Source organism: Arvicola amphibius, chromosome 8 (assembly GCF_903992535.2).
Source record: "Arvicola amphibius chromosome 8, mArvAmp1.2, whole genome shotgun sequence".
NCBI lineage: Eukaryota > Metazoa > Chordata > Mammalia > Rodentia > Cricetidae > Arvicola > Arvicola amphibius.
Window position 1 is genome coordinate 8,354,475 of NC_052054.1, and position 144,179 is coordinate 8,498,653.

At 47.8% G+C, this 144,179-nt stretch overlaps 1 protein-coding gene across 1 annotated transcript; it reads right to left on the bottom strand.

Moving 5' to 3' along the window:
* Positions 1–12,305: 12,305 nt before the first annotated feature.
* Positions 12,306–103,211, bottom strand: Igf2r (insulin like growth factor 2 receptor). Its single transcript, XM_038338523.2, has 48 exons — positions 102,962–103,211; positions 80,036–80,175; positions 79,034–79,158; positions 78,128–78,226; positions 74,021–74,153; positions 71,760–71,889; positions 70,057–70,162; positions 65,493–65,655; positions 65,179–65,341; positions 64,288–64,391; positions 60,740–60,904; positions 58,412–58,552; positions 57,305–57,448; positions 55,971–56,108; positions 55,259–55,406; positions 54,388–54,565; positions 53,538–53,653; positions 52,923–53,091; positions 52,001–52,180; positions 50,144–50,245; positions 48,645–48,746; positions 46,758–46,950; positions 38,292–38,456; positions 37,574–37,717; positions 37,313–37,488; positions 36,961–37,048; positions 36,077–36,292; positions 33,564–33,694; positions 33,279–33,376; positions 32,654–32,790; positions 31,491–31,681; positions 30,368–30,494; positions 29,735–29,854; positions 29,270–29,526; positions 28,704–28,922; positions 26,265–26,414; positions 25,183–25,344; positions 24,167–24,374; positions 23,728–23,874; positions 22,810–23,044; positions 22,116–22,252; positions 21,048–21,162; positions 19,693–19,839; positions 18,991–19,178; positions 17,725–17,911; positions 16,137–16,280; positions 15,202–15,271; positions 12,306–13,955 (listed from the first exon to the last, which is right to left on the bottom strand). The coding sequence occupies exons 1-48, from the start codon at positions 103,117–103,119 to the stop codon at positions 13,539–13,541; spliced, it is 7,473 nt and encodes a 2,490-aa protein (XP_038194451.1). The 5' UTR covers positions 103,120–103,211; the 3' UTR covers positions 12,306–13,538.
* Between the last annotated feature and the right edge of the window lie 40,968 nt (positions 103,212–144,179).

Here is a 144,179-nt window from a genome sequence, read left to right on the forward strand (position 1 = left end):
AACCAAAGCCACAGATTCATCACACAAAAGGCCCAGTAGCATCTTTGCTTCCCTCTGAAACTTCACAAGGCCTCTAACACCTACGCTGTTCTCAGCTTTTGTCTTCCAGTGCTGTGGGACCACGGTCTTTTATCCTGGTGCTTGTTATTATTTTTAATAAAATGCTGAATGGCCAATAGCCAGGCAGGAGATATAGGCGGGGCGACCAGGCAGGAAGTAGATGCACAACAACAAGAACGCTGGGAAGAGGGAAGCACAGTCTGCAGTCGTGATCCAGCTTCAGAGGAAGCAAGATGTGACTGCCCTGCCCTGCTGAAAAAGGTACCAAGCCACATGGCTAACACAGACAAGAAATATGGGCTACTTTAAGTTATAAGAATAAGTTAATTAGAAGAGCCCGAGATACTGGGCCAATCAGTTTATAATTAATGTAGACCTCTGTATGATTTCTTTGGGACTTAACAACTGCGGGAACCGGACAGGACAAAAACCTCAGTCAGCAGAAGGAAGGTCCCACTGAACAGCTCACTGAGCTCTCAACCCTCAATGGCTTTTCTAGACCGAAGTTCCAAAGTCCTTACACAATCCTCCCCCAAACAACACGGCCGGGTCTGTCCCAGCATCGCCCCACTCCTGGTACCAACTTGTCTTAGTTAGGTTATTATTGCCGTGATGAAACACCACGGCCAAAAGAAAAGTTGGGGAGGAAAGGAAGCCTTCCCCTTCCACATCCATTGTCCGTCACCGAAGGAAGTCAGGACGGGGACACAAACAGGGCAGGAACCTGGCGGCAGGAGCTGATGCGAGGCCATGGAGGGTGCTGCTAACTGGCTTGCTCCAAATGGCTCGCTCAGCCTGAGTTCCTACAGAACCCAGGACCACCAGCCAGGGGCAACCCCACTCACAGTGGACTGAACCCTCTAACATCGCTCACGAATTAGAATTATGATTTGCCTGCAGCCTGGTTTTATGGGGCATTTTCTCAATGGAGGCTTCCCTCTTTTCAAATGACTCTAGCTTGTATCAAGTTGACATAAAACCAGCTAGCACACATTGCTCAAATTATGCAATTTACAAAATTGAAAGACTGACTAAACCTTGGGGCCGAGGATGTATCTCAGCTAGCAAAGGGATTGCTAAACGCGTATGGAGTCCTGGGTCAATCCCCAGCACCTCACAAATCGAGGGTGGGACTCAGTCCTGTAATCCCAGAACTGAGGAGGTGGAGGCAGGATGATCAGATGCTCAAAGACCTCCTACACTCACTGCACATTTGAGGACGGCCTGAGACCTTGTCTCAAAAAGAGAAAAAATATTAAACGAAGCTTAAAATGTAAGTGAAATTTAAAAATTAAGTGTGTGTGTGTGTGTTCATACATACATCTACACACACACACACACATTCCGGGCTCTAGGAGGGCATGTTGACAGTAGGAGCAGGTCCCTGGGCTGGTTTAAATGAGAAACATCACCAAAGGTTCATGCCTTTGAATACTTGCTCACAGGAGCATTGGCTGGAGGTTCGTGCCCCAAGGCACCTTCCTCCCCCCCCCCCCCCCCCCCCGTCTTCAACTTCCTGCTTGCTCTTTTCACCTCTGAACTGCAGTTTTCATTTCTTCCAGCCCTGCTTGTTGCTCTGATTATCTGTGGAGCTACATAAGAATTATCAGAAATAACCAAGCCGCAGACTCAGCCAACGCTAGGCTATCTGGAAATTTCCCGCTGCCAAAGAAGTTAGTCCATCACTCTCTAATTCAGTTTCATGTCCGTTCTCAGAACATGGGCAGAATGCAGCCAGATTCTTCACCAAAATATCACAGGAATGGTCTCTAGACAGAGTCCTTGTTCCCCTCTGAAACCTCACGAGCTGGGTCTCCGCTGTCTGCACTAAAGCCGTCCACGCTTGAACTAGAAAGCAGCTACATACAAACGCTGACTGCAACCAACCCCAAACTGGCAGCCACACCTGGCAGTGTTGTTCCCATGGCCACAGTTTTGGAGGAAAAAAAAAAAAAACAAGATTAAGAGAGCCACATGTTCTTCCTCCATGGTTGCAGGTAGCCATGGCAACTTGTGGCTATCTATGAGTCTCTCCAAGGAGGCACTGAGAAGCCATTGCCTGAAACTGTAAAGGTAAAGCCTGGGTTGTGGTGGAGACCCCCAAGACGTTAGAGATGCCACAGCCATGAGACACCCGCCAGTCAGAGCCAAGAAGTGGAACCAGCCCAAGAGAGATGAATGTTACAGGCAGCTTTGGGAAAGAGCCATTTGAGCCCTTTGAAACTGAGGCCCCAGAGAGTAGGCACAGACATACAGAATTGGGGGGTAACTTTTTTGGGGGGGTGTGTTGGCTTTGGTCCAATCTTTCCTCACTATGCCCCCATTTCTCCCTAGTGAGAATGCATACATCCAGGTAGTTGTCTGTTGGAAGTATATGATTTGTTATGGGTTTTTTTTCTTTTATAGGGGATCACTACTAAGAAAATACCTTAGCATCACCATCCCTGACTTCAAGCTCTACTATAGAGCTATAATAATAAAAACAGCTTGGTATTGGCATAAAAACAGACACGTAGATCAATGGAATCGAATTGAAGACCTTGATATTAATCCACACACCTATGAACACCTGATTTTTGACAAAGAAGCCAGAATCATGCAATGAAAAAAAAAAGAAAGCATCTTCAACAAACGGTGCTGGCATAACTGGATGTTGACGTGTAGAAGAATGCCAATCGATCCATATTTATCCCCAGGCACAAAACTCAAGTGCAGATGGATCAAAGGCCTCAACCTAAATCCAGTTACACTGAACTTGCTAGAAGAGAAAGTGGGAAGTAGCCTTCAATGCATGAGCACAGGAGACCATTTCCTAAATATAACACCAGTAGCACAGACGCTGAGAGCAACAATTAATAAATGGGATCTCCTGAAACTGAGATGCTTCTGTAAAGCAAAGGACATGGTCAACAAGACAAAATGGCAGCCTACAGGATGGGAAAAGAACTTCACCAACTCCACATCTGACAGAGACTGGTCTTCAAAATATATAAAGAACTCAAGATACTAGACATCAAAATACTGAATTTAAAGATGGGGTATAGGTCTAAACAGAGAATTCTCAGCAGAATCTCAAATGGACAAATGACATTTAAGGAACTGCTCAACATCCTCAGTCATCAGGAAAATGCAAATCAAAGTGACTCTGAGATAGCATCTCACACCTGTCAGAATGGCTCAGATGAAAACCACTGGAGACACCTTATGCTGGAGAGGATGCAGAGTAAGGGGAACACTCCTCCACTGCTGGTGGGAGTGCAAACTTGTACAGCCACTTTGAAAATCGGTATGGTGTTTTTTCAGAAAACTGGGAATCAATCTGCCTCAAGACCCAGCAATATCACTCCCAAAAATATACCCAAAGAATGCACAATCATACCACAAAGACATTTGCTCATCTATGTTCATAGCAGAATTATTTGTAATAACCAGAACCTGGAAACAACCTAGATGTCTTTCAACCAAAGAATGGATAAAGAAAATGTGGCACATTTACACAATGGATGGAGTACTGCTCAGTGGTAAAAACATCTTGAAATTTGCAGGCAAATGGATGGAACTAAAAAAAAAAAAAACATCCTGAGTGAGGTAACTTAGACCCAGAAAGACAAACATGATATGTTGTCACTCATAAGTGGATATTATATGTAAAGCAAAGGATACACAGAAGACAGTCCACACCCCAGGGAAGCTAACTAAAAATGAGGACCCTAAGAGGGACACACATGGAGGATGCCAGGAAAGGGAAATGGTTAAGCTCTCCAGGGCAAACTGGGAAGGGGAGTAGAAGGGTGGGAGAAGGGATGGGAACATGAAGGTTTGAGATTGCCTGAGCTGGGGGAGGGATAGAGAGGGAGAACAATGAAAGAAATATCTTGACAGAGGGAGCTATTATGGGGTTAGGGAGGAACCAGGTACTTCTGAAATTCCCAGGAAGCCACAAGGATGACCAAAGACTCCTAGCAATAGTGTAGAGGTTGCCTGAACTGGCCTTCCCTGATGGAGGAGGGTCTTCTATCAATCTGTTGATTTCATTGGTTAATTAATAAAGAAAACTGCTTGGCCTGATAGGTCAGAACATAGGTGGGTGGAGTAGACAGAACAGAATGCTGGGAAGAAGGGAAGTGAGTCAGATGCAATGAAGCTCCGACCCAAGATGGTTTAGGCTAGAATCTTCCCGGTAAGCCACCCCTCGTGGTGCTACACACATTACTAAATATGGGTTAATCAAAATGTGAGAGTTAGCCAGTAAGAGGCTGAAGCTTATGGGCCAAGCAGTGTTTAAATGAATACAGATTGTGTGTTGTTATTTTGAGGCATAAACTAGCCAAGCGGCCGGGAGCCAGGCGGGACGAAAAGCAGGCCTGCCCGCAGCTCATCACTACAGAATGGCGCCCACGTGGATAACTGAATCCACAGAAAGCTTGAGAAAGCTTGGGAAAGAATAGAGTAAAACATGGCTTCTTGGTAGCAGCAATTTCTTGGGTCTGCTCTGCTTGCTAGAGACAAGCAAACACTCTCCTTTAAGAGAGGCTTCCTGACTCCGCTTTAGCTGCAAAACCCTGCAGCTTTTTAAAGAGGTCCTGCCATGAAACACTTAAACGGTGTTGATGAAAAGCTGAACGCACGCTTTTCAGTTTTCAGCCATAGCATGAAAAAAGCTGTGCTGTTTTAAAATGCTGGCCTTCTGGGCTGTCCTGCCAGGGCAAACTCTGACTCTTTCAAGCAGGCAGTCCGATGGAGTGTGGTCTGTGAGCAGAATGCTGCAGCTTGCTTGCCGGCAGGGACCTTGAAACGCCATAGAGTTGTGGTAATAAAAATGGCTCTAGCAGGTACCTCCGCCATGAGGCTGGAAAGCTAAGGAATGGGCTGGATCCAGCCGTCAAAGCCATGGCTTTAATCCTCTCCTTAGACTCATATAGTTAGAAAAAGAAAGATATACAGTAAAGAGAGATTCAAAGAAAAAAATCCCTAAGTGGTTTACAGTGTGTTAAAAATATATGTAGGCTAAAGGTTAAAGTTCTTAAAAGAAAAAGGAAAAAAAGAAAAGAAAAAAGAAAGAGAGAAGTTGGGTGTGGTGGTACACACTTTTAATCCCAATGCCTCGGAGGCAGAGACAGACAGACCTCTGTGACTTCAAGTTGTGTGGTAGCACACATCTTTAATCCCAATGCCTGGGAGGCAGAGACAGACAGATCTCTGTGAGTTCAAGGACAGCCTAGTCTACAGAGTTATTCCAGGACAAAGATAAACAGAGAACCTGTCTCAAAAAATAAAAGTAAAAATAAACAAATAGAGGTTAAAATAAAGCCGCACAAAAATGGAAAATACACAGAGAATCTTGATACTGTATACTATTATGTTCTCTGAATTGTTTGAATGCTAAGGAAGGAGCAACAGCTGCTAAAAGATATTTGTTTATAAATGCTGCTGAACTAATCCAACATAGATATTTTGAAAATACCTTGACTTCAGAATTTAGATCTAAACATCTCTAAAGAGATTCTTCTGTTTTTACAGAAAATGAAACCCTGTGGATTTCTTCTATCCCAATATGGTATGATAGACCATGCCCTCCTGAAAGGTTGCTGTGAACACCTTCAGAAAATTACTTCACCCAACTGATGACTGAGATGAATCTAGCACACAGGTTACACCATGAAAGATCTGATTAACAGCGCCCCCATTCAGCAGGAAGCAGTTTGGAGAGAAATAACTGCACCCATGTTCCCAAATATTGTTTATAAATGTTCTTTTACATTTAAAGGGGGAAATGATATAGATATAATAATTTACATTGGCATAAATTTTACCCTATTGATATAAATTTAAGGTCAATTTTGTTATATGTATATGTATTTCTGATACTGAATAAGGTATTGATTGTGTAGTTCATTTAAAAATGTAATGTATATAGGTTGTTAATGGATAGTCATCAATAATAGTCAAACTTGTACTCATGTTAGATTTTCTAGATGTGCACAGATATATTTTAGATAGACATTCTTCATATCTTTCAAAAACTACAGAATATGGCATTTAAATGTTTTAATAACTTAGGGCTTTTCATGACAATGATTCACACCAGCACCAGCTACTTCAAGAGGAAGATGGGCGGGGCTGGAGAAATGGCTCAGCGGTTAAGAGCATTGCCTGTTCTTCCAAAGGTCAGAGTTCAATTCCCAGCAACCACATGATGGCTTACAACCATCTGAAATGAGATCTGATGCCCTCTTCTGGCCTGCAGGCAGACACACAGACAGAATATTGTATACATAATAAATAAATAAATATTTAAAGAAAAAGAGGAAGATGGGCATCGAAGAGGCTCCTTATGGAGTTTGATAGCCGTTTGGGCAAGAAACTGCTCTTGCCTGGACTGTTGCATAAACTGGAAACAGAGAACCCTCAGAGAGAGAACTGCTGAACTTACCTAAAAGTGAGATGGTCTTTCGGGGTTCCTGATTTATAAAAGAGTTTACAAGACATTCTGCAGGACACAGCAGAAAGTGACTGAACTGTCTTTGAAATTTCCTGCTTCATGGAAATGTCTGCTGGAAACTATGGGCCTGTAGGTCAAAGATGGATGCCCCAACGGTACAAAAGAACTTTGGGTGACTGTCCAGACAGCGAGATGTCTCTGTCATTTCTAGAGTTTGGAAGTTGCTTATTTCTTGTTTACTTAGATAATATTATATCCTTCTGGCGTCTTTGATGGAGTTGAAGAATAGTTATGGTTTTCCTTAGATATTATAAAAGATAAAATAGATATAAATATTGCAACTGTAATTCTTACTTGATAACTGTTTTGTTATATGTAATTTTACTATGTTAAAGGGAAGGCCTTTCTTTTTTGTTTAAACAGAAAAGGGGGAAATGATGGAGGAGGGTCTTCTATCAATCTGTTGATTTCATTGGTTAATTAATAAAGAAAACTGCTTGGCCTGATAGGTCAGAACATAGGTGGGTGGAGTAGACAGAACAGAATGCTGGGAAGAAGGGAAGTGAGTCAGATGCAATGAAGCTCCGACCCAAGATGGACGTAGGCTAGAATCTTCCCGGTAAGCCACCCCTCGTGGTGCTACACACATTACTAAATATGGGTTAATCAAAATGTGAGAGTTAGCCAGTAAGAGGCTGAAGCTTATGGGCCAAGCAGTGTTTAAATGAATACAGATTGTGTGTTGTTATTTTGGGGCATAAGCTAGCCAAGCGGCCGGGAGCCAGGCGGGACGAAAAGCAGGCCTGCCCGCAGCTCATCACTACACTTCCCCTATAATCAGATTAGTGACTGCCCTAATTGTCATCATAGAACCTACATCTGGTAACTGATGGAAGCAGATGCAGTGACCACAGCCAAGCACTGGGATGAGCGCCTGGAAAGCTGAAGAGAGGGAGAAGGGATCAATCATATGAGCAAGGGGGTCAAGATCATGATTGGGAAAACCATGGACAGCTGACCCGAGCTAGTGGGAGCTCATGGACTCTGGACTGACAGCTGGGGATCCTGCGTGGGACCAAACTAAGCCCTCTGAAGGTGGGTGACAGTTATGTGGTTTGATCTGTTGGGAGGGGGGTTGGCAGTGGGACCAGAACTTATCATAGGTGCATAAACTGGCTTTTTGGAGCCCATTCCTATGGTGGGATACCTTGTTCAGCCTTGATACAAGAGGGAGGGACTTGGTCTTGCCTCAATTTGGTATCCACTTTATTGACTCCCCAAGGGAGGCCTTACCTCCTCTGAGGGTGGATGGGGGTGGGATGAGGGGAGGGAAGAGCAGGAGAGGGGAGGGAGCCGGAACTGGGGCTAGTATGTAAAATTTAAAAATTAAAAAAAACATTGCCTTAAGTCTCAGAAGAGACTGGACTTTTGAAGTGTTGAGACTGTTAATGACTATGTGGGGACTTTTGAAGTTTGACTCTAAGTATTTTGCATTATGATATAACCATGAAGGGTGTCAGAGGCTAAGCGTGGTGGCTTAAATGAGAAATCTCTCTCATGGGGCAATGTATTTGAACACTGGCCTCCCTGTTGGTGGTGCTGTTTGAGGAAGCAATGAAACCTGTAGGAGGTAGAGCATTGCTGGAGGGAGGGTGTCACGTGGGGTGGTCTATAGTCTCACCCTGCTTCCTGTGTGCTTGCACATGCGTGCTCTCTCTCTATAAGCTCCTTGAGTTGCTTTTGGTCATGTTTCTATTGCAGCAGTGGAGAAGAGATGCCACCCTACACAGGCACACAGGAACACTGGGTAAACAGCCTCACAGACGACCCAGTGAGTCCCGCGTTTCCATGGCTCTTTGTTCCATGGAACTCAAGAGTCTGTCCTTTTTGCCCAGGTATCCACTGGCTGGCCTACTCAGAGCTTACTCCACACAGGAGAGAGCCAAAGCGCCTCCCACCCCACCATCTTTCTTCCTCTTCCTAAGAGCTCAGTCTATGGTCTGCTGGAAGGACTCAGTACATTCTGGGAGAAGGGGGGAAAGCAGGAGGGTGGGAAGGTAGGCATGAGGGATAGGGTGGGAGAGAGCGAGGGAAGGAGGGCACTTGCAAGTCCCACCCCAAAGAAAGGTCAAGCAATTAACTGAGTAGGATATTTGTCTTTTCTGAGCCCCTAACATTTTCACTTCCCTTGAGATGTGCCCTCATTTCTGCCGACCGGCCATCCAACTTGGAACATACACCAGAAGAGAACAGAAACCAGCATCCCCACACCCCTCCCACCACAGTAGATCCCATGCCCACTTTTGACTCATCCTGGTCTGAAGAGGAACTCTGCCTCCCATTCGTTGAGCTGGCTCAGACCTTCTTTCTTCTGTTTGGACCAGGCGCCAGGGGGCTCTTAGTCTGTGGTTCTGTGTCCTTACTCAGGTCTCTGTTTCCAGTCCACGTGCAAATGTCCTGCTGTCCCAGGCAACTTAAATTACAAGACTCCTTCCTGAGAGGGACCCATGCTCTGATGAATTCCCAGGCTAACCCCATGAGAGGGACCCGTGCACTGATGAATTCCCAGGCTAACCCCATGAGAGGGACCCATGCTCTGATGAATTCCCAGGCTAACCCCATGAGAGGGACCCATGCTCTGATGAATTCCCAGGCTAACCCCATGAGAGGGACCCATGCTCTGATGAATTCCCAGGCTAACCCCATGAGAGGGACTCATGCTCTGATAAATTCCCAGGTTAGCCCCGTGTTGTAGATAAGAACCCAAAGCCAGCGGGGCGGTGGTGGCGCACGCCTTTAATCCCAGCACTCGGGAGGCAGAGGCAGGCGGATCTCTGTGAGTTCGAGACCAGCCTGGTTTACAAGAGCTAGTTCCAGGACAAGCTCCAAAGCCACAGAGAAACCCTGTCTCGAAAAACAAAAAAAAAACAAAAAAAAAAGTATGGTTTGGATGTGTTCTTTTGCCAAAGCTCAGGTCAATTTTTAACTGTTAATGGTACGGTATTGAGGTGTGGAAGGGCTGTTAAGACATTAGTGCGAATTGATTAAGGCAGAAATTCTCAACCTTCCTAATGCTTCAACCCTTCACAGTTAGTTCCTCGTTGTGGTGACCACCAACCATAAAATTGTTGCTACTTCAGAACTGTAATTTTGCTGTTGTGAACCATAATGTAAACATGAGTTTTTTAATGATCTTAGGTGACCCCTGTGAAAGGGTCATTTGACACTCCCCCAAAGGGTCTCAATCCACATGTTAAGAACCACTAGAATGAGGTCAGTCCCAAGAGACAGGTTTAGTTACTCTGAGAACCGCCTATTACACAGCATCCCATACCCATTGTCCCCTTTCACATGTGCCCACTGACTCTTCTCTCTGGCATGAGTGAGCAGAGTGGGGGCACACCAGCTCGATATTCTTGAACTTTCCTGCCTCTAGTGTGAGTCCAATTGTTTCCTTTAGAAATTACTAGTCTCCAGTGTTGTGTCATATGCAAACAGACTAAGATCACAGGTCACCTGCCCTGAGTCATGTCTCAATAAATCAACTCACCAGACACCAGTGGCACATTTTCCAAAACAGTCTATGCATCAGCTCAACTCACCTAATGTTCAACTAGATACAAATTCCACGTGGGTGCTTTCTGCCTCAGTGGACTCCAGGTACAGGTACCTTCTGGAGCCAAGGAAGGGACAGGGGTTGAAACAAATATAGGAGCAAGAACTGAGGCTGGGTTCCCCAGGAAAGGCTGGAGGGTAAGCCTAGGTCCTATGAAGTACTGACTTCCTAGATTATTCTAGATGTGACCGAGGAAATCCAGCTGACCTTCCTAGTAAAATGGGAATGACCTAGTCCTGCCGAAAGGACTAGTGGTAGGCTTTGGGGGACACGCTGGGAAAAGTCAGCAATGACTCAGCAGGAAATGGCAAATGGGCTTCACTTCAAGCCCACCCAGTGAGCCTCAGGGTGAGGAGCAGCTGTTCTCCCTGTGTCCGTCATTTCTCTCCACATTTTTCTGAGACTGCCCCGGAAGCTGCTTGACCCTCCCAGGGCTGTGTGCAAAGGTAGCTCCATTCTACCGATAGAAATCAATATGAGCATTGGGTCTCTGATGAACACCTCGCCTGCTCCCTCGAGCCATGCGACTATGCGGTTGTGATTTGGCGACTACGGCTAGAGCCTACAGGAAGCCCAGGCTTGGGGTCAGAGCTCAGCAGAGGGTCCTGACCAGAGAAGCACACAGCAGGGCATGGGCAGTCTGAGCTCTAGGGCTCCTCGGAGGCTGAAATAGGGATTCTAGAAAGTCAGTGTCCTCTACACAATATTCCCCAGTCTAAGGGCCATGTGTGTGTGTGTGTTGGGGGCGGGGGGAGCGGGACAGAAGGGACCAATGGGCCCTTGATTCTTAACCATCATCCACAGGTACTCTAAAGGGGTGACTGCAGCCCTTCCTAAGGGCTTGGCTGTATAATCCTGTGTAGTGGCTGAAGCTGGGGCCTCAAGCGCTTTGCAAAGTCTCTGATAACCCATTCCCGCTTCTCCAGGAAGCTCAGCGAGGCTTTGCCTACATCGTCCTTAAATCCCCACCATTCCATCAGCAGTCAACACTCAAACAGAGGCACAGAAAACCTTGACAAAAGCAAAATAAAATACGAAGGCAGCATTCTATAAATTTTTTTTCTGAAGATTCAACTTCCTCCTACTTGCTCTTAGGCAGGTTTTGCCAAAAGATTCTGTACCAAGAGCAGGCAAGGATCACTGAGCTATATTCTCCAAGGCTGGAGGGAGGAGGAGGCAGGACAAAAGCATCCACACCTCTTGGCACATCCTCTTCCCTGCTGAGGGCCAGAGCTAGGCCCATAAGACAGGAGCCAGCAAAGCCAATACCCTTCTCTGCTACTGAGCTTACCAAGGGGCAATGGGCCTCTGCTAAGGCCCCTGTGTATGGCGAGGAAGGAGAATGGCTAGAACATGCCCCACCCCTGGACAGAGTGCCTGGGAAATGGGCTAGAGATACAGCCCAGGGGTAGGCAGATCTTGTGCCATATCACAAAGCCCTGGGTTGGTCCCTAATACCACAAGAAGTGGGCATGGTAACACACATCTATAATCCCAGCACTCAGTTGGAGGCAGGAGCCCAAAGAATCTAAAGTTCAAGATCATCTGTGGCTACAGAGCAAGTTCTAGGCTCCACGAGATAGGCTACGTCTCAGAAGGGGTGTCAGAGCAGTCGGCATATGCGTACCATGGCATTGAAGGGAGGGCTGGTGTGGTAAGTGATGTGGCTGCTGACCACGAGGTGGGCGAGTGGCACAGAGGACACTTCATACCCTGGACACTTGAGTGGACACACAAGATTTCTTCCCGTCACAAATGTTCTACTTAAAACACATGAATTATGTCTAGTATCTTCAACGGGTCAACAGACACTTCAGACAGCACATGGGTGACTACCAGGAGACGACCGGTGTCAACTTTCTGCTTACATCAACTCTCAGTTAAGATAAAGACTCATGAGTTCACTCGGGCCTAGACTGGGCCGCACACAAAGAGGCTTTACTGGTCACTGGAGACGAATGGCAGCTTTGCTTTGGTAGATGGAAATACAGAGACTTATGTGCGAGAATGGAGCCCTCAGACCCAGGTAAAGCTGACTTAACACACAAGTGGGCCAGCTTCAGGGAAAGACAACCCGAATGCAAATGCCTTTTAAAATTTAGACAGAAAGAAAAACCAGGCAATCAGAATGGCCACTAGCTCAGCAAGTGGTCATAATCGGGGGGGGGGGGGGTCATTTAGACCTAATTAATAATTTATTTTTTATTGAAATTGAATACTTTATATTACAGTAAAGTTGATTGAAAAAAATGAACAGAAAAATCAATTTTTAAAAATACACTCATGTTGAAATCAAATAAGCCAGCCAAATTGGCATAAACCAAGAAATCTGCAGGGCTTTTCGGTATGTAGATACCACCTATGTACAGTTCTACAATGTGAGAAGTCACTGAACACGTCAAGCAAAGTCCACAGTCAGTGGAAGAACACGGGGCCTGCCTTTCAATCCTGGGACACTGCCCGGGCACAGTTCCACACACAACACTGGCCCACCGTGTTTCACACGATGTCTGTAAGTCACCCTGTGCAAATTAAGGCTTCTTATAGGTCAAATGGGTGATAAACACTTTTTCCCCTTAAAAAAAGAAAACAGCACAGTAAAGGTGGTATCGTGAGAACCTGAAGAGACCTACAACCCAAACTGGAAGTGCAGCTGCTCTCCGTGTTGCCTCAACTCCAGTCACGTGTACAGAAGTCCACCTCTGGGTGAGCTGCTGGGGAAGGCTGCACCCAGGAGGATGCGTGCAAAGAGCTGCAGGTACAATGCGAGGCATGGAGCAGGCAGGCTTCCCAGCCTGGGTACTTGGGGACCTGTGGACGTGTGTGCCCTACAACATGGAAAGCGAAGAGGAATACTGCAGCTCACTAGCGTGTGCATCCAGGAGCCACATGACGGCCCCAGCACACTGCCAGCTTCACCTCATCACACCCTTGCTGGCAGAAGAAACTGGCTTTTTTCTTTTTGTTTTGTTTTTCGCAAACCTGAGTAGTAATTGTCGAAGTCAATAAATAGGGGGAGAGAATTACATTGCTAAAAATATAAATGGTCAAACACCCTATAGGGTCTAAAGCAGCAAGGGTTTTTTCAAACACAGCCCTCTGTGGTGAGATGCACGTGGCCTTGGCACCTGTTGGAAGGAAGCACACTGCAGCTATGCTTGGAAGTGAGGACTTGGGGCAAAACCCTGGCACGAAGTACCGCCCTTTGGCCAATTCAAGCAACACTTGTTCCACGACTGTAAACGACCAAGAAGGAGTGGTGCCACCTCCTTCGCCCTCTCCCCCATCACAAAAACTCTTCCCTTTGAAGCAGTTTTTGTTAAAGGCAAAATGATAGAAGCATCATCGAGTTGAAGTCTTATTTGGTTGGAGGTGCTTGGCTGTCCCATGGCTCCACGTTCTCCTGTAGGCACCGCGGAGTCATATATGCAAGAGGTCTTCATCGCTGTCGTCATGGAAGGACACCAGCGTGGCGGAGGTGGGTGACTTGTGCTGTCCAGGTCTGGACTTCCCTTTTCTGGCCTTCTCTCCTCGGACCAGCCCCACCCTATCGTCCTCCCTTTCCCTAAGGACCTTGCGCTGTGGGTTTCTCATGGGCTGTGAGCTTTCAACCTCAGCTCCTCTGCCCGAGTGAACTTTCACCTCTGGAATGGTCAGGACTTCGTCCTCACTGTCCTGGTCATCCCCGTGCAGAGAAGTGAGCGCATCTGCCTTCACGGCCTTGGTGGTGATGTGGCCGTTCTCCTGTCCCTCTCTGCCTGGTCTTGGGGTGGGCGGCTGGACCTCTTCCATCAGCCATTCTGTTTCGGTCCCCTCGGTCTCCTCTTCCTTGTTGACCTGCGGGGCAACAGCACAGACCACGTGAGACCCAGCAAAGATACCCACCCGCTGCTAGCAAGCTTTCCTTCTGTGCTGGCAGAAGATGAGAACCTGCAGAGTGGAGCCTCTGGCAAGAGTCTCACAAGCAAATGAGCAGGCCAGGAGGTCGGGACTTGACATGGTCCATGACTGCTAAGCCATGCTGTGAGAGAGGGGCTCTTCTGGGCAGCCGTGTACTAGGGAGAGGGCATCTGATGTGCAAGAGAAGACACAGGAAGGGCTTGGAGCAGAGCATCAAATTTCTAAATTTTATGCATTTATGTGTATGTTCGAATGTGCACAGGTGCACATGTATGCACAGGTGTGTGTACACATAGGAAAATCTTGGATATCACCCTCAGAAGCTATCCTTTGTTTTGCAACAAGGTCTCCCACTGGCTAGAGCTCACCAAGGAGATGGGGCTGGCTGGCCAGTCGGCCCAGAGCTGCACCCTTCCGAATACTCCTGGGCATTGTAGCATACATCACCATGCCCAGGGCTTTTTTTTTTAAATGGGTTCTAGAGGATCATGATGTACCAACTGAGCCATCTTCCCAGTCTCTATTTTTTAAAAGTGATCTGGCAATATGTCTGAGGACTAGTCCTTTACACTGTCTGACTACGTATTTAATAAAGAAGCTAAATGGCCAATAGCTAGGCAGGATTTTCAGGGCAGAGGCTAAGGAGTCGGGAGGATATGTAGAAAGAAGCAAGATGAACATGCCGTGCTGAAAGAAGGTACCACCACATGGCAGAGGGTAGATAAGAAATATAGGTTACTTAAGTTATAAGAGCTACTTAGTAACAAGCCTAGGCTAGGGGTCAAGCATTTATAGAGAATAGTAAGTCTCTATGTGGCTTTCTGGGAGCGGCGGTGGAACAGGAAAATTCCACCAACATATGTGTGAGGGCTATAAACACATCTGTGTCCTTTGGCCTCTTTTGAAAATCTGAGAGAAATTACCCAGACACTTGGTGCACAGGGCTCCATCACTGGGGCTTATTCTAAGAGCTCCCAAACATTTGGGAACAGGCTATCAGATGATATGAGGAGATCAGCCAGAACCATACTGAGAGAAACTTAAAGGCAGGAGTCCACAAAACTGGTGTTAGGGCAAGGTTTCCCTCCGAAGACATTCTACGCCAGAATGCAGGAAGGCTCGGGCAGCTCGGGCAGCACAGGCAGCGCTGCAGGGAGCAGCTGCCCCACGCAGCAGACAGTACCTTTGAGTACTTGTAGGACACACCCGAGCTTCTTCTGCAGCAGTTGGTTAGCTTGTTGACCACAGCTTCCCTGTCAAACAGAAAACACAGTAAGTGGACAGAAGAATGAGCAGAGACAAAGCACGAGTCCAGTCTGCACAGCTCCGCAGGGCGGGGCATTGGAGTGACTGACGGCCCTGTGGCAGCACAGCTGGGACCACTGGGCTCAGACCAGGCCGGGAAGGGCGTCTCACTCCACCTCAAGACTCACACGGTCAGCAGCAGGAACACACCCCTGTGTGCCCAGACTACTCTGATGGCGGCTTCCACAGGTGTATGTCCATTGCTCTGCCTGAGCCTCATCCCTCCCTCTGAGTTCACTTCTGAGCATGGCTGACTCCAGTCTATACACTCATCCACTTTCCCAGGGCTTCTCTAATGTGCGACATAAAAATCTAATAAAATAATAGAATCATTAACAAGCCCTTCACCTAGCAAAGCAAGGCCAACAGGAGAGAGCACCTGACATACAGTAGGTGTTTAATAAATGCTCACTTTGTGTGATGTGGGGGAAGGATAGTCAGTTAAAAAAAAATCCGCTCATAAGATCCTTAACTTCTTATCAGTCTTTGGACTTCATAAGGCTCACGTGTCTTAGACCCATCAGCACCAACTGAGAAGACTGTGATGTACACAACGAGTGTGAACTAGAACCTTGGTGTGCACACCCAGTGTGAACTTGAACCACTTCAGTACCTATGAACAATGCCAAAGTTCTGGGCAATCTCATGCCGTGTCATGGAAATTAAGACACTTAAAGGCAGTGGTATCCACTGCTTAGAATTTTGAACCTAGATGTTTGCTGTTGCCAGGTTCAAAACCCAAGCCCATAGCTGGCCCGGATAAACTGCTGGCCCGGCCCGGCCCGGCCCCTCCTACCTTGCTGCCCACTTTACCTTCTCTCCTTCTTATAAAGCAGCAAGGCCAGCAAACAGCCAGTCAGCGCCACCAGGAGAAGGCTGAGGATGGCCCCGACGGCCTGACTCCGCTCTGAGAGTCCCTTGTACTCTGGTCCTGCATTGTCACCATCCAAGGCCATACTAAAAAGACATCCCACAGAAAGGAAGCCATATCAGGAGCTGTGTAGAGCAATATTCCAAGGAAACTAGGTCCCAGAAGCTAGCCCTTACTCCATCCAGACCAGGACACGTGATCCACTAGGCTTAGAAAGTAGCATCTAGAGTGTTCTGAGAATGTTTATGGTGGGAACAGGCCTACTGACAGAAATAGCAGGAGCTGAAGACATGGACCAGCCATGGACATCATCTCCTGTGGGTCTGCCTGGCCCTGCAGAGCCCTGCAGGCCAAGCCAAGACTGGGATTCTCCTGTACCAGGCCATCTTAGAATCTAGCCCTGGGGCTTCTGACGAGAGGGATATCTAGGACTGGCGTAGGCACAAATGCTGTGGAGCCTGCTGGCTCTAAGCTGGCTGGCCCAAGAACACTACTATGGAATGGAATACTTTCACCACGCCCACTCAATGCCAGTCCCGAGGGAGGAAGCAGGACGTCCAGGATGCTCAGCACACAAGGGAAGCAGGACATGGACACAGGCTGACTGTCCCTTCTTAGCTCTCTGGTTTCCTGCCACTCAGGGCCACCAGATGACACGACACAGAGACACAACAGCACCTTCTGCCCCAGAGAAGTCGGGGCAGGGATGAAAGGAGTGACAGGAGGTCTCTGGACTCCTAAGAGTTTTGGGGCAAACAGGCTGTTCACATAATCAAGACAACCACAGTGAAAGTGTGGCCCCAGAATAATGCGGATAAACTGGGGGAACGCCACCAAGCAAGAGCTCTGACAGGCTGGTGTGCACCACAGCCACACCATCTCGCACTAACACCAGGAAGCTAGGAAACAAAGGAAGAGCTTGGTGTTCAGACCGGCCCTAGCCCGCACCTCTTAACCTGTGCTGGGGTGGGAATATCGCTGGCTAACGGCAGTGTGGGGAGCCTGCAGACCTCCAAGCCAGAGCCGGCACAAGCTCAAGCGCACGTCAGGATGCTCTGGAACACTTTCATCGCTGTTCACCTCTGAATTCTTTGAATTCTACTCTCGACTGCTCCCTTACAACAAGGATTGCTTACAAATAACAGGTCTTAGTTTCCACATGCAAAAAAAGATAATGGTCCCTGGACATGAAAATACCATCATTTCCTCCCTCCCTGGCCTGGAGTCCTTGGAGCATTCCCCTCCATGCCCCCAAAACTACAGGCTCTGGAGCATATTCTAAAGACCTACAGAGTGCTCTGTTTACCCCAATACAGAAAATGCTTCACTCCAACTGAACTGCAGTCTGCCATGTATAAAGCACACGGAGCACATGGAAGGCAGCCCTGCTCCCAGCAGCTGAGGAAAGGGAGATGGTGTGCACGACAAAGACAATGGCACAGACCAAGATTCTTCCCAACATAACCCAGGGAAAACACAGAGGCTTGGCCTTGAACTGTGATGGGAAAGGGACATGGCTACCGCACTCACCCCAGAGGGCAGACAGCCGCAGTGTACCAGGAGAACAGGTACTGGCAGTCGGCAGTCTCATGGCTGAACTCGGGGATCCCATCCTTCACCAGAGGGTCACAGTGGAAGAAGATGGTGGAGGACACAGACTTGGTCTTATCTTTCCCACACTTGGAGGACGAGGCAAACACCACATCCAGATCGCCATCTGTCACCCGGGAGGAGACCACAGCACCATTACATCACCAGTGGACACTTCAGATGTCCCACGTGCACTGTCTTTAACCTCATCTACCATGAGGTCTGGCCCTTGTCCTTGGCTAGTGATAGGATTTACGGTGGGCTGACCAGGTCGCCTTCAACCTGGAAAGTTGTGCCAAGACAAGAGAATCAGCATGCCTAGCCAGCAGTGCTCCAGGGGAGACATCACACATCACTGTAGGGATGGCAGCAACACAGCCTATTTCCACAGGGAGGCCAGAGGAGGGTCTGCACCTGGCTCCCAGTGTTCCCCAGGAGCATCCTGTCACGGGTGACTACAACCTAAAACCTCAACTATAATCAACTGCAAACAGGAGGACAACAGCTCCCAGAGAATTCTGGGAAATGGGAGTGACCTGTGGAAACCGCTGAAGGAGCCCTTGGTGTCAGAAATACAGGAAGACCGAGTGGATCCTGCTCTAACCTCACACATACCAGCTCCTGTTCCCTTGATCATCTGGAAACACTATGTTAAAAGTTAACTGTCACATGGTTCAAAAGCAAATCACAAAAGGTATATGGTGAAAGATGAGTTATTTCAATCAAAAAATACACATGGCCTTGCAGGAACACACTAGTGTGAGACAAGAATGACTCTGGTGCCAGTCAACCTCCCCACACCTGTTCTCGCTCAGCTCGATGGGTCCTCCACCATCATGGCAAATGTCTGGAGGTCAGACGGCAACTTATGGGAGCTGGTTCTCTCTATTATGTGAGTCCCACTAATCCCAGGTCCCTCAGGCTTGGCATCAATCACCCTTACCCACCGAGCCAGCTCCCTCATGAACCTCTCCCTCTCTAATGACTTAAGAGTTTCTAAATGAGGAAGCAGCATTCATGTCAGGTCACAATCATACTGTGCACCTGTCTCCCTCTGCATATGCCCACCAGGGCAATTCCGGCTCACAAAGGGCTTTGGTTCTGGAAGCAGTCTTGAGATTTCCATGCAGTGGGTTTGTGGGTGAGCACACAAAGCTCTCCCTTTGAAAAACTGCACAAGAACCACTAAGAGGCAGCAGCAGTTACCTTGGATGTAGTACTTGGTCCTGTCAGAGGTGCCCACTTTCCTGCTGAAGTGCTGGTCATTGGGCTTCACCTGGCAGATGTTGGCACCAGAACATGCAGGGTTGGTGGAGCTGGTGATGGAGGAGAGCTGGATTTCATACAGGTAGTTGTCCCCGTTGGTCCTCATGTCCCCAGAGGCGCTGAACAGCCTGAGGCAGAGGAGACACAGTGATTTAAAATCCTTCACGTGTTTCTTTTCTCCTGCATACTCCAGCCACATGAGACTTCAATCATCTCCATGCCCCACAGTGTCACCTCCTGGAGAGACTACACCTTCTTATACACCGTAGACAACACATGCAATGCTCTCTGCCCCCACATGGCCAAAGGACGCAAGATAGCCAAAGACACTGCTGAGAGATGGACCTTTGCAACATGCTGGTCAGTCCAGAAGATTCCTTGTTCCCCTACACTTCCCAAGGTCCTTGGCTCCAACCCCTAGGCTCTCCAGCAGAGAGAGGAGCTACTTTTTATAAAGACACACCATGATGTTAAGCCATGAGAAACAGTACACTTTTCTTCATTTTAATCAGTCCGTGGTTACTCCAGCAACAGAAGCAGAAGCACACAGACTACTTACCTTGTAGCACTTCTGCAAGGAAAAGTCTCGTTTTTGTTCACTTTCGACTATGTGTAAAGCCAAAAAGGCAATCTCCCACTTACTTAAAGTAGATGTCACCAAGGCTGAAGCTCTTGCCGGTCACAGGGTTGATGAGAGTCCCATTCACCATGCTCACTTCCTGAGGCCTCACAGCGCAGGCTGCCCTCGAGTCCCAGCCAAAGTAGTAGGTGCAGGTGTCACTATCAAACCTGGGAGGAGGGGACGAGGTCATTATTGGGCTCTGAAGGGTCCTTGGGAGCCAGAGCTGTTGGTCCCCACGGCAAAGTGTGAGTGACAGCACTGGGCCAGGACAATTATCTTGGTCCCCAGGCTTCAGCACAGTAATAAAGATAACATCAGTGGAATGGAAAAGTGGGCATGGGCCTGGTGCTTGCTGACCCTGGGAACAGCAGCCTGTGATTCTGGCCTCTCAGGAGGCTGAGGCAGAAGGTAGGAAGTGCCTGTGACAATTACAGAGCAAATATCCAAGGCCAGCCTGGACACCTTTATCTTAGTGACACCTTGTCCCAAAATTAACAAAAGGGAGCTGGAAATACCTTTCAAGAGCAGAGTCTTGCTTAGCTTGCATGAGACCCTGGGGTCAAGCCTCTGTATATGAAAAACAAGCTCAACAAAAATGTCTTAACAAATCTTGCATCTAGACTTTCAATCTTCACTTTTACAAGCATCTGAGTCTCAAGTTAAAAAGTCCTTTTATTTGTTATGGTTGCTTTTCAAAGCACAGCTTCCAAAGCAGCAGCTCACATGCTCTCCCTGTTGGCCACACTCCCCCTAGGCACCCGCCACTGCTTGGAACACACTATGTCATTATTCAAGAATATCCTAGAACCTGTTTGTAGGTTCTAGACAGGCTGCTGCTGGTGGCCCTTAGAATTCCACCATGAGCCAGGCGGTGATGGCACACGCCTTTAATCCCAGCACTCAGGAGGCAGAGGCAGGTGAATCTCTGTGAGTTCGAGGCCAGCCTGATCTACAAGAGCTAGTTCCAGGACAGGCTCTAAAATCTACAAGGAAACCCTGTCTCGAAAAACCAAAAAAAAAAAAAAAAAAAAAAAAAAAGAATCCCACCATGACATTCAAGGGCAGCAGCCAGCCCTACACTGCTAGGCAACCATAGGCAGCTCCAAAGCCAGTTTGGGAGCATGTTTCTTAAGGCAAACCAAGCTAAGGAGCAAAGGTAGCCTGGTTATGGCATATCTTAGCACTCTAGTAGGGGTGGGGTGCCTCCTGTGGGAAAAAATACTGCACAGGCAGGACAATCTGTAGCTCTAGCCTCTAGGTCCTCAGTCTCAGAGTCTCAGTTGCCACCTCTGCCTACAGTGACAGCTCAGACACCGTCATCTCCCGTGTAGAGATGGGGGCGGAGCCAGTGTGCTGGCACTGAGCACTGTCTCACCTCTTGAATGTCGGCCTGCCCACAGTCTTCGCACAGGTCAACTCGATTACAGACGATGCCGTCTTATTCCCCCCACAAGGATAGCCTTTTGAGTAAGTGACAACGACCTTGTCACCTGAAACAAAACAATGAAATGGTGTTATTTCTAAGGCATTACAAAAACATCGGGAGCTTAAAGTCTACTGTAAAGACAAGTGACAGCTCTCTAAAGGTGTCTGCCATGCTCAAAGACAGCCACTGGCCCACACCACCACTGCCATGGCAACAGCGGGATCATGAGCTTCCTGGCTCCTCAGAAAGGCTAAACTTCCACGGCTACACCTACAGGAGCACCATCCACACCTACAGGAGCACCATCCAACTCCATAGGACTCCCTGGTTGTGCAAAATAGGATTCCTAAAATGTACCACACTTTGATTCCTAAGTGTACCCACCAGGGTTCTCACGTTGGGAATTTAATTCCCAGAGGGAGGTACCTCTCAGGCCACTTCCTGTCTGGTGACTGCCAATGTGCAGAACCTAGAGTTGTGACTAAAGGCCACAGTGATTTCTCAGAATTCACTCTCCATCTCAATACCCATGTCAGCCTGTAGCTCAATCAGCACAACTCAGAACCCCACTCTAGCCTGACAGCAGGGCACCATATTCAAACACCCAACACAGTCTAGATATTCTTAGCTAAGAAAGTGTGATGGTCCTCTAATGAGCAGATCTACCTTGCCCCCAGTGACCAAGGGAAGGTGAGCTACTACTAAAGAGTCATGATTACTTTCCAAGTGCTTGAGGAAGACATGCCAGTCTGTACCATGTCCCCTGCAACTACAGGCTTCTGAGGTGTGCGGAGACATAGATTCAGAAGCCAGAACACAATCTCCAGAGGTGTTTTAAACAGACAGGTGGTCATACCTCAAAGCATACAGATGGCATGTATGTTCATGTTCCAGGAATTGGGTGGAAATGCTTGACTTAGTCACAGAGAATAGTCTCTCAAGTTTCCACCAAAGCTCAGGTACATTTCCCATCTTGGTACAGCAACTGAATCAAGGATGAGGACCCCAGAGCCTTACCTATGACATCCAGCTTTTGTGTATGAACAAGCCCCAGAACCTGGACTTGACCAGACAGACTCTTCTTGCAAACGCTGGCCCTTTCAGAGCAGTCCAGGGGCCCTCTATATACTCTTTGACACAGATTGATAAAGTACCTGTGGAATGACACAAAGGGGTGGGAGAAAGGGAAGTGACATCTCTACCCTAAGATACTCCATGCTGCCTTGGAAGGCGGCTCCTAGAGCAGCCTTGGCAGTGCAGGAGCTGAGAGTAGTCCCAGAAGGCAGCTGACCAGGCAGGCTCACATGCAGAGACATGTCCTCAGGTATCCCTGGCACAGTGCAGAGAGGAGAGAGGCGGCTGTGGAGGTAGAGCAGCCCTGATCTGCAGCAGGACCTGCAGGGCTCAGAGTGCCTGGCAGAGTAAGCACTCCTCACATGGAGCAGTCAGGGTAATTAGCTCAAAAGGCAAAGGCAGAGTAATACCTGGCAAAAGTCTTAGAAATCCCATACTGCCTCAAACCTGTGCACCAGAAAGCCCTTCACAACTGCCAGGGTTCCAATCACCATGGGAGTCCACCAGAGCTCCCCACACACTATGTCAGAGCCACTCGGTGACATTCTAGATCATGTCTCACTGAGAGCCCCGAAGACCACAGTTATGTGATATTCCTATCTGCAAACTTAAGGGACCATGATGGGTGCATACTCACGAGGTTCCTTCATGGACAAAGTCCCAGGACCCTGTGAGGGAAGAGAGCAACCGCAAGTCATAGGTTTTGTGCTTCTGAACGAACTTGCACTCCATCTTCTTCGGAGGGCAGACAACTTTTGTTTTCCACTCAAACGTCACCTCGCACCCACGGTCTTCACTCAAGACTTCTGGCCTCCCAATATCTTCATTCTCATCACATGTAAATATAATGGCAGACATCCGGTATCTGTTGGCTGGAGAGCAGTGGCATGCAATGGTCAGACCTGGGGTGGGGCGAACACCTCCTGGCCATTTCCCAAGTGCGGTCCTGGCCAAGATCTGTCTCACTCCTGCAGATCTATCCACAGAGTCTCAGTTCCCACAGACTCCACAACACCTTTAGGGTTCCTCCTGGGAAAGCATTCAACATTTGACCACATACTGATGGTGACAAGGGTTTAAAACGTCAATGCCACCCATGGGCCACAAGTATCTGTCAACACAAGCCTCGAAGCTAGTAATCTCCCATAAACCAAACACTCGTCCATGGTAACTTAGAGAGCTACACGGATTCTAAGGCGTTCGAGTCACTCTTTCCCCACCCCTCAGTCACAAAGGAACCAGGCGCTAAGTCTGTCTCTCCGTGAATACCACCCCCACACATGGTGTGTTCAGTGACCACAGCTGCATGCTGGGATGTGAGCACAGTGACCCCACTACTGAGCAGCCCCAGGTGAGCACTCTACAGCACACCCACACTCAGTACAGCTCCACTGTGGTTCACATATATACCTGTCTTGTCATCCCATGGAGCAACTAAAATGCTCTCTGTAGCAAACAAGAAGAAACTTACATCATAGAATCATGGCCTTAATTAGCGTGGCCATCCCTAGAAGAGCTGCCACCCTCCCATCCCAAGACTTGGTTCCCCACTTACTCTGTCTGCAGAAGCCCCATTCATGGTCACGATCGTAATTTGCAGTTTTGCTACACCACAGTTTTGACCGCCCCTCCAAAGCACAGACCTCATAGGTCTTCCTTTCATAGATGAAGGGGAAGACGCAGGGATCGCCATCTTCCGTTTCTGGAAGGAAGGAAGCAGGGTCATTTAGATGTATCAACGCCTTACTAGATGCCATTGCCCAAGGATAGCCAACAAGGCCTTAAGAAGCTGTCTACCTGCCTGACAGCCAGGATGCCTTCGCACAAACACGTAAAGACAGCACACATGTTCCAGGCACACTCACTCATACCAGGGAGGGCGCTGTGCCAGGGTGGAGTGCTCACAGACCTCAAGCTTCAGTCCTCAGAGATTTTCCTGCTAAGTCTAATCTATTTACCAGGAATCTGAAAATTACCCTACAGTGACGATTTACCTGGAGGGCAAAGGTCACCATTCACATAACTCAGAATGACTGCTTCGTCCTGGTGCCGGTAATCCAGCTGCATCGATGTTAGGCGACCAAAAGATGCCCCTTTGCTCCCAGAAAGCAGACAGACGCCGCTATCCTTGCAGCCTCCCTGGTCTAGGCCGTCTGCGGCAGCGCACACCCCTATGCTGTATGTGTGAGAGTCGCGAGTAACCTGCAGACAAAGAGCACAGCTGGCTGTGGACAGTGTGAGCAGAGCAGAGCTGAGCTTCAAGTAAGGACAGAGACACTGCTGCAGCTCACGCTCCTGTACCTGGACAGCGCCACGGCTCCCAAGGCCACCTCCAAGGGCAACCAGGGGTGCCCTGCTGGCACTCTAGGTGAAAATCCCCTCACTCCAGGCCAGTCTCCTTTCCCTTCTTGCTCTCTCCCCTGGGCAGGCTGCCAATGGGTGCTGTTCAACTGTCCTCTCTAGCTAGATCCTTCTGCCTGGAGTCCCAAGCTTCCAGGCTGACTTCTTCGGCTGAGTAAGGAATGAGCTAAGAAGCTAAGCAGACGATTCCACAGGTAAGTATGGGCCTTACTGTCTTTACTCACTGCACCTGTGGGAGGGGGTGGGGAGTGGCTGTGCACCCCAGGTGCCAACTCCTGAGAAAAGTTAAGAACTCGCTACTCACCAGCTGCCAGGCACAAGCAGTTGCTGAGGTGCTGTAGTCCATACACTGGGATAACTTGACAATAACCACACACCCTCACTGACAGTCCCCTATCCACAGACACATGGCTGGGGAGCTTTGCATAGCACCAAGTCACTCACAGTCTCTGTGGCTTTACCCTGAGTTCAGGCTGGCAACTTAGCAATTCTCTGTGGATTTCTGTAATCAAACTAATTTGGCCCTGCTACAGGGCTACGTGGTCCAAGGCATTCCCCCAAGCCACCCCCGCCTGTTATCCACCTATGCGACAGAATTTCACTGCCCGCCTCACTAGGCAGAGCCCCTGGCTACGGAAGGCAGCCTTGCCTTGAAAGTGCTCGTAGAGAGGCTGGTCAGGTTGAAGCTGTAGAGCAGCTGCTCATCCGTCACAGCACAGCCCTGGGTCTTCACTTCATCGGGACAGACGATCGGAGTTTCCCATTCAAACACAAAGTCACAGTCATTGGTCCTTATCAGCTTAGGAGTTCCCTGTGGCCAAGAAGAGCATGAATCTTAAAAACCATAGGATGTGAGTGAAGATCCACCATACTCTTGCCTGGGAGTGGTGAGGACGTACACCCCTTCCACATACTACAGAAGCAAGCATAGGCAAACCAAAGCAGGTCTGCATTTTGCCACATCTGGACACCAGGAATACTTAAGAGGGCAAAATATAATGCAGTCATATACTACACAGACTCATTCAACAGCAGCAGAGAGCAGCCAGTTGTTTGGCAATTCCTTTTACATTTGCTGATGAGACCTTTTCTGAGTGACTCATACAAGGAAAGAGCTTCTACCACGGATGGCAAACACTGGGAAGGAAAACCCTTTAAAACCTCTCCTGCTGGGCCGGGCGGTGGTGGCACACGCCTTTAATCCCAGCACTCGGGAGGCAGAGGCAGGCGGATCTCTGTGAGTTCGAGGCCAGCCTGGTCTACAAGAGCTAGGTCCAGGACAGGCTCTAAAAAAGCTGCAGAGAAACCCTGTCTCGAAAAACAAAAAACACAAAAAACAAAAAAAAAACAAAAAACAAAAAACAAAAAACAACAAAAAAAAAACCTCTCCTGCTGCAACACCAGCAACTACCCAGGGCACTGGGAATAGCACGAGTCCCCTCAGTGCATCCCAGATGTCACAAGTTCAGAGCTGAGAACAGTTCCATTTGCTTCGCTTCTCTGGTCCTGAGAGATAATAAAACTATATAATGAATGATGGTAGGTGCCCTAAAGTCTGACTTCCTACTCAGAAAACAATGTGGCTTCTCTCCCCAAAGTTTCCATGTTTTTGAGTGACAAAAAGCATCCATGTTAACTCAGACTTCCTCAAGCCTCAAGTACTTTTTAAATAGTTTCAAGAAAGGACTCAGGCACTCCCCCACAGCAGGTGACAGGTGGTGGCACACGCACCATGCTGACTCCTCTCTTGCAGTGAAACGCGATGAGCGAGGTGTAGTTCATATACTTGTCCACTAAGCAAGGAGTACTGCTTTCAAAGTTCAGGTAAACTTCGTTCGCCACAGGATTGAATATTGGAGGACCTGTGACTCGGCCAATGTCCTAGAACAGGAGGAAGCAAACATGGTTCATAACCATCCCAAGGTTGGCAGACGAGGGACTCACAGGGACTGCGGCGGGTCTACATCACCAGCCCTTCGAGAAGCACTTTCTGCTGCTCTGTGACTATCAGGCAAGCAGGTCGCTGGTATGTGTACATTCCAGAGAAGCTTGGATGGGCACCAAGGGTGTTTCTACTCATAGTCAGCTTTCAGATTCTAAGAACTAGGAACTTCTCTCATCATTCATAGCAAGAATGCCACTTTCCCCAGCCCCAGAAGGAGGAGGCAGGAGCCTTGGCAATGCCCCTGCTGGGGTCTTGAGAACCACACAGCTCTAAGACTGCTCCTTACTGTGGGAAAATGCTCTTGTACACGGTAAAGATTTGTCACTTGTACTGGTATAATAAAATGCCTGATTGGCCAGTAGCCAGGCAGAAAGTATAGGTGGGGCAACCAGAACGGGAGAATTCTGGGAAAAGGAAAGGCTCAGTCTATAGTTGTCACCCAGATGCAGAAGAAGCAAGATGAGAATGCCTCACTGATGAAGGTACCAAGCCACATGGCTAATGCTGAAAAGAATTTGGGTTAAGATGTAAGAGTTAGTTAATAAGAAGCCTGAGCTAATAGGCCCAACCAGTTTATAAATAATGTAGACCTGTGTGTGTTCTTTGGGACTGAATGGCTGTGGGACTGGGAGGGAAAGAAACCTCTATCAACGCAAACAGCCCCTTACCCAGCTCAGTGGTGCCTACTGAATATGACCGCACAGGAGACAACACTTGTTCACTACATACCGCTGCTTAGGACAGCAGCTAACACACAGCTAACACACAGTGGTCTTTAAAAAGTACTTTTAATAAATGAATGAAAGGCAAATGGACCAGAAGCATGTCGGCGTGTATGTGTACTATCTGTGTGTATGTGGTGAGAGCTGTGTGGGAGTATGTGTATGCCGGTTCTGAGCATGAGTGTGCATATGGACATGTACATGGCAAGGATGTGCTTTTTCTCATGGTATTTAATCAGTTGCAAAGCTCTTAAATCACCACTATGAGGCATGTTGGGACCACATGACATGATGCCTTCACCAATGAAAGAACGTGAGGCAAATTTTAATCTTACAAAGGATGGCTAAGCAGAAAGACTCATTGGACTGAGCCTCTGGGAAATGATCCACAATCAGAATGGCTTGTCAGGATGCTACTGAAGAACTTTCTAGCAAAACATGGTCATGCCTTGGTCATCCTCTGCACAATACTACATACACTTGACTTCACTCTTAAAGGACATCCGAAGTCCACAACAGAACTCACCACTGAAGTGAGTCTAGAATTTAAAACACTGAAGGCCTTGGCAAACCATGAATATAATTTGGAAAACCCAAATCCAAAAAGCTTTCAAGGCCAAGAATTTAGTTATTATCATAATTGTTTTTTCCCTTAATTATAACTCATTACTAAGAAAAGAGCCTGCATGCCTTAGCTGTTTTAATTGCAGAAGTATTTGAAACGAAAACACAAGCTATGCTAGTGCTGCCTCGCCACTCTGTAAATACCTCTCCTGGTCAGGTTCCACCCTGAGGCTCCTAACATAACATGAAGACAGCATATCTGGGAGGCTGGAGGGAAGCCCAGTGGTCAAAAGTGCTCTCATTGCTCCAGCATAGGACCTGGGTTCAATCCCAGCACACCTACCTGTAACTCCAGCTTTCAGGGATCCAGTATTTCTAGCCTCTGCTGGACACCCATTCCAATTTGCATGCACCCCATACATGGATATATACACATAATTAAAAATAAAATTAAAAATCTTAAAAAAAAATGTATCTGGGCTCCATGGTTAAGAGCACTATCCGCACTAATCCAAAGTACCCAAAAACACTTTCACCAGCTAGCCCTGTCATGTGACCACCAACCTGCAAACTTAGGAGAGGATTCCTTGTACCTTCTTCTGGAGGATGCTCAAGTTCACAGCCGAGTGCCAATATCGGGGAGGTCACAAGTGCTTGTAACCTCCCCTGAGGAATCAAAACCCCAGTCTAGCTCCACAGCACCTACATGTGGCCTACACTCACACACACATAGATTTTAAAAATGCTTATCTAAGCAACTGTTCGGTCTTCATGCAGGTCAGACTTCCTGGTCGGCACTACTGGTTAGCAGCTCCGAACACTTTCACACTAATCCTCCTTAGCCGTCTGAGCCTACACTCTCTTTCCTCTGGGAGCACAAAACACAGCACACAGGCTACAATTCACGAAGACTCCTAACCCTTCGCCTTATGCACTTACTATAGGGGGCCCGTTCACAGGAACTTTGCACACTGCAGCCCCTGCAGGGCAGGGCACTCCGTGCATGGGATTCAGAGGTTGGCAGATGTTGATGTAGAAGTCAGGGGTGGTATCAGAGGTGCCATCCTCACTTTCATCATATGCTTCATAGCCACCAGTGCGATGAATGAGAGGGGACAAGTCAATAATTGAGCTCCCGTTCCGCACAGTGCATTCTGTCTGTTAAAAAAAAAAAAAAAAGACTACAGTTGAATCTGTAATAATTTTCCTCCAGTGACCATGATGGTTATTCTAAAGAACTTTATAAGCTAAACCCAGGTATTATGGAACATGTCTACGTTCCCAGCACTCAAGGGGCTGAGGCAGGAAGATTGCCACAAGTTCAAGGCTAGCCTGGGCTATACAGTGAGTTGAAGGTCACTTTAGGATATAATGTGAGACCTCTACCCGAGAGAAGAAAAAAGGAATGAAGACCAACTGAGGCCACCTCGCCTTGGACTGCTGGGGACCAGTGAACTGAAGACCCAGATGCAGCGGTGTGATGCGGGCACACTGCCTCCACTTACCACTTGCTCACAGGCCAGGGGTGTGTGCCAGGAGAAGAAGAGTGTACACGTTTGCTTGTCCAAAGAGATGAGCATGGGCCTGTTGGCAGGTCCAGCCTCAGGCCGGCACACAAAGCTGATGACACTCTTGTACCTCAGGCCTGATTTGGAGGGACATAGGGACCCTTCCTCATACACCAGCTGCAGGACTTGATCCACGTAGCTCAGTCTCTTGCTGGCCTTACCCACACTGATTTTGGTCTGTCCAAAGCAGGCCCCTGCAACACACGAAAGGACGAGAAAGCACCAGTAAGGGCCAGTGGCTAATTTCCTAGATTTCTCGGATCCACAGTCTGGTTTCACTTGTCAGGCAGCCCATCTCCTAACTACAAGGGTGGCGGCATGCGTCCTGAAAGTACTGACAGGGCTGAAGCCAGCTCTAGACAGCAGGGAAGGACAGCAGGCAGGAGAGGCTACGGCACTCACCCACACCAGGGCCACAGTTTTCATTCTCTCCGCAGATGCTCATGAAGACCAACCCTTTCTCACTGTAGGAGGCCGTGGTGCCAGCTTTGCCACTTAAGGAACGCAGGTCAAACAGGTGGCCTGCAAAGTAGGAGGAGATGGGAGTCGAGACTCAGAAGGGTGTCGCATTGGCAAGGGTCACTGCCACTCTTCACCAGCCCCGCACACACAGATCAAGAGCACCTAAAACATTCCAACCAGCAACACGCGCCTGTCACTTGACCACCAGTCTCCAGATTTATGAGAGGCCTCTGTGTACCACAGCAACTACTGGGGTTCCTGAGGGCCAGATGCATCTCTCCAACCATCAACAGCCTACCACCCACGTTCCTCTTAGCACTTAGCATATAGGAAGGGCAGAAGCCTTCTAGTAGCTATCCTGTTGGCTCTGAAAGGTGCCCAGATCTGTAGATGTTAGCACCAATGTAACTGGCGGTACCAACAAAGCTAGCCAGAAGCACAACATAAAACAAGATGGAGATGGCTTTCAGAGGAGAGCAAGGGGCACAAGGTAGCTTCCTCCTATGAGCACAGGGCTCAGATAAAAGATCAAAGATACTCAAACATTAAATGTTTCAAATGCCTGTCCCTCACCTGTGCTGGGGTTGGTGACTTGGCAGTCATCGTGTACGTTGCTCTTCACAGGACATGCAGCAGGCGTGGGCCAGGAGAAGGTGTACTCACAGTCCTGTATAGCACTGATGAACAGAGGCCTGGAGCTCTAGGGCAAACAGAGAGACCTGCATTAGAGTAGCTGGTGCAGTACAGGGTGCACCCCAGGAAAGTTGTTTGGCAAAGCCAAGCATGGTAAGTCTTGGGGTGTCTCTATGGGATAAGCACAGGTCAGGAAAAGTAAAGGGAAGGCACCTGTGGGCTTTACACAAGGAAGTCAGCAAAATACCAGGGGCAGAAGTCAGCTAAGGGAGCCAGACATTTCCTAAGGATAGCCCCAGAGAGCCCAGGCAAAGGGACTCTGTGAGCAAAGACAGAACTAATACCTGTTCCAGTCAAAACAAAAGGAGCCACTAACACTAATGCTTCTGGGGCACCAGCTACAGCTCACTGCTGGCCTCAGGCACATCCCACCACTATGGAGCTGAGAACACTCACTTGACTCGCAGCACTCAGGCATTGTGGCCTCCCCGCCCTCCAGGGTATCCTGGGCCATAAGGCATCTGCTCTCTCGCAGATGAGAAGAAACCACGCAGGAGGTCCGACCTCCATCCCTCACTCTGCCTGCACACAGAGGGGCAGCTGCAGCCAGATCCTACTTCTCCAATGCAGATCACAAACAAAATGCATAGGGGCCCTCCATGTCAAAGATAAGCTACCCGTGCCATCCACACCTGCTGGATGCCAATACCAGCCAACCAGAGAGGGAGGCAACTTAGGTGAACCCAGTGAGGCATGCCTAATACCTGCAGAAGAGACACGGGCACTTCTGGTCTCCTTTCTACATCTTACCACAAACACGGAACAGACAGCCAATGTTAGCTGCCCTTCTATCTTTAAGGAACCAGACTAGACTCAAAAGAATCAGCCCTGTGCCTGAAAGGACCCAAGTAATTGCCTAAGAAGTCAACAAGGGGACACACATTCCCAAACCTCAGACCTTCACAACTAGCATGCACCATAACCATGCCACCTTGAGCCCAAAGGAAGCCTGGTAGAGTCACTGGCTCATGGTCCCACATTCTTTTGGAAGTCATTAACTCACCACTTGGCTGTCACTGCAGGTGAAGCGAATAATGGTTGACCTTTTCTGAATCTTGTCTGGACACAAGTCACCATCCACATACTTCAGGACAGTCACACCACCTGTCCACTGAGGACCATCCCTCACCTTGCCAAGGTTCACAGGCTTGGAGCCATTCAGCAAACACACGGCTGCCTCTGGAGGGCACGGCTCTGCAACACAAGACACACTCAGAGTCTGCTGGGGTGACTGCAGTGGAGACTGCTCCAGAACTGCAACCAGCACCACTCCCTGACAACCACACCTGCACGGCTCCATGACAACCACACCCGGACCGCTTCCTGACAACCACACCAGCACCACCACTCCATGACAACCACACCAGCACCACCACTCCATGACAACCAGCTGTATTTTCTACCAGTCACATGGATTTGGCATTCATTTTTTTATTCACATAACCATAAAGGGCTGGAGCAAATGTGAGGCATGGTGTACCCAAGACCACGCCCCTCACCCCGTCATCTCTAAACACCATGTATGACAAGGCTAGGTGTCCTCAGCGCAGTGGGGCACTGTCAGGGCCCACATTCTCATTCTTTTGTCAAGATGTCACTAAGAACTCTAGTGACTTCCTGTTCCCCAAGCACCTGTGCCACATGCCCTGAGGAAGGGTCAGGCCTGTACCAGAATACAGCAGAGGAGAGTGGGCCATGGCCCCATCACACAGTTAAGAAAGTATCACCTGAGGGGATACCATTTGTGCCATGGGAGAGACTATACCTCACTCCCCGACATAGGTGACCTTCATTTTCAGCATTCCAAGAAATTCCCTGGGAAACTGTTAGTCAAACAGTATCCTCTTGTCTCCATTTTCATCCCAGACCTTGGGGAGCTCACCCTAAATGCTGCGAGTCCCCTACAGGATAAACAGCAGGCTACCTAAGGATCTCTAGTCCCCTCCTATTTCTCATATTGCTTTCTTTCCACCCACAGTCATGTCCTGTGATCAAAAAGGTTACTGTGTTCCCTGCAGTCCTCAGCATCAACAGAGCCTGGGCCAGCCACATGGGGACCAGTCACCAAGGCCCTCAGTCCTCTCCCTGCTGCTTCTAGGCCAAACTTCTCCCACTGAGATCTCTCTGTCTTCTGTCCCATCACCCCCAGGGGAGAAGACGGCTCACCGTTACCAGCCTGTGGAGACAGAGACTTGCACACATTGATGAGGTAGTGCTCAGGGGCTCCCGTCCTGGTCACGGCCTCCCAGTTGTCAGTGTATCTTGTCAGTGAGGAGAGGTCAATGGAGTTTCCAGCCCCATCCCTACAGAAAACAGAATACCACGGTCACTGCCTCTAATCTCGGCAGCACGCCAGGGTCACAAGAAACCAAGTGATGGAGGCCAGGAGGGGCACCAAGAGCCAGCAGGACAGGGCTACACTGTACGCTCCCTCACCCACCGTGCACCAGGGTGTGTGGTTCCCTCCATCAAACACTGTAAGGGCTGAGGAAAGGGTCCACTGTTACCATAGCCCTGACTCCTGACATAAGCAGTAACTTGAGGAATTGGTAGACAAAGGGCAGTGGACTGCCCCATTCCTTACAGCCCCAAGAACCGGGAAGGCTTTGTGGCTCTGCTTCTGTCCCTGTCACCTCTCCATATGCATCTGACTCACCAACCCAAAATGTGGCCACCTGAAGCCAGCGTTCCCAGTGTGGATAAAATTAATGGACCAAGATACACACTCGCTGTGAAGCCAAATTTTGCCAAGGCAGGCTGACTCAAAGAGCCAACAGACGCACGAACTTACTGGGTAGAACACTCTGTCACGCTGTAGGGTGGGCAGGCGTGCTGTGTTCGCCACTCAAACAAATAGGAGCAGTCTGAAGTCTCCCTCAGAAACACTGGCTGCAAAGTTAAGGTGAACACAGATAAACATGGGAGCACATGCAGGGTGGCTATGCAGAGGTGTTCTGTAAATACTGCATCTTATGGGCTCTGTGAGTAGACCAGCCCTAAAAGAACAGCAGCTGGAGCAGGGATGGTGGTGGAAATGGAAGGCAGGGGACCCCTGTGTGGATGCCGCAAGGCTCACCTTCTGAGTAGTCCGGTCGCAGTAGAAATAGATGGTGGTGGAACGCTGATACACCTTGTGACAGGTGTCGCCCCCGGTGTAGTTAATTTTCAACAGTCCATTTTCGTAAGTCAGCTTCTGAGTAAGGAGCCCTGTGCAAGGAGAAGCGTACCTGTGGGACTCGTGACAAGTGTTTCAGGGCTGTCACATCACACACACCCATGGTGCTGGACATGGCAGCCCACATGTGCAGCCAAAGAGTAACCACCGATAAAGTGGCATGTTGTCCTCTATAACCTGAGAGTTGCCACCTTCCCTACGGCTCCCATGGGAGTGTTCATGCTGTCCACAGCAGCCATCTCTGCCCCTTCTAAACATTCCTGAGCTGATTCAAATTTCATGTTCCCACTGAAATGGCTTAAGTGGCATACTGGTTGTCAAATAGGGGATGGGGGTACTGTTTGTTAATTGAGACAGGGACTTACTATAAGCCTAAGCCGGCCTCCAACTCAAGATCCTCACACGTCAACTGTGACAAAGGCAAGCAGGCACCCGAGGAACTCTTAACAATTTTAGATCTATTTATTATTTTATGAGTGTTCTGCCTGCATGTATGTCTATGTACCGCATGGTATCTGGTGCCCTCAAAGGTCAGAAGAGAGTGTCAAAGCCCCTGGGTCTGGGTTACAGGAGGTTGTCAGTCGCCATGTGGGTGCTGGGAATCGGATCCTAGTCCTCTGCAAAAGCAGGCATTTCTCCAGGACACCCTTGTCAGTTTTACAGCTAAGCCCTCTAGGAAACACATTCCCTTTGATGCAGCCCCAGGGCACACTGCCTGCAGATGCCCATCACTGGCTAGTTCAATGTGCCTCACAGCTGGCATAAAGAAAAAACTATGGGTGTCGGGTCAGAAATACCCTGTGGAAGTCACACACACAGTCACCGTACAGTTCACAGCCACTCATTTGAGTCCTAACTCAGGAAAGCCTAACCTACTTCTCTTTACCCTGACCCCAGGCACGCTTTCCCTGACTTTGGGCAGCCTCACATCCACCTGCTATGCATAGCTGCCTGTCTACCTTGTGCTGCCTCCTAAGCCTCCACAGCTGGACGTGCCAGCGTAAGGCAAAAGGCACAGCTTTCTTTCCTCTTCTCCAATTCCTTTCTGGAAACTGCCATGATTTCCACCTTGCTTTGCCCCTTTTTTTTCTTCCAGACTCTAATCAAATTGTCTTCAGTACGCTGACAAGGTGGCTCAGTGGTCAAATCTGCCAAATCTGACGACCTGAGTTCAAACCCTAGGAGCTACATGGTAGAAGAAGAGAGTTGGCTCCTGCAAACTGTTCTCTGACATCCACTTGTGCTCAGTGATACCCATCTTGCCTCCACATAAAATAAATTGCCCATAAGCAAAGAGAGGGAAGGAGGAAGGAAAGAGGAAGGGGGAAAGGAGAGAGGGAGGGGGAAGAGGAGAGAGGGAGGGAGAAGGAGAGAAGGAGGGAGGAGAGGAGAGAAGGAGGAAGGAGAGGAGAGAGGGAGGGAGGAGGGGGGAGAAGGAGAGGGGGACGGGGAAGAGGACAAGAGGGGAAGGAGAGAGGGAGGGGGAAGAGGAGAGAGGGAGGGGGAAGAGGAGAGAGGGAGGGGGAAGGAGAGAGAGGGGGGAAAGGAGAGAAGGAGGGAGGAGAGGAGAGAGGGGGGGAAGGAGAGAGGGGGGGGAAGGAAGAGAGGGAGGGAGGAGAAAGGGAGGAGGAGAGGAGAGAGCGGCCGGCGAAGGAATGAGAGGGAGTGGAGGAGAGGACCGGAGAGGGAGGGGGAAGAGGAGAGAGGGAGGGGGAAGGAGGAGAATGCAGAGCGATGTGGAGGGAGAGGAGAGGCGGGGGGGAAGAGGAAAGAGAGAGGGAGGAGAGGAGAGAGGGGGGAAGAGGAAAGAGGGAGGGGGAAGGAGAGAGGGAGGGAGGAGAGGAGAGGGGGGGAGGAGAGAGGGAGGGGGAAGGGAAGAAGGAGAGAGGGAGGGGGAAGAGGAGAGAGGGAGGGGGAAGAGGAGAGAGGGAGGGGGAAGGAGAGAGGGAGGGAGGAGAGGAGAGAGGGAGGGGGAAGAAGGGAGGGGGAAGAGGAGAGAGGGAGGGGGAAGAGGAGAGAGGGAGGGGGAAGAGGAGAGAGGAAGGGGGAAGAGGAGAGAGGGAGGGGGAAGGAGAGAGGGAGGGAGGAGAAAGGGAGGGAGGAGAGGAGAAAGGGAGGGGGAAGAGGAGAAGGGGGAAGGAGAGAGGGAGGGAGGAGAGGAGAGAGGGAGGGGGAAGAGGAGAGAGAGAGGGAGGAGAGGAGAGAGGGAGGGGAAAAGGAGAAAGGGAGGGAGGAAGGAGAGAGGGAAGGAGGAGAGGAGAGAGGGAGGGGGGAAGGAGAGAGGGGGGGAGTAGTTTGCTTGTACTACCCAGCATGTTCTGGCTGGAGGTGGCTTGTTCCTCCCATGTTAGAGAAATGTGATCTTTGGCATTATCTCTTGGACATTTTACAACTCAAGAAGAAAAGAACAGTACCTGTCACTTTCTGAAATCCCTGTGGTCCTTTCTTTTCCTGGCATGAAGAGACTACCTTGGATCCATCATGGCCAGAACAGACATTGGAGGACAGCTTCCCACAGACCCGGAAGTAGTAGGTGTACTCGCCAGCAGTGATGATGGTGTCATTGAAGGACAGGGGCTTCAGGTCATACAAATTGCCATGCCTGGGGTCTTTCACCTGACAGTTGTCTCCTTCAAAAGAATACACAGGAAGTCAAGAGAAAATGCTATCACGCATGCATTCCTATTTCCAAGGGGAAAGAATTTCTTTTGTAATTAAATTTCTTATTTACTTTGCAGTACTGTGAAGAGAGCCCAGGACCTAGCACACCCCGTGCAAACATTCTATTGCTATGCTACATTCTGAGCTCCATTTACTGATTTGAGACTGTGTCTCATTAAGTTACCTACACTAGCCTCAAACTCACAGCTCAGGGTGGCAGGCCTTGAATTTATATTCCTCCTACTTCCGCCTCCTGTGAAGCTGAGGTTATAGGCCTGTACCACCAGTCCTGGCAAGTATCAAAAAAGTGGGCTACGCCCATGCTGTTTTGTTTATGTGTAGAACAGATGAAGGAAGTCCAAAGACATCAAATTTCAAGAAGACAAATCCATCCTGACTCCTTTACTGGTTTAAAGAGAAACCAAAAATTCAATCCAAGTAAAGGAGAGAAAGGCCAGTGTTAAAAATTAATGAATGGCTTAGTAAAGAATCAAGGAGAAGCAGTGGTCACCCCACCCCAGCACCTACTAACCCCACTGGCAGCCACCGTCACAGGGCTTCCTATCTGAGACATCACTGGTTAGCGTCTACTACACTCTACATTATAGCAACCCAGAGGCGGGAACCTGGTGCTTACCTTCCTCTCTAACCACAGGACAGGCCTCCACTGTTCTCCACAAAAACACATACTCACAGTCTTTCAGGAACTGGAATATGGGTGAGCCCTGCAACAGAAGCCAACAGTTTGCTTTGTTTTCTACTTTTTAAACAAAAACAAGAAAGAGCCTTGATTAATATCAATCTTTCACTTGCTTAAGCCAAGTATTCAGTGCTTATGAGTATCTCAGGCCCAAGAAAAACAGTATATTCTAGTCGAGCACTAGCAATGCCTCCAAACCTATAAAAACACAGAGAAGCTTTAAACAACAGAGAAGACTCGAAAATGAAGGGGAAATGGAAATAGAAGAAAGGCTGCCATGCGCACTCACCGACGTCTGCCCACATTCGAAGATTATCCTGGTGGAGTAGCGCTGGCTTCCACACTTGTCGCCATTGACGTACAGGATGCTAAGGGACCCATTTGTGTCAGCCTGAGGACTGATCTGCACCACACCCAAGTTCAGACCTCTGTCTTCTGACACCAAGCAGGACCCCACTGCAGTGCCTGAGGACAAAAGAGCAGTAAGTGAGTGGGGCTGCCCTTGACTCAGTCAGGTCCCGGATGCAGCAGGGAGAGGGCGCCAGCACACCATGACATCTGGGGATGTACGGGAGGGGACTGCAGACACTCAGGTAGAAGATCCTCTTCTTCCTGTCCACCGAGGTATCCACAGCAGTCCACGGCTGCTTGGCCATGCTCAGGGCACTCAGGTCATACTCGTTCCCAGCTGGGTCTGGAATGGAAGGAAACACCATGGAAAACTGTTTCCTGTTTGTCCTGGTACCACTTTTCCCGTCATGTAAAGACTGTCAGGATGCAGGAGCACCTTGCGAGACACAGGAAAACCTACAAGAAGTCTGGCCTACAGCAACATACCAGTGTCCTGCTGGAAAAGCCGTTACAGGTCAGTACAAAGATTGAGGGTCAGGGCACAGCTAAGGAACTCTTAGGTCTTACACCTTTTTTCTTCCTTATATGAACTTCTGCTATACATCTGTGTTTGATTTTCTTTTTTACTTGAGTTTTCTTCTCAATTCTTAGGAGCACCTGACCCCTGAACCATATTTTAAACCCTTAACTGTATGGGGGGGGGGTCTCCTCAAGAGAAACATTTACACCACTAAGCAGTACTTAAAAACAGGCAACAATCACCATATTACCTATGAAGCAAAGTATACAGGTCCCATTGACAAATGGTCATCTTGCTTTCAAGCATGTAGACACTCACAGACAATACACACACAAAAAAACACACGCACACGCACACGCTCTCACTCAAACCCAGCTTGCTAACTCCTAGGCCTCACCAGTCACTTGGCAATCTACTCGAGAAGGAACACAAGCCAATGCAGTTTCAAACTCAAAGAAAGTGTTCCGGATCCCTCGTGTAGAGTCGATGTCCTGATGCAGAAATTTGGCGGTTCCTGGGTAGAGGTCATCGTTGCAAATGAAACGGATGATGAATGCAGTGCCTGTGAAGAAGAAAGCCCCTATTCAGCAGGTATCTCAGACTCAGGACAGCAAGGGCAGGAGGAGACCTCACAGCCATCCCCAGGACCACACAGCAGGGTAGCAAGCTGTCCAGGGGCCTAATCTGAACAGAGCCAAGATATGCTACCAGCAATTCTGCCTGACATGACAGGCTTAGGCCACGGGGTCATAAAGCATTCACATCTCACACCAGTTTATCAATCTATCAGAAAACAGAGTAACTTTGATTTCCTGACTTTCCCCCCAGCAAACTATACCTACTACTCCCCTGCAAGGCTGAAAGGAGCAGAAGGTACACCCTGGGGCTAGGCTAAAGGAGACATTATTTTGCAGAATCATACAGGACAACAGACCACACAGGCAAAGCAAGGAGACCACCCCAGAGCTGACCAATCCGAGCGTGCTGGCTTCCACTCCAGGTACAGCCTGGAGCCACAGGAGTACTCTAGCTGGGAGGAACACATCGAATCAGACTTTGTAAAAATGCCACTGGCACTCTTCTGTGAGGCCAGGAGCAGGAAAGCCAAGAAAGCTGCTGTGGCAAGATGGGTGGGGCTCTCATTCCAGAATTCCTGAGAAATCAATCAGCGGGCCGAGTTCCCATAAAATACACTTCAGTGTCCAGAAGCATCACCACCTCCACTTTGCGTGGTTAAAGGGGTAAGAATCAAACTAAGGAAGCACAAGTGAGGGCCCTGACACAGCCTTAGCCCAGCCTAGAGTCTCAGAGCAGCCATTAGATGCTCCCCAAGGCTAATACAGCTCGGTCAGGAGCATTTTCAAACTCAAGTCTGAAAGGAGCATGACAAGAAAATGATCAGCCAATATTATTTGAAACTAGTGATCTGCAACTGGAGAGCAAAGAACTACAAAATGAACCACACTGTAGCTTTGTGGATACTGAGGAGAAACAGATGCTGCCATCCTAACATCAGAGACTGCCCGCTTGGAAGAGAAGAACCATGATCCCTCCATACTTTGTCAACCTGAGCTCCCCACCCCCCACCTCCGGAAAACTGCCCAACGCTCTAGTACTAGCCCCTTCTACTCAGTAAAGGGCTGCAGGAGCCCTTCCTGTGAGGCACCCTGAAGCAGCGCTGGCTGAAGACCATGTGCTCATGCAGCCCTTCAAAGCACCCACAGGAAGGACACTGAAGGCTGGCCTGCTCGCCCCCAAGCAGCCAACATAGCCACACACTTTGTCTAATTCTTTAGCCAACTATAACAATCCCTTGCAACTGCAGCCATTGGTCCATGCCATCTCCAGCCCACTTCCTTCTCTGGTAGAACCCCTTCCAGACTAGGCACTCTCAACCATGCATGTACTCTTTTCAAAAGTTTATTCAAAACATTTTCAATTAGTTTTAATTTTTTTATTTCTAACTGCCACACAGTAGCTACACATTCACTGGACACACGTGAATTCACATTTCAATCCATGTATAGGATAGGCAGTTATCAGATCAGAGCAAGCGGGGTATTTCATCACCTCCTGAACCAGTCCTGCATTAGGAACACTAATGTTCTCCTCCGCTAGCTACTTAGAAACACAACAGGTGCTGTCAACTCTAACCACCTCTCGTTGTATAGAACACCATTCCTCCTAGTCAACACACTCCTACACCTGCTGATCAAACTCTGTCCACACCTCCCGACCCCAGGCTCTGATAACTACTACTGTACTCGATGCTTCAAGATCGAGTGTTTACCACAGTTTCCACACACAGGGGAGAACAGCAGGGCATCCCTGTGTCCAACTTACTTCACTTAACAAGATTTCTACGGCCATGCAAACTGATTCAAATGGCAGATTTTTCACTCATTTTTAGCACTGTATACTGATTAGACATGCACACAGAGAGAGACGGGGAGAGAGGGAGAGAGGGAAGGAAGGAGGGAGGGAGGGAAGGAGAGAGGGAGGGAGGGAGAGAGAGAGATCTACGCATCTTTCGAGGAAACCCTAGCTGATTCCATATGCAGGCTGTTGATAAAAGGCTGTAATAAATGCAAATACTGCTACCCAACGTGCTGAGTTCAATGCCCTGGATATGTACAGCACAGTGGAACGCTAGATAACACAGACACTGTTTCTACGTGTAACTATTTTTCTAGACTTCTGGTCTTGAGTTTGTGTGGCTATGTGGCCTGCCACAGAGCACGAGGAGGGTAGAAGAGAAGTTGACAGCATCAGTTTTCTCCTTCCACCTGTACGTAGCAGGATCCAGGAATCAAGTCATCAAATCTCAGGTCATCAGATTTATAGCATCGACAGCTATTAACTAACTCAGCCAGGCATCTCTTTGGCTCAAGGTATTGGGGTATTCCAGGCTGGCCTCAAACTTGCAATCCCCCTCTTTACCCACCGAATGCTGAGCAGTGCAGCCATGCGTGATGTGGTGTAGGAGGGTCTTCTATGTATTGCTTTCATTGGTTGAATAAAAAAACTGCCTTGGCCTTTTGATAGGGCAGCCTTTAGGTGGGCAGAGTAGACAGAACAGAATGCTGGGAAGAAGGGAGGCGTAGCAGACGCCATGAATCTCTGGCCTGAGATGGACATAGGTTAGAATCTTGCCGGTAAGCCACAGTCACGTAGTGATACATAGATTTAATAGAAATGGGTTAATCAAGATGTGAGAGTTAGCTAATAAGAGGCTAGAGCTAATGGGCCAGGCAGTAATTTAATTAATACAATTTCTGTGTGGTTATTTTGGGGGTTAAGCTAGCCAGGCAGTGAGACTCGGCCCGAGCTTCCATACAACAGAGTGGTGCCCAACATGGTCGACTAACTCCACATAAAACCTGAGCAGGCATGAAAAGGAATTCTAGACACGAGAATAAACAGAGTTTAACACAACTTTTTGCTGTTTGCTGGTGGGGTGCTGCAGAAAGAATTTCCTCACTCAGCAGCCGAAAAAAAAAAAAAAAAAGCTGCACAGTTTTAAAACGCAGCTTCCTGGGCTGTGGCGCCAGTATGAACTCCGGCTATACAGCATTTCAATGACATTTGTGGGACTCGGGTGTTTCTGTGCCCACTAGGGTTGGGAGGAAACTGGCTGAGAACATGCCTGTGACTCAGTGCTCCCTGCCTGGGCAGGCAGCGGGATCAGGTTTACTAAGCATGCACAAGTAGGAGAGCATGGCGGATTTCTGCCGCCACAGAGAGATGTTTCCAGGCTGCACAGTGCTCTGCGTGGCGGATTTGGCTATAACTCAGATAAAAAGAGTTTATGTGCTGCACGCTCATTCTCAGAGTTAAAAGTGCTGAGTGCGGCTCCTACCTGGCGGGCCCCAGAGCTAGCAGAAATGGTACGTCCACCATTTTGAAATTGGAGAGAGGTGCAGCCAACATCCAGAGTAGCTGCAATCAAGCTGCTTACCATTTTAAAAGCTCTTCAAGACAGTAGAGAATTATAGACAATGCAATAGGACAGATTCACACATAAAAGGCCTCTAAATGGGTCACAATGTTGAATAAATGTACGGAGGCTTGAAAGATAAAAGATAAAGAGTATAGAGACTCACAAAATAAAGTTAATGCTTTAAAAAAGGGCAAAGTCTTTAGAGTACAGAGAGTCATAGATTAAAAGAAGTAAAGAGAAATAAGCCACATAAAAATGGAGAATTCACAGAGAGTATGTAATATTGTGTTTTCCTTAATTTTTTTGACTGTGAAGGAGCTAAGTACAGAGAGACGTTTCATTATATGGGCTGCCAAGCTAAACCAGCATGTATATTATGAAGATATCTTGACTTCAGAATTTTGGTTTAAGGATATGATCCTTTGGAAAAGAGGTTCTTCTTTTGTTTTCACAGAAGATGACACCCTGTGGATTGCTTCTAGACCAATATGGTATGATAGGCCACGCCCTCCTGAAAGGTTGCTGTGAACACCCTCAAAAACTTACTTTGCTCAACTGCCAACTGAGATAAACCTAGCATACAGGTTACACCATGAAAGACCTGATTAACAGCGCCCCCATTCAGCAGGAAGAAGTTTGGAGAGAAAAAATTTTCTTTTACATTTAAAGGGGGATATCATATAGATATAATTTGCATTGGTATAAATCTTGATTTATTGATACAAGTTTAAGGTCAATTTTCTTATATGTATATGTATTTCTGATCTTGATTAAGGTATTGTGATTGTATAGTTCATTTAAAAGTGTAATGTATAATTAGGAAATATAGGTTGTTAATGGATAATCATCGATAGTAGTCAAGCTTGTAGTCATGTTAGATTTTCTTATATATATATTTCAGTTAGATAGGCATTCTTCATATCTTTCAAAGACTACAGAATATGGCATTTAAAATGTTTTAATAACTTAGGACTTTTCAAGACACATCTGCTCCTGGCAGCACCAATCTACTTAAAGAGGAAGATGGGCATCGAAGAGGCTCCTTATGGAGTTGGTTAGCCATTTGAGCAAGAAACTGCTCTTGCCTGGACTGTTGCATAAATTGGACATAAAGAACCCACAGAGAGAGGACTGCTAAACTTGCCTAAAGGTGAGATGATTCTTCGGGGTTCCTGATTCATGAAAGAGTCTGTGAGACACTCTGCAGGACAGAAGAAAGTGACTGAACTGCCTTTGAAATTTCCTGCTTCGTGGAAATGTCTGCTGGATACTATGGGCCTGTTGGCTAAATATGGATGCCCCAAAGGTACAGAAAAACTTTGGGTGACTGTCTAGGCAACAAGATGACTCTATCATTTCTAGAGTTTTGGAAATTGCTTACTTCTCGTTTACTTAGGTAATATTATATCCTTCTGGAGTCTTTGATGGAGTTCAAGAATAGATAGATAGTAATAGTTATAGTTTTCCTTTGTTATGATAAAAGATAAAATAGATCTAAATATTGTAACTGTAATTCTAGCTTGATACCTGTTTTGCTGTTTGTAATTACTATGCTAAAGTGAAATCCTTTCTTTTTGACACAGAAAAAGAGGAAATGGTATAGGAGGTCCTTCTGTTTATGTATTGCTTTCATTGGTTGAATAAAGAAACTGCTTTGGCCTTTTGATAGGGCAGCAATTAGGAGTAGAAAGAACTGAATTCTGGGAGGAAGAAAGCAGGGTCAGAGATTGCCACCATGGAGCCAGCTGCCAGGTCAGACATGCTGAATCTTTCCCAGTAAGCCACAACCTCATGGTGAAATGCAGATTATTAGAAATTGGTTAAATCAAGATGTGAGAGTTAGCCAATAAGAGGCTAGAGCTAATGGCCAGGCAGTAACTTAACTTAATACAATTTCCGTGTGATTATTTCGGGGGTAAGCTAGTCAGGCAGGATGGAACAAAGGGCCCACTCTCTCTTCAACAGTGATGCTCTATTGCAGCTTTGTAGAAATGTCCAATCTGCTTCCCTAACAGCTCGACGGACCTACCGTTCCCCTGCATTGCCTGCTTCTCTGTCATGAGTATCAGTCCTGGCTGATGAGAAAGTATCACTGTGCCTTTTGATTTGCATCCCCCCATGCTTATTAACATTTCAATGTCTTATTCCTTTTTTGAGATTTATTTATTTATTATATATGTTGTATACATGAGAGAAGAGAGCACCAGATCTCATTATAGACGGTTGTGAGCCACCATGTGGGTACTGGAAATTGAACTCAGGACCTCTAGAAGAGGAGCTAGTGCTCTTAACCTCTGAGTCATCTCTCCAGCCCCTCAATGTCCTATTCTGATCCTTGCCTATTTTTAATCAGATTGATTTTTTGCTGCTGAGTTACTTATATGTTCTGAAGGCTTCTTTTTCAGAAGTAATTGCAAGTGTTCCCTTCTCCTCACTCTATTAACTGTCTTTGCTGCATAAAAATCTTTAAGACTGATGTAATGAATCCATAGAATTTTCATTTGTTGCCTAAACTTTAGGTATTTTTTTTAATCAAAAAAAAAAATCCTTGCCCAGGCCTATGTTCTGAAGTATCTCCCCCATATTTTCCTCTACTAGTTTTATGTCTCCAATTTGCCATTAAGTTTTTGACTCGTTTATTTTTATATATAGTTGAGGCCGATTCCTTCTTTGTACACAAATTAATAAAGACACTGTCTGATTTCTCTGACGTATATGCTCATACTGTCTTGGTGAAAACTCCATTGACCATCGATGCATGGCTTCACCTCTGGGCTCTGCACCACTACTCTGTGTGCCATTTACTTGCTGGCCCATGCTGTTCTGATGCAGGAACTGTCATGCCTCCTGCACTGATCCTTGACTCAGCTCAAGCCAGCTTTGGCTGCTCAGGGTCTTTTGTGATCCAACCCACCCGTCTTCTAATATGTATGTACACACCTGACTGATTACATCCATCACCACGTGAATGCAAGTGCCCACAGAGGCCGAAAGGACATCAGATCCCTTGGAACTAGAATGACGAGTAGTTGTGAGTCACCCATGGCTATTGGGAACTAACCCAGGTCTCTTTCAAGAACAGTGATGGCTCTTAACGACTGCGCTATCTCTCCAGCCCCTTTTTCCTTTGTTAAAAACATTGGAATTTTTATTTAAGCACACACACACACACACACACACACGCTGAATCTGTGGGTCACTGGGTAGAACTGGCTATTTCAGTATTTCTTCTCCCAGACCGTGAATATGGACTGTCTGCTCACTAAAGTATGTCTTCCATCTCTTTCCTCAGTGTTTGTAACTTTTACTGTAGAGACTATGTACTTCTTTGGTTAAATTTATTCCCAGATTTGGTTCTTTTATTTTATTTTTGTGCTGCTTATTAATAAAATGTCCTCCTGGTTCTGACTGTCTGACTATCTCTTCTGAGATGAGACATTTTCTACTGGAAAGGGTGAAAGCCCCTGAAACTCTCCAGTAAGTTACAAGCCTCACAGCCCTAGCTGAGAGACAGTCAGCAGCAACTGTTGGCAGGGGTTCTGTAGAGTTTCCTGAAGCTGCACACAGCACCTCTGGAGATGCAGCCTCCCCAGATCCCGAGTCCACTCATCAATTCCAACAATATTTTTGAGAGCCGAAATTTTCCCTGTATAAAGTCACCCAGATGCAAAAGTGACCTCCTATCTGCCAGAGACAAATTCTTATTGCTGATTTGATCCTGTCACCCCTTACTGCTCTGTTCAAATTTTGTGCCTCGTGATCCAATCCTACCAAGTTACAGTGCCAAGAGCATATCCATTCCTCTGCTGTTCTGATGCTGGCACGCAGCTGGCCACAGCGGTCCTTAGTGACCGTTTGTCATCTGTGGCAGACGCTGTTGTTAAAGTGCTGCACTTCCAACGTCTGTGAACTTGAGAAGCAGAACGAAGAGAGAAGACAAGACGACAGTCTTCAGTGTGAATAATCTGGGAAGGCACGCTCCACTCCTTCCTGGTGCCCACTAAGATGGCTGGGGCACGTTGAGCAGCCCAGCACACAAACATCACCTCAGTCCACTCAGATTCCAGTGATGGAAAGGCACTGATGTGGGGTCCAAGGGTCACTCTGCTGCCTATCAACAGTGTGACCTGGAAAGTAACCACACCCCTGGGGCCCCTTTCCTCATCTGTAAGTCAATAGGCGGCAGAGCCAATAACATGACCCATCCCTCTTGGATCTTATTCTGATGTAATCCTTCATGGACCACAGGCTCTGTACCAAACACAAGACCCTCTGTCTTCTAGTACTGCAAATGTGCAACGCAGCAGTAACTGAGCACAAAGGAGGCTAAGCCAGGTGTGATGGCCCAAGCCTTTGCTCCTAGCAAGGTAGACACAAGCAAAAGTGAGTCTGAGGACACCTGGTTAACAGAGTCAGAGCCAGGAAAGCCAAGGCCACAGAGTAAGAGCCTGTCTCAAATGGAAAAGAGAAAAGACAGAGCTGGGATGAGAATTAACCATACACACAGCATCTTAACAAAGTCCGGCACACTTTGCCTGCTGGAGCTATCCACTGACGCAGATGCTGGCATTATAAAGGGCTCAGAACTGACCTTGCACTAACTAACAAAAGACAGCAACAAATAAGTACTAACAAGCTCAACATCCCCGGACCATTACACAGAACCACAGTGCCCAAGAGAGGAGAGAGGAGGAAAGGACCAACTTAGAAAAATGAGTAACTTAGATCATCACTCAGCACTTCTTTGGTACCTAAAGGAATGCAATTAACAACCCCCCTCTGAAGAACTGGGGTGCAAGATAAAAAGAAGAGGTGGTCAGTGTGTGCACAAGTGCCCCCAAGGGAAGAAGTTGGTAAGTGCTCTAGGAGAGAGAATACCAGCAGAGATTAGGGGCAGACTTGGCAGAATGCAAATCAGCTCACCTTTGTCTGAGGAAGAAGGAGACCCTTTGTAGGTCAGTGTGAGGAATCCCTCAGTAGACAACTGGAGGCTCTTTTCCATTCCCACTGGCCTTTCTGGTTTCAGGTTCTCCAATTTCTGGGTTCCTGCCTCACAGCCAAAGGCTGGCTTTTCTTTGTCCGTTACACAGACAGACATTGTACCACAGATATTGAACTGGAAGCCAAACAAGAAAAGAAAAAGAAAGAAAAAGAAAGAGAAAACAAAAAGACAAACAAACAAAAAAACATTTAGGTTCCACGACTTACCACAGAAAAGAAGCCTAGAACCCAAAGTACTGCTGGGTTAAATATCTGTTTATCACTAGTCAGTTTATCAACTTTGGGACAGTTAGTTCTCAAATACAGAAAGGTAAAACCCCACGTCTAAATAACAATACCTGTGCAAATTCCTCTAGACTTTAGTGCATGGTGTTTTATGGTCTTATTTATACAGTGCTCTGTCTGTAAATCTAATTACTACAAGTAATTATGAATGATATACTAGGGAGTGATACAAACCATTTTACAGTCTTTTATCATATGGAGAAAGTGTATAAAGTCCTAACTGTAAACAACCGAAGCCCCTGATTTTTTAAAGACATTGATTCTATTTAAAAAGCAGATGTGTTTGCTGTAGTTATGTAAAGAAATCAGCTCTGGGGAAGAGGCCACCAAACGTGCAGGGCTGCTGGACCCAGCAGGATGGGGGACAGGGCTGGACAGTAAGGAGTGGGAGTCCACAGCCCTGGCTGGGATGTGGTGGGCCCACAGACAGGTGACCTCCTGCAGCGCGTGAGTGCAGGCGCTCTTCCAGCAGCTACATTGCTACCTCTGTTACCCACTCATCTGTCACCTGCAACCAAGAGCCACAACAACACACATGCTCCTAACAGCATGGTTAGTGACGAGGCAGGGCCTCGTTTGCTTCTGGTGCATTCTTTATGTAGCCCGTGGCCATCTCTCTTAGCACATCCTCTATGTAGTGCAGCATCTGCCTGTCACACTGATACAGGCTCTGACCTGCTGGAATCCTAATCAATGTACCATGTGGTACAAACCACATGCTCTGCAGCTACACTAGAGCTAGTTCTAACACCGAGACCCTTCCATGTTCCTATCTGAGTGTGGAATAGAGCCCGTGGAAGCCTTCAGGAGAGTGGGGAAGAGAACAGGGCCAAGAGGACAAATCCTTCTCTAAATGTGGGATGGAGAGAGCCCAGTTTTACAGCTAGGGACAGTTGTCAGAATGCTCCTCTCACTAAACTACGGTAGGGCACTCTCACTCACCTTCCGGTTTTCAAAGCCACTGGCCCTAAGATGACTGCCAGAACTTAAAGCAAATGTTTTAGGGGCTTTCTTCCTTTGAGTAGTTGAAGGGATACCTTGAGAAGACTTTGCATCTTATGGCTCTAGGCATTCGTAGAACAATCTACAAAGGAAGTACCCTTGGAAGAGTCTAGAACACAGCCCTCAGGTAGCCTCCCTTTAATTTCCATTTCTTCTTGACCAGTGTGTCTCAAACTACAGTGAGCATCAAAACCATCTGATGGGCCTCCTGAAGCAGACTTGGAGCCCACCGCAGAACTGGTCAGGAGGCCTGCAACAGGCCCAGGAGTCTAAGTTTTCACAAGGTCCCAACTGTCACTCTGCTGCTGCCTCTTGGGAACTCTGAGCACACAGCAGCAGATGAGAACAGCTGACTGCTCCCGGCTAGCTGCATCGGGCCCACGTGATGATGTCACGTCATTACCCGACCCCAGTCTGGAGCTTCTTTCTGCCCTGGGCAAGCACTAAGGACGCAGCTGCAAGTGCCTTGGGTGCGGTGAGCCTCATTTAAAGCAAATTAGAAATCTACTGCATCATTCTTACCAAAAAAGTCTTTCCAATGCCAGAGACCACGTATCCTTGAGAGCTGTTGAGTGGGCTAAGATTAAACACAAATCCACTGTTGGGGTCCCTTATAGAGCAAGCCTATCAGAAACAAGAAAGGGAAATAAACACATGCAAACTAATTCTATAGAAGCAAAACAAACATGCAGTTCGGAAACTCACATCAACACTTAGAGGCTGTACTTGCTACTCACTTTAAATTCCTATGGAGCAACAGTGTGTGTGTGTACAGCCTGCACCAATGTAGGATGTGTGTGCAGAAGAATGGGGGCTAAGCTACTACAATACCTAAGTCAAACCACTGTTAATCCTAAGGTAAGTGGTACAGCAATCATTTTTACAATCAAAAATAAATAAAACTTAAAATTCTCTCTCACTGCTATGAATGCACCTATGAGAATAGAACTGGGTCAACTCACAGGCAATTTCCTCCCTTCTTCTAAGTATACCCTCAGTCTCCCATGTCCACCAAGTACAGGCTAGCAGTCAGAGCCCTGGTCATGGACAGGGTAGGGTGCCTGAGATGACTACTGGCCCTGAGCTGAGGGCATCGCTTTGTGTACCAGTCCAGGTGTCTGCTGCCAGACTCTGCAGTCTGATAAGAAATCAGAAGGATGGGAGGGAAACATGTCCCACTATAAAGAATGTACACATAGTTCCATAAAAACAACTTACTGCAGTAGCCCAGGAGGGCAGCAAAAAAACTCAGAGAGCAGGGTACTCTACACTGCACAGGGCAGGAAGAGCAGCCAGCCTTCGGCAGAGGATAAGGTATCTGCCATACAGACAACAGCATGAGACCCTGGGCTACACTCTGTGGGTAAGGGAGGGCACAGCACACAGGTAAACTCTATTTTTGTGTGTGAGGTACCATGAGTCACTGAGTTCCACCCTGAGTAAAAGGTCACAGCGGAACACATGTGCTAACTCTAAGATCCATGAAGCACTGAGTTCCTCCTAGTAGGTAAAGTCACAGCAGACACATGGGCTTTACTGTCAATGAGATCCCATGAGGCACTGGGCTCCACCCTGTGGACAAGGTCATAGCCCTCTCATGGGTCTCACTGTATCAGACACTGAAATGTTCTGGAATGGAGTAATGGGAATCTACAGACCCCTGGCAGTGATGGAGAGCCCACTAGGATACACCAGCACAGGAAAAGGAGAGTGAGCCAGGTGGTGGTGGTACACACCTTTAATCCCAGCACTCTGGAGACAGAGGCAGGTGGATCTCTGTGAGTTTGAAGCCAGCCTGGTCTACAGAGCAAGTTCCAGGACAGCTTGGACTGTTAAATAGAGAAACCTTGTCGGGGGGGGAGGGGGTGTCAGTGAGCAAGGCATAAAGCTGGGGGTCCTGGAAATCTAGGTACCAAGGGTAGGGAGGATGCAGAGGATGGGTGGTGATGTGTGAATCATAAAGCAGGGATGGAGACAATGCAAAGTCAGTCTGCGCATGGGCAAGGTGACAACACACATACCTGGTCTGTGTCTGTGATCGTCTGGATAGGGCAGGCAGCCTCTGTGTTCCACAGGAAACTGACCACACATTCCCAGTTGTAAGTGAAGATGGGGTGGGTGTTCTGGAAGGCCACAGCACAGAGAGAAATCAGCAGGACAGCAACACAGCAGGCCAACATGCACTAACTGTCTATAGTGGGTCAGCACTTCCTCCCGAGAGCACAGCGCTCTCATTGCCCTGTAGGAGAGGTCAGCTCACATGCCTGGACATTAGCACATCTGAGTTCACGCCAGCAGTAAATGGGAATACTGGGATGCAGATAGCTGAAACCAAGCCTACACACCCAGAGTCGAAGCAACCAGAAAGCTACTAGACAAAACTGGTTTGCGTGTCAGGGAAGGGCTGAGAAGCCACAGAAAGAGGTAAAAGGGGAGCTTCTAGATGGGACACAGTGTGTTTTGTGACTTGGGTCCTGATTACACAGATGTGCTAACTTGTGGCTATTACTGGCTTTTAGTTTGTGGGTTTCAACAAGAAGTCTCCTCCACAGGACACAGTCCATCTCGAGTGCTGTCTCCACCCCAGGCAGCGGTGGTTCAGTCTTAGCTAGTGAGAAAGCACAGCAGAGACTACCGGAAAATGCACTGGAACTCTGTAACCAACAGCCACAGCCCACATACAAGCACTCCACCTGTAGGCCCCTCCCACACTCTCCTCATCAGTCCTGAGAGCAAGCAGAAAGACCCAGGCTTTGCCATGGTAACTCCCACGAACCTGACCTCCCGGTATCTCCTTCAGTAGTCTTGCCTAGGCCCACACTATGCACCAGGCCCACAGGACACCCAGCTCAGCCACTGTGGGAAAGCACTTGAAAAACAAAGAAGGGTCCAAAAGAATCTTCTGGAACTAAATGGCATTATCGAAATGACAGGATTAAAAAAAAAAAGAGTAGTCTATGACAGGGCTCCCACACGCCCAGGACTCGGGCTGCCGGTAGCGGATGGAAATGAAACCAGCAGCTGTCCACCTATGTAAGGCAAGGGCGTGCTCCAGGGATGGTCACTGTCCTCAGGGACCACAGGCCCAGGACCACTCAGCCAGTCATTTTATACCCTCAGAGATCTGAGCAAAGGACAAGTTTCCTGTCTGTGCGATCCCGGATACCAGGCCTCACATCCACTGGTCTGGACCCCAGCAGAATCCAGAAGCATCTAATTCCTGTCAGCAAGTCAAACTCAAAACTGATAGCAAAAAAGAAAAAAAATTTAAAAAAGAAAAAAGAAAAAGAAAAAAAAAAGCCTAAATCCTTGCTAAAAAGCAAGTCGGTCAGAGAATTATGGTTCACACCTTTAATCCCAGCTGAGTTTGAAGCCAACATAGTCTACATAGTGAGTTTCAGGCTAGCCTGAAATCCTAAAATCCTGCCCACCCCCCAAAAGAAATCAAAAAACAAAAACAGGGAGAGAGGGAGGGAGGGGGGTAGGGGGGAGGGAAGGGGGAAGAAGGGAAAGGAGGGAGAACAGCCACAAGAAGAAAAGTTCTATACATATGACAGGCACCACAGCCCACACCTTTAACCCCAACACTCAAGGGGCAGAGCGGCAGGAGCTCAAGGCCAGTCTGGCTGCCAGCAAACCACGGTGAGACCCAAATCTCACACAATCAAAACCTGACCCCTAAAAGTTCTGAGCATCTGGTGACAAGTGTGCGACACCAATGATGGACATAATGTTCTTGGTAACTCAAAAATGCCTAAAGTGACCAATTTTATGCCCTAGGTATTTTGCTGCAAATTTTTTTTACAAGTATAGAAGTGCACATGCTAGCCCTGCGCGCTTTTCCGCAGCTCCTGCCACAACCTCTGCACAGCACTCACCAGGCGTCCCCGACCACAGACAAGATGGATCCTGGTGCTGTAGGTGGTTAGCCGGCCATCACTGGTGGTGCAAGCAGAGCCGTTCACATATTCTAAGAGGAGGCTGCCACTCTCCTCCACCACAGGACCTGTCTTTGCAACTCCCAAGTTACTGATGGATACAGACTCAGCCAAGGATCCCTGCAACATAGTGTGGGTTAGGTTTCTCCTGGAAAGCTTTACTCCTCAACAAGTCAGTTTGCTGCTCAACAGTAGTCAGGGCCTATGACGTCACCACTAACAACTGTGTGAGCGGGCAAACAAAAGTGAGGAGTCCTCAAGCAGGAGGACAGCTACGCTCAGAGGCTGCTGCTCTGGGGAAGAACACATCCCCGTGAGGTACACCTCTGAGCACCAGAGCACACCAGTACAATGTGCTAACAAAGCAAATCCTCAAACTGTTTCTGCAGAAGTCAACTTCTGGAGTCCACCTACAACTTTCATGGCCCACCACATGTGAGGACCACAAGGAAATGTACGAAAGCCCTGCCAATGAGAGCAATCAACCAGATGATGAAGTGCTCAACAGTCAGAGTGGCACTGACCCATGCATCTGAGCCATCTCAGCAACTTTGTTAAATCCTGGAGCCCTCTGGGCAGCTGAGGCTCCGAGCTGTGGAAGTCTGCAGAATCACTCGGCACCTGAATTCGGGTCAGACATAACCAAGAGAGCTCTCTGCGATGTGCTGGACCAAAAGCAGCGCCAGGGGACATTTTAAGACTGAACAAAGACTCTAAGCCTGCTCAGGAGGCTCACTGTGCGGCCACTATTCTCAGAGGCTTCGGCTGGGCAGCAGGACTGGCTTGAACAAGAGCTATACAACAGCTACCTTCACACACTAAGCCTCAGACTCCAGAGAAAATGTGAGAACAACAGACACACCTCCTTGTTTTCATATCTCATCTGGCAAGCAGAAGCATATCGATCACAGCCAGGCACAGGATTCAGAGGCCGGCACACGTTGAGGTAGTATTTCCTCCGAGTGACATGTTCCCGGGAGTTTTCCATGGCGTACCAGTTTCCTCCACGGCCACCTTCAGACTTCACTAGACTGAAGTGTTAACACAAAGTTATGCTTTTACAACTTCGAACCAGATAAGGTTGGGCTGTTAATGCTTACTCATTAGAGAAATAAAGACATTCTCAAGGGAGACACACTTTAATCAAACCACAGGACACGCCATAACACTGACATTCTGAAGCTCCACATGCAGAGGACCCTTCAGAATTCACACACACACACACACACACCACCACCACCACCACACACTGAGCTACCATTTTAGACAATGAAGCTACACATTAAGTCTTTGCTGTGACAAAGATCAATTACTGTTACAAAGGTAGTGAGATCAGACTACATCTACCTCCTTTCTGATGCCTTTCCTGGTCCTGCACCCTGAGGCCAACACAATGCCTATCACCATCAACTAAACCATTTGCTCACCAGTAACTACACCTGAGGAAGGCCCATGGCCAACTGCTGGGTCTGCTCACCTAGAGAGGTCATACTGTTCCATCATGGAGGGGTCTGTCACCATGCACTCCAGGGGCTCTTCTGGGCAGGCATAACTGGTGTACCACCGGAAGTTGTAGGTAGAGTTGTCCTCTTCCTAATCCCAGGACAAGAAGGAAACATGAAAGGGTACGGCTGGAGTCTACATCTGGAGCATCCACCAAAGACCACCCAGGGAATCCTGGCCCTAGCTCAACACTATGGAGCGTGATGAAACCTTCAAACACGTGCATGAAGGAGAAGCAGACATGCACAGAGTAGCTCTTTAGCTCTCTAGTTCCTTCCTGGTTCTCTTGTGCTTCCTGGTTGTGAAGTAAATGGTTCACTCACTGTCAGGCCCAAAGCAATGAGCCAACCAACCACGGACTGAAACCTACAAGACTGGGTGGCAAAATAACCCTTTCCTAAACGGCACACCCATGTGTTTGCTCCAGTAACAGAAGCTGAGAATGGAAGACGAAAAGGAGATACTATGCAAAGAGCTTTAAAAAGAAAAATGACTCTAAGTAAAAGTTACTAAAAAGACGGCCTCGTCAAAACTATAATGGCATCTTGGTAAGGGAAAAATGAGGGTTTTTTTTTTTTTTTTTAAGCTTTTGCAAGTTTTCTAAAAGAACAAACAGGGCTGTGGACTAGCATTAAGATAGATGGGCCTTTGAATATGCAGCTTAACATGTGACTAAATACTGCCTAGGCACCCTGAGAACTGCAAAAGGACTAATTACATGATGGTCTGGCCAGAAAAACAGACTAATAATAGCTCAGTTTCTACAGGAAGGGCAGGCAACTGGCCCAGTTCTGCCCAGGCCAACTGCCTGAGACTTTTCCCACCTGATATTCTGGGAAGCCCACTCCAGCGTCTCGGTCACAGAGAAAGGTGATCAGTGTGGCTCTCGGTGTGTGCTTTTCATTGTTATAAGGCGTGCCGTCCCTGTAGCTCAGCTGGATCATCCCATCATAGTAAGAGAGGATGGTATTGCTCAGCCCCAGGTTCCAAGACTTCTTATCACTAAAGTGAATACAGAAATGTCACTCGGGGCCGAGCAGTGGTGGCGCACGCCTTTAATCCCAGCACTCGGGAGGCAGAGGCAGGCGGATCTCTGAGTTCGAGGCCAGCCTGGTCTACAAGAGCTAGCTCCAGGACAGGCTCTAGAAACTACAGGGAAACCCTGTCTCGAAAAAAAAAAAAGTCACTCGGGAAGTGCATGGATCAGGAGCTGGCCAAGGATGCACAAATGGGGGCAACTGCATGGTCAGGACCAAGAGACTGCAGTACCTGGGAATCTCATATGCAGCTCTTTTGACAGTAGGAGGAAAAAAGCAACACACACATACACACATTCACTCACACACACACACACACAAGCCCAACTTTCTCTCAGCACTACTAGCTTACAGTGCAACTCACTTCATTACAACTAACACCACTCAGTAAGGAGAAATACATATATGTATATGTATGAAGTGTAAAGCTCAAAGTTCACAGAAGTAGGTATCAAATGAGCCCAGACCTCTCTACTCCCTAGGATAAGGCTTGCCTCTTCTCTGGGAAGTTCAGCTCCTGGCATCCTGCAGGTTTTTCTGACCAGGTCTCTTCAGTATTTAAATGCTTGTCAAACAATTATGTTCAAGGGAAACCTAACTCAGTGAAACACACACTAGCACAATACCAAGGAACAAATCACAATGAGAGATCACTTGCCTTTTTGCTACCTGGCAGGCCCCTGAGTTTGGCTGACAAGGGTCCATGGATACAGGGCCACAAACATTTATGTAGAAGTCATACTTCTCTGTCTCAACTTTGTAAGCGCCATTCTTCTTTGTGAGAGGAGACAAATCAAAAGAGAACCCTAAAACAGGAACAGGGACGTCTGTTAGGCCAGTGAGGACACGGAGAGTGGCGAGCACACTGGTCTCCGAGAGCAATCACTGCAGGGCAGAACGACAGTGAGGAAGGAAGGTCACTGTGCCTCTCTGCTGCCGTTCCTGCAGTGACTGCAGTGACTCCCTGGACACAGGTCCTCGCCACTGCCTTTCTCACTGTGGGAACTCTGAAACCCTATTAAAGCCTGCAGCTCCAGATCCCACAAACACGGCATATCCCAGCAAGATGACCAGACTGTGAGGGTTTTCTGTAAAGTCCCCTAACAAGGGGTTCTTGCCTAGGATTCACGCAAAAAGGCTTCCAAATGTGGGTGTGGATCTCCTTTTGCTCAAGGATATCCAGCCCAGCTACAAAGTCAAGATGGGCTCTGCCACAGCTCAAACAAGAACAAAAGATGCTTGGCACTCTAGTTCAGTAGCACTGACAGAGCTCTAAAACAAGTGCCTCCAACAGCTGTATAAGTTGCTAACAAAAGCTCTCTGTGGCCCCAAGGTACACTAGACAACAGAGACATTGCTTAGGCACACACCTGCCTGGGCATCAAAGACCGTGCAGTTCTCTCCTTCTGTCTTCGACAACACACAGGCAGCAGCTGTGTGCCACTCAAATTCATAGAAGCAACCATCAGGTCCTGTAGTTCTCAACACTGGAGCACTTTCTAGATCACCTGTCAAAGGGAAAGGGGAGGAGGGAGATCAACCACGAATCTGCTGGTTCTAATAATTTTCCCTGTTCTAGCTGTTTTTAAAGTCCTGGGAAAGATAAGGTTACAAAATGGTCCTAAAGAGTTGGGGATGTGGTCCATTTAGTAGAGTGTGTGTCTAGCATGCACACAGTCCTGTGTTCAACCCCAGCCCTGCATAAAGCAGACATGGTAGCATACACCTATCAATAATGCCAGTACTCAGAAGGTGGAAATATGTTCTACCAAAATAAAACAAGAAACAAGGGCTGGAGAGATGGCTCAGCGATTAAGAGCATTGCCTGCTCTTCCAAAGGTCCTGAGTTCAATTCCCGGCAACCACATGGTGGCTCACAGCCATCTGTAAAGGGGTCTGGTGCCCTCTTCTGGCCTGCAAACATATACACAGACAGAATATTGTATGCATAATAAATATTTTTTTAAAAAAAAACTTAAAAAAATTTAAAAAAAAAAAACAAGAAACAAAATAGTCCTAGCATGTGACCTTCTCCCACGGCTGGGAATTTATACAAAGGAAACTTTACAGGATTGCTATAGAGAGGATGTAAAGCATCCAAACTCCCAGCAGTGAAATGTTTTAAAATAGTTAAGACTGTGCCATGTCAATAAGGAAATCCCTAGAAATTATAAATAGAACTGTGAAGCATGGAATGCACAAACACAGCATTCTGAGAACAGTAAATACATGCACAGATGCAGATCTTAGCAAAAGGATCAGAAACGCTTCAGTTCAGTGAGAGGTAATCACAGTTGAAAGGGTGAGATCAAGGAAACATTTTAAAGCATTTATGACCCCTCCCAAGGAAGTTCAGCATTCCATACCCCTTATCCTCTCTCAGGTCTTAAGAACAGGATATCATGCAGAGAGACTCACGACTCTCCTGAAAAATGTCAACACCACTTCCTGAGGACAGCATATGGTTTCTCCATTTCTAGGCTGAAATCTAATCTATTTATTCCCATCAGCGGAGACTGGAACTGGTGGTGCTCAGCTCTGCCCCTTCCGCCCCACCCCACTGCAGCTGATGGGGACCGTGGTCACGCCTCTCTTGGGACAGTACCTGGTTTGCACACGAGTGTGATGTTAGTTGTACCTGGTTTGCACACGAGTGTGATGTTAGTTGTACCTGGTTTGCACACGAGTGTGATGTTAGTTGTACCTGGTTTGCACACGAGTGTGATGTTAGTTGTTATCTTCTTATCACTACCACAGTCGTCACCATCAGAGTAAGAGAGCTGCATGTGTCCTTTCTCTTTTGTAGGAGAAGAAACAAATTTTCCAAGGTTCTTACTTCCATTCTTATCTTAAAAAAAGAAGGGGGGAACATAAGATATGCTGGAAAAGTCTCATTGCATAAACATAAAATTACACCAAAACTCAGCCAAATGCCAGCAGGGTACCACAGCCTCTTCTCAGCCCACCTGACCTGCTAGAATGGAAACAGGTTTTCTTGAAAGAAAAAATAAACAGTCACCTAAGACCACCTCCTGACTCCACAGGGACAGGTTGGGACTGACATGCAGGATTCCCCCAAAGACACCTTATACACAGGCTGGTGTGTGCACCATCACTGTCTGTGAGAAACACTCTTCCAATGCCTAGGGCCTCAGCCACCCTGAGACACAGGATGCTAGAAAGCACAGCCAAACCACAGGCTTTACTCACAACCAAGCAGAAACACACACATGTGGCACCCACACTGAATTACTGGTTCAGCTGCTTTTCAAAGATGTTTATGCCTGAGTCCTTAGTAAGACAAGAACAAACACCACTTACTTTGAGACACATCTCTGGTTCTGAACACCAGGGTAATCCCCAAATCCGACTAAGCCTAATTTCGCGTCTGTGTTCCTAACAGAGTCTCTTCCTGGCATTTTCAAATTGCGCCATAGCTGACACACAGCTCTTGTGACACACGAGATCAACAGAGACAGCAAGAACCCGACAGGCTGCTCAGCTGGAGGCTCCCCTAACTGTGACCAAGGCTGCTGAGAATTCAGTTAGTTTTCTGAGCACTGGAAATACTATTCTTCAGGTCACAAGATGGAGCCAGACGCTGAGCATTTCCTAACACGGCTCCTGCTGCCTGGGTGCACCTCTACTGACCACAGGACTGCAGGGCACACTGGTTCTGACACTGAAACTGTAGAACGTTTAATCATCCTTAATATCTACATCCAAAGGCAGGAGGCTTACGCAGACTACCTTCTAAGTCTCTGCCAGGGAAGCGGTTATTAGAAAGAGGACTCCCCTCCGACTGACTCACCCACAGCACACACAGCAGCATCTTCAGGACAGCTCCTGGCCTGGCCCTCCTGCAGCACTCGGTGACAGACATTGATGAAGAAATACTTTTTCTCTGATTCAGCCTGGCCACCATCCACTGCTTCCCAGTTCTTCTCCGATTCTGCAACCAAACCCAACATCTGTTAGTCCTTAGTGACTTTTTTCTGATGGTCACATCTTAAAACAGTGACTAAGTCAAGGTCAGACCCCTAGCACTCCACAGAAAGTCATGGCATCCCCACTTTGTCACTGAGAGTGTCAGGGACAGACCATTCATCCCCCCCTCAACCTGCTTTCTGCAGAATGAAACCACAAACTTCTCCCACACCCTACAGAATCAAAAGACTAAACCACATCAGAAGGTCAGTCACTGTCTTGAGCCTGGTGGAAGGGCAATGGTCACATGGTGAGCTTCAGGTCACAACACAAGGGCCTGTGCAGCTAAGAGAGCTACTACTTCTTCTACACAGGCTGGCTGGAGCAGAAGGCTGGCTCACAGAAGGTGAGGAGGATTCCACTGAATACAAAAGAACAGGTGCTGATGGGAAGTGGGGAGGGGAGGAGCTGGGGGTAAGGACACTGGGTAAAGAAGAGTCCTGAGAACGGGCCTACCATCCCACAAATTGGCACTGCAGAACACACAGGCAGACATTCTTATCAGAAATGTTCCCTTGGCAAGTTGGCAACAAGGACTTAAAAGTAAAATGGCACAGCTTGCCAGTGACAACACGCAATGCTTTTGGAAAGCTAGGCTCCCAAGTCCACAGCCTTGAAAGACAGTGTGTGTGCCCAAGTTTCTCCCAAGGTGGGCATCAGCTGGAGCGGGCGTGGGCTACAGGCTCCAGGGCAGGGCTTTCTGAAGCAGCATGGAAAGATTTCAACTAAAACCCTTCAGATTCTTCCAAAGCCAGGCAGTGGTACAAGATCTGCTAAGGGAATTAGTGTACCTCTGCATCATCCCTCAAGATCCTAGTTTGCCTTGTAACAAACTGATACTTAAAATTTAAAAAACTAAAAACAACTGTGCTTCCCTCTGCTCCTGACTGCAGGTGTAATGGGACCAGCCGTCCATGTTCCTGCTGCCAAGCCCTCCTTGCCATGACAGACTATATCCCTTCCTGAACTACACGTAGTCAATATACCCCCTTCCCTTGAGAAAAGAACAAAACTGCTGTGTGTGGCTCAGAAGTATACCATGGGGGGGGGGGGGACACACCACAGACTCCCACCACACTCGCCCTTCCTTTAAAAGGCCAGCACCTGGCAATCTTCCTGAAGCCCACATTGCTGAGCTACACAAGTCTTAACAGGGTTCTATTCAGAAATCAGAGCTCTTTCCACGTTGCAGAAACCCACCCTTTCATTAGCACATATACCTGGGATTCACCACGGCTTCCTGAAGCTATTTTAACTTTTATAGAAATTTCCTGTGTTCCTACAGCTTCCAGGATGCTTAACTACTAAACCAGGAAGATGACTTCCTTACTCCTGAAGCAATTAGCTAACACAGATCATTTACTGTGGACCCTGAATTCCTCCAACAGTGCTTTCACACAGATGGGACTCCAAAGACAATGGGGCAGGCAGCTACAGCTGATACTGATGCAAGTTAATTCTATCTTAAGAGATGCAAGGCTCCTACTAACCTACTCCAGAAATCCCCCAGGAGGGTCAGGTATTTCTGGGCATAAGCTCTCATCTACCTCACCTCTTTTAGGCAAGATGCCACCCAAGAAGGCAGTTGACACGGGAGGCTTCAGCAGTATTCAGTCATCTCACATCTTCCCAGTGCCTACTACCTAGCAAACGTACACCAGTCTCTATGATGAACACCTTCATACTGACATACACTGTGGGGCACAACACCATCCATGCTGGACGATCCTCCCTGATCTAGAGACCAGGGACATGCGGATCCCTTTTCAGTGGGAGCAAAGAGACAGCATACAAAAGGGCAGAACACAAGCTGTAGACATGATGGAGCCCCAGCTCTACCAATCCCCTCAGTCCCTGTGTTAAATGCAATCACTGCCCTAAAAGGCTGCTGGAGAAAACTGTCTCAAAGCACACAGCACAAGGCCTGACATAGCTGGTCCCTGAAGTTCCAAGTGAACTGGTAAGGAGAGCCAAGACAACTCAACTACAAAAGGTGGGGCTTAGATGCCAGTAGTTGCGTCTTAATTCGGTGTTCCTTATAGTTTGTGCTACTGCTAGAAGGAAGGGGTCTATGACTCAGCTGGCAATTATAAATGTTCCCCCAAACCACTGGGATCAAATACCTTGTGGTCCCCAAAAAGGAAAGCAATACCTGAGTGGCGAGCCAACACAGACAGGTCATAACGGTTCTTGCCATCAGTAGCCCCACAGAGGAGATCTTCCTTCTCTTTGACACAGGCATATTTAGTGTCCCACGTGAAGAAGTAAGTACAGTCCACTTCACCTGTGAACACAGGCTCTCCTCTTCCATCTTTACCTGCACATGCAATGCCATAGGAGAACATTCGATTCAGTGATGTGACCCAAACCCAGGGACTTCTGAAGAGCCAGGGAAGAAGCAGAAATGAGGACCAGTGCCAGCGGTGTGGTCCAGATAGCTGTCTGGAGATTAGAATGACTTCAATAAAGCTGACAGTCACGCTGCAGTCCTGTCTTACAGCGGAGCGGTAGAGACTCTCCAGGCTTGGAACACTGTTCAGTCTCTCAATGAGGAGATGGGAGGAGAACTACCAAGCACAGGGAAGGTAGCGCGGCTCCAGGCGGCAGTCATGCTGTGAAGGGCTCACCAGGCATACGGAGGAAAGAGGACAGACCTAGAGCAAGATCTGAGGTTCCCCCAACACCCGCACCATGGAGGCAAATGGAGGCAAATGCACGGAGATTCTGCGCGGTTACTTCAGATAAAGCATGGCAGGGTTTCACATGACCATAAAGTTCACATGACCAAAATACCTCCCAATGCTGTCAGGATATGTGTCTGTAAGGTCACACTAGAGTCAACACCACCCCTCCTCCACCCACCGAGGCCCCATCCATTGCACAGAACAGCACGGCTCTTCTCTTCATGGGCCTGAGACAGGCAAAGCACTGGCCCTTCCTCTGGAAACCCTATCCCTTGGCCGTTCCCAGCTGGTGGGCCACTGGAACAAAGCTGCCCTTTTTTTCCCTTGGTGTGAAACCCTTGGTGGTTTCACAATCCCAGCTGGCTGCACCTCCCACATGTCTGCCTGCATCCTTAAGGTGTCATGTTCTGGGCAGAGTCATGTTCTAACAAAAAGGGAAATTAGGTTTTATAGCCAAAAGCAAATGAATTCTCAAGTGTAATTTCTAAAAGGAAAAAAATTTTGCATCAATTCACTAGGATTGAAAGATTAAAAGTTTACCTATCCCAAATTAATCTAAGCACTAATACATTAAAGCAAAGCAAATATGGAAAAACATTAATAATGGTTATAGAACAGTTGTTCTCAACCTTCCTAATGATGCAATCCTTTAATACAGTTCCACATGTTGTAGTGACCTCCAACCATAAAATTAGTTCATTGCTACTTCATAACTGTAATTTTGTTACTGTTATAAATCACAATGTAGCCGGGCGGTGGTGGTGCACGCCTTTAACCCCAGCACTCAGGAGGCAGAGGCAGGCGGATCTCTGTGAGTAAGGCCAGCCTGGTCTACAAGTGCTCGTTCCAGGACAGGCTCCAAAACTACAGAGAAACCCTGTCTTGAAAAACCAAAAAAGAAAAAAGAAAAAAAATAAAGAAAAGCAAATCACAATGTAAATATCTGATATGCAACCCCTATTGGGGTCATGACCCATGGGTTGAGAACCACCATTATAGAGGCAGCTACATAAAATTTCATAGTAATGTTCTTCCTACTTGCATATTGAAAACTTCTGTAATTAAAAAAAAAGGGGTTTTGGCAGTAAATTCCAATCTACATGGTCAAGACCTCAGCAAGGAGTCCAGGACCCCACCTTCCCAGCATCCCTCCTGAGCAGGACTACAGGCGGACCTGAGCAGAGAGAGACCAGAGGAGCTGACACCAGCCTGGTGGCTGCTGGCTAAGGACACAGAAGCAACAGCAGGCTTCGTGGGCAAGGGAAGAACAGAAGCAAGTTGCCTAAGGTCCATCCCGGTGAGTATGGAGAGCAGGAGAGTAGATATGGATGTGGGGAAGAACCTAACAGCTACGGCGTTTCTCCTACTCGGCCAGAGGCCTCACAGCCTGCAAGAGACAAATACTCCATGCACACAGAGCTTATGTGAGGAGTTTGTTGAGATAAAGGGAGTGCGGGGGTAGGGGACAGAGATCTGCTTGCCTCTTCAGAAGAACAGCAGGAAGAAAGATGGAATGGGTGGAGCTTGTCTCTTAAAGGGACCTTTTGCACCTGTGTACAGACTATGACGAGACCTAGCAGCCATAGGACCCTGGGATGGCCTGAGTACTGCCTGAGTGCATCCTGCCAGGTGACGGGGTCAGCATAATTCCTGAATCCTAACAACATCACAGCCCTACTGAGGTTCCTCGTGACACCACCCTATATGAGATGTGTCAGCCTCTCTGCAACCTATAACCTCCAGAAGACTTACTTCCCAGGCTCCTATTCGGCCTGTCTAGGCAAGCAGACACAGGTCTAATTACAGCTCCCCAGTCCATGCCTTTAAGGTCCCCACAGCCATTCAGGCACCAGGCTCACTGTCCTCATCCTGCAAAGTCTCCTCTGGCCGCCTGTCCCTTGGCTGTCCCAGAACCAGCTACATGCTCCTGCTATACAGCCCTACTGACCTGGAGGACCTGCAGCCTCCCTGGGTACGGGCAGATAACAACTTGCTCTGCAGGCAGTGGGTCAACTCTAGCAGTTTTCCCAATACTCAGAAACAAACCCCTTATCTCTATTTTTAGTATGCAGACTCCCTGAGCGCCATCTGTCACCCTCAGGCCCCTGTGGAGAGAGCCTTAGCAAAGAGGCATGGAAACATGCGAGCACTGTGAGTGATAAGAAGAGGGCCCCAGGGAGTCACAGCCCTCAGGGTCCTCTGCTTAGAAACCAGCAGAGTTATGAGAACCTAACTCCAGGCACCGTGGTTGCTCCCAAATCCTACTGTGAATCATGCAGGAACCACCCAAGACTGACCAGAGACAGAAACAAACACCCTCAAGGAGCAGCCACGCTGCACACCGATGAGAATGGAAACCAGGCCCAGTCTCAGGATGAGAGCCTATTGAGGAAGAAGGCAGCCAGAGGTGCCTGGGGCAGAGCCAGAGGTGCTTGAACAAGACAGTTCTCTAATGACAGAACTTTATCAACTGTCTCCAGGTACCAGGAATGTCTGAAATCAGGACCTGAAGAGCAGGCAGCAATCCAGTGACTCAGAGATCCCCTAATCACCCAAAGGGAGACATGCCTTAAGCTGGGACTCGCCCAGTGGCATCCCAAGATTCCCAAATTCAAACTCTACCAATCTAGCACTCTGTAAAATTTCTTATGACATGAAAGAAGTGGCACACACTTGAAGCTGCTGAATGAGGCTACCTCTGCTGGGCCTGCTCTGCTGAGTGTGCCTGCAGCAGAATTCAAGACACAGACTCTCTCCAGCAAGCCCAGCACTGGGCAGATTCCCAAAACAAACATGGAGAGCAAAGGAAGATGGAAACAGGAAGTATGTATGCATCCTGGAGAGGAGTGGGGGCAGGGAGGATAGTGCTGTGACAGAAAAACCTGGGGACTGGAGGTGGCCAGGCCCACAGGCAGCCAACTCACCCCGCTGTTCAGCACCCTCCTTCCAAGTCAAGACCCATGTGCACACACCAGCCCTTAACACAAAGCGGGGTGTGCAGGGCCCACACGCTCACCTGCGGTTTTGTTGCACTCGAAGTTGATGACGCTCATTCGCTGAAAGCCAGAGCTGCACTCATCACCACCAGAATAGATCAAGGTGAGGTCTCCATCTGAGTACCTAGATTGTCGTGAACACAGTGCTTTACAGAATCAAGGAATTCGAGGTTTCAAAAACTGCTTTGTTAAGCCTTTTGCACATCACCCACAAATCCCTCCTGACATAAAACAGCAGGCTCTCCAGCCAGCTGGGCAAGCGTCCTGCGGAAATGAGTTCCGAATGTTCAGGCTGTCAGCCTCTTGCTGTAGAGTACTAAGGGACCAGAGAGAGGGAGGCCACTTTGCTGGCAAGCAGCAGACTGCTCTTGCTGTCACTCTGGGACTTTACTCAACATGAATAATGTCCACAAATCAAACAGCCTCACTAGCAACTTCCAAAGGTACCACCTCTACAAGATCTGGTGTAAGACTCAATTCAAAAACTGCCTCTTCTTACTGCTTTCAGGAAGCCAAATGCCAAGTTAAAGTCCTCTAAGAATTATGTCAAGTGAGGTTTTTAGCTATTTAAAACTTGTATATAATGCTAATGGTATTTCAAGTCCTCAAATTGCCAGAGGAAATTAAAAAAGAAAAAAAAAGACTTATCAAAAACATAAATTTCAAAATAGCCATATAAAGTGCTAACTACCTAAACTCCCTCCGAAACGTTTACAAAGCAATGGTTCTAACAGATGTACTCTCATCAGAGTCAGGAAGCTGCCCAACTGCAGGGACAAATGGCAACTTGCCCAAGTAGCACAGGAAAGTATGTTAGGCTCTGACTTTCTTGTGCTCGGGGTAAAGGAAGAGGAAGAGGGAGCTAAAGTCATGGCCTACAAGGACATACAATGCACTTGACAATCACTCACCGAAGTGTCTGGTTCTGGTATCTTCCTGCTATTTTGACTTGGGTGGAATCCGCCTTCTTCTCTTGACAAACAGCAGCCTCTTTGTTATTACAGGGTCGGCCCTTTGTCCCACAGACATTTATATAAAATGTATACTCTGTCCCATCAGAAACATAGAAGAACCCTAGAGGAAGGACCAACAAGAAGAGAGTGTTTGCTGGCACCTGTCAGAAAGCATGGTATTTCTTCTAAGCACACCCAAGCCCGTCTCTCTCTCTCTTCCAGCCAGGCTCCTCCAGTGGAGCACAGGACAGAACAGAGGCACCCACACATACCGGCCTGCTGGGCCAAGGGGCTGAGGTCAATGGTGATGTCGTGCTGCTCACTGCTCAGGGAGCACGTTTCACTCTCCAAGTAATCTCTGTGGCAGGCATACTCGGTGATCCACTCCACCTCATAGCGACAGTTGGACTTGGCCGTGAGTTTGGGAATGGTGCCCTGCGGGGAGCAATCAGAGAGTCTTAGATGCAATGCACTTACACACCTCCCATGTTCTGGGAAAGACCAAACACAGGCTGCTAGAACTGTTTGTTTTTCTGTTCCTTGTCCCTGGCACATTCTGGTTATCTAATTCTATTACTCTTACTAAAACTCAGGTGTGTGTGTGCAGGTGCACTCACCTGTGTGTGTGCATTGGGAGGCCACAGGTCAACTTCAGATGTCTTCATCTATCCCTTCCCACCCTGTTTTTTGTGAGGGTTTTTGCAGGAAGAGTATCAAATGAGCCTGGAGAGTGCTGCTCTGCTGGACTGGCTGGTCAATGAGACCCAGGGACCTGCCTGTCTCCTAACACACCTAGAACTGAAGTCAAAGAAACGGGTATTTGGAGTTCAAACTAAGATCCTCATGCACAGAAAGCACTCTGCCCACTGGGCCACCTCAGCATAATCTACAACTTGTTTTTAACCTTTTCTCTCCATTTGACTTGTAACAACTGCAGTCACTGTGAGTGACACCCAAGCCGTAGTTAGCAAGTCCACTCAAACCTTACCACTGAGGAATCGGTACACCCTGGTAATGGTACACCATGGGTGGCTCCAAACCCTGGGGCTGAGGGAACACTGCCATGCAAGAACACCACCATCCGCTGCCCTCAAACTTCTCAGAGCCAGTTTGCACACCTGTTGTGCCTGCCCTTGAAAGGCTAAAGCAGGAACACTGTAGGTTTAAGATCTGCCTGAGCTGACCTACAAAGCAAGACCCTCTTAAAAGAACAAAATATGGGTTGGAAAAAGCTCAGTCAGTAAAGTGTTTGTTGTCCAAGCATGAAGACCCACGCCGAATGCCCAGACCCACGTAACAAGCCATGCGCAACACCACACACATTCTGTAATCACAAGGCTAGGGAGGAAGCAGCCCTGAACTCAGGGGTTGGCTAACCTGGGCCAATCTGGCAAGTCTCAGGTACCAGTGAAACGCTTTCTCAAAATAATAGGGTAGACAGTTCCTATGGAACAACACTCAGGGTCCTCTAGCCACCACACACAACTGTGCACATCACATGCACACACACATACACACACACACACACACACACACACACCTCAAGATGTAATGTACACCTAAATAAAAAGCTCTTCTGGGGCAGGTGGGATGGCTCAGCAGGTCCCTGCTGCTAAGCTTGGCAGCTGACCTGAGTGCCATCTCTAGGACACACATAATGGAAGAAAACCAAGCATATGACCCTTACACATGTGTGTGCAATTACACAAATGTAATTTTAAAAATTCTTTTAAGAAGCTGCTCTGGGGGCTGGAGAGATGGTTCAGTGGTTAAGAGCACTGACTGCTCTTCCAGAGGTCCTGAGTTCAATTCCCAGCAACCACATGGTGGCTCACAGCCATCTATAATGAGACCTGGCACCCCCTTCTGGCTTGCGGGCACACATGGAAGGAATGCTGTACACATAATAAATAAATAAATATTTTTTTAAAAAAAAAAAAAAAGAAAGAAAATAAAGAAGCTGCTCTGGATGAAGCTAGGTTTCCCCAGCTGGAGCAAAGGTACTCTGCCATCTTGAGCTTTGAGCTTTGGTGGGAACCACGAGGATGCTAGCAGGTTCCCAGCTCATGAGTCACACCTCCTTCTTACCCTCGGAGGAAATGGTCGTGGCACCAGAAGAGCGATGCTGCTCTGGGCACCTTAACCCCTCGGTGCTTTCTGCACACTTGCTGGAGGCCAGGCCCGGTGCACACATGGTTCACAAGCTGCAGCACTGCAGCCACAACCCTCCTCTGCTTGACTAAAACTTGGTGCTCCTTCCCAGCATTAGGCTCCGTACAACCTGCCAAGGGGCTGCAGAGCTGAGTGCTCAAGAGTCAGCACCAGAGACCTACACACTACACTACAGCTCCGTTCATATGAACTATCTATCCAAAAAGAGCAAATCCACAGCCACAAAGCAGACTCACGTAGTGTGCACGCTGTGAGGAGGAAGGGAAAATAAGTGACTACTAACATGCAAAAGCACCCCGGAGGGTGGGGCGGGGTCTAGATTAAATGTGGGAAAGGATACACAATACAAAAATGCTAGGACCCGTTGAATTGTATAACAAAACAGGTGAATTTTACAGTCCATAAGTTCAATGAACTTTTAAAAAGAACATAACAAGGCGAATATTTATTAGATACCAGCTGCCAAAGCACTCAACAAGCCAACAAAATGCATAAACAAACTTCTCAAGGACAACACAAGTACACATTCTATCCAAGCAATAGCTTGAAGAAGAAACAAATAGCACCAAGAAATGCCTTGGATCTCTTGGAGTATGAAGGAGGCAAGAAGACTTCTGGTAGTCAGTCATTCTGGGGAAAGCCAATTCTCTCCAAATTCTCTCCATACACAGAACAAATAAAATGGGAGTCCATCAGCACTGCTGCCTAAAGCATCCACCAGGATTGAGATTCTATGTCTACAGACACAACTGCACAGACACACGACTTCCTCATCATACACTCAGAACACCAAGAAGGCATCCACTAAGCTGATAGCAGTAAGAAACCAGACATAGTGCTTGATGGCAAGCTGAACCTCAGCTGGCTTGTATCCCTCCGACCCCACACATGGACCAGACAGGCAGTGACTGACCTAAAACCAGAGCAAGCTCCATGTTTGTTCAGCAATAGAATTCAATCCTCTTATTTCCACTATAAAAGAGAAGAAAAAAACTCAAAGGGAAGCCCTTCCTATTTTCATTCGAGTGGCAGGCCAATGTGGACAGGCACCTGTGGCAATGACTCGAAGGATTCACGGCATTGAGGTCAAAATAAAGACAAAATGGAGGCCCTCCTGCTCCCTGTCCTGAAATCAGGATGTGCTGACAGCAACACATTGGGATCAGGTGACCCATATCAATCAGGAGCAGAGGCCAAAAGATCTGCAAAGACAAGAAATCCTCAGCAGGGTCATACAAACCCAGGCTCCAAGAGGCTCAGCAGATGCTGGTCACCTCTGATGGACCTCAGCACACAAGAGCCATGCACACACTCTAGCAACAAGAGACCCTTCAGGTGACCACAGCTCACCAGATCACTTGCCGATAGCCCGGCTCTGTAGGTATTGAACATCCACACCCCGCTGACCTGACTAAGCACAACTGCGGCTATGCCTGTGCCTCTGACGCCTTCAAGGACATCTGTAGTGGAGCCAGCAGCCACTCACCGTCCTTCCCACCAGTGGGTGTGGACGTGGGGGTCTGCAGGGCACCGGGCCTTCAGACTGGTAACCTCCTTGGTGCCACCACCTCTACCAACTGTCCACGAGTGAACTCTGACTCTGGACGTTGGTGTCATCATGTAGAGCAAAATTGTTAGGTTGTTAGATTTATTTCATGTGAATTGTTCCCCTCTTTTATTATGTATGAACAGTAAACTATGAATTCAAAAAAGATACCTGACCACCTGCCTTTCTCCAAGATTTAAAAGCAACTCACCAGTAAAATAGCTGCTGGCATGTCCAAGGCCCTGGTTTTCAACCCCAGCAAAAGAAGTAAATAAATAAAATGAAAATTAAAAGTAGCCAAGATACAGAGTAATAAATCTGTCTAGGACTGTTGAGTGAGAGGGATGGCAGGCAGGAGACAAAACGGGGGGGGGGGGGGGGGGGGGGACGCAGAAGTGACTTCCTCCCTACAAGAATCCCAGGCTTCAGGGGTGGGAAGGTAACTCAGTATGTAAAGTTACTGCCATGTAATTTTGATCTCCAGAACCTACTTTTTAAAAAGCCAGACACTGTGGTGCACACCTGTAATCCCAGCACCGGGGAGGTGCAGACAGGCAGATCCCTGAGGCTTGCTGACCAGATCAGCCAGCATAAAACCTGGTTGTGGGAACCTGAGAAATGACATGCTAGGTTGTTCACTGGCCTCCAGATTTATCTACACCACACACAAACTAAACTCATACACAGAAACACACACGCACTAAAAGAAGACAAGAAGTCTCAGGATTCAGATTAGTTGAAGCTTTTCAACTATTTGCTAAACACATACACACATGCACATTTACCCATAAACTACTCACCTCATCCAGGTGACAACAAACACTATTCCACGCCTTCCCAGTTGGTATGATAAGAGAAGCGTGTGAGGGATACACCCCTGCACCCCAGCACTTGGGAAGCTGAGGAGCCACAAGAAGACCCTGCCTCTAAACTAGCACACAAGACAAGCAAACTGGGCACCCCAGGGAGTCTGCGCTCGTAGAAGCGGTCTCCCCACTGAAAGTCTCGGATCCCTTTAGTCCACCACCTTTGCAAGTCTCAAACACAGACAAACGATCATTTGGGCCAGTCTCCCTGAGGAGCACATCTTTAAAGTTACTTAGAGACAAGTCACTCACCTCTCTCCGCTCCGATGGGCACACAAATGTCACCGTCACTGCAGGGCTGTGACCATCACAGAAGTCTGGCTTTTCACCCTCTTCCTTCACATAAGTCAGAACAAGCCTGCAGAAGCCATGTGGAGAAACTCCATTACAGAAAGTCAGATCACATTCACACGGATGCATTGCCCTGGGCAGTCAGCACATTTGAGGAGTAGACTAGCAGAGGGAAATAATAAACACTGTCATATTTCCATTTTAAAAAGCATGAAAGTGTAAGCTTCAGAGATCTCCCTGTTGAAAGTCAGACCAACATGACTATCAGTGCGTACATACAAATCCTGAAGGAAGTTTCTCCATAAGAACACTTCTGTGGAAACCTAAGAAAACCAGATCAACATAGCTGGGGAGGTCTAACAATTTTCTGCACAAGGTCACATGATCTTCCCCTGACATCCAACTGCAAACCAAAGTGCTGTATGTCAACCTGTCCATCTGTGGCTGGTCAAGATGGCAGGCACAGCAGTCACAGGCTAGGGCTGCTATACCCAAAGCCCAACCAAAGTCCCTGCCAGGAAGTGCTCAAACCAGTCAGCAGGCTCCTGTCTCAGCTGTGGGACATGCCCTTATCTCCCATGCACCATCGCACAGTGCTGGCAATAGACAAGTCACGCTCTGCATGGTACCCTCCATTCCCTGAGCCCTCAGCCACCAAACTGCCTCTCTGAACTAACCTTCCCAACTCCAAATGCTGCAGCCCTAATATGCTTCATCAGTTGACTACCAGACCACGGGGACATTAAAGAGGTAAACAAACAGGACCCTTATGCAACAGTTCTGTTGTTGAGAGGATATGAAGCCACAGAAAACTCCCAGCCTTTTCCAGCTCAGGCCCTGCTCTAATAACAGTACAAGTCTCAGACTAGTACTGCATCAGGTTCAACAGGCCAGAGAAAAAAATCAGTTTCCTGAAGTTGAGGCTCACAGGCAATACAGGAACCTGTGTAAATGGGGGGGAGGGGGTTTGTGCACCATATCTCGAATAGAAAGAAACTAACTGTATGCTGGAGGGCCACCAGCAAACTGCCCATGTACTTCTCCAAACGAAAGGCTAAGGCTAACGCAACAAGTGACACAAAATGAAAAACATGAGCAGGGTCAAGGACTCCAAGCTACTTTGAAGCCGGGAGGTGGTGGCGCATGCCTTTAATCCGAGCACTTGGAGGGCAGAGGCAGGAGGATCTCTGTGAGTTAGAGGACAGTCTGGTCTACAAGAGCTAGTTCCAGGACAAGCTCCAAAGCTACAGAGAAACCCAGTCTCAAGAAATCAAAAATTGGGGGGAGGGGAAAGGTTGTATCACTGTACCCAGCTCATAAACCAAGTTACTCTGAGCTGCACAGCAAGACTGTCTCACAAAGCCAAACGAATGTTACCTAATAAAACAAGTGAGCAACATGTAAACCAGCTTGAGACAGGCCTGCAAGCCTGCTGGAAATGGGATGTGCTTTCTGGCTCCTAGAAGTCAAATTCTTTCTTGTTCTCCTCTTTTACCAGTATTAACTGTACAGACCAATGGGTCTCACAATGACATCTTCACATGGATCATGCCACCACCCCAATACCAAGCTTCCATTCCCTTCTCTTCTCCATCAGTCCTCCTAAAAGGCAGACTCTCTTGCTGAGGACCTAAAATAAGCCATCCAGGTGGCTACAGACTGACCTGTCCTTGCTCACCAGCTTCAGTCCCTCCTTAGGCCGGCCAACGTCAAACGCCTGGTCTCCCTTCAGCAGACAGGCGGCAGTGCCACCAGGACAGGCTCTCAGCTGTGTGCTCGGATCCCGAAGGGAGTCTGCAAAACATCACAGATGACTTTAAGGCAGAGCAAGTGAAAAAGAGCAGAATTCATGTGAATCCTTACGTCCAGGTCTCGAGACAAACAAACGGATTTTCACAACCCACCCATTACATTCTGAGAGTCTGCCTGAACCAATCAACTTTCCACCACGTGGGCCAAGAAATACCAGGTACCAGTCTGCCTGGCACATAAGGGCCCACGTGACAGACATTCCTTTGTCACCTGTGGTTACAAATGTTCACATCTGCGCTAAGTCTCACTTCAGCATTGTCCCTTTAAGTTTGAGATGCTAGAAAATGGGGCATTACAGGGACAAGTTAAAGGACTCTGGGTGAATGGAAAGAAGCCACAGTCAGGTCTGGGCTCACATCCCAGAGGATGAGTCCCTCCTTCTCCCTGTCTCCCAATGCCCTCACTCCCCCCTAGACCTTGGACCATACCGTGTTTGCTCCTCCACCAGGTACTTCCTCCTCCCAGCCCTAAGCTCCAAGACAGCAGAAACTTCAGGGTGATAAGGTTATGATGGAACCTCTACAGCAGCCAAGCCACAGAAAGTTTGAAACAGCACTATACATGTAAGGATCCAGCAGCACCTCCCCAGGACCTCAACAACCACCGTAGTCACAGTGAAAGGGACACCCTGCCTCCTGCCAGCTCCCCAAGTCCCACTGGAGTCAAAACAGCTGCTTATTTCCACACACAGCAACTGCCATGAGGGGCTACTTCTTCAGAGCCTTCACAGCAGGCAGACTGCTGGTCCCCAAGGGTGAAGGAAAGACAAGTCAGTAAACTACAGTCACAGGTCTAAAGTAGACATGAGGCTTTAGGGACCCTCAAAGTTAGTATGGGGTAACTTCCTAGGGCTAAAGAAGGAGCAGTGGAAAACACGAGACCACCTTTAAAGACCATAAAGGATGATTTCTCCCAAAACTACCAAAAAATTGGAAAGAAAAACTAAGGTATTTATTGAATTAAAGCAATATTTAAAAGTTTGTTTTTAAGGAACACAACTTTGTTTTCCAAATAGAATTTAAGAACCAGAAATTTCGCCAGACGGTGGTGGCACACGCCTTTAATCCCAGCACTTGGGAGGCAGAGGCAGGTGGATCTCTGTGAGTTCGAAGCCAGACTGGTCTATAAGAGCTAGTTCCAGTACAGGCTCCAAAGTCACAGAGAAACCCTGTCTCGACAAACCAAAAAGAAACTAGAAATTTCAATGTTTCCCAGATTAAAACATCACAGTGTTGCAGAAGTTTAGGATTAAACTGAAGTTATTGTAACCTCACATGAAAAGCCTGATGTCACCACTGGTCACTGGCAGTCCTGGGTAGGGTCTAAAGATTATTTTAAACAGCTAATTAGAATACACAGGTAAGATGAATGTGCTTGTATTCAAGATAAAGAACTGATATCAGGCACACACCTACCACCCACTAAGTGTCATGTAGTACTGAACTGGTATTTTTTTCCCCAAAAATTTTTCTAAGACCAACATCTCATATACATTAAGAAAGAAACATAAGGAAGACAGAGAACCATGGCTTCCTCTATCTTTCCTTTTTAAATTTTCTTACTTGTCAGTACAATTTCTTTACGGCACAATTGCAGTTGGCACAGCAGAAAGAGCAGTGCTGGTCTACAGGGCTCCCAGTGCTGAGCCCATGAGGGAAGCACAAGAACTGGGGAGCTTAGCAAGTAATAAATAAATACACAGTAAAACTAGATAGCCCTTTTGAGATAAAGGCCTTCATTTACAGCCTCTGGTTATCAAGGAAAGATATGCTGGCCTCTCACAATTCTCAAAGAAAACCAGAGTCCTCCCCACCCCAGCACACATCACAGCCACACTCTCAAAGCTTCTCATCCCTCTTCCCTTTGACCCAGACTCCAACTCAAAGCCACGGGGCTTGGGTAAATACAGCAAACCCAAACAAACCTCACCATGGAGCCCCAAATCCCAAAGTATCTGGCAGAGAAAACCTTCAGCAGAAGCAATAGTTTGAACAGATTTGCAGGGTTGGAGGAGGGAAGGATCAGATTTGCTGAGGGAGAGAACGCAGCTCTCCAGAGAGAACTAACGGGCAAGTGACGACCACTTCCCACCCTGCTCCCTTAAAAGACTTACCTATGTCTCGACACACGTTGATAAACAAAGATGTGTCAGGATCAGAATCATCTACCAGGTAACCACCACTCAACTTGATTAGTGGGTTTAAATCATGCTTCTTTAACTTCTCATCAAATGCATAGCATGGCACCTAGGGAAGCAGAGGACAGTGAGCCAGCCTTCCTTTACCCCACAGCTTGGGGCCGGCAGACCACAAATTTGGGATGGACACCACACAACCATGATTTCTATCCCTTAGGTGCAAAACAAACATGTTCTGTCAGGTGTGGTGGCGCACCCCTTTAATCCAGCACTCAGGAGGCAGAAGCAGGAAGAACTCTGTGAGTTCGAGGCAAACCTGGCCTACATAGCAAGTTCCCAAGCCTGCCAGGACTACATAGTGAAGACTTTGTCTCAAAAAAACAGTTCAAGCCGGGCGATGGTGGCGCACGCCTTTAATCCCAGCACTCGGGAGGCAGAGGCAGGTGGATCTCTGTGAGTTCGAGACCAGCCTGGTCTACAGAGCTAGTTCCAGGACAGGCTCCAAAGCCACAGAGAAACCCTGTCTCGAAAAACCAAAAAAAAAAACCAGTTCAGTCTTCTATAGCATTTCTAAGCCCTCTGCCCCTTCTTAAGGCTGCACATCCCTAACCAACTCCTCTCACCTCTCATCACCATGGCTCACCAGGACTGAACCATGGATGCAACAAGATCCGCTCCTCACCAGTGTCTGTCCTTACAGCTGCTCCCTTCTCTGCACCTTAAGAGAAAAGTCCCCGAACCGCCCTGTCCTTTATCTCTTCTTCCTAGCATTGTCATATCTGGAGCCTGCCCCTCACCCCACCAGAGCCACAGCTGCCAGGTAAGTTTGCCTGTTGCCAGATCTGAAGCTCCTTTCTTAGGCCTGTGATAGAGAATGACCACAGCCCGAAGCCCTTCACTCCCCTTTCCCTTAGATTCCTGTCCAGAGGAAACTATTTCCTGAGGCCCTGGCTGCATCCTCACCATCTTCTGATTCCAAATCCAGAGGTGGTTCAAGTAGGGAGGCTAAGTGGGTAAAGGTGCTTAGTGCACACACGCCTGGCTGGAGACTATATTTAATTCCCAGAAGCCATCGAAAGGTGAAAGGTGAGAACCAGCTCCACAAAGTTTCCTCTCAGATCTCCGCAAGTGCAACCCACACATACCATGCACATGCAATAGGAAAAGTTTAAAACAATTATAAACACAGAGGTGCTCCCAAATAGGCACCTGGCCCTCCTCCCCTGTGCCGGCTCAACCTTGCTGCCCTGTGAATGGCTCAGACACCTGTCAGATGATCCAGATCTGAAAGATCTGCTGCTTTCGCCACTACCACCCGGCACAGAAACCACTTCAAAATATTCAAGTGAGAATAGTTTCTCCCAACAGCATGCTGTCCTCCACCTCGGACGATGGGAGGTGTTGGGGGGGGGGGGGTGAAGATCAGCAAGTAGCCTGGGGTCAAAACCATGACATCTGGCTACGGCCAAGTTCCTGCATATCCCATATCCAAGTACTAGCTAGTTACGTCAGTTGATTCGAGTCAGCCCCTGATGTCCTCACTTTCTGTCACCTCTACCATGACCACCCTTGTCCAAACTACCAGAATACAACAGTCTCTAACAGGTTCCCCAATTGCAGCTTTGATCCCCTAAACACACCCCTAGCCCATGACTTCACAACATGACCAATCTTTTGAAAACCAGAACACCTCTCCCTGCTCTCCTACTACTCTGGGAGCAACAGCCAAATTCTACAAGACTCCCAGCCTCCTCCACACAGCCAAACAGCTGAAGCTGTAGGCAAGCCATACCAATTAAATGTTTCCTTATAGAGTTGCAGTGGTCATGGTGTCTCTTCACAGCAATAGAAACCCTAAGACGGAGGCTTGAAGTATCCTTACTCCACTCTCATTCCTGACTGTTCTCTCATCTCTGTGAACTAACGGGCATTTTATAATAAAAATATCAGCACTGTCAGCAAAATCCTGTGCTTTGGAGTTTTGACTCTTTCATAAACAAAAACACACACATTCAAAGATGAACCCAGGAGTGAAAAGGCCCTGGCCACCAAGGGAAAAGTAGCTACTGATAAGATTTTATTTGAAATTGCATGAAAAGAATGTATCCCAAAATACTCTTTCCTCCCCAAGCTGCTATTAGCCATGGTGCTTATCACAGCAGTAGGAAGCATACTATCACACTGCCCAACCAAACAGTCTGAAAATCCATTCTCTACAGTTATTTCCAAATACACTCGCTATAACAAAACGTCTAAAATTTTATCTCTTAGATGGCAGGTGAGGGCACAACAGTTAACTGTGTAACACCCAGCTTTCAAATGTCTCTTAGACATTATCGAACCTGCAGGAAGGTTCTGTCCACTGACCTTTTCCCTAGACTGGCCTTGTGCAATATCACAAAGAGCTAAGAGATCACATCAAACCTCACACTCCCCTACTTCACCTGGAAAAGTGTCTGACTAGCCAAAGATCCTTAAGCAGTCCACCATACCTGCCCTGCTTCTCAGTTCTCAGACCCAGGACTCTCTAACAAAGGGGTGGGGTGGAAGAGCCTGTAACAGGAGGAACAGGCAGAAGGAAACTCCAGCTGAACACCACATTCCCGTAGAAAAACGACAAGAAGGCTGACTAACTGGGTTGACTCAAAAGCAACCAAGGTGCTGACACCCCTACACTCAGAAGGCAGAGTAAGAAGCACTGCAAACGTGAAGACAGCCTAGGCTATGGAATGAGGTCCAGATTGCTTCAAAGAGCCAGAAAGAACAGTGAACCTAAGTGTTTCAACCCCACAAATCAGTGTCCCCACACGAGCAAAAAACACACAGCATTCACTCGGAGAGCAACGAGCCATGGGCTGTGAGAATGGGAACAAGCAGCAGCCCTCAATCTAGGCAAAGACTGGAACGCAGGAGTCAGGCTGGGGAAAGCCTGTCCCCAGAGGCCTTGGGGAAGGTCTGTCCGAGAGACTTAACCCTGAGCTACCGCGTCTGCTGTTTGTCTATTCACTGTTAGCTTTAGCCAGGCTACCAGCACCACCTCTGCAATGTCTCCCCAGGTACTAGGAGAGGGGATGCAGAGACTGTGTCCTCACAGAACCTACTGGGTTAGGCGCTGATTTAAAAGGCACCATCTGGGGCAGGCACCCCGGCTGAGGCTGGAGCTCTAACGAGGGGAGCAGAGAGCAGCCAGGCTCACATCCGCAGCCCTAGTGCCTCAGTCACTTTCCTCCTCTTTGAGGCACTTCAGGAAAGGGGGACTTATTTGGCTCTCAGTTCATCACGGAAGAGAACAGGCATGTGTGGCCACTGTCACATTTAATTCACAACAAGGAAGCAGACAGATGTTGGTGCTCAGTTTCTGCTTTCTGCTCACTCCAGGACCTGAGCCCCAGAAAGGTTCCCACCCACAGTAAGGTCGGCTTTCCCACCTCAATGAACTCAATCTAGAAAGCCCCATATACACCCATTTCCACTTCCATGGGAATTCTAAATCTATCAAGCAGACAGTCAGGCTTAACCACCACAGGAGGCCAGAAGGATTAAAGTTTCAGGTCATCCCCAGCCACATACCAAGTCTGGACCCAGCCTGGCTTACATGAGACTCTGGCAATAAAAACTGGCAGAAAAAGAATCATCCAAGTGAGAACTACCATGGGTAGGAAGCCAGAGCAGAGGAAGATGAAGCAGTTAGATCCCTGAGGGCCCCAGAGGTGGGACCCTCAGGACAAAACCTAAACCCAGACCTGACTATGTGTGTCATGTACACAACCAGAAGCCAGACTGGAAGTAATTATTAACAACTGAATCTCATAGCTTCTCTGTACAAACAGACCCTGACATCCACAAAAATAAAACCTAATATTTGAAACCTCCCACCGTCCCCAGTAACAACCTTCTATGAAGTTTTTTTTCCTTTTCTTGAAAAAAAGACTTTTCTTTCAGGAAACATTCTGATTATGGTTTCACCTCTCCTAACTCCTCAAAACTCTTCCCCACCTCCTCTCCCATCCAAATCCACACCCTTTCTGTCTCTCGGGGTCTCCAGAGTAGATTTCATAGCCAAATAGTCCCCGACCCCATTACCTCCTTATCAGCTTTAAATATGTCCTTCTTGCAGGCTGCAGTAGTCCTCCATTCAAAGTAATGCACACAGTCTGTGGCAGTCACAAACTCAGGAGTTCCCTGTTTAAAAAAAAAAAGTTACCATACCACTTGGTAATGAAAGTTTGTCTTTCAACTCACAGGTAAAATCTCCTGAAACTAACGGTGTGACAAGGAGTCCTAATTGCTGTGTAACAAGGTTACCAAGAACTTCCCCAAATGGAAAAGCTGGGACAGGAGAGTCTCGACACGCCAGCCGCTGGCTCCAATCCCACAAGCAAAGTCAACACATGGGAAGCGAGCCTTCGCCTTCTTCTCAAGAGCCCAATGTTCTCTGACCAAAAATCAGCAAAATCAAGGCCAGAAAGTATGACCTCATACATCCTGTGAGGAGGTCCGTAAGGATCCCTTGTAGACTCACCAGACCCCGCCCCAGGCAGTCCCTTCTGTCAGCCAGGGATGACTCCAGATCAACAGACCCTCGGTAATTAACTTCTACCTCTCCAACCCATGTGCAAAGCCCCAGTTCATCTTCAAACCCTGTTTCCCATACAATGAACACCAAACCCTTAAGAGCAATGGACAGAAGTCAACAGCTAGTTTACTCTACCACATCACCTCCACAGTTCATGCTGCCACCCAGAGACATTAAGATCTCAATGTGTACAATGAGCAGTTACGGGCCGATTCAAAATTAACATTCATCCTAACTCAAGTCTCACCATGTTTAAGACTGGCCTACTTAGTGGTTCTGGATGGGCTGTGAGTGAAAGTGGACTGAGTCTGGCTGTTAATTTTAGCCGTTTATCCCTCCAGCATCAGGACTTCTCTAGCAAGAATGCCAGAGGGAAGACTACACATGACAAGGTACGGGGAGGGCCCACTCACCAGGGTCTTCCCACACAGAAATGTAATGCTGGTCTGCGTTCTGTGCTGTGAATCTGAGGGGTGGCAGTCCGTGGTGGTGTTGAATTCCAGGAGGGATCTGGATAAACTTCTCAAATTAGAATCACCTATTACGAGGGAATCAGGATGAAAATAGTGAACACACATTTAACATATAGGGCCTTCTGCTCACAGATAAGCTCTACGCAAACCAGGAGCCTTAAGCATGCAGGGTTGTCTTTTCAAATGGAGCCCAGCTTCCAGCCCAGAAGGCTAGGATCCCTTTCCATCTGAGCTGCAATACTTACAAAGAACAGCGAGGGGCAGTCACTCGGCGCTCTGTTGCCCCAGAGCCGAGCTTTGGCCAAACCCAGTCAGGCGTGAGGGGGACAAGCTAAGCACGGCAAAGCCAAGCCTGAACGCGAGGGGACTGCTCAGAGCCTAGCCGAGCCAACCAAAACAGAGCCGTGCTGCGCCACAGGAATCCATGAACCGAAACCACACCACAGGAACCCACAAACCCGTGCCGCGGGAATCCAAACCCGCGAAGCCCTTCCGTGCCGCACCGCCGAAACGCGCTGCGAGAACCGGGATCCTGAACTGAAGTCATGCCGCAGAAACCCGAACCCGTGCCACGGAAACACAAACCCGGGAATCCGAACCCGCCCGGCGGGAATCTGAACCTGAAACCCCGAAGCCCTTCTGTGCCGCACCGCGGAAACGCGCCGCAAGAACCGGGATCTTGAACTGGTCATGCCGCAGAAACCCAAACCCGTGCAGCGGAAACAAACCAGAACCTGCACCCAACCCAAAGCTATAAGAACTGGAAACCCAAAGCCGAAGCCGTGGGAACCCGAATCGCGAGAACACGCAAACACATGGACAAAATACCGCTTTAGGAAATGTCTATTAGGCACTATAATAACAATAAATTATAATATTAACATACAGTTGTGTACAGCACTAGAGCCATGCATTATGTTTATATAATGTTATTTTACTTACCCACTGATCGAAAGGTTTTGGTCTTTAAGTCATACATACAAACAGCACTTGTAGGCCCACACCCGGGAAGATCCACATTTCCACAGACGTTTATCTTATAAACTGCATTATTTTTGGAATCGACAGCTTCCCAAGTGTAGCTAGAAAAGAAGATAGGCCATTTGTCACTGTCATTGATCTGACAATTAACTCCACTCTGATTTGACATTCTAGCCATATTTGCTTCAACTACTGCAAACAAGAAGATACTTTCATTAGCCAAAAATACCAAGTCAAATGTGGCAAACGTTTAAAAAGTGGCCAGGATAGAATCTACCAAGTACCACCTGTAAGCATTATAGCTCAGATGGGAAGGGATTCTGGCAGTTGGGAATACCACAGGTCACTGTAAGCGTAGCAGCTTACAGCCCTGCTCCAGGGAAAGGTCTCCCCAGTGTAAGAGCCTGCTCCAGCAGGAGAGGGCTTCCCCAGACAAGCTGTTTCAGCCCTGCTCCCTCCGTGCTCAGTCTCTGCTCCCGTGAAAGAAAGTCTCACCCAAACCTGGGTCAAGAGATTTATTGGAAGGGAAGAACCCAGGAGAGTGGCTGCCTCTGTCCTGGTGGAAATGCTTACATAGGGCTCCTTAGGAGATTTTCAGGGTGGAACTGGTCAGATTTCAGTCCCTAGAGCTCAGATTGGCTCGATCTCGTGCTCAGCGATTGGTTCGTGCTCGGCTTAGTTATCAGGGGCAGACTGGCTCTGGTTTCAGGGCCAAAGAGTGCTTCTTTCGCTGGCCCTTTTTAGCCTTTCGGCTCTAATTTCAGGGCCAGGGCATATACCTTTCACCAGCTCTGAGTCTACAGTCGAAGTGTGTTTCTTTGGCACTGGTTTCAGGGCCAGGGTGGGTTTCTTTGGCTGGCCCTTTTACGCTACACCACCTGGCCGGGAAAACCAGAGAATACTCAAATCCATCCTTACTCTAAGAACATCAACTCAGGTGAGCTACTACTTAAGTCACACTGTGTGAGGTGGGCCCAGCCTAGTCACCCCAGATTGCTGAAGACCCAGAAGACTGCTGTATTTTATTTTGTGTTGAATTATTAATATTTTATATGTATTTTGCCAGCATGTACATCTGTGCATCACATGTGTACGGTGCCCAAGAAACCCAGAAGAGGATGTCAGTTCCTCTGGAACTGTAGTTGCAGGCATTTTGGGAGCTGCCAGGGCTCTTAACTACTAGGCCATCTCTCTAGTCTTTCCAAGGGATTGTTTTTAACTCTCAAGCTTTTTCCTTGACGACCCTGTCTCCATCTCCTGAGTGCTGAGGTCACAGGTCACCTAGACTTAACACAGTCAGGGACCAAACCTAGGCCCAGGGACTCCACCAATCGAGCTCCATTCCTCAAGTTTTTTATTCTGTTATTTTTTAAAAAACTAGCTATAATGTGTAAAGCTGGCCTATTTCTAGCAGACAGACTACAGTCTGGACCTTAACTGACTTGATAGCTCTGCTAAGAGTTGTTGTCTGCCTCCCCATCAGACAAGATCTTCTGCAGGCTGGTTCCCTACAGAGAACTCTACAGAACCCACTCTGACTACCGCTACTGTCAACCTGAACACCTGAAACAAAATCATTGGGGTTTTTTGGTTCTGCCAAGTAATTATGCTTAATCCTCTACTCTTCCCTGGGAGAATGCTTGCCCATTTTATAAACTGGGGTCTCTTTCCTCAGCAAGGGTAAAAAAAAAAAGGAAGAGCGTGGGTAAGAAGTTTCTTGAGAATGTGCTTTAAAAAAACAAAATACACACATGCTGAAGCATGACTAATAAAAACTCAGAGAGAGAAATTGGACCTGAAGGTCCGAAAAGCAAAACAGCCAGCCACTGGCTCTACCTCTACCTCAGTCTGGAATGGCGATCCTGCCTCCAGGAATCTCAGAATGACACTGAGAGCTGTCTCCTCCCATCTTATAATCAATCCTCTCTAGTTCTGGGATTAAAGGCATGTTACCACACGGTTTCTATGGCAACTAGTGTGGTGACTGGGATTAGCAGTATGTGTTACCACTGCCTGGTCTGTAAAACTGGCCAGTGGGGGGGCTGTTTTATTCCCTGATCTTCAGGCAAGCTTTATTTATTAAAATACAAATGAAATATCACTATGACATACACACACAAAAAACAAAACAAAAACCCTGATTAACTTTGAACAGTTCTGATGAAAAGAGGGAAGAAAGACTAAATCAGACTTATTGGGATAAGGTTCAGAAGTGAGACAGCTCCCACCCATTTCTAGTCATGTGACCCTGTGACTACTGCCCCACGGAAACACCCACAGAAGTTCCCAAAGCTACCAGGTACTGTCCGTAGCCTTCTCTGACTAGAATTTACTGCCCAAGCAGTACCACTAGCATCACGGACAAACAACTCTCTTAACCTCGGGCCTGGACTCCAGGGTCAGAGGCCCCTGCCCAAAAGAAGGGTGTGTGAGCATCTGGCAGGTGACAGAGTATCCTGGGAATTTGTGGCCACTAAGCTACTACAAACCTGAAAAACTGGTTACTTAAGTGCCAGGCCTTTGGGGTGACGTCAGGCTTTAAAGCAAGGACTACTCAACAGACTCAGTTACCTCCAGAGCCAGGAGGATTGTGTATGAAAAAAAATCACTCATGCACTGTAGCTGGCCCAGAGAAAATCATCAATGAAAACTGTTTCTTCTTCCTTGGGCTGGGGTAGGGGGACATAGGTGCACACTTAGTTTGTTTCATGGTGTGTTGGGGGGGTGGGGATTCCAAACTTGTAGGTATCCTTATGCCCGTGTCCCCTATCCCCAGTGCTGGGATTACAGAGGCCCAGCCACAAGGTTTCCCAAGAGGTACAGAAGGACCAAGTTCCCAGGCCCCTGAAGACGGAAGGGAAGTGAGTGAACAGTACACACAATATAAGCTCTGACGGAAACTGAGTCAGTGGGGGCAAGCAGGGGATCACTGAAGACTACGGCACAGCTGTGTCAGGCTGGGGAATTACTCTGAGCCCTGACAAGTAGCAGTGACTTTAGGGGTGAAGGGAAAAAAAGAAAGAGAGCAACTTTGTTAAAGCTGGAGGACTAAGAATTCGGCAGCGGGCAGGGAGGCCACGCCCATCCTGCAGTAAGCAATCTTGATTCTACTTGAAGAAAGTGAAGGCCACAGCACACGTAAACTTTCCTTAAAGCGTTTAGGAGGCAATTTGCAGGACACTAGCACATTTCTATTGCTATGGTTAAGTTTCAGAGAAAATGCTAATCTCTCATTTGCGAGCTGTAATTCCAAGTTTTTCCAAGCTGGCAGGCAGCAGGCAGTTCACTGAAAACCTTAGCCTAACATCAGTACAGTTCCTCACAGCCCAGTGACTGAAGTACCCACAGTGCCACAGATGTCTGCAATGAGAACCAAACCTAAGGAAATGCAGACGGAGCGAAAGGAACAGGGTGCAGTGAGGTGCACAGAAGTCAGAGAGAAGGCTGCTTTCCAAAGACATACACTTTGTATCTCATACAAATCTATCAAATGGAAGTGATGATATAAACAGGGAGGGCAGATCCTGTCACCTACTCAAGTCTTTGAACACAGCTTCTTCAGAATTGATTTAAGGGCTCATGAGCAACCCTGCCCGGCAGATGCCCCCAGCACCATGGAGCTCAACCCCCAGCTCCCAGGGAGGTGTGCTAGTTCAGCTCTTAGTCATACCACCTAAGAGCAAAGACTCGGTCACAGTGAAACCTAACAATCTGCAGGCTGTTAGCACTGGAGATCTAATTCCAGCGAACATTACAGCTGCTTTAAAATGATCCAAAATGACAGGCCTGGCACCGTGCACTGTCACTCAGCTAAACACCACATCAGGAACTCAGAGGAGCCGAGTCAATCCTGCGATGCAGTGGAGTGAGCTGACCTGGTGTGTGTGTGTGTGTGTGTGTGTGTGTGTGCGCGCGCGCGCGCGCGCACGCGCGCGCACAGGACACTAGCACTTTAAGACAGCTTTCAATAAGCCGAAAAGTGGGAGAAAGAAGCGCCGTGTTTAATAAGGAGGGGCTGCACCTCTGAAGTCAAGGGCAACAGTGCAGTGATGGACACTGGGCAGCCAAGGAAGGAGGATCAATAGTTTAAGAACAAACTGGCTACAGAGCGAAGCCTACCCTAGCCTGGACTAGCCAAGAATCCATTTCAGGCCAAGCACAGTGGTCCATGCCTTTAATCCCAGTGCTCAGGAGGCAGGTCTCTGTTGAGTTCAAAGCCAGCGTTGCCTACATTGAGAGTTCCAGGACAGCTAGGGCTGTACAGTGAGACCTTGCCCCAAGAAAGAAAAAGAAAGCAAAAAATAAACAGTGGAAGTTGTTACATTTAAAATCATGAACTAGATGACTGTAAATTTTCTGGCAGGTCAAAGGCCAAGCAGTCAAATGGCCCAGGCTGTAGCCATCCTCAGAATGGAGTCCATAAAAGCTGAGACCTTAGCATGGGGCTGGTTATCCAAGCACCTGAGACTGAAGTGAGCGGACAACAAATTGGCATTTTATCTTTTAGAAAAGAATTTTCTATTTGAAACAAATACGGATAGTCAAAACTAAAATTCCATCCCATAGCAACAGTTCACTGCTAAGCAAGAAAGACGCCCAAAGTCCACCCTTTACCAAGTTTATACAGTGAAGACTGGGCAAAGGCAGGCAGGGCAGACAGTTCACTAGCTCAAAGGGAAAGCAAAGCCTTAATCTTTTAACTCTACCAAGAGGCAAAGTTTTGAGGAGACCACCAGCAGCTGAGCACACGTGAGGTCTCCACGCCCTCCCGAGGAGTGAGGTCCAGGGGCATGCTCACAGCTCTCCGCTGTTACTCAGTCACTGAACCTCATTTGAGGGACTGCAACAGGCAGTGAGGAGGAAGAAACACCAAGGCTGGGGACATAGTTGGTCAACTCAAAATACAGCCTGAAATCTGCCCACTGTCCCACCCTTGCAAAATTCAGTCTCTCTCCTCAAATGAGGACACCCAATTGTAAGTAGAACGACCCCTCTGGGCACACACATCTGAACACGTGATTCCTAGTTAGGGGTGCTCTTGGGTGGGTTACGAAACATTAGGAGGTGGAGCCCTGCTGAAGGAAACATGTCACTGGGGGACAGGCTTTCACAGCCACGCCCAGCTTCCAGTCTGTGCTCAGAGCTCCCTGCCTGTGGACAGAATGCCTGGATGGGAATGTCTCTCAGCTTCTTGTTCCAGCCATCCACTGCCATCTTTTCCCACCATTACAGAGCATCCCTCTAGAACCCTAAGGTGAAATGGAATAAACTCTTCCTTCTATAAGCTGTCTTGGTCATCACAGGAACAAAAAGCAACTGCTTCAGAGGCCCTGAGTTCCACCCCAGCACCATATATAAACCAGGATGGCAGCACGTGCCTGGTAACCCCAGCACGTGGGAGGTAAGAGTCAGGAACTCAAGGTTATCAATGGCTGCATTACAAACGGGATGATTCTGGAACACAAAACTGATCTCTTCAGTTAAGTTCTGCAGGCTAAGTCACTAAGGCCACCTGAAGATCAGTTCCAGGTTACTACTACTTACCAAAACATTAGGAAGGAAATGGGCTGAAGAGACAGCTAAGGATAGTGAGCTTGTTCCATCCTGGCATACATGAGGCCCTCCCCCAATACTCAGTACCAGGGAACCAGAGGGAGGGCTGGACGCCAGGCTATGTGTGCCTCAGGACAAGGCTCCTCCCAGCGCCAACCCCTAAGTAGCACCCACCCCAACAATTGCTCCATCTTCAATACTCTTGAATTTCTCAGCTTAGGAGGCAAAACACCAAGGCTCAGAACAAGTATGACCTCTCCAATGCCACCCAGCTATGAAGTGTCTAGGCCAGGAACAAACCCGGGTTAGCTGAGCTCCAAGGATAAGAGCTGTACCACTAGGGTCAACTGTCTCATTTCGTCTACATTTTTAAGATAATTTAAATTTTCTGGAAAGTATTTAGTTTCAATGACATCACTGAAAAGTTCTCACACACACGAGCGAGCACACTCACACATGCACACTCATGCACACACACACAGCAATTAAGATGACAGATGTAGGGGCTGAAGAGATGGCTCAGTGGTTAAGAGCACAGGCTGCGCTTCCAAGGTCCTGAGTTGAATTCCCAGCAACCTTATGTGAACAAGGAGCTCACAACCATCTATAATGAGATCTGGTGCCCTCTTCTGGCTGCAGGCATACATGCAGGCAGAACACTGCATACATAATAAATAAATAAACCTTAAAAAAAAAAGACATGTGATATAGAGACTTCCAAGTTCCTGTTTCATCTCACAACCACCCGTGCACAGTACCATCTTCTCCAATAACACAATATTAAGTCATTCCTTTATAGGCACATCCAAGACACAGAAACTCCCTTTCTTGTGTATGCTGTCAAAACTCACGTGGATCTCGGAGGAGGGCGACTTCTCAGAGTGACCTGAAAGGAAACCCTGGGGAACACTAAGCCCAGACCACCTGGCGCGAAACAGCAGGCTACCTGTGCCTTGGCCTAGAGCTGCCAAACTGCAGATCAGACTCCTCACATCCGGCAGGCTCCTTCCCTCTGGCCAGGCCACTGGGCTCTAACTTGTAGACTTCTGAGCAGAGAAGCATCCTCTCCACTGCTCTCAGACTCACTCAGGCCCCTTCCTTTAGAGGGACTGTAAATAGACACAAACCAAGAGGTCTGGAGGGAAACGGGAAGGGCAAACATCACAAACATGCTGTATATTTGATGTGCTATCTCTAATTTTAAAGTGAGTGTGGTGGTAGAAACACACTCAACACGAGTGGTCAGCAAACACATGGGATGAGTCCGCCCGTCACTAGAAAAACTGAGCACGGATCAGTCTGAGGGCAACAGCCCTCTCCTGAACTACCTAGAAGTTCAAGTCACCTATGCCTTAGCAGTGGCTCTGAGGGTCCACTTTAACCTCGTTTAGTTTAAATTTCAGAATATCCTCAAAGATGTTGCCAAATTAAAGACTGTGGTAGTCTGAATTAAAATGGCCCCATAGGTTCATAGGGAGCGACACTATTAGGAGGTGTGGCTTTGTTGGAGTAGGTGTGGTCTTGTTAGAGGAAGTGTGTCACTAGGGGTGGGCTTTGAGGTTTCAGAAGCTCAAGCCAGGCCCAGGGCTACTCTCTCTTCCTGCTGTTTGTGGATCCACGTATAAAAAGAACACTCACCTACTTCTCCAGCACCATGTCTGCCTGTGTACCACCATGCTTCTGAATTGTAAGTCAGCCTCAATTGAATGTTTTCCTTTATAAGAGTTGCCGTGGCTGGGTGGTGGTGGGTGCACACCTTTAATCCCAGCACTCTAGAGGCAGAGGCAGGCAGATCTCTGAGTTCAAGGCCAGCCTGGTCTACAAACCAAGTTCCAGGACAGCCAGAGCTACACAGAGAACTCCTGTCTCAAAAAAACCCAGAGTTGCTGTGGTCCTGGTGTCTCTTCACAGCAAAAACCCCTAACTCAAGACGGATATAACTTGAAGGGTTTTCATTTTTAAAATCTTAAAAGTCTGTGACACTATGTATCTTATTATCCCAGCACTGCAGAGGTGGAGGCAGGAGGAGGCCACACAGCCAAGATTCTGACTCCAAGGCTGGGGGGTGGGGGGGGGAAGACGACCAACAGTAAGGTGCATGTGGTAGCACCACCCTAATGCTTGGGGGGAGGGTAGAGTCAGGACAGGAGGGTCATCACAGAAAAAAGAAAAAAGGGGGGGGGGCAGGGTAGCAACATGTCTTGTGGGGCTAAAACATTTGCTGTCAAGCCTGACAACCTGAAGTCCCTGGGATCCACATAGTAGAAGAAGCAATTTCTACATACCTGACCTTCACACATATGCCATGGTGAACACATATCACACACACAATAAAAAATAATAAATTGTTCTAAGTATTTTTAAATTTACACACAAAACCAAATCTATATACTCTTAGGGAAAAAAAATCCACAGAACCCACCTAAAAGCCAGACTCAGTAGTGCAAGGGTCAGTTAGTTCAGCCCTCTACAGGAGATAGAGGCCTAGTACACACAACAAAACCAGTGGGAAGGCAAGGACACCCAAGGTTCTCTCCTGATCTTTCCATTTGCATGCCTGAGCACGTGTGCGCGTGCACACACACAACAGGGGAGCTAGTGTGCATGTACACGAATGCTTCTATGGTCAAGTTATTTGCATGCCAATCCCTTAATGAAAAACACCTTACTCAGCAACCTATCGGGCCTCTTCTGTCTTCTCAGAGGTACACCTCTATTAACTCAACCTCTTCCCAGTCCAGTTATGTATCCTCCTAGTTCCCCAACTGCCTAGAAGTCTTAAGATGGCAGTGACAGCTTGCCATCATGTAGCTGGTCAATATTTAATCACTGGCTTATAATTATCAGCACACAAAGCCGGTATGACAGAATCAGTCATAAAATTAACAAGCACATGCGTAATTTGTTTTCCTTTAAAAAATGAGAAAGTTGATGATCCACACAACAAGACACACACAGCACTAGCTGGGGGTGCTTGTCGTAATCCTCAGTGAGCACGAAGCTGCCTCTTGGGGACAAAAAGAGTCCTGAGTCTTTCCAACTCAACTTCCAAACATGATTCTGCTTTGGAGACATGTATCCAAATCCTCCAGTAGAGTGTGAGGCGGTCACCTATCTCCAGGGTCTCAGCTCATACATGCAGCATACTGGCCCAAAAGCCAGACAAGTCTCTGAGAGATCAGGAGGAGACAGGGTCCCTAGTGGGCCTACAGCAAGGCAGCTAGCAAAGAGTGGACCTTGGGGGCTGGGTACTAGAAGAGACAAAAATCTGGCCTGGCAGAGTGACTCAACCCTGACCAGACGATGACACTGGAAAACACATGACTTTGACACAGCAGGGCCCAGGATTATATAGGAAGTACTTCACTTCCTATTCTAACCAACCACAAGACTGTGGATAAAGATATGAAGCCAGCTCAAAGAGGAAGAGAAGATCCTCATGGAGAGTCAACCTTTAGTCGGCTTTTCCCAGAGAGGTACAAAGGATCTAGAAGCAGGAATCACCTGAGTAAGGAAGGATCCAGCCAGGCTAAGGGACCAGCGCTACAGGCAACCAGGACCCAGTGGTCTTTGAACCATGTCCTACGTGAATGATAGCAGAGGCAGGTGGGAGAAAGGAGCCTCTGAAAAGGAGCCATGATCACAGTGGAAGACTACACAAACCCTGCTCAAATCCACCCCTGCATCCCAGCCTATAGGCGGAGTGGAATTCATATACTCTAAACCCCAACTTCCTTATCCACAAACCAAGCATTTGAGAGCTGTGATATAACAGAAGGATTCAGATTGCTTAAGAACTGCATCCACACACACAAAAGAGGACAACTGCCACATGACACAGGCAAGGAACTGAAGAGGGAAGGGAAGGGCAAAGGCAGACCCTTGTCCTGGCCACACTCACCATGATGCTGAAGAACCTGAGCCTCCAGATACAACTCCAGGGGTGCTGAGACACGGCAAATACATGCACAAACATGTGACAAACATGTGGGAGACGGTGTTAGAGGAAAGACCTCTTCGTTCCTAAGGTCTTGGTGCACAGTTGGCTGTCCCACTGCTGTGCCAAGCTGAGACCACACATCACAGAAACAGGAATATGTGATGGTAGCCATGAAACACTGGGAGGGAAAGTGGGACATACAGGCAGGCCTGGGACAAGATGGCCTCCAAAGATGTGCCCCTAATGATCCACTTTCTCCAACTAGGCACCACCTCTGAACGTTCCTATCCTCTCCCAATCATGCCATGAAATTATGAGTATGTCTGTGAATTAATCCCTTGATGCAGTCAAAGCCCTGATGTAGTAAGAGTATCTGTGTCCCGGCAGCTGCTCCCAAATAACCAGAGACTTTATATTAATTATAAATGCTCAGCAAACAGCTCAGGTTTATTACTAACTAGCTCTTAAATTAAATTTAAATTCCCCCCCCCCCCTTTGTGGTTTTTCAAGACAGGGTTTCTTTGTGTAACAGCGTGGCTATCCTGGAACTAGCTCTTGTAGACCAGGGTGGCCTTGAACTCAAATTCAACTGCCCAGCCTTAAATGAACCCCTTTCTATTCATCTATGTGCTTTTACCTCCCCTGCAGGTCCTGTTTCCTCTCCATCTGGTTCATGATTCCTGTGGCTTTGCCCTTCTTCCCAACATTCTGTCTGCCCTGAAAATTGTGCCTAGCCATCGGTCAATCAGCTTTTTGCTAACGATGAGAGTAATACATATTTACGGTGTGCAAAGACTGTTTCACAGCACCCTGATGAACCAGCCACCTCTCAGTGACTTCACCTACCGCTAGAGATCAGCATTTCAAAAACATAAGCCTTTCGGGGGAAGGGAGAAGGGACAACACACTTCACACCCAAACCACACACACACCAAAGTGCATTGGGGGAAGGCAGGGCACACAACAAGACACCAGAACACAGAGACAGACAGCTTCTTCCTGGTTGTCCCCTCAGGACAGGCCAGCAGCCGAGCCTCCCCAGCCCTCAACTATCTAAGTCTAAGCCGGAGCAGCTGCCACCAGAGTGCCCGTCTGGGTAAACCTGAACTTCCCAGCAGCACAGGAGCAAGGATTCTCACCCTCAAAAATTTCACTACGGCAAACAACACCTGCCCTCTGAGACAGAGCCACCAGGAACCACCCAGAACATGGGCTTGCCCAGCTCAACCCCAGCACACAGGCTGCAGCTAGGGTCTGGGTCCTCAGTCTACATCAGGTGGGCCCCCTGTGCCTGTGCATCTGTAACTAGGGTTACGTTCTCCTCCTGAACAGTGTACTCCTAACTTCAAGGAAGAAAGGGGCAATGGAGGCTGGTTAAAGCTCAGTGGTGCAGCATCTCCCTCAGGGTGCCATAGCCTAGCCTGTCCTTAGTGCCAAAAATTAAAAAATTAAAAGTTAAAAAAAAAGATCTGCGCTGGGAAGTGGTACACAGAATCCTAGTCCGAAGAGACGGAGTCTAGGATGTTCTCAGTTTGTGGATGCTGACCACCATGCTCACAGCCCTGGGTTCAGTGATGCCCAGCAGGATGTAAACAGCAGTAGTGGCCTGCAGCTGTGATTCTGGAACCGGGAAAGTGGAGACAAGACGGTCAGATGCACAGGGTGACTGTGGCTCGACAGCAAGTTCAATGCCAGCCTAGGTGAAACGGCACACCTGGGACATGCCCTGCAAAACTTCTGAACGTAATCACTTAACCCTCACTGTCTTAAGAAGCATGCAATCTCTCCCATTTTTAGAGAGCACGGAAGAAACCTGGCCTGCAGTCTCAGATCAGAAAGGGACCACCCACAGCAGGGACTCGCCATGCAATCTGCCCCAAGCACAAGCCACTTCCCACTGCATCCTGGCTGTAAAACTGTCACCAGCCTCAGGAACCTGAAAGACACGAAGCCACTCTGCACAAAAGCAAACCAATCAGAACTTTTGGGGCTTGGGGTTTGCTTTTGAGTTCAGGCTGGCCTGGAACTCAGGGCAATCCTCCTGCCTGAGCCTGCCAAGTGCTAGGATTATAGATATGAGCCACTCAGTCCAGCATCCTAATTTCCACATCTTCTTGATCCCCCAGTAGCTCCAAAGTCATCACAGTCACCTCTGGGACCCAGTCCCAGGGTAACACTCTTGACATCTCTCCTGTGCCCAACATGGGGTTGAGCAGGCTGCTCCCACAGGCAGAGCCCTGCAAGGCTCTTCCCTGTCAGAGGCACAGTTTACACCCTCACGTCCTCCCAGACTCCCTTTACATCATCACCTTACAAAAGAGCCTAGGCTTAGTGGACCCCTGCCCCCTGCTCCCTTAGGAGCCCCTTGATCCTCTCCCATGTTATTAAGGAATGCTGGGCCCCATGACGCCACTGGCTCACACCGCCTCCTCTAAGAGTCAACAGGAAGAGATGTTGGCTTTCACTTCAGAATGGAAAGTAGCATATCTACAGCTGGTCAGGTGAGAGGAGAGGCCCAGAGGAACAGTGACGATGACTCAATGGGTCCTGCCCTTGTCACTTCTAAGAAACCCTCTTCTGTGTCATTTCTGGTCTGGTGCCTTGTTCTATTCACAGACCAGGCAGAGGAGTAGGGAGTTTTCCACACATCTGCTTTAAAATGTGCAGCTGATGGCCAGGCTTGTCAGCACAGACTTGTAAAGCCAACTGCCACGGAGGCTGAGGGCGGGAGGTTGCAAGCCTGAGGGTTGTCTTAGGAAGCTCAGTGAGACCTGTCTCAAAGTTTTTGTTGTGGTTGTTGTTTAAAAATAAAAGGGGGGGGGGGGAACTGGAGATACAACTCAAGGGCACAGTGCTTGCCACCTTAGAAGCCAAGGCCCTAACTTCAAACCCCAGTACTGCCCACAAAAGGGAGTGAAGGCTGATTTTGGAGTCAGTTGGAATTAGAACAGCCTTACATCCAGTCAAACCTCAGGAGCCACATGGAAGCTCTGGACAGCATATACCCAAAGTTCAGCCTAAAAGGCTGAGACTTACCTCCCAAGCCACTGCGATGCAAGACAAGTTGGAGGCCACTGTTGACTGGTGTTTCCTACCCTAGACCAGCAGTTCCACAGCACCTGCAGGATCAGTCATCTGAGGAATTTGCCCTCCACTCCAGCGCTGACTGAGTAAGGGGAAACTCCTGCCAAAGGCCAGTGGCTGATCTGGAGGGCAAGTTTCACATCCCTCGGGACAGGACAGCGGGATTTTCCTCCACTGTGATGACCCCTCCACATGCTATCAGAGACCAAAATAGAAACGACAGTCCTTGGCACCTCAAAAACTTTGCCAGTAACAGCTGGTTTGCAGTTGTAGAGCAAGGTGAAGTGACCAAACATTTTCTCTACCAACAGCAGACAATTCCAACCCCAAAGGAACAAGCAAAGTCCAGCTGATGGCAGGGGCCACTGGTAGGTACCTAAGCCAGTCAGGCCTTCTGGCCTCCCACTCTTGATAAACAACCACAGGGCTTGGTGGCTTATGGCTCACGCCTTTAATCCCAGCACTTGGGAGGCAGAGGCAAGCTATCCTAGTCTATTATAATCCTAGTCTAATTAAAAATAAATAAATAGATAAAGAAATAAAGAAATGGCACAAGGCCCAGTCCAACAAGGGGCACCTGGACCTGGCACCTGCCCAAACTCCACACCTCCTGTGCCAGGGAGTTTTGTGCTAGGAAGGTCTTGCAATCTACTAACTCAGATCTCAGAACTGAGTGTGAAGTGGGACTGCAGAGCCACAAACACACAGCTTCAACCCTTTTCAGAAAAGACCCTTTTCTTCCGCAAAGGGAAATCTCAACCAGCAGGCACTCGCCAGCTGAGGCAGCGACTCCTGGGCCACTAAGGGTGTGTAACACTGAGACAGTGACTTCTAAAGGACACTCCCAGGCCAGCACCTGCCTTGTATTCCAGCACTCGGAATGCTGAGGCAGGAGGTCCACGCATCTGGGCTACAGAGAGCCAGTCTCAAAACATAAGTAAGGCAACTGTGTGGAGGAGCAAAAAAGACCCAGAGATGGCCTGGCCCCAGTTCCATCATCCAGACCTGTCTCCACAGGACTCATCCGGACGTCAGCAGGCAGCACCAGCACTCGGCCAACAACTGTCCCCAGGGGCCAGCAGCTGCCTCCAGCAGGAACAGCGCGACTGGGTGAGTGTCTCATAGCAGAATAAGAAAAGATTTCAGGCTCCACAACCAGCCCCTGGCATGTCTTTCCCATCTCCCCAAAAACAATTTATAGCCAAGTTCCAATGAATGCTTCCAGCCCTGCCCTGAGCAGCTGCACAGGGCAACAGATGTCCAAGATGAGATTTACCATAAAGAGCACCATCAGGAGCCACAGGGGTCAACGCAACATGAACCCAAGATAACCACCAAAGAAAAGGCCCCCTTGTAACCCCAACATTCAGAGACTGAGGTAGGAAGATCATAAGTTCAAGGCCAGTATGAGCTATATAGTGAAACCAGGTCTCAAAAAAAAAAAAAAGTTGCATGATGGTGGCACACACTTTTAATTCCAGCATTCGGAGGCAGAGGCAGGTAGATCTCTGAGTTTGAGGTCAGTCTGGTCTGCAGAGTGAGTCCCTGGACAGTGGGGGACACACAGTGAAACCTTGTCTCAAAAAAACCAAAAAATAATAAACAAATACATAAATAGAAAAATTGGACATTTAGGAGGTAGAAGCAAGTGGGTCTCTGTAGGTGAGGCCAGCTTGGTCTCCACAGTGAATTCCAAGACGGCCAAGGCTGAGTAAAGGGGAATGGGGAATGAGGTGAGGGCAAAGGCTGGGGATACAGCCTGACTGGTATGAAACAGTACTAGTTGCAGTTTGGGGAAAAAAAATGGCACCAAAGGGTGTGACATTATTAGGAGGTATAGTCTTATTGGAGTCACCATAGAGGCGAGCTTTGAGGTCTTATATACACTTAAGCCACACCCAGTATGACAGACCACTTCCTGTGAGTCAAGATATTGGGCTCCCAGCTACTTCTCCAGCACCATATCGCACCATGATGATAATGGACTAAACCTCTGAAAATGTAAGCCACTCCAATTAAATGTGTTTTCCTTTATAAGAGTTGTTATGGTCATGGTGTGTCTTCATAGCAACAGAAACCCTACGGCAGAAGTTGGTACCAGGAGTGGGGTATGATGCGATAGGCCAAGCCATGCTTTTGTTTGAACGAATATGGACCTTGGGAATGTAGATTAGGAAAGCAGTTGAATATTGTAAGTGATGCTTATTGGGCCAAACTAGTAGGAGCATGGAAGACAGTGATGCTAAGAGTGATTACAAGGGGGCGGGGGCGGGGGACGGGACACTAGCTCAAGAGGTTTCTGGGGAAAGAATTTTAGCATTTTGCCTAGAGATCGTTCTTGTGATAATTTGGTAAAGAATAAAGCAGCTTTTGCCCTTGTCTGAAGAGTCTGCCTGAGACTAAAGTGAAGTGATTAATCCCATTAGCAGAGGAAATCTCAAAACACAGACTCTGTTGTGTGGTCACTAGAGTTAACTATAATTAAAATATATAATGAAAATGAGCAAGCTGAGCAAATAAAAATACAAAGCGTACAGAGTGAGAAAAGGGGCACCGGGAGGTAGAACAGAGCTAAATCCTGTGTTCAAGGAGACAAACAGATAGAGAAATGGACTAAAAGAATGGTAGCCCCAGGGCAAAATCCCACTCACCTAAGTTTCCAACTTATTTAAAGGAATTAATGAAAAACTTAGAGCCAGGTGTGGTGGGGCACACCTGTAACCCCAGCACTGGGAAGTCAGAGGTTGGCAGATCTCTGAGTTCAAGGCCAGCCTGGTCTAGAGTTCTTCTTTCAAGGCAGCCAAGTTTAGGCAGTGAAAGACAGAAAGCTGCTGAAGATGTCATTGAACAAGGGGGTCATGTTCCAGCCCCTATAGGAGGCTATTAGTCACATGGTTCTGGCTTTGGAATTAAGGGTAGAAGAAACAGATTGTGGAATTTGCTTCGGTAACAAAGGAAAGTCACTGAGGTCAGGCACGTGTCGGGGTGTCCCTGAATGGAGGCCAGGAGAGGCCATTGTGTGAAACTGGAGGAGAAATCTGGATTGATTGCCTTGGAGACCCAAGATGTTAGAGAGGCCAGAGATGTAGGATATCTGTTGAAGAGAGCTGCTAACAGGGAGTGGAACCTGTCCAAGAGAAAGGAGTGTGTTTCAGTCAACAAAGCTGAAAGAAATTGAAGATCTAAATAAAAGCATTTAGACATCAGACATGGAGATAAAGTTAGGAGTTTGCTCTGTTTTTTGGTCTTGCTTTGGTCCAGCATTTCCTCACTATGCTCCCTTCCCTACATTTTGGAATGGTATTGTACATCCTGTACCATCGTATGTTGGAAGTATGTAGTCTGTTTTTTTAATTTGATTTTATAGAGGATTACAGTTAAGAAACTGTATGAATCTCAGAAGATTTTGGACTTTTAAGTAAATTTGAGACTATGATATATTATGATGACTTTTGAAGTTAGGCTGAATACATTTTTGTATTATGATATGGCTACAAGCCTTTGGGGGCCAGGGAGTGGAAAGTGGTGGTTTGAAAGAAAATAGTCCCCATAAGGGAGTGACACTATTAGAAAGTACGGCCTTGTTGGAGAAAGTGAGTCACCACGGAGGCGAGCTCTGAGGTCTTATGCTCAAGCCACACCTAGTACGACAGACCACTTCCTGTGAGTCCAGATGTTGGGCTCTCAGCTACTTCTCCAGCACCATGTCTGCCTGCATGGCACCATGTCACACCATGAAGGTAACAGACTAAACCTCTGACAATGTAAGCCACCCCAATTAAATATTTTTCCTCTATAAGAGTTGTCATGGTCATGGTTTCTCTTCACAGCAATAGAAACTCTAAGACACTAGTTCTTGTGAGTTACTAAAATGTTAACAAGCCTTTGATATAGTGAAGGAAGATGTACACAATTTAAGGCCAAGAGTTTCTTAGGGGCTGGAGAGATGACTCAGCAGTTAAGCGTACTGGCTGTTCTTCCAGAGAACCCGGGTTCTATTGCCAGCACCCACAAGGTAGCTCACAACTCTTGTAACTCCAGTGCCAGAGGATTCAACACCTTCTTCTGGGGCCTCCAAAGACAATAAACACACATGGTGCACAGACACATATGCAGACAAGGCACCCATACACATAAAAATTTAAAAAACATCTCAAAAAAAAAAAGACAGGTGTGATAACAAAACCACTGACTGCCAGCACTTGAAGACAAAGACGGTGGAGCACAAATTGGACAGACTGGACTAGACAGTAAGACTCTGTCTTTAATTAATTTAATTCTTAAAGAAATCTTGAGGATGGGAAGGTGCCTTTGCCAGTAAAGTGCTTGCCTTAAAAGCTGAGAACATAAAGTTGGAGTCCCAGACCCCGCATTAAAAGCCAGCAGCACATACTTATCCCATAGATGAAGAGGTTGGGAGTGAAGGAGGGAGGAAGATCCCAGCTCAGAGGCCAGCTAGCCTGGGTGGAGTTCACTCAGAGAGATCTTGTCTCAAAAAGAAGGCAGCACATGAGGTTGCCTTCTGACCACACACACACACACACACACACACAGAGGTACACACATACAAGAGGCATAAATACAAACACACACACATATATATGTATACACACAGCCCATATAGTCACACACATACACACAGATGCACACCTGCACACACATGCATGCACACCTGTGCTCGCGCTCTCTCTCTCTCTCTCTCTCTCTCTCTCTCTCTCTCTCTCTCTCTCTCTCAAAACACAGTTTATCAAAACTGGCTCAAGAAAAGACAAGAAATCTGAATAGACAAAAATGGAAACTGAAACCTGAAATGTTGGGAAAAATGACAAATGCTTCTAACTCCAGAGACTGAGGCAGGAGGATCCCAATTTCAAGGCTTGCTACACTACACATGAGACCATGCCTTAACATAAATAAAATAAATAAATAACAGGCACCATACTCTAGCTCCTCCCCCTGTTCTACCCCTCCTCCCCCAAAGTACCAGGTTACTAGAACATTACTGCTAAGTTGTACCAAAATGTATGGGAAAGAAAATATCTAGTTCATACCAAAACTGATCCCAATGCATAAAAAAAAGATTGACTGATACCACAAAACTGTCACACTCCTAATAACAAAAAATGAGCTGAGAACACAGCAAAGAAAAATTACAACATGGTACCAGTTAAAAACTCAGCTGCTGCCCAGCATTGGTGAGGTAGAGTCAGGCAGATCTCTGTGAATTCAAGGCCAGCCTGGTCTACAAAGCAGTAGGAGACAGCCAGGGCCATTACACAGAAAACCCTGTCTGATGGGGGGAGGGGTGGTAACCTCACCCAGCATACCACACCCAGGTCAACAAATAATAACAACACATTCAGGGGAAACGAACACTCACCTTCTCCTTGCTAAGAGGAGAAAAACTCTGTGACCTTGGGGTACCCAGTGATCGTCAATGGGAGAATTTTTCACAATTGGAGGTTCATTTGAAATGTTCGGGAACATTTCCCTCTCTCTATGTGGCCCAGGTGAGGAGCATGGGGTGAAGATTCTTGGGACCTGCTGGGTACAGACCAGGAGCACTGCCTAACACCCTGCAATGCACAGGAAGGCAATGCTCTTCCAACAGTGAATTCTGCCACAAGCTAAGATTTCTTGGCTTCTGTGGTTAGAAGGAGAATGGCCCCCCAAAGATTCCCATATTTGAAGAGTTGGTCCCCAGCTGGTGGTGATATTTGGGAGGCCAAGGAGGTATGGCCTTGCTGGAGGAAGTAAGGCAGGCTTTCCTTCAGGCTGCGGTTAAAGCTGCCACTTGCTAAGCCCAGCCAAGATAAACTCTTTGGGCTGTATAATGTCCTAGCCGTGGTGTTTATCACAGCAACAGAAGTGGGGGGAGGGAGGAAAACAGCGCACATATCTAAGGATTTGACCCTGAACACCTTAGAAACTCCTAAATTTCTGCAAGTACATGATTAAAAACAAACTGCTAAGGGGTCAAAAGACGAAGTATTATTTACAATAAAAGAAAAAGAAAAAGGTGCTATTTTAAGATCTGACAGAGGGAGAGGCCAGGGCACCAGGAGCTCAAGGTCAGCTCCACTACTGAGGGAGCTGGAGTGAGGGCGCCTGAGACCCTGTCGGAAAAGGAGAACAAAAGCCATAGTGGTACCATAATTAACCATCCTAAGCTAACACACACACACACTCACGGTTAAGAGAAATGCATGCACACAAATGGATGTGATCAAGGCCTACATGTGGCCCAAATTAAACATATAAGCATTGTTCTTTTGGGAAAATTGCAGGAGGGAAAAAAATCTCCCTAGAGATAGCAACGAAACTGACTGTGACTCCCAGCTGGCTTCATTATTCTCTTGTCCTCAATATAATAAAAACCTCTCCAGCATTCATACCCACACAATTTGGAGAAATCCTGTGCTATTTAAATTTCAAAGTAGTCAACCACCAGACCAAGCATTTTACAATCAGTTCCAACTGTTACACTTTCCCCATGAAGGATACTGTAAACACCTAAATCAAGGGTGGAAACACGCATTTAACATACGTAACATGGCATTCTGCAAAGTTTAAAGGAACAAGTTACTCCACTGAATGGCTATGCAGGAGCATGACTCGGTCCCTGCCGGTGGTGCTGCACTGCCCAGCCTCTGACCCTCTCTTCTCACTTATCCTGCCCCACTGACCTTCGCATGTTCTCTACCCCAGACCTTACCCAGGTCAGTGCCACCAACAGGCTCACCAGCCTCACAAATAAGTTCTTCATCCATAGCACATTGTCCTCCAGACATCTGAGTGTGTATTATCAGCCAGGTCTAGTTTGCCTGGAATCCTGACTGCAACAGAGACAGGGCAGGACAGGGCAGCCTGGGCAACTTAGCAAGCCTATGTCTCAAAATAAAAAAACAAAAGAAAAGGAATGCAGCTGAGAGGTAAAGCACCTACCTACCACGCGTGAGACCCTAGGTTCAGCAGGTGCTCACTATCTGTGGGAAGCAGGGGTGTCTGTGTGTGTACAGTCTCTTCAAAAAGCAAGCGGTGTGTCAAGTGTTGTTGCGTACACTCGCCTCTGCCACGTCTGCTGCACATACGCATCTCACAGAGCAGGCCTCTCCACTGTGCAAACACCCTAAGACCTGCTGCTGGAATGGTTCTCCCACCTGGGTTCCTTCACCCCTCCCCAAGGCTAAATGCAGTAGGAACTGTGCCCCATCCCAGCCAGCGGTCAGAGCCCTAGATCAGGTCTAAGCTCTGAACCAACCTGAAGTCCCCACAGGAAGCTGACACTCCAGAAATAGGCCAGGATTTCCCTCCTGTTCTCTGGAAATTAGCCTCTCTTGGGAGAGGCTGTCTGAGAACCTACAGCCTGGGCTTAGAAAAAGCCCCATGAAGCCTGGACATGCCGATATCATTACAGAAATAACTTCCGGAACCGCCCTGGGCACCAAACCATGTTTTTCCAAGCAAGGAAAAAGTAGTTCGCTTCCATTGGTTTACAAACACCTGGAATAGTACTTTCCACACAAGGAACTGCCTCTGTGACCAGGTGACAGAAACAAACACAAAAAGTACCAACTACAGTAGCCAACTGCTTACACCGAGGAGACCCATGCCGGCTATTTACAGTGCAGCCATGGGGCCTGTGACAAGAATAAGCAGGCGACCAAACACTTCATGCTCCCTTGATACCGATGAAACTCATACTAACCTCCTTCCTTGTACCGGTACCTTAGGGACGGGAAGGTCACTTTATCTAACAGTACACAGATAACTGCCCACAGTCCCAAGGAAGTGGTTAAAAGCACGAAGAGATTCTAAACTAAAGGGCTGTGTAAAAAAACAGCTGCTTAGCTTGTCCTAGGCCTAGTTTGATCTCGCAGAACACAAAACTAAATGGCAACACACAAGACAAACTACACTCTGCAGATACTAAGTTTGGAAGAGACACTAAAATTGATTCCAAGCAAATTTCTATGTACAAATGGAACACAGTGACAGGCAGGAGACAGGTGTGAAGGCCTGGGAAGTTCACCGTACCTGAGGAAATCTAGAGGAACCACCTTAGAGATAGTCGGAGGCTACGCCAGGCACCCCTAACCAGGCCTTACCAGGGTCTATCTCTCCTGGTAGCCCCAGGATGTGGCTGCAAAGGCCATTCTACTGGGCTAAGTACCAGTACTCCCCTGGCCCAGATGAGAATGAACACAAGTTCAAGACAGTGAGATGGGCCGGGCGGTGGTGGCGCACGCCTTTAATCCCAGCACTCAGGAGGTAGAGACAGGCGATCTCTGAGTTCCAGGCCAGCCTGGTCTACAGAGTGAGTTCCAAGGCAGCCAGGGCTACACAGAGAAACCCTGTACTGAAAAATTCTTTAAAAAGGAGGGAAGGAGGGGAAGAAGCTAACTAACACTATGGGGCTGAAGAGACGGCTCAGCAGTTAACGGCACTGTGCTTCTGCAGAGGACCCACATTTAGTACCCAGAACCCACATGGTGCCTCTCGACCATGGAACCCGATAGCCTCCCAGGACACCATGAAGGCATGTGGTCAACAGTCACACATACAAACAAAATACTAACGCACACAATAAAATCAAAATATTTTTTTTTAAAAAAATGAATTCTACTACAACTGGAGAGTGACCTGGCTAGAGGGGACCCAAGTTCAATTCTCTGCACCCAGACAGGCTGCTCACAACAACCTGTAACTCCAGCTCCAAGAGATCTGAGATCCTGTCCCTGCCTCTGCATGGCAGATACTACACACACACACACAAACACACACACACACACACACACACCACTTTAAAAATAATATGTAAAAATAGAATCCTAAGGAAAGGGCTTTAGGTCAGTGGGAGATTACTTGCTTGGCACGTCTGACCTAGGTTCGAGCCCCCAGTATCACCCCGTCTCAAAAGAAACAAACCAATTAACTAACAAGACTACTTCCACACTAGCCCAGCTGTGTTGATTCTTGGTCACAGCAGTACTTAATCCAAAATTTCCTGTTCTAAGTGCCCCAGAATTGTTTAAGGGTCACCCTTCCTCCATATTATGGAGGGGCAGCAATTTCTCTTTGGGCAGCTAATTGGTCTATAAACCGCAGTGCAGCAGGCTCTGCCTCCAGATACTCTCCAAAGTGGGAAAGAGAAGTCTGGTCTGCCCCGTTCCCCTTACAATAAAGATGCCTATAAGTTGTGAACTCTAGGTGATAACAAAACTCTCTGACACACGCGGGGAAAGAGAAGCCTGTAACTAACATCAGAAACTTGAAGTTTGGCTCAGAAATATCTGACTCACTTCTGAAAGTCAGGGGTAAGGCTGGCTTCAAGATTTGCATCCCGCTTCCTCCTTATCCAAGTTCTAAAAACAAGCAAGACTTCCTATCACCCTAAAGAGTCCAGAGGACACCAGATGGTGGTGGCCACGTTTTTAATCCCTGCACTCGGGAGGCAGAGGCAGGTGGATTCTGTGAGTTCAAGCCCAGCCTGGTCTACTAATTCCAGGACAGGCTCTAAGGCTACAGAGAAACCTTGCCTCAAACAAACAAACAAACAAAAAAAGTCCAGAGGAGGCCAGGAGTTCCCAAACCCCTGGTAATGGAAGTTCCCTCGGCCCACGAACCTGTGTCCAACACTAACAAACTTCAACAAGACTGGAGATTATACAACCTCGGTTCCCAGAGCAGAAGACTACACTAGAATAATCCACTCTGGAGACAATGACATCATGTGAGCAACCAGACAGGAAGCGGACTGGGAGAACTGAAGGGTAAAGTCTTTGAAAGCCAACACGGATGACCACCCCTCAACCCCCGTTAAAAGAAGAAAACGCGTCACCCACTGACAAATAGCTACTCTAAATCAGGAAAGAAAAAAGTGAGAGAGAACTGCCACAGACGGGGTCAATCTGCAATCGAAAGCACCACTACCCAACTCCAAAGCCATAGCGTGGGCTCGCACTCCCTGGAGAGTCTGCACACTGGAGGGGACGCCTCCAGAAGCCCCGCGGCTGGAACTTCAATGAAAACGTGCAGTGGGACAAAAGCCCAGCCCGAGCTCTTGCCCCCTGCAACTTCCGACGGGCACACCCCGGCCACGGGAGTCGCACAAAGCCGCCCGACTTATGACAGCCACAAGTGGCCGGGCACGGGGCTCCGTGGGCCAGCCCCACGGCGGTGGGTCCCCCCCGCGCGTCGCCCCGAGGCCGCCGCAGTCACCACGCGGGCAACTTTCCCGCGGGGGCGGGGCGGGGCGGGACTGGCGTCTGCGTGTCCCCCGGCCCGCGCCCGCCACGCAGGACACCTACCTGCACAGAGCGGCCAAGTCCGCGGCCTGGGCCTGCGCGAAGCCCGGGGCCGCCACGAGCAGCAGCAGCAGCAGTAGGAGCGGCGGCGGCGGCAGCAGCGGAGGCAGGAGCGCGACGCGCGGCCCGGAGGGCACAGGTCCCGGCTGAACGGCCCGCATCGCGCGTGGCGTGGGGCTCCCGGCGGCTGGCCCGTTCGAGGCCGAGCCTGGGACACGGTCGCGACGCAAGAGCGGGGGCGAAGCTGCAACGGGAGCCGGAGAGCGAGAGCCCGAGCCTGGGGTGGGGAGGGGGGGGGGGGGGGGGGAGTGCGGCGAGGAGGCGCTCCGCGGCTGTCCCGGACCGTCACGTGAGCGGAGACGTCCCGCCCCTGCCCCGCCTCCTGTTCACGTGACGTCCTTATTCAGGTGATCTCCGCCCAGCCCCGGGTCACGTGAGCGCCGCACCCGCGCGGGACGGGAAATGTTGCGGGCCGGGCGCGAGCGCCAGGTACCTACTCGAGGCCTGGGTCGTCCCCTGAGCGGCTGCTCACGGCGGGGTAAGGGGTGTCGCCTCAGAGCCCAGACCTCAGTTTCTCCAGCCAGCATCCTGGTCGCGTCGGCGCCCCGTAACTATCCCTTCTTCAGGCTGGACCGGTACGGTGGCCGAGATGGAGTTAGGTGGAAAGGCCCAGGTTGATGCTTAGTGTTGCAAGTCGATGCGGGGTAACTGGTCAGTGCTTCTAGAAACCTGCCCTGCACGCGAGTTTCCGACCCCTGCCCTTGAGGGCCTCTCAAGGAACTCTGTGGAAATGTAATTTCCCAAGCAGGGCTCTCTGTGGCCAGTCAGGCGACAGTCACAGGCCAGTATGCAGTGTACAGTAAACGGAAGGGTAACCAGCGAGCGACACTCAAAACTTTTGCGACTGCTTCACTATGTAGCTCAGGCAGGACTGGAATTCGGAACCTTCTACCTAAGCCTCCCAAGTTCTGGGTTTACAAGCGTGTACCACCACCTCTGTCTATAAAGTTGTATTGTTACGCTCAGATATGTGTGCCCGTATTATACACAGCGGTGGCCTAGTGAACATAAAATAAATGAGGGGCTTAGAAAATGGCTCAGACTATAAAAGGCTGCATAAATTTGACAACCTGAGCTTAAGCCCCAGCACCCATATAATAAAGTCTGTGGCTGCAAACCCAAGTAACCTCGGTGGGGAGACGGGGACAAAAGGATCCCTGGAGTTTGCTGGCCAGCCAGGCTAGCTGAATCTGGCAAGGTTCGGGTACAGTGAGAGATTATAGCCGTAAAATGGAAAGGCAGACAGAACATAGTCCTCTGCCTCCGCGGTAGCGTGCTAGCATATACACAGGAAATAATAAGATAAACCTACTAGCTGTGGTGGCATACACCTTTAATTTAATCCCAACCGTTCGAAGGCAGGCAGATCTCTGTAAATTCAAAACTAGCCACGGCTACATAGTGAGAGTGTCTCAAAAGAAAATCGAAATACACTCTACTGTATGGCCCATAGCTCTCTAGACTTCTGCTGTGATTATCAAGAAGTGGTCCCTGAGCCTGACTGCGGTGGCGCACGCCTTTGATCCCAGCACTTGGGAGGCAGAGGCAGGCAATCTCAGAGTTTGAGGCTAGTGTGGTCTACAAAGCGAGTTGAGGACAGACAGAGCTGTTACACAGAAAAACCCTGTCAAAAAAAAAAAAAAAAAAAAAAAAAAAAAAAAAAAAAAAAAAAAAACTAAATAGCCCGGCGGTGGTGGTGGTGCACACCTTTAATCCCAGCACTCAGGAGGCAGAGACAGGTGGATCTCTATGAGTTCAAAGCCAGCCTGGTCTACAAGAGCTAGTTCCACAATGGGGACACTAAGAGAGACTTACATAGATCTTATCTACATGGGAAGTAGAAAGTAGAAAAAGACAAGATCTCCTGAGTAAATTGGGATCATGGGGACCTTGGGGGAGGATTGAAGGCAGGAGGGGAGAGGCAGGGAGGGGAGCAGAGAAAAATGTAGAGCTCAGTAAATATCAATAAAAAAAAATTTCAGACTTGTGCAACAATAACTGTAAGAGTAAGTTCAGGATTGTAAGTAGCTAAGGGCTATTTCATACGCGGCACTGGCTGTCGTGGGACTCTGTGCAGAGCAGGTTGTCTCACCTCACAGACATCTGCCTGCCTCTGTCTCCCAGGTGCTCTGCTGTGATGATAAAGATGTGAGCCATTGGTGTGGGGTTTCCCTCTCTGTGCTGGGAATATGTTTTATTCCATTGGTTAATAAAGAAGCTGCTTTGGCCTATGACAGGGCAGAATAGTGTTAGGCAGGAAAACTAAATGCAGGTGGAAAGAAGGCGGAGTCAAGGAGACACCAGGTAGCTGCCAAAGGAAAAGGACACCATAACCTTACTGGTAAACCACAGCCTCATGGCAATACACAGGTTAATAGAAATGGATTGATTTAAGATGTAAAAACTAGATAGAAGTATGCCTAAGTCACTGACCAAACAGTGTCACAATTAATAAAGTTTTGTGTGACTATTCGGGTCTAGGTGGCCAGAAACTAAAGCGGTCTCTGTTTACAAAAAAAAAAAAAAAAAAAAAAAAAAAAAAAAAAGAGCTAGTTCCAGGACAAAACTACTTAAAGGAACCCTGTCTCAAAAAAAAGAAAAAAAAAGGCAGTTGGGTCATGAAAGCTGTAATCTAATCGATCAGTGGAGTGATCAGTGGAGTGATCTTGCCTTACCACAGTTTTAGTTTTCCTCAGATCATTGCAGATTAAAATTATTACATGGAAAGTTCCAGAATTAATAATTCATAAGCTTTCAATAACTTATTAATATAGTGTTATAGCTGTTTTAGTTTATGGGTGTGCTGTGCTCTTATTGGGCCTGTTTTATAAATAAACTTGGGGGCTGAAGAGATGACTAGTCCTATTCTTGCAAAGGACCCAGGTTCAATTCCCAGCACCCATAGCAAGTGGCTCACAATCAATATTTTTGGAGGGGGGATCAAGAGAGGGTTTCTCTGTGTAGCCTGGCTGTCCTGGAACTTGCTGTGTAGACCAGACTAACTTCAAACTCAGAGGTCCTCCTCACTCTGCCTCCCAAGTGCTGGGATTAAAGACGTGCACTACTATGTGTAGCCCAAAACTAATTATTGTTTCTAAAAAGACAGAAACATTACTTTAAGGCCAATTTTGGTAGCACACACTTGTAATTGAAGCACTGGAGAGGCGGGGGCAGGAGGATCAAGTGTTCAAGGCCAGTCTGGGATGTGTAGCAAGACCCTGTCTGAATCCAGAAATTCTGCTGGGCTAGAGACTGAACCCAGGGCCTAGTACAGGATAAGCACACAAACTGTCATTGACTTCAGCTGCCAGATTCTCAAGCGTAGTCCAGGTTCACCGTGAAGTCACTGAGTAGTCAAACATGACTTTGGCCGTGAAAGCTTCCTCCATTCCCACTTTTCAAGTGCCAAGATTACAGGAGCCATCACTCCTGACTTCAGGAAATCCTTACACACAGGAAGACACTAAAACGGCTGTCCTGAATTAAAGGAGGCTAAGCCGGGCAGTGGTGGCACACTCGGGAGGCAGAGGCAGGTGGATCTCTGAGTTTGAGGCCAGCCTGGTCTACAAGAGCTAGTTCCAGGACAGGCTCCAAAGCTACAGAGAAACCCTGCCTCAAAATTAAAGGAGGCTAAAGATGTAGGAGAATAGACGACAATACAGGATCCTTACCTGGAACCAAGAATCAAAATGGAAGCATTTAACACAATTTGTTGGACATAGTAATCCCAGCTCTGGTGCAAGCTAGAGAATCAGACATTCAAGATCATCCTTGGCTACCTAGCAAGTTCTGGGGCAGCCTGGGTTATATAAAACCCAATATTTAAAAAAAAAAAAAAAAAGGTCAGAGTAAAACAAAAACCATTAGAAATGTCAGGTGTGGTGGTACATGTCTTTAAACCCAACACTGAGGAGGCAGAGGCAGGCAGATTTGAGTATGAGGCTAGCCTGTTCTACAGAGTGAATTCCAAGACATGATAGACAGAGCTACACAGAGAAACGCTGCCTCAAAACCAAAAAGGAAAGAGAAGAAATGCTATCACTGGCAAGTCTGGAAGATGTTGGCACACAAGAGCCTCTTTTACGGGTTGAACTATGTCCCCTACTGGCTGTTAGAGCCCAAGCCTTCTACTGCAGAATGTGTGAGTATTTGAAAGTAGGGCATTGCATTGTATTAGCCAAGATAACGTTCTAGAATAGGCTGGGCTCTTCCGTCAATATGGCTAGCATTTTGTAATAGGTAGGGATGAAGAGCTATACTATGAGAACGAACTGAGGAAGTCGCGCAAGGGGAGGCATGATGCCTCAGCGAGCCACAGGATGATGCCTCAGTTCACCAGTAACCCAAGAAACTCAAAGAACGGCCTGGAACCAATATCTCCTGAACCTCCAGGGAGAGCCTGGGCCTTCCAGCACCTTAATTTTGGACTTCTGGCCTCCAAAACCCAGAGAAAATAATTCTCTCTTGTGAAAGTTCCCCTCCCCCAATGGTAGTTTGCTGTTACAGCCCTAGGGCACAAATAGTCCTCCAGCCCACAAGCAGTCAGAATCCAGGTGGCCCAACCGCTGGCTCAGTCATCTTGTCCCTGCCATTTTGACCTGACTCTAGGCACACAGCTCAAGTGGCAACTCACCCCAGTTTCATGTGGGGAGCAGTAGCACAGGCAGCCAAAGCTAACGGTTGCCTCTGTGGAACACTAAAGCCCCAAGCTGTCAAGCTGACAGTGTCCAGAGGACCCTGTGAATCTCAAGCAGAAGTTTAAGAAAATCCCACACACTTCCCAGAACACCCGGGAGGAACCTGACTCTACCAAGATTCTCAAATCACTTTTCCATTCCTTTTGTCGTGATAAGTGAACTGCTTCTCGATGCAGTGGGAGGGCTGGTGGTGGAGCTCAGTGGTACAGTGCCAGGCATGTATAAGGCTCCGGGTTTAATACCCAGCTTTGCTGTGGAAATTCCATACCGGTAATATTTCATCAATGTTAGTGTCCTGAGTGAGATATCAGTGCTCAGCTGTGTAGAAGAACGGCCATGTTCTTAGGTGATACACACTGAGATGAGGGATCAAAATATTGGCAACTTTTGAATGATTTGGGAAACATATAGACTGAAAGCAGATTTAAAAATACTTAGAGTTCAGTGTAGGAGAAACCGTATTGGTGACCTTGTACGATCATGTCGCCTTTTCTGAAGGTTTGTCTTTTTATTTTTTCAAATGAGAAATTGAGAAAAAGAAAAAATCTTGGTGTAGAAGAAATAGCTGTGAGATGAGCCCAGGAGAGACGGTTGAAAATACAGAGAAAGGACATCTCAGGTGAGTGCAAAGTCACAGGAAGAAAGAAACAAACAAACATGAAAGATGTGTCTTTCCTACGAGGCCTTTAATGTGAGAGAAGTCACTCGGGAACAGAGGGTAACTATTTTTGGCTGAAAACAGTGCTAAATCCTGAGTGTATGAAACATAATCCTTTCCTCAAGCCGATCAGGTTCAGCTGATAGGCCATTTAATATGAATTTGGAGAGAAATGTATTCTAGCTATTCCTAGAGGCTCTGGTTCTTTAATAGAGGCGCATTAAATTAGCCATGAAGTGGAAACAGCAGCAGATGACAGCCATCCCTCCTGAACGCTCACTGTCAAAGCCACTCTGATGGCACCGTTACTCCAGTGGCACGGTCCTTCCATTCTCTTCATTTAACTTCACCTGAGCTGGCGTGAGGCTGGAGAAGCTGACCACTGGCCAAGGCCATACAGTTGGGAATGACAGTTTTCTTCAACTCACCAATTTCATCTTCTGAGAAACACAGAAGTTCTTTTGCTGGGTCTGTGCAAACACCTTTAATTCTAATCTGAGTTCAAGGCTAGCCTGGTCTCTGTAATCCTAGCACACAGAGGTAGCCAGACCTCTGAGAGTTCAAGGCTAATCTGGTCTACAGATGGAGTTCTGGGTCACCCAGAACAACAAAGTCAGACCCTGCTGGAAAAAAGAAAAGGGGAAAAAAGTTGAGAGACTCAGAGAAAAAGAGAGAAATGGTCACTGGTATGCAAGCCCATCTTGTTACACGATTGACTAAAAGCTGCTTCATTAAAAGGATCGGGATTAGCTAGGCATAATGGGCACTCTTATGATCTCAGTCCCAGTACTTCCAGGCTGGAGGCAGAAGGATTGCCTTGAGTTCAAGATCATCTTGTGCTACACAGTGAATTCCAGAAAAGACTAGACTACAAAGTAAAACTCTGTCTCAAAAAACAAACAGGTGATGGCCTACACCTCTAATCCCAGGAGGGAGGTAGAAACAGAAGAAGCAGAAGTTCAAGATTATCCTTGGGTACACAGTGAGTTCAAAGCCAGCCTGGGCTACATGAAACCCTGTCTTTGAAAAAAAAACAAAACAAAATTGCTGGGTGTGGTGACACATGCCTTTAGTCCCAACAGTGGGAGGCAGAGGCAGGCAGATCTCTGAGTTTGAGAATAGCCTGAACTACACAGAAAGTTTAGGTCAGTTGGGGCTACACAGTGAGACACTGTATCAAAAAAAATTAAGATTCTTTTAAGTGTGTGTGTGTGTGTGTGTGTGTGTGTGTGTGTGTGTGTGTGCGGTGTGTGTGCGGTGTGTGCGTGCGTTTGTATGTGCATGTGTGTGTGTGCGCGCGCGTGCGCGTGCGTGCGTGCACATACAACCAGAGCCAAAATCACTGCCCTATCCTGGCCATAGGACTTGGTGGCAGTGACCTGGGCCTGCTGTCGTATTTTTTTTCTCCAATAGGATAAGCTACAAGAGAGTGTGCTGTATATACTAAAAAACTGCCTTGATCAGGTTGGCCTGTGGGCAGTGCCATCCCCAAGGAGATCTGCCTGCACTGTGCAGGACAGAAGAGCAAGCCAATAAACAGTGTTCATTAGTGGTTTCTGCTGCAGACTTCTGGCCAGGAGTCCCTGCCTTGATTTCCCTCAATGACGGACTGTGACCTGGAAGTGTAAAAACAGATCCTTTCTCCCAAAATTGCTTTTGGACATGGTTTATCATAGTAACAAAACCAGAACTAGCACAACAGCCAGCAAAGTGGGAACAAAATGAAAAACACCAAGGTCCTGGACCACACTGCTGACCACTTCCCTCAAACCTTGGAACCTCAGACCAAAGAGCAATTTTTGCCTTGCAGGAGAATCAGTGCATTTGCCAAAAACACACGTGCCAGTCATCGGTTGCAAATACAGCCCTGATGGCTGGTAACACACATGCCTTTAGTTTGCCTGTTAAAGGAATGTGATGCTGAGCTTTCTAGCTTTCCAAAGGCACTGTGAAGAGGGTCTCCTGCAGTGCCGGGCACATCCATCCATACCCATGTGTGCTGGTCATCTGTTCCGGACTTGATGCTACCCAGTGGCTGTTGTGTGGCTTTTCCTGAGGCCATATGAATAAATGTCTGCACACCAGGGATAGCGCACTGAGGACAGACAGAGACATTACTGCACTCAGGTCCGCCTTGGAGAGGCAGTGACTTAAATCCAGCTTGGGGGACTGGGAGCAGTTGCTTCACCAAGCCCACTCGACCATTAAAGTTCATCCCTGGATCTTCCTGAACAACATGCAGGCAGCCCCACTGGACAGCCCTCTCGGAATCTGTTAACTGCTCAGAGGGCCTGGGGTGGGGCCTTATGACCTTGCAAGGACCATAGCTTTCTGGATCTTAGGAGGCCCCATCCTTCCTCCAGGAGGGTGTGTGCTAATGCAAGGAAACAGCTAACGGCCCCACCTACTGCAACCATAGAGCAGCTCCAGCACACCTGATGCAAGGCGCTTCTGTTCCATGTTGGGCTGGCTACAGCTTCCTGTGAGTTCTGAGCCCCTTCTAAGCCGTCCATTTCTGGGCCACCACTCTGAGCTGTATCAGGGGACCCACATAAAATTTCTTTGTATCTTCATACATAGTCTCCAGTTAGTTCCTTTTTTAATAATTTATTTGTTTTTATTTTATGTACACTAGTGTTTGACCTGCATGTATGTCTGTGTGAGGGTGTCAGATCCCCTGGAACTGGAGCTATGGACAGTTGCAAGCTGCCATGTGGGTGCTGGGAATTGAACTTGGGTCCTATGGAAGAGCAGTCAGTGCACTTAACAGCTAAGTCACCTCCCCAGCCCTCTCCTTTTAGTTAAGAATTCTCTTGGGAATTTTAAGTTTGAAATGAAGCACTAACTTTAATTCAGTGTTTACTCAGGTTTCCATTAGGTTGTATCATAGAAAGTTCTCATCCAGATCTCTGAGATTTAAGAGGGTTTGAATCTTCTTCATATCTGAAAATGTACTATGTAAATAGTTAATAATTTGGTATTAATCTTTCCTTGGGAAGTCTTCATATATTCTTTACCTAGCTTCCCCCAACAGTACTAACTCACAGAATTATTTCATAACCATAGTATGGAGCATGGATAGTAATATCTATTGTTGCAAGGAGGCTGCTTATTTGTCCCAGCCACCCAGAACCAAAATAACCACACAGAAACTGTATTAGTTAAAACACTGCTTGGCCCATTAGCTCTAGTTTCTTATTGGCTAACTCTTATATTAATTTAACCCATTTCTATTAATCTGTATATCGCCACATGGCAGTGGCTTACTGGCAAAGATTCGGGCATGTCTGACTATGGCAGCTCCATGGCTTCTCTTTGACCCATCTCCTGTCTCCCAGCATTCAGTCCAGTTTTCCCTGCCTACCTAAGTTCTGCCTTGCTGTAGGTCCAAAGCAGTTTCTTTATTCATTAATGGTAATCACAACACACAGAGGGGACTTCCACATCAATCTACAGATAAAGAGCAAATCCTCCAGCTTTGTGTGTGTGTGTGTGTGTGTGTGTGTGTGTTTCTGACAGGTACACTCCTGGACTTCCAGTACTTGAGAGACTTAGATAAGAAGATAAGAGTTCAAGGCTATCCTTGACAATGAATTTGAAGCCAGCCTGAGATATCTGAGACTCTGCCTCAAACAATACAAAACAAAAAACTAGTTCAAAACCTTCGAAGATCTCTTTTATGACTGCCCCCCCCCCATCTCTGGCCACACCGCTAACCTCTGCTTATTGCTTATCTACTTTCCATATCTAAGGCTTGTTTTTTTTTTCTTCTTTTTTCCTTTTTTTGAAAACCATTCTGTAGGGCAAGCAGTGCATACACGCAGTCCCAGCTGCTCAGGGCTGAAGACTAGAGGATCACTGGATCTCACAAGTCTGAGACTAGCCTGAGCAACACACAGTGAGATTCTGGTGTTTTTGTTTGTTTGTTTGTGGTCTTGGTTTTGGTTTCTTTGAGACAGGGTTTCTCTGTAAAACAGTCTTGACTGTCCTGTAGACAAGACTGTGAAAACCAGGCCGGCCTCGAACTCACAGAGATCCTCCTGCCTCTGCCTCCCAAATGCTGGGATTAAAAGTGTGCGCCACCACCTCCAGCCCGTCCGCTCGTAGTGAGACTCTGTAGAAATCATAGCATTGTCAATATACCTGTTTAGACTCGTTCTTCCCACTCAGAAGCGTTCTCCTGAGGCTCACACAGTTCTCTGTTATTGCTGAGTAGGTGTCCGTGGTGTGGCTACAATGGGGCTCACTCATTGTCTCCAACCTTGCCGTTACAAATGAAGCTTCATGAATGTTTCCGTGTGACTTTTTGTTAAGTACATAAGATTTCATTGACCTGGATCACCCAAGAGTCACATGATACATAAATTCTTTTATTCACTTACTTGTTTATTTATTTTTGAGAGAACAGCCCTGTGTTGCCAAGGCTGAGCTGGAACTTACTATGTAGCCCAAGCTAGCCTCAAACCCATGCTCCTCCTGCTTTGGCTTCAGGCTACAATTACAGGCATGCATGCCCACATCTTAAATGAATGCTGCTTTATAAGAAATTGCAATTTTTAAATTTTATGCCATTCATTGTGGTGCAATCCTACAACCCCAGCAGCTGGAAGGTAGAACTAGGAGAATCAGAAGTTCAGGGTCAGCCTCAGCTATATAACCTATTTAAGGCTAACCTGAGCTACCTGAGACTCTGTCTCAAACCACTCCCCACAAAAGAAATTGCAAATCTTCAGGACATGGTAGCACATGCCTTTAATCCAAGCACTCGGGAGGCCAGGGCAGATGGATCTGTGAATTCAAGTCCAAGAGGCCAGCCTGGTCTACATAGTGAGCGCCAGGACAGCCAGGGCTGTGTAGAGAGATCTATCTCAAAAAAAGAGCAAATTAATTGGAAATCTATAATCGAATACATATAAATTAAGAATTTATATATCTAATACACTGTTATCCCTGTACAAATGGAAGAAATAAGTTTAACACTCCTAGGCCAATAAAATTATGGTACAATACCAAGTCAACATGGTAAATTGGTATTTTTTTCAAAGCTGAGAGCATGACTGAAGTTTCTAGAAAAATCTGACTCTCAGAATAACAGTTCTGTCATTTATTCCGAGGAGCGGCGTATGACATATTCATTTTTCACATCCTTATCAGCACTTGTCATGGTTTTTATTTGTTTCATGGTTTGTGACCTCGGTTTGGAAAGCTCCCCATCGTGGACTCCAGGAGTTCCCAAGGGCAGATCTGGGCAAAATCGCAAACTTCAGCAAGAGTTAGACGGCCTATTAGACCTCCTTACTCATCACCCCATCTCCTTTATTTACACAACACCAAAGATCATTCAGCGAAGCCAGTGACGCTCTCTGAGCAAGCATAGGCTGAAGACCTAAGTGTGTGGTTACTGAACTCCTGGCAGTGACAGACAAGAAGCCACGCCCCCTGAGAAACTCACAGGTTTGAGACGCAAAAGGAAAGAAGATTGACATGTCAGGGTGCCAGGCGGGTAGCTTTAATAATTACCCACTGGGAAGGCAGGGAGACAGCCACCTATAATTCTAACTCTGTCTGCAGGAAGCAGAGAGAGTCCCAAAGGAGTGTCTTTTTATCTGGAGGAGAAAAGACAGGAAACTTAGTTTTTAAAACTTTAAACTTCATGAATAGGGGAGCAGGAGATGGCTTGGTAGGTAAACACACTAGCCACTAAGCCTGACACATGTGGGTGGTGTCATACACACACGATATATAAATAAACAAATGTAATAATAATTTTTTATTGTCAATGGGAACATTGACAGGAGTAGCCTTAGAAGCATGTGGGCCAGCTAACCTGATGTATGCAGCAGCTAACAGGAGACTGTCTCACAGGGTGGAAGGCAGGGACTAACGCTAGACTGTCCTCTGACCTCCACAGGCTGTGGCATGCACACCATATGCTTACACACACACACACACACACACACACACACACAATTCATGAAGATGGGGAACAGCTTGCCTTGGGCCGATGTCTGTGACAGACCTGGAAAGTGGTCTGGTGTGGCTAAAACAGACAAAAGGGGGGGGGGCAGGGTAGAGTGTTTAGGAACTTGGAGTTTTGTTAAAGGAAGTGAAACGCTGGAGACTTTGAGTCAAGTCACCGCATAATCCAGTTTTTATCATAAGTAGATCACGGTGGTTTTGGGGGCTCTTTCCTCAGCCTTCTAGCTCATTTATTCTCGGGTACTTTTTTCCTAGAGTGCTGCCCCCAAACCAGCTGTTACATAAGTTCTGCTGACCGTCAAGTGATACTAGGTTCCGAGCCCCATGACGTCAGAATGTGACTGTATCCGTTACTTCCTGTGGCTGTGATACACATCCTGACCAAAAGCAACTTCTTGGGGAAAGGGCTTATTAAAATAAAGCTCACACTTCCAAATCATATTCAGTTATTGAGGGAAGTTGGCAGGAACCTGAAGGCAGGAACTGAAGCAGAGGCCATGGTTTGTCCCTCATGACTTGTTCAGCCTGCCTTTTTTGGAGGGGTTGTTTTTTGTTGTTATTTGGTTGGTTGGTTGGTTGGTTTTTTGAGACAAGGTTTTTCTGTGTAACTCTGCCTGTCCTGGAGCTCACTTGTAGACTAGGCTGGCCTTGAACTCACAAAGATCAACCTGCCTCTACTTCCCGAGTGCTGGGATTAAAGATGTGCTTTAATAAAATCAGGACCGAACCCTACGAGGGACATACATGGATCCCTCGGGGAAGGGGAAGTAGACAAAAATCTCCTTAGTAAATTGGCAGTGTTTTGTTTTAATACCATCCAAATAAATATGGATCAATATTCTGTCTGTAGCAGCCCTGGCTGCTCTAGACCTCTTTATAGACCAGGGGCCTCAAACTTGGAGTTATCCTCCTGTCTCTGTTTCCCAAGAACCGGATTGCGGGCATGTGACACCACACCTAGATAAAGTTTTTTTTTTAATATATATTTTTCATTTTATCCCACTGGTCATTGAAATATTCTGGCATTCCAGTTGGTGTTTGTTTTTTTAAAAAATTGGGTGTCAGTATCTGCCATGTCCCAGCCATTAGTTTAAGCAATGATGTCCTTCCTCTGGGCCATGCTCTTTAGAACCAGGCACACGTAAGCCTGTGTGTAGGAAATGAGAGGGAACATTACTGGAGGCTATGGGTCATAGTGGACATCTTCTCCCTTTCCTCTTGCCCTCTTCTCAGTCTCCCCTCTTTTCACATTTATTTATTTTATGTGTTTGAATGTTTTACCTGCATGTATACACACCATGTGCATGCCCCTTGCCTGAGAAGGTCAGAAGATCCCCTGAAGCTGGCACAGTTATGGATGGTTGTGAGCTACCATGTGGGTGCTGGGAACTGAACCGGGGTCCTCTGCAAGAACAACTAATACTCTTAACCACTGAGTCAACTCTCCAGCCCCTCTTTAGATTCCCATGGATTTTTTTTCTTTTGGGTGTATGGATATTTTGCCTGCTGGATGTCTGTGTACCGTGTGCATGCCTGGTGCCAGAAGCCTGGAGATGGCCCTGGAATTGGAGCTCCAGCTGCCAGATGGGTACTGGAAATCAGACCCAGACCCTCCAGAGTGCAGCCAGCACTCTTACCTCTCTCTAACCCTGGAATAGTTGTTTCCAAGAACTGCATCAGTTGCTGCAGACATTTATTTCAGGAGGTTTAGGTCAACATCATTCTATCTCTAGGCTCTATTGGTAGACATGGCAAAAATGCCATGTCTTTCAATCAAAGGAAGTCTCCTGGCAAACCTGGGGACAGTGGGTATTTGGGCTCCCATCTCTGCCCTGGCAGACCAAGAGACAGTGGGCATCTGGGTTCCCATCTCTGCCCTGGAAAACCTGGGAACAGTGAGTGTCTGGGCTCCCATCTCTGCCCTGGCAAACCTGGGAACAGTGAGTGTCTGGACTCCTATCTCTGCCTCTGGTCAGCCCTTTGACTTTGGACTGGTTATTTAACCTTAATTCTACTTCTTCATCTAGAGCAAAGGTCAGAAAACTCACCAAAGGGTCAGACCATAAATTGTTAGGGCTGTGTGGGTCATATGGTGTTTTGTCATAGCTAGTCACCTCTGCCCCGTTGGCATGAGAGCTGCCATCAGCAATGAAAGCATATGTGCATGGCTATGCGCCAAGAAAACTTCACTTTTGAAAACAGCCAGCCTGCCAGATATGGTCCAGTGTCTGTAGCTGGCCAACCCCCACGGAAGAATGTGGAGGACATTATGGTTAACTGTTCAGTGTCTGCCAGACTCCAGCTGATAGCCTAAGTCCAATGAAGATGTTCCGACCCCTGGACACACTTAAGCCTGTGCTTGAGGGATGTGGGGAAAGGATTACCAGAGGCTTCTGGGAAGATAGCTTCTATACTGCCTTGGGAAGCTGGCCTCTCCCAAGACAGGCATGGGCAGGAAGCTGACAGGGTTAGGAGGGACTGGCTCTACCATCAGCTTAGGACACTTTGATCACAAGGCTAGCAGAGAGGAATCTCCCCAGACCTCTTTTAATGTGAGCTAGAAAAATCTTCTGCCTTCTCTTTATTAACTTGGAACTGGGTCACCTGTTATTTCAGCTAACAGCCTCCCTGGTGGAAACCACATTGGAAGAGTAGTTCTGAGATCAGATGGGAAAGTGTGTGACTGTGGCGTGCTAATTAAAAAGCCTGCCACCGAGATAATCAGCAGGCACCTCACCGCTGGGGCCATTCGCACATGCCTCTGACACGCGTATCCCATTGAAATGGAAGCCTTTCATCTTCTTTTCCATAATTTTTTTTTTAGTTGCAAATTCTTGGTTTTCTTTGCTAGAAATTCCCAAGCCATGTAAGAAATAACTCAGTGGGAAGAAAACAATGATTATTGCTGAGAGGAAACAGCCTTGACCTAGAGGCCACCACAGGTCTGTTCCTTTCTCCCTCCCTCTTTCTTCCCTCCCCCATCCCCAGGTTGGCCTCTAGCTCACAGTGAGACTCCTATCTTCACCTCCTGGGTGCTGGGGTTACAGGCAGGAACCACCATATCCAGGTTTGACTACCAAATTTCTGTTTCTGCATAGTCCGGCATAATGCCAGCTCTTTCAAGGTTCTTCTCAGTGTACCCCACTGTGGATGATATCATGCAAGAGTGTGTTAGGTCTGGCCAGACAGGAAGCCTGAGAGAGGGATAGGCCCAGGCTCGTACCTTCATAATTACACTCCATCAAGAGCCAGCCAGGGTATCCTGAGCCCTACATAAGCTCCTTCCTTGAGTGCCGGCCTGCATGGCAAGGTTCTGCCTCCTATGGAGCCCACCACACTAAGGACCAAACTCCCAATGTGTGAGCCCTTCAGGGACAGATGGGATCCAAGCCACAAAAGATTGAGGTTGCTTATTAAACAAAAAAAGGTGAGATAAGCCAGGGCCGGTGGCAAGGCTGAGGCAGGAGAATGGTTTCAAGTTTGGAGGCAGTCTGGGCTCTAGAACAAATAGCACATTAATAAGGTTATAACCCTGTCTTTTTTCTTTTTTAAGGAAAAAAAAACAATAAAACATGTTAAGTATGAAATTAAAATACATAGCCTCACCCCAAATGTTTAACAGGAAAAAAAACAGTATTTTTTCCATTTCTTTTAAAATTCTCCATGATGACCTAGATCCACAGGTTTTAAATTTTTAAGCAAGGAAATAAATCTAGCATAATATGTCACAATCTGCATTTCTTGCAACCATGTTGGACAGGTCCTGTAACCAGGGATGAAGAACAAATCACAGCTCCAATTCAGATTGTCAAAGTCTGCGAGCTAATAGCACCCTAGAATATGGGTGATTGAGTCAGCGATACCTGCCAGGGATCGTGACCTTTATCAATGACGTTTCCTACAAGTTTGGGCCACTTGTGTAAGGTTGTGTAATAAGGAAGTGGAGGGGTCGAGAGCTGCATCTGCGGCTGTCAAACTTCAAAGACATTTCAGAAAGCTCAGCTCAGAGCTGAAGCTTTGAGAAGTAGGGAGCCTCCCGCTGGTCATGTTTACAGAGCTCAGTCAGCTGCAGAACTCAGTTCAAGGGTTGGGCAGGGTGTGCGAATCTAGAGAGGCAGTGCTGACCCTTGAGCAGGCCAGGCCGAGTGACAAGCCACCGAGCCAGTGAGACTGCGGGAAGAGCTAGGATTATGGCACAGGACTCGGGTCACCAGCATTGGTCCCCAGAGAAGAGTGGTGCCAAGCTCCAGTTCAGCCAAGTCTGATTAACAACAGGAGGAGGACCCAGTGGAACCCTACCTTCTGACTCACATTTTCTCCTCTCCATTTTGCATGCGTAAACCCCAAGTTGTCACCCACGCTTGCCACGCAAGGGCTAGGAAGCTCAAAGAAATCGTCCAGGCACCCGGCTAGAGCACAGGAGAACAGGGTTCCTAACCAGGATGCAAAAATAAACATTCCTCCTTTGGACTGATTTAGACCCAGTGGTTTTCCACAGCAATGGAACCTGAACAACACAACTTGGTATTAACGTTGTGTCCTGAGAGCCTGAAGAGCTGTCCAACCAAGGCGAACAGGAATTCGCTTCTTTTCTGTATTGTTCATGATCTCACCTTTCGGTTTCTTTCTTTCTCATTTTTTAGATAGAGTCTCAAGTGGCCCAGACTGGTGAGAATAACCCTGAACTTCTGATCTCCCATCTCTACCTCCCCGGTGCTGACTTGGTGTGCGCACAGTTCCCGGTGTTTGCGGTACTGGGGAGCAAGCCCAGAAAGAACCTTGCCCACGTCCAGTCGGCACTCCACCAAAGCAGCGTCGTCCATAACCCTTATAAGACAGTTTTCTGGTGGGTCTAGGTAAGTCAGGCCTGTCTTTATTCCTCCTAAAGTTACTTGTTAAGTGAGCAAGGGTGGAGGATTTCCAGCAGGGCAGACCTACAAACATTTTCATGGGAAAAAAAAAACAAAACAAAACAATGTTCTATCTAATTTTTAAATATCTTTTTATTTATTTAGTGTGTGTGTGTGTGTGTGTGTGTGTGTGTGTGTGTGTGTGTGTGTGAGCCTGTGTGAGTTTATGTGTACGCATTTGTGCAGAGCCCATGAAGACGAGAAAAGGGCTTTAGATCCCCTGGAAAGGGAGCTGCAGGCCATTGAGAGCCACTACCTAAATGCTGGGAATCTAAAGGAAGTTCTCTAAAAAAAGCAGTGAGCGCTCTTAACTGCTGAGCCATCTCTCCATCCCTGAGATTTGTCTTTTATGTATAGATACCCTGCACCGGTCCCTGCAAGCATTGCCTCCTTGCTTTGCACCTGGGAGCAGCACTGCGCTGTTGAGCAATCCTGCCCTAGGGCTGGTGAAACACTCCCGGGTAACCACCCAGCAGGCCCTCAGATTTCCTGTTTCCCAAGAGTGTGCAATAGGGCTGGCAGTTACAGCTCTTGCAGGGCTGATGATCCATGTGTCCTGAGTTCTTTCTGTCCACAGACTCCATGCAGATGGTGAAGCTGTTCCCACAGCAAATCTGCCACCAAAGGCATAGGAAATCTTGGCAGGAGGCACTGGAGCGCCAAGGGAGAGTCTCCCCATGACCTTGGCCTCCAGCCAACCCTTCCCCTCTACTGAATGCGGAAGGCATCTTCAGCAGACCCTGCCAAGATTGATGGGGCTCAGGCCTTCTCAGCACTGGAACTTGGGGTAAAGAAAGAAAGCAGACACATTTTAACAACTGGAACCAACTGGCTTTGGTGCTGTTTAATCATTGACAAGGGAGTGCCCCTTCCTGGAAGCTCCTCGCGTTGCAGGAGACCAGCTATCTGGAGTGTGTCTGCGGTGAGCATTCACTTTCTCAGGCAAGATCCTATCACTAACCAAAATTTCCATGGAATGAATAGTCCTTAGCAGACAAAACACAGAAGAAAGATGACCCCCACCCCCAAACAATCAAAGAAGCTCATGGGCTGGCATGCAGCTAATCGCTGTGCACAATTACGCAGAACTAGCCCCGGCGGGGGCCCAGAAGCAATGGATGCAGTTCCAGATTAGAGGTGCATGTGGCACAGCGGGATCCACACAGGCAGGGCACAAAGGATCAGGACAGCCACTGTTGGTCTTGGCCTCCAGACTAGCCCACCTGCGGCCTCTAGAGATGCCTTAGGGAGTCTGACCCACTTAAATCTGGGGGCGTAGCTCGGGGTGAACTGTTTTCCTAGTGTTCAGTACTGTCTGTACAATCCGGCTATGGTGGCGCGTACCTATAAACCCAGCAACTCAGTATCCCTGGCTGGCTTCGAACTCCCTAATGGAGTTGAGAATGGCCTGGAACTCCTGATCTCCCTGCCTCTATTTCCTAAGTGCTGGGATCCAAGCTGTGCCGCCATAGTCTGGTCAAAGGGTCATCCCTGTCAGGACACCTCCCCACAGAAAGTCGCACCTTAGAGTTCGCCCTCAGGCCAGTTTCCCAGAGGCAGCAGCATCTTTAGGGTCTGTTGTTGCCCCTGTGGTTCTCACTTCCCCGTGTGCATCCTGGACTCTGTCACGGATCCCCAGTTTGATGTCACCTCTCACCCAGATATTCTGCTCTACTGGGATGTTTTTCTGAAGCTCCTAGTTAAAATCTCAGATTCCTGAGGACAGACAAACAGGGCCACCTGGGGCTTAGAGCCCAGCTTACACAGAGCAAACCCCTGCTCTTCCCCAAGCCCGCCTCTCTCCTGTATTCACTTCCAGTGGATGTTTCGCCACGTTGACATTTATTTACCTTATTGGGCGTGCGCGTTCACACTTACAGCTTCCGTGCTAAGATCAGAGGGGTAACTTGTAGGAATCGGATCTCACCTTCCACTACACAGGATTCAAACGTTCCTTCTCCTCAAAACTGTGTGTGTGTGTGTGTTTATCTCTTTATTTTGCGTGCATGCCTACATGTGCGCGTGCATGCCTGTGTGTTTCTCTTTATTTTGTGTGCATGCCTGCATGTGTGCGTGCATGCCTGTGTGTGTGTGTGTGTTTCTCTTTATTTTGTGTGCATGCCTGCATGTGTGCGTGTGTGTGCATGCTTGTGTGCCTGTATAGAACACTAACAACCCTTGGGGATGCAGGGCTAATGCTCACACTATATAAAATCATAATATCCCCCTTTCCATTTGAGTTTTCAATTACACATGCTACGTTTTCCAGATAAAATGTTTTGACTGAGCAGTACCTGCTCAGACATTATTGCGCCAGCCCAGAAGTGTTCTGCCACAGGACCCTCCCGTATGTCTCCTTCGTTTTGTTTTCATGACAGGGTCTGGTGTACCCCAGGATAGCCCTCACAGTGACCGGCCTTGACCCCCTGATCCTCTTGCCTCTGCCTCTCGAGTGCTGGGGTTTCAAGGAAGCACCACCATGACCCTGTTTTCAAAAGAGAACATGGTGGTTTCCTAGAATCCAGTGCCATCTTCCTCGGTAGATCTTGCCCTATTTCCAAAGTGACTCAACTCAATTCCATTCATTTAGTTCTCTTTCTAAAACATATACATGCTTTTGGTCTTGCAATTTAGATTTTTTTTTTGAGACAAGTATTGTCTAGGCAGGGCTGGCCTCAAACCCATGATGTTCCTGTCTCCATCTTCCTGTTGTTGGGTTATAGGAGTGTGCCAGGCCACCATAGCGGGTGTTCGATGTGAATATAAATTGTCCTTATTTCAGCATATTTGGAGCTCACTGACAGTAAAGATCATATTTTATTTTCTCTGGAAACCTAACATTGCTATACACAGCAAACAGACAGTTATTGAATGAACATTTGAGGTTATCATACACACAGCACTAAGATTGATCTTTTTGTTTCTGAGACAAGGGCATGCCGTGTAGCCCAGGCTAGCCTTGAACCGCGAATCTCTTGCCTCCATCTCCCAAGTGATGGGGTTATAAGCATCCAACCCTGCTCACAGCTTTAAGATTGATCTAAGGAGCTGGAGATGGCTCAGTAGTCAGGGCTGTGACTGCTCTTCCAGAGGACCTGGGTTTGATACCCAACATCTGCATTGCAGCTCACAACTGTCTGTAACTCCAGTCCTGGGAAATCTGATGTCCTCTGTGTTATGTTTTTTAAAAAAATGCTGCAAGATCCCCAGCGGTAGTAGGCAGCAGAAATCTGTAGGTCCCCAAATGGTGGTAGCGGGCCATGTGGCGGCAGGCATTGGGCCCTGGGAGCAGCCAGTACCAGGTAGAGGTGGCTGCCAGTCCCCGAGCGGTGACTGGTCCCAGGCAGGGAGACACACGGCGGCGGGCAGGCTGGTCCCATGGCCGTAGGAGGCACATGGACAGACACATTGCAAAGAATAGGATTGGATATTTATTACTTAGAGGAGAGAGGGGGGAAGGAGAAGAGGACAGAGAGAGAGAAAGGGGGAGGGGATGGGAGAAGTGGGGAGAGAGGCAGAAGCGAAGCTGCCTTTCTGAGAGGAAGACAGAAAAGAGAGCGAGCTCAGGCCAGAGGCTGAAGATCAGCCTGCCTCAACGGATGCGGATGCGGGAGGGAGTGGGTGTGGCTTGTACGAACAATCATAACATTCCCAGCTCCTTTTTTGTTTTGTTTTGTTTTGTTTTTCGAGACAGGGTTTCTCTGTAGCTTTGAAGCCTATCCTGGAACTAGCTCTTGTAGACCAGGCTGGTCTCGAACTCACAGAGATCCGCCTGCCTCTGCCTCCCGAGTGCTGGGATTAAAGGCGTGCGCCACCACCGCCCGGCTCCCAGCTCCTTTTTATAATAAAAAGTGGGAGCTTAAATACCACAGGTTGACAATCATAACACTCAGTTGGCTCCACTGACACCAAATTATTTTTATATAAGTAAATATAAATATCTCACTTATAGAAACCAGGCTGGCCTCAAACAAGCCTCTGCCTCTTGAGTGCTTGGGTGTGTGCTACCACATTCTTCTACAGTTTGCTATTTGAATAACCTGTTCTTCATAGAGCTTAATGGTTATTAATAAAGAATCCTGGAAGACTGAATGTTTGTTCTTTTCAGAAAAGGAAGTAACCTCGATCATGTTCAGGTTCCAGTCCAAAATAAATAAATAAATAATAAATAGCCTGATAACTTGATTGCCACAAGATGGCAGAATAACATCGCAGTTCAACCTTATGGCAGCCTTTTCCCAGACATCATGGGCTACTCACTAGCTGTCCCCAGAGAACAGGAAGTGACCACAGAGAAATTATGACTGAAGTTGGTGTGGCCATACATCACCTGCTCTGTATCTGCTGGTCTTTGGGAAGGGTGTTGGACAACAGGCAACGCCTACCTCCTGAGCATGTGATGTGGGACTCTGGATCTCCTGCAGAGGGGCAGAATACCACTCTCCCCAGGAGGATAAGAGAGAGAGAGAGAGAGAGAGAGAGAGAGAGAGAGAGAGAGAGAGAGAGAGAGAGAGAGAGAGAGAGAGAGAGAGAACACAACGGCTCCTGCATCTAGCTCCAACACTGGTAGGCAGTCCCAGTGCCTCACGTACACCCTGGGGAACCAGGGGAAGTTAGCTTTGGGAAACTGGATTTCCCCGTGTTTCTCTGTGCCCCACAGGCCACACGATATGTCTTGGTTGCCTGTGTCTGGGATTTAGCAAGCAGATAACAGAAGAAAGTATCTGTCAAACCTGTAACCACTGTGGTTGGCTTTGGGTTTTGAGTACCTGGTCAAGGTGCTTTCTTTTCTTTTCTTTCCTTTTCTTTTCTTTTCTTTTCTTTTCTTTTCTTTTCTTTTCTTTTTGTGGTTTTCCGAGACAGGGTTTCTCTGTAGCTTTGGAGCCTGTCCTGGAACTAGCTCTTGTAGACCAGGCTGGGCTCAAACTCACAGAGATCCGCCTGCCTCTGCCTCCTGAGTGCTGGGATTAAAGGCGTGTGCCACCACTGCTTAGCATGAGAATGAATCTTAACATGTGGGAAGCTGGGGATGGAGGACAGCCAGTCTGGACTATGTAGTAAGTTCTAGGCAAGCCAGGATTGATAGCAAGATCCTCATCACAAAACAAGAGAGGCAGAGAGGTAGAAAGAGAGAGAGAAAGAGGCAGAGAGAGAGAGAGAGAAGTCTTGTGGGCCTGCCCTGTAGCTGCAGATTGTCAGGGATCACAGTCTCCCCATCAAAACCAAACATACATGCCCAAGGCTTGCGACTGCTAAGTATGTGCTATCACTAGTATTGATACTGCAGGACTCAGAGCACACTTGTGCAATAGGAAGTCAGCCTGCTAGGAAGCCCTTTCTGGGTCCCATACGGAGAGGAAGCACAGCTAGAAGTGGCCAGCCCTCTGGACTTCCGCCTGTGCTCCGCCCTGTGACACACCCTCACTATCTCACTGACCTGACCCCTCTGCAGAAAACTGGCTCGAAGGCAGAGACGCCTCCTGCTTGGCGCAGCTAGCTCTCTTCGTTCTGTGGCTTCTGGCACCATCTTATCTTATTTTGATAAAAGAATTTTGCAATAAAATTTCTTGGCGGTGGTTCAGTGAAGAATCTACTTATAATCATTAGAAAAACTTTAAGGGGTGGAGCTGGAGAGAGAGCTCAGCGGAGAGCACAGGGGTTCTCTTCCAGAGGACAGGAGCTCACAACCATCTCTAGTTCCTGCTCCAGGAGACCCAATGATGTAGGAGTGTTTCTATCTATCTGCTGTTTCATTGGTTAATTAATAAAGAAACTGCTAGCCGGGCAGTGGTGGCGCACGCCTTTAATCCCAGCACTCGGGAGGCAGAGGCAGGCGGATCTCTGTGAGTTTGAGGCCAGCCTGGTCTACAAGTGCTAGGTCCAGGACAGGCTCTAAAAAAGCTGCAGAAAAACCCTGTCTTGAAAAACCAAAAAAAAAAAAAAAAAGAAAAAAAAAGAAAAAAAATAAAGAAACTGCTTGGCCTGATAGGTTAGAACATAGGTGGGTGGAGTAGACAGAACAGGATGCTGGGAGTGAGGCACATGCCTCGGGCAATTGCCCTGCCTCCTCTCTGGGACAGATGCGATTGGAGCCAGCCACCAGGTCAGACATGCTGAATCTTTCCTGGTAAGACACCACTTGTGATGTTACAGATTATTAGATATGGGTTAGTTAAGATGTGAGTAAGAGGCTGAAACTAATGAGCCAGGCAGTATTTAAATGAATACAATTTGTGTGTTGTTATTTCGGGGCATAAGCTAGCCAGGCGGCCGGGAGCCAGGCGGCAGGAATGCAGCCTGCCACTCCTACTACAATCCAATGCCTTCTTCTGGCCTCTATGGGCACACACACACACACACACACACACACACACGTGCGCGTACATTCACACAGGTAGCCACATATACATGGACACAAAGTACATCTTTAAAAACGAAAATAAGCTTCGGAGGGATGTGGAGATGGTTCAGTGAATATGTCCCCTTGCTATGGAAGAGTAAGGATGGATCCCCTGCACCCCAATTAAAAAGAGCTGGGCGTGGTCCACACAGGTGCTGGGGAGGCAGAGATGAGGATTCATGGGGTTTGCTAACCATCAGCCTAGTAGAAGAATGAGCTCCAAGTGCGGTGAGAGACTATCTCATGGACGTATTACAAGATAGTCCGTGGTGGCACACACCTTTAATCCCAGCCCTCGAGAGACAGAGGCAGAGTTTGAGGCTAGCCTGGTCTACAGAGCGAGTGCCAGGACAGAGAAACCCTGTCTCAAGGGGGAAAAAGTAATCACAAGATAGTTGATTGTATTACCAGAGCGCTAAGAAAGGTCCTGCTTCAAAAAACTAGGGTAGAGAGTGAAAAAGCAGACAGCCAACGTGTGCAACATCTGAACACACACATACACTCAGCTGAGTGCTTGCCTAGCACACACAAGGTCCTATTTTGATTCCCAACATCACAGACACTGCACCTGCAGACACCTGCACACACCTGCAGCCCCAGCACTGAGGAAGATGAGGGTAGGGATCAGAAATCCAAGGTCAGGAAGACAGAGACTGGAGGGTCAGAAGTTCAAGGTCATCTTCTGCTGTGAGGTGCCTCAAGGCCTGGGCTACTTGACATCCTGTTTCTGCAAACAAACCAGCCAAACAAACCAGAGGTCATTGAAGGATCATTAGTATGCCATAAATGGTCGGTGTGCATGCCATTGTCTTCTGAAAACAGATGATGATAGGAGATGTTTTGAAGCATGCAGCGGCCCCTGAGACCATCAGCACAATCTAGAGAGCTCATGTGTCTATCCCCTGGAATGTCCCTGTGTCTGTCCTGTGCAGTCCTCCCCCAACCTCTACCAAGCAGTCATTGATATTTCCATCACTATCAAAGAGTTCACATTTTCTAGAGCTTACTATCAATGGGATTGTATAACACTGTATAGTCCTCTGTCTGATTCTTTCACTCAGCCATAGTTACTGAGAGTCTTGTTGCATGTTAGCTCACTCGTCTGTATTCCTAAGTCATTTCCCACTGTGTGGATGTTCTAGGGTAGATCCCTCTGCCTGCCTTTGGATATGTCTTTTTCTTTCTCTGGGCCAACAACCTGGAATTGAGTGGACTGAGCGTCTGGTAGACATGCCTAAGATTCTGTTAAATAATTATACCTTTAAAAAATGAAAAACAGGGCTGGAGAGATGGTTCAGTGGTTAAGAGCATTGCCTGCTCTTCCAAAGGTTCTGAGTTCAATTCCCGGCAACCACTTGGTGGCTCACAACCATCTGTAATGAGGTGTGGTGCCCTCTTCTGGCCTGCAGACATCTACATAGACAGAATATTGTATACATAATAAATAAATATTTTAAAAAATGAAAAACAATGTCCCCACCTGTAGTGAGGAGCTGCGGGCAGGCCTGCTTTTCATCCTGCCCAGCTCCCGGCCACCGGCTAGCTTATGCCCCGAAATAACATCACACAAATTGTATTCTTTTAATCACTGCCTGGCCCATTAATTCCAGCCTCTTACTCACGTCTTGACTAACCCATATCTAATAATCTGTGTAACAGCACAAAGTGGTGTCTTACCAGGAAAGATTCAGCATGTCTGACCTGGTGGCTGGCTCCATCGCATCTCTCTCTCTTAGGAGAGGTATGGCAATCTGCCTCAGAGAGGAGAGACGTAGCATCTGACTGAGCCATCTACCTCACTTCCTTCTTCCTGTTCTGTCTACTCCGCCCACCTAAGGGCTAGCCAATCAAATGGGCCAGGCAGTTTCTTTATTAGCCAATGAGAGTCCTCCATCACCCACCATTTTTCATTCCCGGGATCCCATACATGAGACAGAGCTTTTCCACATCTTTGTCAGACTGTTTTGACTTCACTTATCTTAATGAGGATGTAGCGGTATTCCATTCATTTGGGTCTGTATGTTGTTTAATTATGTCTAATATCAAATATTCATATTTGCCATCCATATATCTTCTGGGGACAGTAGTTTGAGATGGGTTTTTACCAGGTAGACTAGTGTGGCTTCAAATGTATATTAATCTTCCTCAGTCTCTCAAGGGTTGAGGTTATAGAAGTGCACCACCATGTCTAGCCATATACCTTCCAAAGTCAAGTATTTGCTCAAACCTTTGCCCATTATAAAATCAGATAAATAATAATAATAATAAAAGCTGAACCCATCAGGGCTGGAGAGATGGCTCAGCAGTCCAAGGCATTTGCTGTTCCTGCAGAGGACCCACAGTTGATGGCACTGCTCTGTGCAGCTGGCACACTGGCCTAGACTAGAAAGCATTATACAAAATGCCAGGGAAGTGGAGTTGATAGAGATTTCTAAATGATCTGTGCAATTTGCCAATAAGCATGCAACCAGTCTGAAATAAGCGTCTTTAAAACACCAAAGTAGCCACTTAGAAGAACAGCCAGGGAAAGTTTATTGCAGTTGCGGTAAACGCTCAATTCTAGAAAGGATCTTCCCAACCACAAAACAGACATTCTCCCTCAGCCTTCCCGATGTTCTTGCCCGATCCTAAATGTGTGTTTATTTCTTCAAGCTGTAAAGTGGTTCTCGTGGGGCTCCACGAAGCAGAAGTGTGTTAGACACCCCCCCGCACCCTCCTCAGCACACGCACCCTCTCTTATGCTTCTCTTCCACACTAACTTGACCATGCTGTTTTCGCTGCTGTTGTCAGAGATCCTGAAAGTCCCCCTAAGAGGAGGGCCTGGGGATGCTAAGTGTCTGTGGGATGTCTGAAAGCACGGAGAGAGATTTACAGATCTCAGGCCACCCCAGGAGTCACTGTGCTTTGTGTACATATGTGAGCATGTGTGTGCACATCCACCAAGAACTGAAAGTCCGAGCCCTGCTTGCAAAAGCATTCCGATAACACATTTCCCACACCTGGGATGAACCCTCAAATTCAAGAACGCAAAAAGCACAAGGCTCTGCCCCCATGTGAATACCAATTGGGTTTCCAGATTCCTGGATATAGCCTTGCCCAGGAAGAAGGCCACCCAATATACACAGCAAGGCTTCTAACCGAGTGGAACCCGTGACATGGTAGCCGGCCCTGGATCTCAGCACTGGGCTCATGACCACAACCAAACCACAAGGGACTCAAGATAAAAATCAATTCAGAGCATGTAGGACGAGCACAGAGTCACCCTGAACCTTGGAGTGCTTCTTGGATGGACCAGGAAGATGCTAGTTACTCGCTCACTGGCCAGTCCATCATCTGCCGACCACAAAGGTCCAGTGTGCTGAAGGGGCTGGGAGTGGCCGCAGGGGCGACCCCACCTCTGCAGTTTATGCCTTTGCTGTTGTGTGGGTAGGATGTGTGACATATTGCACCAATAGACTAAGCCAGAAGTGACAGGGTGTCTCTCCGTGATCAGGCATCCGTGTAAATAAGACTCCGTTTTGTGAACAGACGTGCAGGACTCTCCCTCACTGGTCTCGAGGAAGCTGCGGTGGAGTGGCCATGATGGAGCGGGCCGACCTCTTTACCATGGCAAGGAGCCATGGGCAAACTAGTGCCTGGGAGCCACTTCCCATCAAAAACTAAAGCTGTTGCTCAGAGCTAAAAATGAACTTCCGAGACCTGCAGGATCCCAGGAACAGATCTCCACTACTGAGTCTGGGATGAATGGTAGCCTTTGTCAAGGCCACGGCCCAGAACCCAGCCGAGCCACACCCAGGCTCCTGCCTACAGAGACACTGAGGAAGCAGTGTGAGAGGGTAAGCAGCTAAGGGCATAATCACCTGTCCTGTGGCAAGAGCTGTCTCGTAAAGAGAGTTAGAAATAACATGGTCTGCTGGGCTCGCCCTTGCACCCGCCTCCTTCCTCAGCTCCCCAAATGCTGGTATTATAGGTGTGCACCCCCCCCTTCCCCCAGCGGGTGTTTTCTTGTTTTGTTTTGCCTTGTTTTCTTACCCAAGGTTCTCCTATGGAGCCCTGGCTGTTCCAACTTTTTATGTAGACCAGCATGGCCTCAAACGTGGCGATCCTCCTGCCTCTGCTTTCTCGGCGCTAGGACTGCAGGTGTGTGCTGTCACTCCCTGCTATTAGTTTTCCTGTTGATTCTTACACACCGTGAGATGCACCCTCTCCCACTGTCAAAGAGCAGAATCAGAAATCTGAAGGGCCTGGGGCAATAAGTTATAGAAAAAGTACAGAAATAGGGACAGGTCCTCAAAGAATATGTGGGGTCTCATTCCCATAAGTAAAAATAAATAAATAAGGTGCGTCTCTAAACAATAACCAGATAATACCTGCTCACCCCAGAGAGGGTGGCGGCTTTCAGAGTTACCCAGCCACAGCAAAGCCGAGAGGCCCCCATCCTCCTACCACAAGCATGCTGTCAAAACACCACGGCTAACGTTTCTGAACGGTTCCACATCTCTTTTCTTCCAACCTCGGTAGAAATGTTGGCAAGGAAATGTGAAACCGAAGCTTAATAATTAATAAAGACAAACAGAAGGCTTTGTTTTCCTTTTAATAATTTAACTGTGGAATGACACTTGTTGTTTGGAGAGAGGTGGCTGCTTGGCCGTCCTTTCCAGATGTTTCCAGCGGGCTTCTGTAGAGTTCAGACCGAATTATACCCTCTGCATCCCTAGGATGGGATTAAAGATACCTTGCATTGTTTTGGGACAAGGTCTCATACCGTAGCCCAGGCTAGCCTAGAATTACTACATAGCCTAGGCTAGTTTCACAGACTTTGGCCAGTCTTCCTGCCTCGGTCTCCCAAGTGCTGCAATTACAGGTATGAGCCCACCACACCTTCCTGTGTTCTTTAGTTGTTAGGGGAAGCCCCTTTTGATCATTTTTCTCTAAACCCTGGGCATAGGTAATTTGACTCCTGTTGTAATCTTACCAATACCACCACCCCACCACTACCACCCACCACCCCAACAACCACCACTGTCACCACCACCATCACTGTCACCACCACCATCAGCACCACCCACCATCCCTAGACCCCCACCCCCTCCACCCACCCACCACCACCACCCATCATCCCCCCCCACCCTTGCTGCCTTGAAGGCACAGGGTCAGCTAGGACTCTTTGAAATAGTTTGTGCTAGGTTTTTTGTTTGGTTAGTTTCGGTTTTCAAGACAGGTTTCTCTGTGTGTAGCCCTTGCTGTCCTATAGACCAGCTCTGTAGACCAGAAACTCAGAGACATCCTCCTGCCTCTGTCTCCTGAGTGCTGGGATAAAAGGCGTGAGCTGCCATCAGCCAACTTGTACTGGACTTTTAAAAATGCGTATTTTACATCCCAACTGCAGTATCGTCATTCCCCCCACCCCCAATCCACTCTGCCTGTTTCTGTTCAGGAAGAGGCAGGCCTCCCATGGGTATCAACAAAGAATGGCTATCAAGTGGCAGTAAGACGAAGCACCTCCTCATGTGTTAAGGCTGGGCAAGGCAACCCGGTATGAGGAACAAGTTCCCAAAGGCCAGCCAAAGTGTTAAGGACAGCCCCTGCTCGCACTCTTAGGAGTCCCACCAGTAGACCAAGCTGTTGAAGAGAGGGAGGAAGGATCGGACTGGAGTTTTCTAACACAGACCTTACCCAACTCTGATCACCAAGGTCAGGAGGAAGCACTCCCACTGGTGGCTCAGTGGAGGAATTGCTGTAAGTGATGCAAAAGGAACCCTGTCAGGATTGATGCAAACACGACCTTTCATTTGCATTCTGGTGTGATACAATCAGTGCACACAACCCTCTGCTCACTATATGAGGCAGGTTGTTCGACTCACCTGGTAAGCTGTCTACAAGACACCCTTCCTGATGCCCTCACCCCCGCCCCACAACAGGTAGGGTGTTCTAAAGCCAAGGCCAATCTCAAATTCCTGATCTTGCCTCTGCCTCCCAAGTGCTAGGGCTGCCACCACACCTGACTTGGGGCAGACTCCAGTCTACTGTTCATAGCACAGGCTAAGAAGAAAGGAGCAGAAACATGAATGCACAGGGTGCCACTGGCAGCTGGCACTTACTGCTCATGTAGAGGGAATTGCAGCCATCAGAGAGAAGAAGCATGGCTGGGGGAAAGATGGCCACAGTCAGGGTCATAGGCGCAGCAACAGACGTGCAGCCCAGAGACAGCAGACAGGAAAGATGGTTCCTTGCCTTTCTCCAACCTTCTCACAGCGCCCCACAATCACCGGGACTTAAAACCCATAGAGCGGACATGCTTGGAGCCCCAGCAGCCCACCACAGGGCGCAGAGAGTAGGCTGTTGAAAGAGGCTAACTTGAGAGCTAGCACCAGACTGGGGATTTAGCTCAGGGAGAAGGACACTTGCCTTGCATGCAGCCGAGGCCCTAGGTTCAGTCCCAGGTACCTCACACGCGCAGAACAGAACTGGCAGCACTGGCTACCTGGACCCTGGGGGCTCATGCTAATCCATGCCAACTCAGCTTGTCTATTAGGGAAACCATACGCACCTGCAGAATGCCAAGCACTGTTCTAGGGAAATCTGAGGGATGAAGACTTTGTTAGCTAGAGCTTGCAGTCAACCTTGGCCTTCTAATTTGGCTTTAGACCCCACAGGTCAGTGGCACCATGCGTTCACATGCTGTACAACCATCCATCTTCAGACTTGTTCATGTGGGAAAATGGAAACTTTTGGTCCCTTTAACACAAGCTCCTCATCCATTCCTCCCCCCCCCCCGCCCCCCCCCCCCCGCCACACCGCCTCCCCGGCCTTGGAGCCACAATTCTCCTTTCCGACTCCTCAAGTCCAGCTACTCTGGGCAACTCAGGTAAATGGAATCATACAATGTCTGTCCTTTCCCGATTTGCTTATTCCATTCAGGATTCCTTCAGAGTTCATCCCCAGCCAAGCGCGTGTCAGGACTCCCATCTCCTCAAAGGCTGACTCTACGTATACTAAAACTTGCAGTTTGCATTCCCTACTGTACATCTGGACCACACAGCGCAGGGGTAGAGACCTCGCAGGATGTCTAGTAACACGGATGTGTGAGCATCTCTGATTCTCTATGCTCAGTCTGTTGGGAAATGGACCTAGAAGAACTTCTGGATCTCATGGTACCCTAGCTTTAACTTTTGGGGGACCTGCCAGGCTGTGGCTATATTTGTTCTTACCACTATTGTTAGCTGGGCACTTGTGCATGCCAGGCTGGCGTGGTATGGGCAAGCAAGGGTGACGGGAGTCCATCTGGAGTATAAGATTTCCCAACTCATTGTATTGCTGACAAAAGAACCCTAGGGTGGGACGTACCGTTAGTCTGAGACTTTTCCTAATTAGGGACCCTCCTCTTTTCCTTGTGCAGTTGTTTAATAGCGAACCAGAGATGGCCCTGTGTGATGGTTAACATCTCCGCTGCTGTTTGTGCCTGTCTGCCAGGCCAGGACTCAAATCCCACCTCCGCCAAACTGAAATTCTTGCGTGGGATAACGCAAGGTTATACAAATATATAAAGGTTAACAAAAGGTTATACAAATACATAGAGCCCACCTACTTTACAAAGCCCACAAACCGTGCCCAGCATCTGCTAGCCCTGTAAAAGCAAATCTGTTCTGCAGGAGGCGCTGTGTTAGCCCCACTTCTCCAGAGAATAGGAAACAATAGGATGTATAAACATGTGTGCACATAAAATAGACATATAGATACAATATATGTGTGTACCAGTGTAGTGTATGTACACTAATGTATAATATACTGGATGGATGGATGGATGGATGGATGGATGGATGGATGGATGGATGGATGGATGGACGGGTGGACGGACGGACCTATAGGAACTGAAAATAATTGGATGGCACAGTTATGGAGACTGGGAATTCCCAAGATGTTCACTCGGCACACAGCAAGCTGGAGACCAGGAGAGCCCTGAGGCAGGAGAAGGCGAGGTCCCAGTTCAGAGCCAGGCAGACCCCAAGTTCTCCCCGTAAGTCTTCTCTTCTGGGGCCTGCAGCAGATTGGAGAGAGCAGGTTACCTCACTCAGTCTGTAGACCGTGATTTCATGCAGAGACAACCTCATGCATTTCGGATTAATGCTCAGTTAAAAGAAATGCTCCAGCTCCTTATGACTCAGTCAAGTGGATTCCTGGTCAGCCTCCACAGGCTCACAACTGCCCTGGTCCTTTAAATGTTCCGGCCTAGTGACTCCTGCTGGCAAACTCAGTCGCCTCTTCTCTCCCTCCGTTCCCCCCCCCCCCCCCCCCCGAGTTGCCTTGCCCTTTGTTGTTTTTGTTGGTAGCTGCCCTGATTACAGTCGCTGGAGGTCCTTTATTAGGAGCCCGGCTTAGACTGCTCTGTCCCGGCACCACCTTGAAACTTGTGCAGCAATAGCGCCACCTTGTGGTCTTCCTTCTTCCCGCACCAGCCCTGAAATCTTGAATAGCCCATACACCAAAGCTGGAAGAGAGCCTTTTTTACACTTCTTGCCCTATCCACGTGCATGAGAATAAGCGAATTATCCTCAAATTACCATGTCTTCTGCACCGAGTCTGTTCCCAAGCCCCCCGCCCCCCAGATTTATATCCTTGTCCAGGGAATTCTGGATCAAAGTGGGGGTGGGGTGGGGCGGCACAAAAGGGAAGGAGACCCCTATGTTCCATCTTCTCCGCTCAGCTGGGGGGGGGGGGTGGCACACGCCTTTGATTCCAGCACTCGGGAGGCAGAGGCAGGTGGATCTTTGTGAGTTCGAGGCCAGCCTGGTCTACAAGAGCTAGTTCCAGGACCGGCTCTGAAACTACGAAACCCTGTCTCAAAAAACCAAAAAAAAAAAAAAGACCTTCCTGTTTCCTGGTCTCAACAACTTAAACCCCTCCCTCTATAATCGTCAAAATAAAATAAGAAAAATGCTTCAAGGAGATGGATTTAAGAGCAGGAGTTGGGGGATACATTGTAAGCAAGTATGATAATTCTCAAAAAAAAAATTAAAGTGTATTTTTAAAATGCCACATCCCAAACTCAAAGCAAATATGCATACTGAAAGTAAAAACAATTTCTACATCCTTCTGAATGCAAAATGCTAAGCACTTCAATTGAAAATAAACACGTCTTTACAAAGAATTGGGTCGGACTGGAGGTCCATCGATCAGCAGTTAAGAGCATTGGCTGCTCTTCCGGAGGACCAGGGTTCAATTCCCAGCACCCTCACGGCAGCTCACAACTGTCTCTAACTCCAGTTCCAGGAGCTGACGCCTCCACACAGACAAACATGCAGGCAAAACAACAATGCCTATAAAATAAAAATCAATAAATTTTAAAAATAAATGACTTTAAAAGACTCGGGTGAGGCAGCTGGAAAGACGGCTCCACAGCTAAGCTGCCTCACCCGAATCTTATAAATAAAAATGACCTGTTTATTCAATAGAACAGTTTAGCACCAAAGCCGGGCAGCTCAGAACTGCCTATAATTCCAGCTCCAGGTGATGGAATACCCCCCTTCTGCATCCTCAGACACCTGCACTCTTGTGCTCGCATGCACAAGTGTACACACACACACACACACACACGTGCGCGCGCGCGTGCACACACACACACAGTTTCAAAACTTGTAAATAAATATCTTTAAGTTTTGCTTTGCTTTGCTGGGCCTTGGGTCCCTAGCTTGTTGGCATGCGTAGCACAGCGCAGGAGCCTGGTTTATAACCCGGACTTTCTAATGCAGCACTGAAGTATTCATGCTTAGCACAGTGCACTGCATAGAGACGGCATTTGATGAATACCAGAGCTAGCTGAGACAGGCATGGCAGATAAAATCGGACTGGCCACGTCACGCAGAGGACAGACTTTTTCCCAGCAGGCCTGGTGATTGCAATAGTGTGGTAGAGAAGACACTCAACTATATTTATTTCTTTATTTTTATTTTTTTTTAAGAAAGACGATAAAGCTCTGGTTTCAGTAAAGCAAAATATATATATATATATATATATATATATATATATATATATATATACCAGGGAGGGGGAAAGTTCCTTCCCAACCAAACAGTCAAGATCTCTAAATTTAAACAGTGAGTTTTCCCCTCCGATCCCTATTTGGTAGGAGGCTGCACTATTATGTAACCTTGCCTGTTGCCAAAACACAATGTAAATTAATGAAAGGTAAAATACCGTACGTTTAAAAATATCTTAATTCTATTTGACCCTGGGGAAAGAAATGAAGAGAGCAAATGCCCTTCTAATCTTTCATTATATTCCATATATATATATATATGGAAATGCTTTTTCCTTCACAAAAATATGTCAGAGGGAGCGCTAATGTTCTTCATAAGATGACAGGCAGAACCTGTCAAGTGCTATTTACAGCTTGCAGCAGAGAGCTGAAGAATAATTTATTTGGCTTATTAAGTTCTGCCTATGCCCAAAAGCCAACAAAACTCAAAAACCCTCCAATTCTGAAATGTCAGAACCCTGTGACTAAATGTCCTGATATCCACCATCTGTCTGAGGCTATCATCTGTGAAACGTGTTTGCATTTGCTGGGATTTACTCTGGTTCAAAGATACCGAGCGTGGAAAGACCTCCGGGAGGGATGCACCCGAGCAAGACAGGGCCGGCCAGAGAGAGACAAAGCCTTCCAAGCCGCAGCTCAGCCTCAGGGGAGCTCAGCTCCTTACCACACAGATGCTTCATGAATCACCAGAAGCCGCAAGAAACTTCTTTCCACCCAAGACTTCTCTGCCTAGCCTGGAGATCATGGAGTTCCCCCGAGGATCTGGGGGCAGGGTTGCACTTCCATATAACAGATCTCTTTGGTGTCCCAGGTGTGTATTTGTGGATTTCCAAGCAGGAGTCCACAGCCTTCATTACATGAACATATGAACAAAGGGGTCCTGATCATTTATGCTACTCAGTGTCTGGAATTCAACCTCAGATTATCAGCCATACAAAAGAAGAGGGGGGTTACAAACAAGACAAGCCCATTGAGTTTCATTCACTGAGAACACTTAGGAAGCACAATTCATAAAACAAAACATAAACAGTCGGGGGGGGGGGCAGTCCTGGCTTCTGCAACCCCAACAGGCTAGGCCCAGCCACTCATCTCAAATGCTAATTGGTGAATGGCAAAGATCAGAGAAAGGAGATTTGAGTAACACACAATGGGAAGTGGACATAAAAGTGGCTCCAGGTTCTTCTGACTGTTGGCATGAGCGTTAGAATTATCTGTTTATTGCCTTCTCCTTTATATTGTTCTTTTCCTTTTTTCGGAGTATCTTAGGATACATTAAGTGCCACCATGCCTGCTTTTATGAGCTGCTGGCATCAGGACCCGGGGCAACCACTCTACCAAGGAAACTACATCTCTGGCCCTCGGGTGCTGTTAGCTTTGTGCCTTCAGCCTTGAAGGAGAACAAGGGAGACTGGGTAGTCCTGGTTTGTAAGTAGACACACCATGAGTGATTGACATGCCTGTCTACAGAGGTGAGCAGGTGACCCAAAGTCAGGTGCAAACACAGGCAGAACAGCCAGGCTCTCCCACTGCCTGGAACTATCTTCTGAGCCAAATGAGTAGTTAATGGTTTTTGTTTATTTGGTTTTTTGGATTTTTCATAGGAGAAGTAATTTCTACATGTGTTTTATCACTGTCTACAACAAAATCAAATTTAGAACACAGTTAGAAATGCATCTCATGAAATATGCTCAAGACCATTAAAAAACTACAAAAAGATTGCATATGCATGTATGAAAATACCTAATATCCTAAAGATACACTTCTTTCCCCAGAATTGATATAGATATAGGTTTTTCAAGACAGGGTTTCTCTGTGTAGGCTTTGGAGCCTGTCCTGGAACTCACTCTGTAGACCAGGCTGTCCTTGAACTCACAGAGATCCTCTTGCCTCTGCCTCCTGAGTGCTGGATTAAAGGTGTGCGCCACCACTGCCCAGTCACTGATCCATATTTGTAATACAATTCCAAACAAAATTCCAACAGGGTCTTTAAAAAAAAAATACAGCTCCTCTGCAGGCAAGACTGGGTGGCCCAAAGTCTCACAGACATCTTTGCTTACAAACACGGTGTCTGGAGACGCTAGCCTCAGAAGACGCCAGCAGGCATTGTGTCAAAGCTAAGTGCTTTCTCAAGGATGACCCTCCCAAGTCTGCCCACCTCAGTCTCTCTAGGCTAATGAGCTGGCTTGACCTACTTTGTGTGGGACGTTAACAGGCCGTGCTCCCAGGTGGACAAGAAGGAAGCTGCGCCGGGCAAGCGCCCTGCGGAAACACCTCCTTGGTGGGTAGGCAGATGGGCTGTGGAGCGCTCCTCACCCTGAGAACTTCCAAGCCGTCTTTGTCCAGCCTGCCAGCAGTGAGTGCAAAGGGCAACTCCATAAGAACTGGTACTGATTTAAGACGGCTTTCTCTAGGCACTGCGAGAAAAAGCAACAAGAAGCGATGTGGAAACGACGTTGTCGCGCAAGTGCTTCGGGTTCACCCACACTGCCGAATGCCTGCTTCAGACCCACCGGAAGAAGGCCTGCCTGGAGGGAAGCCAAGTAAACAGGGTGTTGTGGCGGAGAAAACCTAGACTTGACCTGGAGAGGGGGGGTGGGGGGATGGAGGGGAGGGTGGAGAGGCGGGGTGGGGGGCATGGAGGGGGGGTGGAGAGGCGGTGGGGGGGGGTGGAGGGGGGGTGGACAGAGTCTCCATGAACAAGGTGTTCACATAGGACGAGATGATTGGTAGCCTCAGGCTCACCAAGAGAAAAGACTACAAAGCGGTCACCAGTTACTGACACACCAAGGGCTGTGCAAAGTTGCCTGTGTTGGAAGCTGGCACCCTGCCCCTGTGGCCTTCTCTAGTCTGAGCTGAGCAGAAAGGTTACTGTCATTGAGCTTCGATTGGCAATGTGGCCAAGAATAGATTGATGGATCAGGGCTACCATTTCCAGGATGGCAAGCTGAGGGAGAAAGATGCCTCACCAACTCTGCTCCCCCCAACTCAGGCCTATCTGATAAGAGCATCAGCCCACTAGGCAGCTTTGCTGATTGTGGCAAAGTGACCAACGTCTTTGTCCTGCTGAAAGCTGTATGTATGATGGACGAGTAAGTACCTAGGTACCCTATGCAAGTCCTTCATGGTGCAGGCCAAATTAACTGCAGGCTCTCTAGAGGATCAATCCCAAGCTCATTGACTCCAAATTTGGCTGTGGCCACCTCCAAGATATGGAGAAGAAGCCATTCATGAAATAAATACTTCAGAGATACAGGACAGGACTGAATAGGCAAACATTAGCCGTGCAAGTGTGAGGTCTGGGTGTGACTCCCAGAGCCCACATTAAAGCGGGTGAGCTCAGCAGCAAGTATCTATAATGCCGGTATCATATAGAGAGATGGACACAGGAGAAACCCTGGAGGCCCCAGGCCAGTTAACCTGTCACACCCCGCGGTGAACAACAAAGGGGCCTTGAATCAAACAGGGGAGAACAAGAATCAATGCCCGAAGTTGTCCTCTGACCTCCATACACACAGTGACAAACACGAGCCCACATTCACATATAGAGATATTCTCACACACACACACACACACACACACACACACACACACACACGATGTTTTTTAAGGAGAGAGAGAGAGAGAGAGAGAGAGAGAGAGAGAGAGAGAGAGTCAGTCCCAGGGAAGCAGGTATTAATATCAGAAGCATGTTGCACAGCTGGCAGGAACTCAGAAAAAAAAACCACGAAACTTTATTCAGACACGATTCACATGTCATATGATTCACCACTGAAAATATGCAACATTGGTTCTTCAACATGATTTTCTCATAACCTGAAAAGATTCTAAATGGTCTGCGCCGTGTAGACAGTTTAAAATAGGTTGGCTCCCGTCGAGGCTAAAACCGCATGTGGAGAAGTGTTCCCAGGCAAGCCGGCGGCAGAACGGAACGGAAAGCGATGTCAGGGGCGTGGGCAGAGCTCTCGAGGCTGTGCCACCTGTCACTAAATAGAGCCAGCAGGGAGAGAGGGGACCACCTGAAAGCAGCCCTTCCATACAGCTGCAGCAATTAAGGTAGACACGTTTCAAAAATGGACTGGTGCTGGGGCTGGAGAGATGGTTCCGTGGGTAAAAGAACTTGACACCCTTACAGAGAACCCAAGTTCAATTCCCAGCACCCGCGTGGCGGCTTGCAACTGTTATAGTTCCGGGAGGTCAGATCCCCTCTTCTGGCTTCTACTGACACTGCACACATGTAGTCCACATGAATATGTGCAAGCAAAACACTCGGATGTATGACACATAGAATTTAAAAAAAAGTAAGATTGTTATTTTTTAAAGTTGACCAGTGTTTGGGGGGGGAGTGAAGGAGCTGATGAGGCCAGGCTTACTCTGACAAAGCTGGACAAAGCTGGAGGAGACTCTCTCCTTGTCTTTCTTCTGACTGCCGTTGGGAACTGGCGCTTTCTGGGCTCCTGTCGTCATGAGACCACATCCCTCCATATGTCTGCCTCCACATAGCTCTCTTATAAGGATCCCAGTCATCAGAGTTAGGGCACACTAATCCACATCTCGGCACACACTCTAAAGGAGGCCGCTTCCTTTGCTGTTGGCATCTCTTTGTTTGCTTTTGTAGTTGAGACAAAAATCTCATGTAGCCCAGGCTGGACTCAAAGTCACTACGTAGCAGAGGCTGACGAACTACTGACCCCTTTGTCTGCCCCTCCAAAATCCTGGGATTAGTGATAGCTGTCAGCACATCTACTTCAGAAGGCCTTGAGTGCTTCCTATTGATGTGATAAAACACAGACCAAAATCGACTTGAGGAGGAGAGGCCATATCTCAGTTACAGCTTACAGTCCATCACCGAGGGAAGCTGAGGCAGGGATCTGTAGTTTAGCGAGATCTGAAGGGGAGTGGTGGAATACCGCTCACTGGCTTGCTCCCCACAGCTTGTTCAGTTTGCTTCCTTATACACCCAGGAGTATCTGCCCAGGTGGGATGGCATCATTCACAGTGATCTCGGCCCTCTGGCATTAACTATCAATCAAGAAAATGCCCCACAGACATATCCATAGACCTATCTGATAGAGGCAATTCCTCACCTGAGGTTCCTTCTTTCCCGATGACTCCAGCTTGTATCAAGTTGACAAAACAAACCACAAACAGCCTAGCCACCAGCCTGCAAACCAATCCAGTGAAGTGTCTGTGGTTATAACGATAAAAAGATGCCTAGTCTCTTGAGTGAATGAGTAAACGTAAGCAGAGTTCATAGCAAGGAAGCTTTAACCATCTGCACGGCCAATCTCGGATGAACACAGAGAGTGTCCAGCTGCTAGAGTAATGTATTGTGTGTGGGAATGTAAGCCCTTTGCCCACCTGACCTGCCCACTTGGGAAAACACTTTGGTGTGGCTTATAAATCTGACCCTCAATCCTACTCCTAGGCATAAGCTCGAGAAGAATTCCAATGCAACTGTTCAGGAGATGAATGTAATGTTTCTAGTTTTAAACACACATGCACACACACACACACACACACACACACACACAACTGGACACAGTCTGCTGACAAGATAAACTATGGATACATTTCAGTAGTTAAAATAGAGGGACCAGCCAAGTGCACGCCTGTAATCCCAGCACCCGGGAGGCAGAGACAGGTAGATCAGCCTGGTCTACAAGTTAGGTCCAGGACAGCCCTGCTGTTACCCAGAGAAACCCTGTCTCAAAATCTCCCCCCACCAAAAAAATAGAGGGACCACACACCACACAGCAACCTGGAATTCAGGCTGAGCATGGCCGTCAGTGGTAGAAAACACTTACCTAGCAGGTTTCTAGGTTCTGAGTTCCAGATCTAATACTAGAAAGAAAAAAAATATGAGGGACTCACTGAGAATAATGCTAAATGGGAAAAAACTGCAGAAAACGACAGATTATAATTCTTTATAGTCCTCGAAACCACACAGAAACCAAGTGTCATTTGCATGTGCGACACAATGCTGATTGGAGGAGTGATAAGAAAATACGGGGGGCTGGAAACGGGGCTCAGCTGGTAGAGGGATTGCCTAGCATGCGTGGGGCCTGTGATGGTTTGAATAAACACAGTTCCCGTAGGCTCATAGGGAGTGGCGCTATAGGGAGGTGTGACCTTGTTGAAGGACGCTATCACTGGGGGTGGGTTTTGAAGTTTTAAATGCTTAAGCCAGGCCCGTTGTCTTGCTCACACAGCCTGTAGAACCAGATAGAACTCTCAGATACCCTCCAGCACTATGCCTGCCTGCCACCATGCTTCCTGCCATGATGACTATGGACTAAACCACTGAACTGTAAGCCAGCCCCAATTAAACGCTTCCTTTTATAAGAGTCACTGTGGCCATGGTGTCTCTTTGTAGCAATAGACACTAAGACAAGATCTTAGGTTCCATATCTAGCTCTGCACACTGCATAATACCAAGCTTGGGGTTATACACAGGTGATCCTAGTGAAAGATCACTTTCTCCCCAAAGAAAGCCCTGGATAAATTCAGGTCCCCCCTCCCCAGCAGGAAGAAAATAGCCAAAAATCTAAGCAGGAAGAGAAGAATCAGAAATCTAGGATTAGCCGGTTCAGTGACTGTGTTTCAGGAACTAGTTGAAGATAAAGTTAGATTGTAATCTTGAGAATAATCTTGAGAAACAGGGAGTTTCCCCCTTGTGATTATCTTTGATATTTTGGAATTCTGTGTTTTAGGAACTAGCTGATTATGACATTGGTCTTGAGAGGCAGGGAGTTGCCCTCCTGTGATGATCACTGGTATTCTCAGAATTTTCTACACCCTCCCTGCCCCTTTCGGATCACTGGGCTGTGGTTTCTTCCCTTAAAAACTCCTTCTCCCGGTCATTCGGGGTCGAACTCTTCCTCTGCGTGGGTTATGAGTCTTGGCCCCAGTGCACTGGTTCCCGTCTCATCTCATCATTAAAACCTCATGTGATTGCAGCAAGGACGATCTCTCGTGAGTTACTGGGCGGGGGGTCGTGTTATCCCGAGACTTGAGTGAGAGTCTCCCCACACTGGGGGTCTTTCACTAGCACAGGGGAGGTGGAGGCAGGATGGTTAACAAGTTCAAGGCCATTTTCAGCTGCATAGTGAGTTCCAGGCCAGCTTGGAATATGAGAGACCTTGTGTCAAGGAGAGTGTGTATGTATGTGTGTGGGGGGATAGGAATTTAGAGTAATGATTAATGCACATATAAGTAGATTAAAACATTTGTTATACTTATTTTGTAGGATTGGGGTGTCAGAGAATGACTTTTAGGTTTTTTTGTTTGTTTATTTGTTTGTTTGTTGGGTTTTGTTTGTTTGTTTTTCGAGACAAGGTTTCTCTGTAGCTTTGGTGCCTGTCCTGGAACTAGCTCTTGTAGACCAGGCTGGCCTTGAACTCAGAGATCTGCCTGCCTCTGCTTCCCAAGTGCTCCACCACCTCCTGGCTCAGAGAATGACTTTTGGGGAGTTGATTCTCTCCCCCATGTAAGTGCCAGGGATTGGATTTGGGTCATCCAGCTTGAAGGCAAACACCTTTACCCTACTGAGTCGCTGTGGTCCATAGCAACATTAAACAAAGACATTGCAGAAAAAATCTTCAAAACCAAAATTTTAGCATGACACACAATAAAAATGAATCAAATTGTTTATTTGTTACTAGGTACTTTTTTGTTAATTCATTTGACATTTATTGAGAGATACAAGCTGTCAGAGAAGAGGCCCCTTGCAGAAACTGGATGTTTGGATCAAGACTGGATGCCCATGGATCACCCCAGCACAGGGAGAGGCTCTTGAGACAGAAAGTGCCCTAGGGCCCTTGAAGACTTCATATTCGTTTTAAAACACTTCAACTCTCTGGTAAAGGGTATATATAGATGGGAGCTAATTATCACATAATTCATTTTTATTCATAACTCTGTGTACTGTGTCCTTATCTTTCTCAAACTAATTTCATTCTTTCTTCCTAATTTGTTGTTCAAATGTTTTTTCCTGCCCATTAGCCTTCTGTTTCAGCATCTAATTTCGCTCCTTTTCCCAAGACGCTCCAGAGCTGCCCTTCAGGCTTCCAGCCCCATCTGTCTTAGGTTTTCATTCTGTTCCCTCCATCTTGCCAGGTTCTGCTCTGGAACATTGATGTCATTTGCTTTCCTCAAGCCCCAGACCCCGAGATCCAGTTTCAGCAGGAGCAACCTCTAGGTGGACTGCCCCACAAAGCAAGGATGTTTACATAACCTCCCTGGCCTGGCATCCAGGCCCCAGAGCTCCATGCTGGTACCTGCCTCTCCTCCTGCGTGTGGGTGGGAGGAGCATAACCTCCCATTAGGAGCTGAGAAAAGAGCATTATCGTTCCATCTCTTCCTCGGAGTTTGACTGTACTACATCAGACGGTGGCAGCTAGGCTGGAGGAGGAAGGCGGGGGACACGGAAAGAGCAGAACCAGAACATCCAGGCTTGCTTTTCTGCTCAGCACCAGTTATCTC

Coding starts and splice junctions, on each gene's coding strand:
- Igf2r (XM_038338523.2), bottom strand. CDS start 103,119: ATGCGGGCCGTTCAGCCGGGACCTGTGCCCTCCGGGCCGCGCGTCGCG. Junction 57,449..58,411: donor TGCTGCTGTGTGTGCTGTGG/GTGAGTCAGTCG, acceptor TCTTTTTTTAAG/ATAAGAATGGAAGTAAGAAC. Junction 26,415..28,703: donor CTGTGAACGGGCCCCCTATA/GTAAGTGCATAA, acceptor CTCCTGTTCTAG/GACATTGGCCGAGTCACAGG.